Raw genomic sequence first — 111108 nt, 5'->3', positions numbered from 1 at the left:
TTATTGCGTGGTATTGGCATGGATAGAGGAATGTGATTTTCTTGCCATAACCAAACTTTTTTATTTTGTTTGTTTGGGTGGGCACAAGCTTTTAAAAATGACCTGCAACCCCGATTTTAGGCCCAGTGTCTAAAAAGGTTTTAATAACCATGAATGCTAAAAACACCACAAACAAACCAAACTTGCTAGCTGCCATCTTGCCCCTGTCACCTGTCACCTGGGTTATATTTTTAGTTAATAATGATTAATAATTTATCACTTATCTTGAGTTAGATACATGACTGATTTGTTTCAACAAGTGCTTTATTGAAGCGATAGGCGACCATCAAAATCAGTCCATTCTTATTCAGATTGGACTTTTCTGAGCAAGTGTAACTGTGCTGGGACTTTGTGAGGTTCAAGGGATAAACTACGACAATAAGGGCATATGGTTGCTGGCCTGGGTCACTGTCCCCCTGCGTGACATTAAAGGGACACTTCACCATTTGCAATAAGCTTTGTATCGTTAGAAACCCAGTCATATTTTTGAGTGGTCTTGCATCATTCCCTCACTTCCCCCTGAGACAGGAGAGATCTGTATCTACCTCTAACACTTCCTGCTTTAGATGACGCAAAATTACGAATTTTGCATCATTTTAAGCAGGAAGTGTAAGAGGGGGCTCTAAAAAACTACAAGCACTAGTTCCTCATTTTCAAACCCGCCTAGGGGGTTTGACCAACTGACGCTACAGACCTATACAGATCAGTGCCAGTGGGTTGGACTTAGGCATGGGCGTCAGTTTGGTTTGAAATGGGCTGGGGACAGAGGCGCATTCGGAAGTGCATTTTCAGAAGTGCTGGGTACAATGAGGATGCACTTTTTTTTTCTCTTTTTAGTGCAGGTAATGGAAGGTTCTGAAAGATGGCATACCATGTAGCTAATTACTAAGGAACAAAATGTATACAAAATCTGTCTGGCATGTTTTATGAAGAAAATGTTTCCAAAAAGTATCGGACATATGAGCCACTATGTTCTGCTCCATGTATCCATTGTTGACAACGGGACATGACATGGCTAAACTACCAACATAAACAAGAGGAGCTAGGAAAGGAAATTAACTGTGTGTTCAAGTTCAGAAGAGGCAAATGTGTGGCTACACACAGCAATACAAAAGTCATCAAGATTGAAAAAGAAAAAAATATTTGTTGCAGAGCTGAACTTGTGCTGGCTGTTCTCAATTCACAACACGCATTCCATCCAATCTACCCTACATCAGGCATTCTGACCAAATCTCATGCACCCCCCCCACACACACAATTATTCCAGAATTCAAGCAAAGCAAGAATGACCAAAAGTCACTTTGTGTCAACAAGAGACCGACTTCACCGACTATCAATTGCAGATTAAAACAGCTGACCACTTGAGTGCAAAAAACACAAAAGACCTCGCCACAGCACCAGCAAATCTTAAGCAATATATATTGCGTCTTACCTTTTATTTATGTGGCATTGGTCTGCAGATGCATCCCGTGGTGTAGTCTACCACATCCATTTAGTTAAACAGGTTATCGTTCTGATACTGTCCATGGTACTAGCATCCTGCTCTGGTGCTTTTTACCTATGTATTCAGGCTAAAATGACTTGATTGTCTGATGCCTCATCATTGCATCCCGGCCAAGGGTATTGGTATTATTAGTATTGGCTACTTGACGAAACAAAAAAATAACTTCACACAGTGTGTCTTTTTCCAATGTATTTGTTATAATTCGTAGCGTTGATCAGCAGAGAATAGTTCGCCAAAGTCGTTGACGTCGCTTAGCAACCGAATACGCTTGGGTTGATAAGTTAATGGACTGCGGAGTGATACAGATGACGTGAATCAGAGGCAAAAAGTCCACTTTCCTTGACAGCGGTCAAATATGCTGGACGTGAGCATTCCACGGCAATTGAAAAGAGCTGTGTAATAAACAAAAATAATTGACAGCTGAACGTTGGGAAGGCCCATGCAAGTGAATGGAGCAGTCTACAGCATTGAGCAGAGCCGTGTAATAATCCATAATAATTCAACTCAAGTCTTTTTGGGTACAAAATTAATCTTGACGAAACCTGGTGGGGACTTGTCCCCAGCGTCCCCAGCGGAATCAACGCCTATGGACTAAGGGGTGTATTTTATAAACGGTATAGAGAGTACACCGGTTTGAATTTGCACTACGATATGAATCTTGAAGTTACCGTGTGACCGGTAGATCACACAAGCCCTAAAGAAGCAATGATGTAGTACCCGAGATGCAGACGTTTATTCATAATACACAGAGAGTGTAAAAAACTACGCAGTAGTTTTTTCATAATATCATCCAGAGGCGCACACAGCTTTTGGCCGTGTTCTATAAGATATTCTAGAACACTCTGGGAGCTCCGACGGGAGACCTGGAGCTCTCTATCCAAATTATAGGATATAATATATAGACATCTATAACGTAATATATAATATCACGGCCAAAAGCTGTGTGCGCCTCTGGATGATATTATGAGTAAACTACTGCGTCGGGTTCTACGACGTCTCTAGTCCTTCCACATCAGTCTGAAATCTGCACTTCACAGAGTCAAAGCCAACGTTTCTTTCCCCAATTCCTTCTCCACCATGGCTGTGTATCAATACACAGGTCTTATTTTACAAACCCGCAACCCCCCGTACCAGCGAATTACATTCCGCAACTGACCCGCTATAAATTGATACCGACACCCGACCCGCATCCGAAGGAAGATTTGACACATTAGATTGAACGTCAGAGAATTACTGTCTGGTGTTTGGCGTGGTGCTTTAGATTGCTGTTCAAATAAAGCAATTAATCCACTGTGGACGGTTTTAGTTTACTCCTCCACTCCTGAATAACACATCCAGCACTGGAGAAGTCTCGCTCAATCGCCAAACCCGCAACCAACCCGCGCTGTTCAGGCGTCCGACCCGACCCGCACCCGTGTCTGACACAGTAACCTACATCATTTTTCACCCGTTTCATCCAAATTGTGCGGGTCACCCGAGATAACCGATTTAACCCCCACTACGAGTCTTTACTTGTTGTGGAACGTGAGAGATGTCCGACAACCCAACGCAGTCTTTAATTCAGAATATCATCCGGAGGCGCACACAGCCTTTGGCCCTGATATTATAGATTATATTAAATTATATAGATACCTATATATATATCATATTATATTATTTAGATATAGAGCTCTGGGAGTTTGCAAATGGCAACAATCACTTCTCCTCCATGTTGCAGTTGACGCTGGACTGCAGGGCGTGAACGCTGATTGGCATTGTGGGAGTTGTCGTCTTCAATCCACAAGCGCCAAAAAGTCACTGTCAGCCTTTTCCTAGTCAAGAAGGCACCAAATTAGAAATTTAGGTTACTATTCGACTACATATATGACCCACTTTCAATACAGATTCATTTCTCCATCTGTGAAATTCTACATTAACCCTGCAAAACCTGTTCACTATATATCAAGGAGGTGCAGGGACTTGCTGATCAGTGTTAGCTCAATAACTACAACTGTATATATCAACTACTAAACTGAGAATTCTCTTCAACGATAACAGCGGCATGCATTGTCCCTTAAACGGAAACCCTTTCTTCACACACTGCATAACACTGAGCATTCAGCAATCTCCTCCTCTCCATAGAGACCCCCAAGCAGGACTCTGAGGAAGAGGAGGAGGAGATCCTCCATGGACAGAAGGAGTTGAAGGTAGGGTGTGTGTGTGTGTGTGCATGTGTGTGTGTTTGTTTAATGGCCAGGGGGACTTTGGGTTGATCATATATATGTGACTTTATGTGTGTGTGTGTTATGTGCGTCGGTGTGTGTGTGTGGGTGTTTTTGTGGGCGTGTATGTGTGCGTGCATGCGTGCGTGTGCATGCGTGTTTGCATGCGTGCGTGTGCATGCGTGTTTGCATGCGTGCGTGTGTGCATGCGTGTATATGTGTGTGTGTGCGAATGCGTGTGTGCATACGTGCATGTGTGCGTGCGTGCGTGTGTGTGTGTGTGTGCGTGCATGCTTGCATGCGTGCGTGTGTGTAGGAGCACCAGGAGCTGAAGGAGGCCCACCAGAAGCAGTTGGGTCGTCTCAGAGAAGACATCCAGGACAAGCAGAGCATGTTGGACCAGCTGACTGAGTACGCACACACAACAGGCTGCTGTCAGGGACTCAAACCAGGCAGCGGCCCGGTCATCATATTCCACAATGATTGAACCAACCCATCCATTACATGGTGTTCCATCGATAATGCTCATAAAAGAGGAAAAGCAACCAGGCAGGATGGCTTAGTGGTTTGGGTTTAGGTTGTTCGATTCGCCCAGCTGTAAGGTTCATAGTTCGATCGCCTGGGTAAATGAGGGTAAACGATCCCTTCATGCCCATTAATCCACGCCAAGTCACACGATAAATACGGTATATTACACAATTATCAAAGTCTAAAACTAGCAGGTCTATATGTGAATCGTAATGCTTCCAAGTCCCAGACGGGTCTAGTAATTAGTCTCCGCTACGCCGCAGTTTGGCGCACGCTAGTGGCGAGGTGGGGAATACATCAAACGCAGATAAATCCAAGCAGTACAAGCAGGCTATGTACGGGAAGATAGATGGAAACATACAAACTCCATTCCTAACAGGGTTTAAACAAACACTCACCACAGGAATAAAGTATTTCGCATATGGAGAAGTAGTCAATAAAACTCTCTCTCTCTCTCTCTCTCTCTCTCTCTCTCTCTCTCTCTCTCTCTCTCTCTCTCTCTCTCTCTCTCTCTCTCTCTCTCTCTCTCTCTCTCTCTCTCTCTCTCTCTCAGTCTGAACCAGGGTCTGCTGGTGGAACAGAAGCGCATGCTGTCAGACTTTGACAAGCTGAAGGCCGAGATGCAGGAGAAGGACTCCAAGCTCCACAAACTCATGTAGGGTTTTATCCATATTATCAATAATATTATTGTTATTATTATACATTATTATCATCACTATTTGTGTCAATTAATCTCTCTCCTTCTCTCTCTCTCTCTCTCTCTCTCTCTCTCTCTCTCTCTCTCTCTCTCTCTCTCTCTCTCTCTCTCTCTCTCTCTCTCTCCCTCTCTCTCTCTCTGTCTCTCTTACTCTCTCTCTCTGTGTCTCTCTGCCTCTCTCTCTCTCGTCCTGCAGGCAGCTGAACGACGAGAGGGACCAGGCCAGGGATGAGTTGAGGGGTCTTGAGGAGACTGCGGTGAGTCGTGAGGACCTACATACACACCTGTTCATGCAGTCACAATTAAAACAAACGATGGCGTGCTGCATTCGCTTTGTTCACTCAGAGTTTCTGCTAATACTCTTGTAGGAATAGAAAACCTCTTGCAGGAATACCAGCTGAAATAAATAATAATGCTGTAAGTCCTGGCAATTAAAAATAGTACTTATTTGTTGTATACAGGGAATTAGTTAACTAGCAATTGTGCTAGTTAACTAAGCACTTGTGCAAGTGCTTGGCACTTGGTTCTATGAATATCTTTACTGTACTGACAGTGATATATTGTTGTTACTCTTTCTTCGGGCAAACATACTTATTTTAAGTCGCTTTGGATAAAAGCGTCTGCTTAATGTAAATGTAAATAGTTTCACACAACGCCCTAAACTTTGGCGAGTCGAGTTCGTAAACCTTACAATACTACTGTCACTACTAAATCCAATAAAAATCAGACAAATCGTGATAAAGGAAGTGTTGTTCTGAAATCAAGATGGCCGCTGTGCGACTAAAGCAGAACCCCCTCCCCCCCAAACCCCCGCAGGCCAAAGAGCTGCAGACTCTGCATAACCTGCGCCGGCTGTTTGTGAAGGACCTGACGGCACGCGTGAAGAAGGTACGACTCTGTTTGAAAAGTTGTCCTCATCTCCATCCAACTCACAGATTCAGGGTCAGGAAGCTCCTTCAAGGGGTTTGGTGAACATGTCATTATCACACCATCATTAGGTCATCTAGATATCTGCTCTATACTTGAATAGTTTTTTACTCGTTACTTTATTTATTGTTATTTTTTCTAGGATTATTTATTTGACGAGTATCAGATTACTTATAAACTCCTGCTCAATAAAGGGTAATGTTGAGGTTGTTTCCTGCCTTGTCCAGAGTGCAGAGCTGGAGTGCGAGGAGGGGCTTGGGAGTGTGGCCCAGAAGCAGCGCATCTGCTTCCTGGAGAAGAACCTGGAGCACCTCACCAAAGTCCACAAGCAGGTAGGATCCGGTCGGACGACCTCTCTGTCACCGTAGGGAAGAGGATCGGGGAAAATAAACTTCAGACCACCGTGTTTCTCCCATCTCCCTCCCTCATCCCCGCCCCTTCTCCCACTCACTCCCTCCCTCACCTTCTCCCTCTCATTCCCTCCCTCCCCTTCTCCCTCCCTTCCCTCTCTCTCTCCTTTATCCCTCCCTCCCTCCCTCCCCTTCTCCCTCTCCCTCCCTCCCTCCTTCTCTCTCTACCTCCCTTTCTCCCCTCTCCCACCCTCCCCCTAGCTGGTGAGTGATAATGGGGACCTGCGCTGCGAGCTGCCCAAGCTGGAGATGCGTCTGCGGGCCACGGCGGAACGTGTCAAGGCCCTGGAGGGGGCGCTGAAGGAGGCTAAGGGAAGCGCGTCAAGAGACCGCCGCCACTACCAGCTGGAGGTTGGCCGCATCAAGGAGGCCGTCCGGGCCAAGAGGATGGTCCGCCGGGGGCCCTCAGCTCAGATCGGTAACACGTCGCCCCCTGGTGGTTGTTTGAGGTCATGCCCGGATGGTTTAGAATGGAAGAGATAATTGTGTGTTTGGTGTGTTGAGAAACAACCGAAACAACTGGTCTGGACATCAACGCTGTGTTTGGTAAATAATGGCAGGAAAGTAGGACCTTTTTGTCTCTTTTTCTGAAACAATTATGTTATGGTCAATAGTCTTCCATAATTTCTACATATATATTTTTTGATGATCTGTGAGTTGATGATGGAATCTCTAACAAACAAAGCTGTATTATTTTTATATCCTCATTATATTCCAAAGTATCTCAGCGAGATGGAACCCTTTAATTTTAATATTTTATATTAAGCCGAGCATAGCTTCTGAGTTGTCTTTACATGTAAGTCGAGGCCTCTAAGGCAATCTGGATATTACAAGAAACACATTTTTCATGATTGTGAAAACCGTTTGAGCCTATCCGATTTCAGTCATATAAACCCAATTTAAAAGTTCCTGTGTTACTCCAGTTCGCTAACGAAGAATAAATGTAAAAAATATTAATTCAGAAGATTATGTTCCCAGAATTTGTATAACCTTGCCTGTGTATGTATGTGTGTGTTTGTATGTGTGAGTATGTGTGAGTGCGTTTACGTGTGTGTGTTTGTATTTGTGTTGGTGTGTGTGTGTGTGTGTGTGTTTTTACATGTGTGTGTATGCGCGTGTGTGCTTTTACATGTGTGTGTATGTGTGTGTGTGTATGTGTGTGCAATCCACAGCCAAGCCAATCCGTCCAGGCCAGCACCCTCTGTCCTCTCCCACCTTCCACGCGTTGAGGGACGGTCTCTACAACAACAACCACTACCAGACCAGCATCTAGCCCCTCCCCCCTGGTGAGGACCGCCCACCACGAGGCCTGTCAGTCACAGTCAGAGCTGCTACTGCTTTAACTGGAGAAGTAACATCTCTTCTCATTAAAGAGCATGTAACCTGTGGCACGAAGCTTAAAGAAAACTATTTTCTTTACATTTTATAATTTTGTAAACAGTTACTTGCCAACAGTTGGGCAAGTAACTAACGAACAACAGTTTGGCAAGTAACTGCCAACTTACCAACAACTTGCCAACAACCAAAAACAAAACATCTGAAAAAGTTGAGTTAGGCTAAATAAAAGTTTGCCTAAAATGTTTTCAGGCTAACTGTTCCCTTAGGGAATATGGCAATAAGACATAAAACCATCAGCTTACATGATAGCTTTTCAGTTTAGTAGGAGTGATGGTACCAGAAAATACCAACGTTATGTTGGTGTTACTATTATGTATTAATTAAAGCCGCTCTAGGTATATTCGAGAGTGGCTATAGGGCAGCGGTCAGAAACCTTTTCAACATTCTCGTTAATGAGGGTGCCACACACACACACACACACACACACGCATCCAGAGGAATGGATATACACAACGCACACACACACAGGTGGGAACGCACACACACACACACACACACACACACACACACACACACACACACACACACACACACACACACACACACACACACACACACACACACACACACACACACACACACACACACACAAAGAATAACCTCTAGGGTAGGGGTCAGCAACTTTTTCAACATGCAGTGCCAGTTTGACACTTTTCTCGTTAATGAGTGTGCCTTAAGCAACAATATATAAAATATTAGGCTGAATTAAGACACAGCGACCAAAAACATTTCCAATAGACCTGGAATTGTACTATTTCCATATAGTCCACAATCATGCATCAACATTTTAAATGTTTTTTTGGTTGTTATATTTGCAAGATGGGCTTACAAATTACATTGCATATGTCCCATCTTAAAACATAATTTTCAGAAACTCATTCAAAAACATATTTGCACTGTGAGAAATGTAAAAAACGAGAATATATGAGAATGTTGGAACCATCCACATCAATATCTTTAAGACATGTACAGCTTTGCAATACCATGAAGGCGATGCATACAGGCCACTTGCAACAATATTTTAAATAGTTTCTTCTCTATTACTCACAACATAGGTTTAAAAAGTATTAAGTGATCCCATTTCAGAACACTGCTTTCTGTAACTATTTTAAACATATTTGCACTTGGAGGAAATGCCCAAAACAGTAGAAAGTGCAAAAAAATAACGGTAGTTATGATTATGCTACTGCATAGTGCTTTAATTTTTTTAAATAATAATAAAATAAATATAATAAATGCATATTTTTTTTGTTTGCCAATGATTATGCTGCCCTGTGCCAGTGGTGGCACGCATGCCTAGGGTTGTCGACCCCTGCTGTAGTGAGAGAGAAAAGAGTGGAAGAGAGCAAGGTTTCAAACTAGACCAATAGAACACCTTACCGCTCTGCTCCCTCCCTCTGTAAGCTAATGAGAAGTGCTGCATTTCAAACAACTGTGATTGACAGGCAACATGGATTCCTCTAACCAATCAGGGAAGGGATGGATTGATCATAATGAGCAATGATAGCCCTTTAATGTAACCTTCAGCACCTTTAACTAATTGGAAACCATTCAGAAATAAAGATCTGTATTGACCGAGAAGGCTGGAACACAGACACAACTCAACAGGAAATAGCAGCTGATTGGGTGAATAACTATTTGTCTTCCTTTTCACAGAAGCATGTCTGATGCACACTTCCTGTTTGGAACACGCAGCCTCAACCCTCCTACGTTTAGTCCAATAGGAGACCATTTCCCAGTGACCCCACCCACAACACATGAACCCCCCTCCTTGATTCGGAAACAATTCAGCGATGTAACCTAAAACCACTTTTTATTGGAAAACAAAGTAAAACAAAACAATATAATCACGTGCCTTATTTATGAACCCTTCAGTAACAAACTATTCATGTGTACAATCTCATTTTCGTTTTTTCCCCTAATTTTGTTAATTGTATTTATTCAAATTGTTCTTGATCATACACTGAATGTGATATGCTATTGTAATTTTGATTAAGCAGAGTAATAATTGTAATTAGTTGAGAGGTACATTCACTTTATCATTTCATTGTATGTTACTTACTATTTCCCTTGCTGTATTCGATAAAGGCATACATTATAAGGCAATTTACATTGAGTGTAATGAATAGCAGTATTTTATGTTGTAATAGATTAAGGCACCAGGAATTTCTCTGAGATGTAGCTGCATTTTAGAACCAACCGACCTAGTTCCATTTTGTTTCGAAGGATTTCTGTTCAAAGACCAACCATGCCTCACATCCATCTCTCCTGCTCCAGGGCACTCTTGTAATCAGAGCTCCTGTATTTCAAATATCTCGCTCCAGCTCCCCCTCTAACAGCGACACACTACTCAAAGGGATACGCCGATGAATCTGTTTGTGGCCGTCGGCCTCTCTTACCCAGGTTCAGATGAGTCGTTTGATGCCAGAATCATCCTTGGGTGTACAGAAGGGGAGAATGCTGGGTTAGTATTGGCTTTCTGTTAGCATCTTCCATTGGCTTGCAGAGCTGCAGCAGCCTAGCTTGTTTATGTGAGGGGAATACACTTTGAATTACTTTCCAAAGATTTCAGAATAGTCGCATATTAATAATTAATGCCAGTAATAAACAAGATTGTGGTAAATCTACAAAGCCACAGAGTATTTTGTAGTACTGCTGGATAATGTGTGTTGGTACAAACTTCAATCTTGCTGTGTTTTCACTGGACCATATTTTGACTAAGCGACTATTCAGAACACTTTGGAAATCTTTGGAAAGTAATAGTGAAGCTTATTCACCCCATTTGACCGGGAGCTTGGCTACAGTAGCTCTGCAAGTCAATTGAAGCGGATAACGGAACACAAATGCTAAACCACCAAACTGCCATTCTGGACACATAATGATGAATATGTAGTTAAACCAATCTACTAATTCTCGGTAAAACAGGCAAACACTAATTTACAGATATCTCTGTGTATCCCTTTAATCAAGAACTGGGGCACTGACCAGCAAATCAGATGTTTCCTTGTCCCAAGGGGCGGAGCTAGAGTGAGCTTGTTTTAATAACAGAACGATTCAAGGCGAAAACATCACTTGAAACTCTGCAATCATTTGTAATGGTCTGGTTATTTTTTTATTTGATCCCCATCATAAGAAAATTTCAAACTTTGTGTACGCATCATTTAATGGCAAAGAGAGACCAGCATGAAACAGCAATATGTTGCAATGTAATGCATCTAAATATACATGTATATATGCCTTGGTTAAAGTTATTTAATGATTAGAAGGTTTGCAGTTGAATTTTTGATTTTTGCATCAGAATTGATCACTTTACTCTCAACCCTGTTGCTAGAAAAACTATCCCCATGCTCCCAACATGACCACTAGCACTAGTCTCTTGTATTTGTGTGAACATCAGCCCATGGGTTATGTTTGGTCTGAAGCTGATGAGTGCAACTGGACATTAATAAATGCATATGATAGCACGGCTAGCTTGTTTCAGGCGTGCTCAGGGAAATGCCAATGCAAATGTGAAATGGATGCCATTTGAACGTATATATATATGATGATCATCGATGGAGACCACGCCAGGTCTATGGGTCCTTGCTTTCTTTTATTTTTGCAATGACATCAATAAATCAATAAATTTCAGTGTATATTCAATCTTAACGGCTAAAGCTAATAAAGATGTATTTATTTAACTTAAACAGGTGTTGTTTGCCATGTTATTCATTTTTTCAGACTACATTGACGGGATGCATATTTGTATTTGCTATATATAGTATTTTATAAAAGTTGATCGTTGTGATTTTACTCCACATAAATTCCTCAATGTTGTACTGCTGTGAACACACTTAGACACACAGACATGTTTTTGATATAGTCTTTAATCCCTATATATATAGTGTCCCTCTCACATTGCACATCATCATGATCGGTTCGACACGACAGACAGACAGGGAGTTTTGGTCAGGTCACGAATAAATTAATACAAAAAACAGGAGAAACAATAGAAAAAGTTCCTTCACACAATCACATATAAAGTCTGATACATATGTAATACAACAACGTAACAAGAAAGTTAAACCGCTGTATCTTCTGTACAAATAGTATTTTTTCCCACGTGTTCACATATTTCACATACTTTAGGATATACCGTACATTTGGCCAAAGAACAAAGTTTAACCGAAGTATTCACGGTTTTCAGAGTTTTGTAGGTCGCTCTTTTCCTTAGTTAAAATGTCAAACACTTTTTTAATCCATACAACTTTTTTCTGCTTTGAGTATTACTTTGAATAGTTTCCACTTTTAGGGATGGGTTTCATCATAATCATATCAATATTTTATCAATAGACATGTTCCTATTTCACTAAACAGACAAGAATTATTTTTCAAAGTGACTCAGAATATTTTCCAAGCGATGTGATGTGTTGCTCCCCAAATCCGAAATTGGTATGATTTGGAGTAAGTGTTAAATATATCGGAAGTAAAGGAAACCTTTTGTGGTTAATTGCGTGCTAGTTGAAGTAGTGTTCAGAGGTAGTACACTCAATTCCTCCTGGATGACTCCCCGGTCACCAGGTCGTTAGCTCCTCCTTCGCTTCTTAACACAGTGTCAAAGAATCACAAATACTGAACAAATGTATCCCGTCCCGGTGTAGATGTTCTTACAAACCGACCCTCCGGGGTTTCCATTCATGAATCAAACGTTGGTAAACAATAACAACCAATGGTCTGCGTGTTTATACCGCAGAGGGCGAGAACGTAACCCGAACGTGATTCCGCCCCCCTGGTTAACATCGACGACGTTAAGGCTGGCTCTTTCATCGGAGGAAACCGCCGACCCACTTCCAGAATTTGCGCCGATCTTTTCTACGTTTGACCAAACGGAACGACGTCAAAACTCGGATCCCCAAAAAAAAGTCTGGGGACGTGAGTCTGGAACACAGAAGTACACCCAGATGTGCACGGCTTAACTTAACATGCATTCCCACCCCCCCCCAAACCCCCCCTCCCCGGCCCGCACACATACAAGGGGAACCCACCGTGCTGAAAGAAAAAGATGGCCGCCGGGCGTCCCCCCCCGGTCTCCGTTTTCCCTCTCTCTCTTCACACCCAGGAGTCAGGGGAGCCGGTGTACTTGTTGGTGCCCTGGGAGGGCCTGCGCGTGGTGGAGTAGAAGTCCACGTAGTTGGTGGCGTGGGCCTTGGGCCGCAGGGCCTGGCCTGGGTAGCCGTCGGGCGACGGGGGTGTGAGCACCGCCGGCTCGTCCTCGTACGACTCGTCCCCGTAGCCCTGCACCGGGGACGACAGGTACATCCGGTAGCTGTTGTAGTTCTTACGGTCGGGCTCGTCGTAGAAGGGCTCCGAGTGCTGTTGGAAGGGGGGGAGAGGGGTAGAGGGAGAGGGAACAGGGGAGATGGGAGAGGGGGAGATGGGAGAGGGGGAGAGGGAGAGGGGAGAGGAGAGGGGGAGCGTTGCAAGGTTTGCAACATTTTCAAAAGAGGATTGATATTTTGCAGGTGCTAACGGTAAAATAAAAATGGAATGTATTTATACAGCGCTTTTCTGACTAGTGGCCTGCAAAGCGCTTAATAATATTGCCTAGCATTCACGTTAGGCTGGAGTTAGGGTGAGGTGTCTTGCTCAGGGACACCCAGACACTCAGCTAGGAGGAGCCGGGGATCGAACCAGCAACCTTCCGGTCACCAGCCCTACCTCCTGAGATACATGCCGGCTGTGTGCAACATTAATACGTGCATATGATAGCATGGCTAGCTTTTTTCAAACACCATTAACAGGAAAAGGAAGCAGATGCACACATCGATAGACGAGCCAGAACAGATAGGACTATGTACAATGTCGCAAGAAGTGCATTTTGTATGGAAGCGTGTCTGGCGGGAAGACAGCGTTTTTAGTGTATGAAATGTGAAGAGGACGCTGGTTGTTCTGGTGGATATGGACTAGATACGTTTGGATTCAGTCCATGGGTAACGTTTTGTTTTAAAAGTATAATGACCATAGATGGAGACCACGCCAGGTCTATGGCTCCTTACTATATTTTTTCTTTTGCAAGGACATCAATAAATACATCTATTTGAGTTCAATAAAAACGGATAAAGCTAAAGCTAATAAAGATGTATTTATTTAACTTAAACAGGCGTAGTTTCGGATTTTTATGGAGAGGAAGCTGGTTTAGAAGCCGTTTGTTCAGGTGGATGGGGACCCGAATATTCTGGGTTATAATACGTTTCTGAGCATGTTTCTACATGGTTCTAACAGGTAAAGGATCTCACCTGAGACCTGCGCAGGTCCTCCCCTGACTGGGAGGAATACGTCCCGATGAAATACGGATGGTTCTTCTCAGAACCTGAAGGGTAAACACAACAAAACAACGTTAGGCACGGACAAATACACAACTGGGGATATGAACACATTTGGGGCTGGCCCCCAATATTAGAATGACGGTAATATCTTTGGATAGTTATGGACATTTTACTAACACTTCAGTGCCACTTTGACACATGACCAATCTGGAGCAGTTTGGCAAAGGACCAAAGGAATGGGGGGGGGGGGGGGGGAGTGTTCACAACATTAAGAACTGTTATATTTATTGAAGTACAGCTAGGTCAATGAGGTTGGAGGCAGCCCAGCCTAGTCTTAACAGCGGGTTGGTCATTGAATGAGCGTGAATGGAAGCAGTCAATCACTGGTCTTTCCCTCTGTGTTGAGCCGTGGTCCACGGTGGTGGTGTGTTGTGTTGTGATCAGGGCTAGGTCTGTTGTGGGGTTATTATCATTTTTTTCATTAACCTTTATGCATTCAGGGAAGGCGCCATTTAGAGCAGGCTCTTTTTAAATGACGCCCTGATTACAACATACAAATATAAACAGAAATACAAATGTTCAAAAGATTAGAATAAGCAGTCGGTCCAACAACCAGAACAGCATTTCAGTACAGTAATAAATAATACAATTGGACAATTAGGGAAAGCTATTTAAAACAGGAGCAATTCTTATTTGATGCGAGTTCAATCATTACCTTGAACGTCTCAACTGAGACCAATCGTTAAAGCAGGCTACTCTCTCAAAGGTTTCACACTGGAGCGCTGCCCTAACCCAGTCACGCTCAACTCTTGATAAATACACATCCCACATGTGTGAATATTTGAATAGTTCATTAAAAAAAATGATATAAACCAACAAAATATATGCCTTCAAAGTGTATTTCAGACAAGGAGAAATATACACTGAGACGGCAAATATTCCCTTGGTTTATGTCTTTATTTATGAACTACTGAAATATTCAATGATCCTAACGATAATCTGAACCAGGAAATGATGTACCTGAGCCAGCCCTTCACATATCCCATTATTTATCATAAATAATTTAACATGAGTTAAACACAGATTTGATGTCCCATCAGAATGCACAGAAAGCAGCCTGCAACTTGTCTTTAGCGTCAGGACATGTTCAGAACAAGGCGGCTCACCGTTGTACGGGTATTTGTGTAAACTGTTGTCGCCGTAGTAGGAGTCCAGTTGCATAGACGACTGCATCCTCTGGTTGTTGGAGCTGTGTCTCCTGATGCCCAGCATGGCGGGAGAGGACGTGGCACTCCCCCCTAGCCCCACACAGATGCAATGATTATAGACCGAATATAGGAAGGGAAAAACCTTTATATATAGACCTGTCAGAGCACTACATCCAACTCCAGCTTCAACCAAATTAATAATAGTGTTAATGTATTATCAATAATACAATAATAAATACCGCACAAACTCTATATATACATCTCAACACGTCTACGACTATTCCATTTCTGAGAGACATGTATTTGTGGGGTACAGTTGGGCTAGGTGGGTGGGTGCAGGGTTCAGGGTGTTCAGCTGCCTCTATGTTCAATCCAAGATATTTCTACCTCGCTGTAGGTGAACTTGAGCAAGACGCCTCATTTGATAAAGCTGTATCAATATCAACTAACAAAAAGTAAGAGAATACTATTACTAACTAAATAATGTCGAGACCAGTGGTTCTCAAACGTTTTCTACTAGTGTCCTACAGACACCTACCGCTCTCTCCTCCCTGCCTCCGTTTGCTTCCTGTCACCTGACGTCATCAGTAAACAGCAGCAGCCAATGGGCTTCCGGTGGATCTCACCTGATTGGATGACGGGGGGCATGTGCAGGGGGCTGGTGGGCAGGGCGGGCTGGGAGCGGTAGCGCTCTCGCTCCAGCGTGGACACGGGCGTGACGAAGTGGGTGTAGTTCCAGCCGTCCTGTGGAGACACAACGTTTGGCCGTCAGGTCTTATTATGCATCTTTGCCAACATCCCAACATCCCGCATACTTAGACCTACCACCCAATGCTGGCGTGAGACCGTACGTAAATTGTTAAAATAGACCCAATATTCTCCATCACTCTGTCCAACTGATTCCTCAGGGTCTGTTAAAATGTAAAAATTTAAGTTCAAATCATTATTTTATAGATAATGCTTTTTTTCATTCTGGGTGAGAGCTGATTTCCATGGGAACGCCCCTTCAGTTAAGGTTCAAACAGACGGAGGTCAGTTGTTTCGTAGATATGCTTTAATTGGCAGGTGAGTGGGTCACCCTGTCAGCCATGAAGAGGTTAAAATATAATACAATACAATATCAGGTGTTCCACCTGGACGGGGAGTCGTCCAATGAAAAGTCATCAAGAAGAGGGGTTTTGGTTGGGTTCACCTTTCCTTGTAGTCTAGCTACAGAATGTTTAGCGTTTCATTTCTTTATTTGAGTAACTATTTGATGCGGTTTAATATAATTTGAGCATCAGGCTCTACAAGCAAGTCGGCGTCAACTATTGCCTTTTAAAAGAACAGGAACGAACAGAACTGAATGCAAATGTACTGGAAGCGACTTCACTACAGTGCCCTCTACAGGACGATGATACTCATTCATTCACACCGTGGAGGTGACTCCTCTTGAGTCCTCTCACCTGTTTGTAGAGACTCCTCAGCTCGCGGTACTGCCACAGCGTGTTCAGCACCTGGGACGCCGCCTTCACCACCTTCATGGAGTACCTGGGGGAGGGGGGGGGAGGAGACACGCCCAGCAGGGTCAACGAGAGAGGACAACTGCATACAAAAGTGGGTCTTCCTATCATCTGTCAGATCATAACCACGATGGCATAATCAAAAAATGATTGACTCTCGTTGCGCTCTACAAAGTCTATACTCAATTACGCCTCTGTAAATATCGCAATAAGATATTCTCATTTTGATGTTGGATTTGATATTTTATATGGTTTAACATATCATTTGAGGTCCAGGCTCTAAAGGTCCATCTGCGTCCACGGTTGTCTTTTAAATTAATTTGATACCAGACATACGCAGTAGAAGCAAAACAACCTTGAAACGTCCACAGTACAGCGCCCTCTGTAGGACTCCATTCCCTTCAGTACCACCCATTAGCTTCCTCAACCTAAACCTGACAATACAAGAATAAGCGGACGCATAGAACCCCGATACTCATGCAAACTGAAAGTTGCCCCATCCCCCACCCTATCCCCAACGCCTAGTTCTCCACCTAAAGCGGACTGCGTGCGGTGCATGAGGTGGTACCGGCCTTCCCCCACCCCCTACACTAGCAGCCAGAGTGACCTAGCCCTTCCCTCACCCCCCAAACCCTTCCCTAAATGCTCCACCCAAAGCAGACTGTGTGTGGTGCATGAGTGGTGTGGTGTGTGTGGTGCCGGCCCACCCCTTGCCGCGGCCCTTCCCGATGTTGACCAGCTTCTGGATGCCGCCGCTGTGCGCCAGGGCGCGGGCGTTCTCCACGTTGCGGCTGGTGACCTCGTGCAGCGTGCAGCACACCGACGCCACCGTGTCGTCCGACAGCGGCGCCACCCCGCCGGTAGAAGAGGAGCCGGGCAGCCGGCTCACCAGGTCCTGCATCGCGTACTTCCCTGCACGCACACACACACACACACACACACACACACACACACACACACACACACACACACACACACACACACACACACACACACACACACACACACACACACACACACACACACACACACACACACACACACACACACACACACACACACACACACACACACACACCCCAGGCATGCATGCACAGACACAGTGTGCGCAATACAAGTACACACAGAGTACGCAGAAAACACACACACACACACACCGCATGCAACACACACACACACGCACAAACACACCACACATACCATAAAGTGCATACAACACACACAAACACACGCAGCACATTCAACACACACACAACCAGACACACCAACGCACACACACACACAGCGCACACAAACAGGTTAATTGAGCAGTGGTTGTGGATCTGTCCATGGCCGTGTCCATGTGCTCTGTGCTGTGTGCTGTGTGTGTGTGTGTGCGTGTATATGTGTTCTGTGTGCTGTGTGTGTGTGTGTATGTGTGCGTGTGTGTATGTGTTCTGTGTGTATTGGTGTGTGTGGGTGTGTGTGCGTGTTGCGTGTTGCGTGTTGCGTGTGTGTGTGTGTGTGTGTGTGTGTGTGTGTGGGTACCTATGAGCTCCTTGTTCCTGCTGTCCAGGGCCATGTTCCTGAGGGCGGTGGCCACAGAGCAGACCACCCGGTCAGCGTCCATCCTCAGCAGCTCCACCAGGATGGGCAGGCCCTTCTCCTTACGCACCCCCGCTCGGATGTAGGAGGAGAACTGCACACACACACACACACACACACAGAGAACCACAACACACACAGGTGAGAAAGAGAACACACACAGGACAGAAAGAGAACACACACACACAAAAACAAGAATACACACAGAACAGAAAGAGAACACACACAGAACAGATAGAGAACACACACATACACAAAAACAAGAACACACACAGAACAGAACAAGAAAACACACAGAACAAAACGAGAACACACTCACACAAACACAAAAAAAAGAACACAGAAAACAAAGAGAACATACACATACACACACACACACACAGACACAGACACAGACACAGACACAGACACAGACACACTACACAACTAGAACACAGACAGAACAAAAAATAGCACACGTACATACACAAACAGACACAATCCATTTTTATTTCAACACTAAACTCATTTTCTTTCTTAAATAATGCATTCCGGGGAATCGCTTTGATAATCGTCTCCACAAAATCACAACTACAGAAAACTGTAACACTGCGAGGGAGGGATCTCATCATCACGTTGTCTATGAAAGTGCTGGAATTATTTGCTAGTACATTGTGGTGTTGGGGTAGCGAACAACTGCCATGTTCAACAGCGTATCGACTGAGGTTCCCTACATTTAAAACACACCGCACTCTTATACTCTCGTATATTAAGCTTTATGCTAGGCTTTCTAATAATCACGATGCTGGTGGACCATGTAAAATAGCACAAAGAAACACAGTCACTGTCAATTGACAACAAACCACCTACAGCCCAGTTAACATTCAACCATTTGCTCCTAATTTACTGAAGGGCTTATCGCTGCCCACTGGGATTACTGGGATAACTGCCTGCACTGAACTGGTTGATCAAATCAATGGAGACCATGTTGAGATCTGCCAGAGCCTCAATTGTGTCGTGTTTCTAATGTTCGTCTTAAACGATCTCTGTGCAAGTTTCACTCCAACCCCCCCTAGTGAGTTGTAGATAATCACACTTCTTTTCACAGTTTTGCGATACGGTAATAGCTGCATTGATTGTGAGTAAAGGGGGGGATAATAATAAGGATGTTTTTCAGAACCCTGCTGCGTTCTGCTCTCGCTTTACAAACATCACCTCTGCACTGCACCTTTGACCATCAGTTACATTACTCATCTGATACTCTTCACACAATCCCAACCCCCCTCCCCCTGTGTGTGGGTGACCTGCATTGCATGCAATTCTTATGTTTGTCACAGTTTGTTTGCGCTGCTCTCATACGATATGATCGCTGTTATCTCGATCGCAAAGCACTTTGTCACTCTGTTTGTTGAAAAGTGTTTACATTTTTTTGAGGATTAGATAGATAGATAGATAGATAAATACTTTAATAATCCCAGAGGGAAATTATTTTTGTCACAAACTCCAGATATACATACACAAATAAATAAATAAATAAATATTAAGAATAAAATAATAAATAAATAAAAAAATGATGATATTATTATTAATTATGATGAAGAGGCGGATGATCATGATGAGGAGGAGGAGGGGGATGATCATGATCATGATCATGATCATAATGAGGAGGAAATGAGGTGGATGGTGATGATGAAGAGGACGATGAGGTCCTTACCTTCCAGTTCCCTGCGGACAGGTTCTGCAGGGAGCCGGCGGCGCCCTCCAGGGTGGCGGGGTTGGAGCTCTCGGCCAGCAGGTTGAGGTAGGGCCGGACCACCGTGGGGTGCCACAGGAGCTCTGCCCCCCGCAGGGTCTGGGACACGCCCACACCGTCCCACTGGGGAAGGGGGGGGCACAATGCATAGACACACACACACGCCGAGGAATGGACGCGCACACACGCAGGGGAATCAAAAGACACGCACATGCGTATGCACACACGCACACGCACACACACACACACACACACACATCCAGAGGAATGTATATACTCGAAGCCACACACACACAGGGGGGGAATGGACACACGCACACACACACACACAGACACACACAGGTGGGAACGGACACACGCACGCACACACACACACACACACACACACACACACACACACACACACACACACACACACACACACACACACACACACACACACACACACACACACACACACACACACACACACACACACACACAAACATTAACCTCTAGGGCAGGGGTCAGCAACTTTTTTAACATGCAGTGCCAATTTGACATTTTCTCGTTAATGAGTGTGCCTTAAGCAATATATAAAATATTAGGCTGAATTAAGACACAGCGACCAAAAACATTTTCCGTAGACCTGGAATTGTACTATTTCCATGTAGTCCACAATCATGCATCAACATTTTTATTTTTTTTTGGTTGTTATATTTGCAACATGGGCTTACAAATTATAATTACATATGTCCCATCTTAAAACACAATTTTCAGAAACTGATTCAAAAACATATTTGCACTGTGAGAAATGTAAAAAACGAGAATATATGAGAATGTTGGAACCATCCACATCAATATCTTTAAGACATGTACAGCTTTGCAAAACCATGTGAAGGCGATGCATACAGGCCCCTTGCAACGATATTTTAAATAGTTTCTTCTCTATTACTCACAACATAAGTTTAAAAAATATTAATTGATCCCATATCAAAACACTGCTTTCTGTAACTAATTTAAACCTATTTGAACTAGGAGGAAATGCCCAAAAGAGAATAAAGTACAAAAAAAAGTCGGTGGTAATTATTATGCTGCCGCTGCCGCATTGTGCTGTGAATTTTTATAATATATATATTTTTAAGCGTGCCAATTTCTATGCTGCCCCGTGCCAGTGGTGGCAAGCGTGCCTAGGGTTGCCGACCCCAGCTCTAGGGAATGGCAGGGTTAGACAACGTAATGAGAAAACAAAACAATGGCTGCCCTTTTGCAGTGTAGAAATCCCCATTTCATCAATACACATACATCAGTATCAAGACGACATGTTCATAACGTGCGTCAGAGAGTATTCTAACAGCATAACAACGCACTGCAATGCATCGCTGCAGACAATACCCTGCAGTTCCGGCGGGCCGACACCAGAGGGGGATGTTGCGCCCCGGCGCTCCCCTACCTTGTCGTCGGTCCAGCCGCTCCTTCTCTTGCTGCCGCTGCCGCTGCGCCTCCTCTTGCCCAGGCAGAGGTAATCCAGCTCCCGGGCCGGGGAGGAGAACCCCAGCAGGGCGTCCAGCTCCGGGTTGCCTAGGAGACGGGACGAGGGCATCTCCACCTCGAGCCGGTACGAGAGGTTCCGCAGCGTGCACACGCTGTTCTCCACGATCTATGCAGACGCACACACACACGCAGAGGAATGGATACACATGAACGTGCACGCACAAATAACGGGACAGGCACACACGCGCATCAAAACACACGCACAAAGGTGTGCCAAAACACACAAAGAAAAACACAGGAATGGACACACAGGCACGCACAAATAATGTGAACACGTACACACGCGCGCCCGCGCGCATGCCCACAGATGTGTGCCCCCTCCCACACACACATACACACACACACACAAAGACACACACACACACACGCACACCCCCACAACCCCCCCCCACACACACACACACACACACACACACACACCAGACAGGTGGACGGCCTACGGAGGATGCCTGGCAGACACTAATTGGTCCGTCCTCGTCCATCCTGCTGATCTCTTCACGGTGGATGAAGGTAATTAAACAGCTGCTGAGCGCCGCGGCCTCTGACGAAGCGATACATGACAGGTTCCCTGCTAGCCGTTACAGATGCAGCGCCTGGCTGCATCTACACAGTGTACTGCACCTACTGTGTTTTCCTGTATGCATACTGCCCCTGGATCACAGGTGCAACTGCCACTACCTAGACTGGGTAGCCCCGCCCATTCGCCCGGCGATTTGAGTTCGCCCTGGAGAAGGGTCTGGAGAAGAGCAATACATTTCTTTCTGCTTCCGATACGTTTTTGCGGGAGCCAATCACCAAGCTGGCTTTTCCCCCTGGCAAATCTGATATCATTGGTGTCCCCTGCTGCACCCACCACTCCACCATTGTTAATTATCGTTGTTTTCATCAGAGAAATCTGTGGAGATACACTGACAGAACAGTGTTCTGCTTTAGCAGTGTGAGAAAAACATGAAACACGTTAGCTCACGGATGGCTATTAGCCAAAATATAGCAAGCATATATAGTCCAAGGTACACAGAGTGACTTAATATTAGAAAGTAGCGTACATATATGATGGTGTAGAAAAGAAGCAACAGTAAAATGAAACACAGGCTGTAGGATGGCTGCAGATCGCAGACTCAAAACAGTTTCTGCGCCAACACGCACGCCAAAGAAAACGTGTTAAGTTGTTTTTGTGTTCTTCTGTTATAATGTTATGTCATTGTATGAGGCTATTTCAGCTGAATTCCAGCCCTAGTGGAATCACTGGTCGCACTAAACCCTTTCCGATGGCTTTGTGGACGCGCACGGGCACATCAGCGCTGTGCACGCATGCTTCAACACTGTTTTGCGTGTACATCAGCACACTCGACCTCAAACACCTCGGCCCCACTGAAGGAAGAGAATCTGGGAATCATTGTAATTGTTTCTACGAAGGCGGTTTACATTTAGCCTAATACATATTTATTTTTATGACGTTTCACTGAAGATCTTGTATCTAAGTGCTGCAGGCATGTGGATGGAAGATTGTGGGTGGATGATTGTGGATCTCCACATGATGTCGCCTGCTTTAAATGGACAACGGCTAAGATTCAGACGTTCCTCCTCATTACTGCTCCCTTTGGCCAGTCACTGAACTGGAGGGTTGGGGGTTGGGGGTTGAGCCCAGGGGCCGCTGCTGATCTCCTGGGGGCCCTTAGCCACGAAACCCAAGTCATCCTCCTCCCAGATGAGTGAGGAATAGATATTTGCCACTGCAGCTCCAGATGTCATAGTTTATGCTATTTATGTTCTTCCCCCCTTAGGAAAACGATCCCTCAAGGTTATGAAGACGATAAGGGATTCTGGATGTACTCCTGCTGTATGGGCATCAACTGTGAGGGGAGGGTAAGATACAGTGTCGTGCTTCTCTGCTCACATTGATTCAAAGACAGGAAATTATGGGAAAGACGAGGAGGAGAAGGAGAGGAAGGGAGGGGAGAGAATGGAGAAGAAGACCGAAGAGTTGAAAACCAAGAATGAGAGGAGAGCGAAAAGGAGAGGTGAGGAGAGGATGGAAGAGAAGAGAAAACTAGGAGAGAGGAAAGGAGAGGAGAGAAGAGGAAAGAACAGGAAAGGGGAGGAGGGAGGTTGAGACTAGGAGATAGGATAGGAGAGGAGAGGTGAGGAGAGGATGGAAAAGAAGATAAGACAAGGTGAGAGGAGGGGAGAGAACCGGAGAGTAGGTGAGTGGAGGAGAGAGATGAGGAGAGAAGAGGAGATAACAGGAGAGATGAGGAAAGAAGTGAAGACTAGTAGAGAGGAGAGGAGAGAACATGTGAGGAGAGAACAGGAGACGGAGGGGGGAAGTGAAGAGAAGATAAAACTAGGAGAGAGGAGGGGAGAGAACAGGAGAGGAGAGAACAGGAGAGGTGAGGATGGAGGTTGAGGGGAGAGAACTGGAGAGAAAAGGAGGGAGATGGAGGGGAGAGAAGACTAGAAGAGAGGAAGGGGGAGAACAGGAGAGGGGAGGAGGGTGGCGGAGGGGAGAGATGACTAGGGGAGGTGGAGGGGAGAGAGTGGTTACCTTGCTGTCGTAGTCTGCAGTGTTGACGCAGGACTTGAGGACGTAGAGCAGGGAGTCCACCAGTCCCTCGCAGCACCTCAGCTGGCTCCGGGCCTCCTCCCCTGCAGAGCTCAGGTTCCTGAGACGCACACAGACACCCACATGATACACACACAAACACACATGATACACACACAAACCCACATACATGATACATACACAAATAAACATATTACACACACATACACACATAATACATACACAAACAAACACACACAACACACACATAGTACATACACAAACACACACACACATAATAAATAAATACAAAAAAAACAACACACACATGATAAATACCCAAACACACACATAATGCATACATAAACACACACATGATACACACACAAACACACGTAATACATACACAAACAAACAAGCATATTACACAGACAAACACACATAATATATACACAAACAAACACACATGACACATACACAAACACACACTCATGATAAATAGACAAAGCACACAATACATACACAAACAAACACACATGATAAATACACAAACACACACACATAATACATTCACAAACAAAGCAACACAGAACGCGGTCAAACAAGGCTTAGTATTGATCAAGTGTTTTCAGGGACTACATTTGTCATCTTTGGTCACACACATACGCACCCCCGCACATACGCTTATTGTGGACTCAATTAAATCCCAGACACTGGACACACATGCTTACAAACCCAGGGATATATGGATTAGGGGTTTCTCAGGCACACACACATTTTACACACACACACACACACACACACACACACACACACACATTTTACACACACACACACACACACACACACACACACACACACACACACACACACACACACACACACACACACACACACACACACACACACACACACACACACACACACACACACACACACACACACACACACACACACACACACACACACACACACACACACAGCAATGTATACATTGGCCCACAGGGCGGCCTGAAACCTGCCCGGTTACAGTTAAGGCTGGTCTCTGAGCCAATACCAGTCTTCAGCACAAAACTGCTCAGGCAGTCAAGGAAAGAATGCACAATTTCACTAGAGCTGGCAGGATGATGCTACAGACGAGCAGAATGGATAATGAGTCTGCACTCATTATCATATCATATACTCATATGTACAAATATAGATGAATGTACTTATATGTGTATACCCATATATAAAAACACCCACACACAAATACACCCACACACAGACAAACATATATATATCAGTGGAGGCTTCTCCATTGAGGAGAGGGAGGAAGATCCTCCCTAACATTGTTGAGAATAAAAAATGTAGATTGCCCAGACTATTGTAATGAATTAATGCCCTTAAATATGACTACTTTATTGGCTTTGAATATATAATGTTCGTTTCCCTGGGTAAAGGGACATTAGCACCCCCTATCGCCTATTGACAATTACTTCAGGGAGGAACGTCCTCCGGAAGCCGCCGTTGACTCCCATTCATTTTCCCGAAAGTACTGGCGGCCGGTGGATAACATGGGTTTCAATGGGAGAGAGGAGGAAAATCCTCCTCTGAGTGGGTGGGACCTTAAGGGGTCTGATTCGCGCAAAAATCTATCCGTCTGCGCTATGAACCAATAAGCAGGATCCCTGGATGTTGAGCAGTGTTGCCAGATTGGTCCGATTTCCCACCCAATTGTGCTACTTTTAACCATGTTAGGCTGGGAAAATTATCATTGGGCGGGAAATCTGCCCAATCTGGCAATGCTGTCGATAACAAACCCGGTCTGCATTGCCGCGGTGCTCAGTCTGAGAGATGCCGAGCAAGTGAAATCTGCGATAGCGAGATCCTAAATGCACAATGTAAACATTGGAAACGGAGGACATTGTTAACGTCTTATTACAAAAAGCATTCCATTCATTCAGTTACAGTGCTAAGTTAGCGACCAAAGAAAGAGGTAGACCACTTCCCAAAATCAAGGTCACCAGAAGTAATGGCAACGTCAGTGTTGTGAGTGCTACATGGTTTGCTAGGTACGCATGACTTACTGGTAGCATTACAAGCAATTGTAACTGAAAATAAACATAGCTAAATAACTTCAGTCAGTGAGGGCAAAAATAGGCCCAATAATATGCTCAGATTTTTTTATTTACTTTTACAAATCAATAGTAGGCCTGATTTGACTAATATGCTTTGCATCCTTTCCTTCTCAAATTACAGTGATGCCACTGGTGGCTTTGTATAAATTTTGTTCACATAACTCCCTCCCTGCTATTTTGTAGTTCACCAAAACACCCTGAAACAACTTGAGTCTCACATTCTTATGCCACCATACACCAACAGTGCAAGCAGGCCAATGGCAACCAAGCGCGCAGTCCTTCCTCCCTCACTTTAAAAACCACCAGCCGCCACTGATATATATATATATACACACACACTCATCAATAATTGTATGTATTTGTTCGTTTGTAGGCTCTATTGGTGGAAACTACCTAGCAAGGGCATTTTGGATGCACTTTTGTTGTGTTGGATGTAACAAAGATACAGCTATGGAAGCTGCTTTCACTCGTTTGAAATAAGATGTATGTCAGTGGCTCACCAACAATTTCATATTTCAGGACGCATGTAAACCACGAGAGTGGATGAGTTCAACCAAAATCATGGTTGATTTACATCTCGACGCTCACCATGTCAACACTTAACCTGGGGTCTCGGCAAACAGATAAAGCCTTCAACACCGAAACATAATATCAAATGCTCTAAATGTCTATTTCTTTAAAGAAAGTACATAAATGGATAGCTTATAACACTAGCTAATAGCTTGTCTAATCATTCTGATGCAAACACAACTGTAGATTTGGAGACACACGCTACACCACTAAATGGAAGTGTACTGTTGGTACTTTTGATATTTATACATTTTTTATATTAGTTTTACTTATATTTGTATACAAGTTTAACTTATATTTTATATTTATGATAATATTATATTCATGACGTTAAATTGACCGTCGAAAAACCTCATTGTCCAGAGAGCAGACAGGAGAAGGAGGGGAGAGATGAGGAGAGGAGAGGAGGTAACAGGAGAGATGAGGAGAGAGGACTAGGAGAGAGGGGTGGAGAGATGAGGAGAGGAGAGGAGAGAACAGGAGAGGCGGGGAGGGATGTTGGCAATATACTCCTTCACCGTCGCCAGTAGACGAATACCTCTTCCTGTCTTCTATCAGGTGGCTCCGGCTTGAAGTCATGAACTTGAGAACCAGGTCAGAAAAACGTAGAAAGCAGCATGGAGGCTTAGTGAAAGCACCATGTCACTTTTAACCGTCAGACAAAAGATCTTGTGAATCAACAGACGTGAACGGGAGAGAGGTGAGGAGGGAAGTGAAGACTAGGAGAGAGGAGGGGAGAGTTGAGGTGAGTGGAGAGAGAACAGTGGAGGTGAGGAGAGAATGGAGGAGGAGAGACAACTAGGAGAGAGGGGTGGAGAGATGAGGAGAGACGACTAGGAGAGAGGAGTGGAGAGATGAGGAGAGACGACTAGGAGAGAGGAGTGGAGAGATGAGGAGAGACGACTAGGAGAGAGGAGTGGAGAGATGAGGAGAGACGACTAGGAGAGAGGAGTGGAGAGATGAGTGTATTTTTCTCTATATTATTATTTAATAAAATATGTCACACTTCTGCCTGCTCATTTGTATTTTTTTAAATATCGTGCTTTTGCCTGTTCATTTGTATTTTTCTGAATAAATACTACATTTGATTGCGAAAAGATCTCGCGAAGGAGATCTTGCGAGATCGTGTTTGCGCGTGGACCCCCGGTGTGCCTAGCGGTTCGGGGGGGGGGGCTCACCTGAGGCAGCCGGTGGAGTTGCGGAGCAGCAGGGAGGCGTGGAGCTTGTGGGAGGAGTGGTCACGCTGCGGGACGGCGCCGCTGCTCCAGCCGGAGTGGGGGATGACCACGGTGTTGGTGAGCATGCTCAGTGCGTCGCGCACGATGGTCATCTTGACTGCGTCGCACGACGACAGGTTCCACAGCACGCCTGTGGGAGGGGGAGGGGCAAGGGGAGTGGGGGGGAGGGAGAGAGAGAGAGAGAGAGAGAGAGAGAGAGAGAGAGAGAGAGAGAGAGAGAGACAGAGAGAGAGAGAGAGAGAGCGAGAGAGAGAAGGAGAGAGAGAGGAAGAGAGAGAGAGAGAGAGAGAGAGAGAGAGAGAGAGAGAGTGAGAGAAAAAGAGAGAGAAAGAGAGAGAAAAAGAGAGTAAGAGAAAAATAGTCAAAAAGTAAGAAAGGAGATAGAGAGAGAGCAGGATGGAGCGAGAGATGGAAAGAAAGAAAGGAGAGATAGATAGATGGATAAAAAGATAGATGGAGAGAGAGAGAGTGAGAGAGAGAGAGAAGGGAGAGAGAGAGAGATGGAGAGAGAGAACAGAAAGAAAGTCACACGCATACAGAAGGGGGGGGGGGAATAAGGTATTATAAGAATGAGAGATACAAACATATCCCTACACTTTTGAACTCTTTGAACCGATTTATTCTCGTCCTATTAAGGCCGACTGCGCCGTGTGCCCAACACACATTTCCCTGGAGAGCACAATGGTGGATGACGTCCCAGTTAACTAGGGTCCTGAGTTGGGAAGGGTAAAAAAATCGATTGAACCGATTTTGGATCGATTTCATCTAAATTTTGAAATATTGATTCATAGGGCATGAGTTTTTTTTTTTTTTTACCATTAATATTTTTTTTTCACTTTAATAAACAATGCCTTAATGCAATTCACAGTGATTGAATGTTTTAGTTCAAGTACACTTTCACTTGCAATTACAAAATTGCACTTTTGAGACTTGAGACAGTTTTGTTTACAGCCCAAGTTTAAACTGTCCAATTTACAAGTTTGCACTTAAAACCTGTTGTTTAAGGTGAAGAGAAATAATAAAAAACTTTTGTATTTTGTAACACAGTTGAGACATTTTCATTATTTAAGATCAGATTGAATCTAATTGAATCGTGATAAATCGATTCAGAACCTTATGAATCGAAATCGAATCGATTTAGGAAATCGGCCACGATACCCAGCCCTAGTCATGAGACAAGCATACACGCTAAACAAGACTACACCCAACTACATCAACCTATCTGTTCAACTCAAGGTGACCAGATAGGGATCTGGCTCAGGACTGAGGTGAGTTTCGCTCTACCCACCGAACTTTTTGAGAAACGCCACAGAAGGAATGCTTGTGAACGCCACGCAGCCCCATTGTTTACTTGGCTACTAGAGTCACGGAGAAAGGAAGAAGAATCCCTGGGGGGGGGTGTAAAACAGGGTGTAAATCAAACGCGAATCATGGCGACTGTCGGCCGTGCGCTACATGGTGGGGAAGTATTTCCAGACAACCTGTCACAGCTCCCCCCCCCCCCCCCCCCCCCCCCCACACCATGAGCATCTGTGTTGAGGGATGATGGGTGCGTCGTGCGTTTCGCATGCCACCTCTCTCACACACCTCCCCCGCTATAAAGCCCCGCCATGTGGAGACATACGGACACACGATGGACTGGTGGAGAGACAGACAGACAGACACAGGACGCACACATGGACAGATACAGAGACAGACAGACAGACACACCAGGGGGGGACGCTTGGACCGGTAAAGAGACAGACAGACAGACACAGGACGCACACATGGACAGATACAGAGACAGGGTTTCCCACAGCACTTTACAGCCTTCTTTGGCTGTTCTTGTTTCAGATGTTATTTTGAGTGCCAGACAGCAGCCCCCCAACCCCCCCCCCCCCACACCAGTCTGACGGCAAACCCCACACCCGTAGCTAACACATTTTCTGTGGGAAACCCTGAGAGACAGACAGACATACAGACAGACACACCAGGGATGCAAGAGTCGACAGACACAGAGACCGACAGAAAGACAGACAGACGACAGACGCAGATGGACAGACGCACGGACACGCCAGAACGGAGCCGTTTACTTGAGCACCTCTGAAAGGCTTCCCTCACACACACACACACACACACACACACACACACACACACACACACACACACACACACACACACACACACACACACACACACACACACACACACACACACACACACACACACACACACACACACACACACACACACACACACACAGCTGGTCGTCGGGTCATAAGCCAACCGTACGGTTACAAATCATATTAACCACCAAGACACACACACACACAAAACACAGCACACAGATCAGCCGACCAATCAGGGCCGCCCGGTGTGACAGCAAGTGTGAGGGCGGGGGATGGGGCCTACCAGTGACCAGCTCGCGGACGTCGTTGTCGGTGGTCTTGCGGAGGAGTCGCAGCAGGGCGGGCACGCCGCCGCAGTTGCGCAGGGTGACCTTGTTGTCGTCGGTGGCTTTGCCGTACACCAGGTTCCTGAGGGCCCCGCAGGCGCTCTTCTGCACCTCGCACACCTTGTGGTCCAGCAGGTCCAGGAGCAGCTGGATCCCGCCCAGGTGACGCACCTGATTTAGATTAGATTACATAAACACTGACAGAACCACCTGGTCGACCATCACAGCAGAGAACTGGTCCCAGAACAGTATAAATACTGAGAGGTTCAACTGGTGAACAAAACATCAAAACATACGGCTAGCTTGAATGTGTGTTCAGAAAAACTCATCTTGTGAACATATTAGTATACTAACTACATGCACACAGCTTTCTAGAATATTTGTACAAAAAGGCTCGCCTAGAAAACAATGTAGCCTACTGGCTACAACAGACGGCATTGCAGAACACGAGGACAGAAATCTCACCTGGCGAACGTACAAACGTACTTTCTAAACACACTGCTTACTAGAATATGTGTACAGAAAGTAGTCGTTCAAGTTGACTCGAGGCATTGACACAGCCAGACATTCAGTGTTTACCTCAGTGGAAGCTAATAATAATTATAATAATAATTCATTATATTTATATAGCGCTTTTCAATGACCCAAAGACGCTTAGTCTTTGACCAGCTAATGGATTCACCTCTAGTCTATTTGCATCAACTATACTCTGCCCGTGCACCCAACTGCCGTGGGTGGGCTAAAACGTACCAGAGTTCAACCACGTGTGACGCACAGCGATCCTTAGACACGCACGTGTGAGGGCCGACCACCTCTCTTGGACACCCACAATTCTAATTCCATGAGTATCACAGTGCTATTTACAGACAGGTAGACAGACATTATATGAATCTCAAGCTGCCTCTTTTTAACTTTGATTGATTCATTTCGGGTGGTATTTTTATATATTTTATATTTTATCGTTGCAGATCACGATGATGCATTCGGTTCGACGTTCCACAGTACCCCTTGTCTGATTTGAAATCTCAGCGGCTCATCGAGAGCAATTTATTTCTGATTAGTGTCATTTCCACATTTGACAATTTTTCCGAACATACTTCCCCGAGTTCCAACGTTCAATTATACGAACAAACGAATAATAACAGGCAAGCGTTGATAACTCTCCCACCTGCGCATAACGTGACGTGTGTCAGACGCAACAACCCACACAGTCAGTTATTTTTTATATAGATTGTAACATTTGAGAAACATTCGTTTGAGGGACATGTCAACACATGAAGGCCTATTATAATGATATCACATAATGAATGATAAAGACTCCAGCAGTTGAGATCTCCATGCATGGGGATGTGTGCACGACACAACAACACACACACTTATTGTTTTACCTTTAAAGTTCAAGCCTATCAATCAATTTGATTGATTCATTTGGAACGTTTAAAAGATATTTCATACATTTGGTTTGTATTTAGGGTTAGACGACAGACGAAACACAAACAATACCCGCGATTGATGAAGTTACGTTCAAAATCAATTGGAGAGATATTGATTTGAGAGACATCATATGGCTATATAAAACATACAGACAGGACACAGTTACATTTCACATTGGTTCTGCCATGAATGATGTCCTTGGCTTCGGGCAAAGCGCTTTTATCTGGCAACGCCGGTTTGGGATAGCGTCTCTGTCGCCTTCATGGCCGTTTCATCTTGCCTCTTTTTTATCTCTCACGGATGGGACTCTGCGTCCTTTCACCTGAGAGAGGATTTACAAATGCCTGAGGTGTATCCACACTATGTTGTGTTCATTTTTCAAATGAACGTTGCAGTAGAAACCAGAACCTGTACCTAAATGTTTAACGACTCAAAGAAGAAACCGCATATTTGATTCAGGGGTCGGCTTAGCTCAAGAGGTAGAGCGGGTTGACTTGAAACTGAAGGATGCTAGTTCGATCCCCGGCTGCTCCAGACGAGAGTGTCGAGGTGTGCCTGGGCAAGAAGCTTAACCCTGACTGCTCCAGACGCCTTGCGTGGTTGACACTGCTGTCGGTGTTGTAAGTCAATGTGGATACAATAGCCTGAAAGAAAATGTTATAGCAGTATCAGCACTCAGTAATCTGGGTAATATCGTATTGTGAGGTCCCTGATGATTCACGCCCAGACTTAAATAACCTTTAGTCTAGAATAACGAATATTTTGACAGAAATATTTATAATTATGTATGATTTCAGTCTAGAGAGCAGCCAATCAGGGCTGCTCTCTTTGGCCCTGGCCACTCATAGGAGGAGTGGTATGGGCCATTGAGGCCCACCCCTCTGTGCATGTGCCTATGTAGCCTTGACTTTACTTAACATTCTTACTCGTATTTTATTCTATCCTCAGTTTTTATTATTATTTACTATATTGAGGCGCAGTACGGAAGTCTGAATCTGAAATATAGGAAACTCCGTCTCTACAAACGGCAAAGAGTGATAGTGACACAAACTTCCCTGCAATAGGAGCGTACCTTGGCTCTATCAGTGTGAGAGCGGGCGGTTATTCACTCCATTGGAGGCAGTGCAAAGAGCAGTCCAAGCAGTACATTTGGCAGGACATTTATTTTAAGACCCATGCGAGACAGATGGCCGTTCTAGCCGTCTGAACGACGACAGAAGGGGGGTTGGCAGGCATCACGTTAAATAAAGGTACCATTCCAAAACTTTTGAATGCCTTCCACTCTTTAGCACACGTACACAAACGTGGGATCTTCTTCTCGCCAGTGATCCCACTGTTAATGGTGGACTCGCTGGTCCTGATTTAACACAGGAACCAGTGGGGTGGATGGGGGGCATTTTGGCCGCTAGTAAATATAAAAAGATGAGTTCAACTCTCAAGCAAGTTTCAGCATCACCCTTTCAGGACTTTTGTCTATATTTCTTGTTAACACGCATGTATTCTTAAGATTTAGACATTTTACTGGAAAACAAGGTTAAAAGCATTTTCGCGGCTTTATCCGCTGTCAAATTAACCCCACTGTCACTACAAGGCCGCAGTTGCTGGTTTCTCCAGCTGGGGTCGCAAAGATGCGGGTTTACTATAAGACTGCAAATGTCATCTATAGCAGACTAGATTATTACTTATTTGAAGAAATTGCCCTTTCAGGTACTTATTCCAAGTGACATTCATCTCACAGAAAGCTAAACCTTTCCAGACTATAGGGCCTACTACATGTTTATATAAACATGTTAACCTATATATTTGATACTTTGATATTAGACAACCGCCTTGTGGCCTAACATAATTAAACGCATAAAACCCTCACATCACACGCTTATTTGAAGGCTACTTATTCAGCAACGTAACACATAATTACTGTTATAAAAAGCCTAGGTACTTATTGGTAAGCCAAAGTAAATCACACATAAGCCAATTATTTTCTTTTATATGGACTAGAAAATGGCATAGTCAATTAAAAAAGCACTAGTGTTCAGTCATTTTACGACAGGAGAGAAGAAACGATTACATTTAGAATGCAATAAAAAAAAAAGCAAAGTTTAGAAAGATACTGGGTAAGAGATCTCTAGCAAAGTCACTAGATCTTACCCAGGAGGACACACTTGATTAGACTGAATTTGCAACACTTATTACTACTGGCAACCGTGATGTCACTCAGTGATTGATCCAATACATATATATATTTTTCCCTTTACCAACGAAAACATAGTTTACAACCGTGGCAGTTGTACGCTGTTTAGTTAGCATTATCACCAGATGTCAAGCATGTTGTAGAGTACAGCAACAAGCCATCTGTGTGTTCAACCTTTCACCGCACACCGCGAAAGGTGTGAAGGGCAATAACGAGTGGAACGAGCCTCACGAACCAACTCAACCGACCCCCCCCAGCCCCCCCGATACAGAGGAGAGCTACCAAAGAATTCAGCTGACTGCTTCACACCTAAAAATATATCTTCCTACTATGATAGCAGGCCTGTCACACCAGTTACTCAAGTTACTCATGTGCGCATGTGCCAAGCAGCCTGCAGCTCACACACACACAGCACGCGCAAACGCATACATACACCTTAAGCACGCACATACACACTCCGCACATGGGCACAAACATACATGGAAACGCACACACACACACACACACGCACGCACAAGCACACACACACGCACGCACGCACAAGCACACACAGTCAAGACAAAGGCAGCGACACACTCGCCGAGCCAAGACTTTATGTTTTCAAACATAACGGCTCCGCAATCGACCCACGCAGGTAAGAAGTAAGAACACAGACGCACGTGCACACACTGCAGCGACACTCGCCCAGGTAAGACATTATGTTTTTAAACAACATCTAAACATATTTATTTCAATGTATATGTATTAAATTATTTCTCTTAGTTTCATAGCTTTTCCCTTAGTTGCGCTGCTTCCACTAGTGTATGTTTAAGTTCAAGCTTTTACCCAATCATATTTCAGCCATCATGTGTTGCCAGGGTCAAAGAAATCTGCCTTGACGCCTTCAGAATCGATAGTGCTAGCGTCTGTATCTTAAGGTAAGTGGCAATGACTCTGTAGCTTCAACCAATCAGATTTCGAGTTTGCAACGCCTAGGCCATCTAGCAGGCGTCCAGTGACGTTGGCATTTTCACAACCTTTGATTGGATGGTCAGAGAGGTACTAGTCAGAGCCAGCAAAGCATCGATAGCTACCGGCACAAACTAAAATAAAGCGTATAATAAATAAATGAATAACGCGATTCCCTGTAGCAAATTAAAACTTAGTCCAGAAACACGACTCGACAGACTCGACTTTCAGCATTAGCCTCCATGGCGATAGAAACGCACAGATCAACTGCACAGCAGTGTAATCAAACTCTTCTTGAGGAAAGGAAGGAGTACGGACTTTGCGTACAAACTGAAGACTAACTCTACCACTAACCCACAGCTTTACTTTGTAAATATTCTTTCAGCCACCAAAAAGCCATATGACACCAACCTGCTTCCTATTGCTTTAATCTATATCTTTGAGTATGAGGGTATATTGTTTCTACTTGCCAATAAAAACGATTAAAAGCTACAACTTTGTTATGAGGGGTATAATGTGTCAGGGTGTATTATAGCATACATATGCGAATAACGATATGCAATGGGATGTGATCCCCCATATCCAGCTGGAATTCGAAACACTAGGATATTTCTAGTAAGGAAGTGGAGGGTGTGTTATCCCGGTGGTAACGACCCACTCCAACTATGTAGTACCATCATTATTGTGTATGAGCGTTATTATAGGTGATATCGAACATGAAAGGCCCCGCACACCGTGGCGTTACACATCAAGTGTCCGGGAAGCATAATAATAACCTAAACCGCTGCCCAGATGGAGCTCCCCGTGTCCACACACATCGCCGACAGTGTCCCTTCATCGTTATGACGAGGATATACTAAAAGGCAGGGCTTTACTGTATTCTCGGGATTTTCTCAATTGTCGTTTTCTTATCACAAAGTTGCTCAGTTGCGCAGAAGGCCTTTAATGGCCGTCAACGTGCGGTATCACTCATGAGCAACGTTATATAAAACAAACTGAGGAGACTCGAAGACAAGCCACAGATTTCCTTTCGGTGGAGGCTGATGAAAACAATTCAGATACGATGTGAAAGTATGACCATCAAATCAAGATGGATGCCCTGGACACAAAGGCTCTGTGATGGATTTAAATGGGCTTTTGAACGACGATGGCAGCATACGCCACCACATCAATGACGCCGGCCTCATCCTTGACCGCGGCTTCTCCAAGTGCTCAAACACTCTTTATTCAGTTCCTCCTGGGTATCGAAAATTAATTCGACAAGATGCATGTTAGCGCTGTACTATTGTGAATTGGCCCGCAATATTTTATCCTAAAAAAAAAATGGGTCCCCAGAAAAACAGTTTGGGAAACACTGCTCTAGCCCACCTCCAGTTTGGTCCGGTTGTCCCCGTAGCACAGGTGCTGCAGGTAGGCGGCGGCGTTGGCCTGGACCGAGGGGAAGTGGTGCTGCAGCATGTGGATCACCTCCGGGAGCTCGGGGTCGCGCCACGCAAACTCCCTTCAGAGAGGGGAGGAGACGATCAACGTTTGGGGTCATAAGGTCTAACAGTGTATTGTAATGTAATGCTCCACGAATGCCCTGGGTGTGTGCGAGGGCATCTGTTTATGTGTGTGTGTGTGTATTTATTCATAAAAACCTTTGCGAGAGTGAGTGAGTGAGTAAGTGAGTGTGAGTGAGTGTGTGTGCATCTGTGTATATGTTTGTGTGTGTTCATAAAGACTTTTGCCTGAGTGAGTGAGAGTGTATGTGTGTGTGTGAGCGTGTGTGTGTGTGTGTACATGTGTGTGAGTGCATGTTCATAAAGACCTTTGAGGAGTGAGAGTGCGTGCGCCCTCACACTTGCTGTCACACCGGGCGGCCCTGATTGGTCGGCTGATCTGTGTACTGTGGTTTGTGTGTGTGTGTGTCTTGGTGGTTAATATGATTAGTAGCCGTATGGTTGGCTTATGACCCGACAACCAGCTGTGTGTGTGTGTGTGTGTCTTTGTCTTGTTGGCTTATTATGACCTGTTGGTTTGTGTGTGTGTGTGTGTGTGTGTGTGTGTGTGTGTGTGTGTGTGTGTGTGTGTGTGTGTGTGTGTGTGTGTGTGTGTGTGTGTGTGTGTGTGTGTGTGTGTGTGTGTGTGTGTGTGTGTGTGTGTGTGTGTGTGTGTGTACCTTGGATCTTTGTGCATGCTGTCGATGGACGGGGTCCGGTCCCCCAGTCCAGAGTGTCTCGAGAAGAGGGTTTCTGCGTCCAACCCCTGCTGGGAGACCCTGTAAGAGTCAGTGTACAGGGGGGCGGAGCCCAGGCCGTAGCTGCTCCGCTGGTAGGGCAGCGTGCCGCAGTGGCTAGCCGCACGCGTGAGCGTCTCCACACCTACACACACACACAAAAACACATAGACACACAGAGATGATATGAATTCATTCATTGTCTGTTTGTCTCTCTATTCTCTATCCATACAGCCATCGGTGTGTTTTTATACCTGTGAGAGCCACCCCTGGCCAAAATTGATATTTCCTTGTACAAGGCCTTGGATCTGTCCTTACTGGTTGCTCTTAGATCGCCCAATCAATGGACGGGCCAATGTGTATGTTTATTCCTCACATGATCTTGAAAAGCATCATTGCTGCGGTAAAATTTCATTGAGACTTTTTGCACAATGAACAAAGCACTTTTTTGGTTTTATGATCATTTGAAGGACCCCTTGCGTTCAAAGCTGCGTCTCTTAATTTGAACTTAAGTGGGCCGTTTCCAATAAGAGCACTGCCGGCGGCGTTGCCATATAGCCGCCGTATAACTTCCAGCATCGCTCGAAACATCAGCGTGCATCGCAGCGCCATCCTCTCATCCATCATATTAAACACAGAACTAGACCTAAGATTAAATCTTCAGAAGTGTGTTGTCCTTTACCGCCGCAGCAAAGTGGGACTCGGACCGGGTGTGGAAGCGAAAGCCGTTTGTGAGGACAGAAGTGTTTGTCTTACAGTGAGTGACTGGGTCTTACTCCGATCTCCTCTCCCCCACAGCGCCCCACAGTTTAGGAGTCACTGTCCTAATCTGATCAGCTGAAGGTGAGGGGAGGGTGAGGGGGAGGGGGACTGACAAAACCCTGCAAGATAGACTGGTAGAGCAGGGCTAACCTTTTACTGAGAGAAGGAGAGAGAGAGAGAGAAGGAGCGAGAGAGAGAGAGAGAGAGAGAGAGAGAGAGAGAGAGAGAGAGAGAGAGAGAGAGAGAGAGAGAGAGAGAGAGAGAGAGAGAGAGAGAGAGAGAGAGAGAGAGAGAGAGCGAGAGAGAGAGAGAGAGAGCGAGAGGGGGGAACGAGAGAGAGAACAAGTAAGAGAGAGAGAGGAAACAAGGGAGAGAGAGGGGGAACAAGAGAGAGACAGAACAAGAAAAAGTGAGAGAGAACGACCAGGAAAGAGAGAGAGAGCGAAGGAGTCGTCCCTACCGGTGCTGGTCCTGTAGAGCGTCCCGGGGTCGTCGTGGGAGGGGCTGTGGTAGAGCGGGCTGTGGAAGGAGCGGTCGTCAAACACCGGGGTCATGTGACAGTCGGGGGAGAGGGCGGCCCGCAGCTCGGGGTCCAGCTGGTGGGCAGCGTAGGAGCTGTGGAGACCTGGAGCACACACACACACAGATAAAAACACGCCCACAGAAACACATACGCACATAAAGACACACAGAGACACACACCACACACAAGCATATATCATATTGATGCGGTAGATTAGCGATGAGCTAATCGGGTCCATCTATTGATAGTTTATCTTCCGGTAATCTGGGTGTGAGATCGGCTGCGTGGCTGGAATTAAGGCCATTTCACTCTCCGTGAAGGCCACTTTTCACTCCCTGTCCACTGCCTGTGACCCCTATCCCGCGGTCTCCCCACATCCGTTTGGGATGATCGCTATTCTTGTGTCTTTGGTGTTGTGATGGGTTGTTGGCACGACGACAACAAACACCCGAGCGCAACGCAAAACAAAAGAAAGGAAAGCGCGAAATCATCATCACACACACACAGACGCAGAGACACAGAGACAAAGTCACACTGATAAATGATAAGGGTGCCACCAGGCAGGTGGGGGTTGGGGGGGGGAGGGGGGGTTGTCATGCAGCTTTTTGTTGCTATGTGGGTCATGGAGCGAGAGGCTTAGTGTAAAAGTGGCAGAGGTTCACTTCAGAGCATAAACATAAAGATCTGTGTCTCTGCCAAACCCCCCTCCCATTTATCTCTCTCTCCCTGATACACACACACAAACACACACAGGCACGCACGATTGTGCTGTCAAAACGTCAACCGCTGTAATGTGTGTGTGTGTGTGTGTGTGTGTGTGTGTGTGTGTGTATGTGTGATTGTGAAACAATGCCAGCTGTGTCTGAGAACAGGCTGTGCTCTCCCAGTAATGAGAGGCAGGGATTAAGATTAAATATGGTGGGTTTGAACCCCCTCCTCCTCTGATAAAAGGGGATTTATCTGGAACAATTATAATGGAGAATTCTCTCCCTATGACTACGCGGCTCACTGCCCACTGTGCACTTTGAGCAAGGCATTTCGCCAGCCGCAGTTACGAGTATGAACTACTGAACTTTTACTTTTTGCCGTTAATTGAAGACAGCGTGTGTTTGTATGTGTGTGTGTGTGTGTGTGTGTGTGTGTGTGTGTGTGTGTGTGTGTGTTTGACGTTCTGTGAGTGGCTGTGTGTGTGAGTGACAGCGTCTGTGTTGGTGTGCGTGTGTCTGTGTGTGTGTGTGACAGCTACACACAGACGCTCTCACACACACACAGTCTCAGTCACCCACACACAGAAAAAGTCATACACGCAGACACACACACACACCGCGTCTATGTGTGTTTCTGTGTGTGTGAGTGTGACACAGTGTGTGTGTCACACATAGCGTCACAGCTCCACAGTGAGCTAATGACTCTCCTTCTGACACTGAGCAGCGGTGGCAGCCTGCCAGCCAGCGGCGGCAACCGTGGCGGAGACTGACCTATGAGGCTGTCGGGGCGGGGCAGGGCGCTCCTCTGGTACAGCCCGTAGGGGTCTGCCCCGTACGCCAGCGGCTGGCTCTGCCGCGGCAGCGTGGCGCCGTAGTGCTGCGGCACCGCCGCCATCCCACTCGCCCGCGCCGGGGGGGAGCCGGCCAGGCCCCGCCCCTCCACCAAGGAGAGGGTGGAGCCGAGGCGCCCCCCCACCACGCCGCCCAGCCCCGGGGCACCGGACGCGGCCATGGGGGAGGGGGGTGATGAGGGGGGCATGCTGGTGCCGGGGAAGAGGGAGGCCAGGGGCTTGGGCTCGGAGAGGACCGGGGAGCCGTACGCACTGCCCTGGGAGGTGCGCATGGAGACGTGGGAGGGGGAGGCGGTGGCGCCGGCCCCCGGCGACTGGCTCCTGGAGGGCAGGGAGCCCATTCTCCTCAGCACCCGACCTGAAGGCTGAGGGCGGGGAGGAGGTGAGGGTAATGAAGGTGGTGGCAGGGTGGCGACGGAGGGCAGAGGTGAGGGGGGAGGATGGTGAGGGTGGAGGGAGGTTAAGGGGGAGGGAGATTATGGTGGGAGGGGAGAGGGGAGAGGGGTCCGTTTAGCGGGACTGGAGTGGACTTCAGTGCTTTACTTCTCCTTTGCATGCGATAGTTCAAAGGGCTGTTTTGATATGTGTAAGCTGTCCAACTGCCTACAGTGGGTCTTTCTTCGATAAACAGAGTGATGTCCAGGAACTGACTGTTTCATTCGAAAGAAGGTAGCCAGCTGTGTTAAAGAACTGTTATAGATATAAATACTATAATGTTGAAATCGGCTTGTCAGTGTGAAACGTGTCAAAGAGCAATACATATAAAAAAATGTCTTCACTATTTTGATTTCCATTTGTTGTATGTATAATAACTATAATAACTCTGCGTCGGGCCCTACCTGTCCCGACGCCTGGCCCTCGGCCCTCGGGCTCCGGGATAGGGTGCCGCGGGGCTCCGAGCGCACCACGTTCTGGTTGCTATAGTAACCCACGCTGCTGTCCTGGTAGCCGCTGTCGGAGTACGAGGTCATCTGGGCAGAGTGGCCCGGGGAGCCTGAGGGAGGGGGGGAGAGGAGGAAGGGAGGGGAGGGAGGGAGGGAGAGGAGGAAGAGGATCGGGGCGAGGGGTAGAAGGAGGAGGAGGGAGGAAGAGGAGGGAGGGAGAGGATGGAGGAAGAGGAGGGGGGAGAGGAGGGAGTAAGAGGTGGGGGGAGAGGGAGTAGGAGGAGGGAGGAAGAGGAGGGGGGGAGAGGAGGGAGGAAGAGGAGGGAAACAATGCTCAAAACAGGGAGCACTTCATTGTAAACGATGGAAAGCGTTACGCTATGTCAATACATTTATACGAATGAAACTTGCGCTCAACCCAAAACTGTGCACAGGCCTGTCGCATCTAGTAAACACACCGCCGTTTGACTATTGTAACACACTCCTGCCGGTCTACACTTTGTGCCTTTACATTTCATTTCAACACTTAATCACACTCTGTCACCACGGCTCAGCAGACAACGGATATATGTGTGCTTCATTAGCGGCAGTCGTTGTTGTTGTTGTCAGGGTTTGTTTTGGGCCATTATAAGGGTGATCGTTAACTCCAGAAGAGCCGGCATGGAGGCCCAGAATAGCGCACTGTTTACTGTTTCGGGCGCCCCAGGTGTGAAGGGGTCTCTCACATCTCAAGCAGTAAGGAGGCGGAGATGAGTAATAGCGTGCGTGCATCCGTCAGCACCACCTGGACCCGTCAAGCCTAATTTATAGTCTTCGTGCGTCAACGGTGCGAGCTGGCGCCAACCAAAAATGTTGGATTCAGGCGGCAATAGCTCAGGAGGTACAGTGGGTGTCAAGCTGTCCCTGAGCAAGACACCTCTAACCCTCACCGCTCCCGACGAGTTGGCTGTCGCCCTGGTGGTTGACTCCTCCGTCGGTGTGTGAAAGTATGAATGAATGGCGGGTCCTTTTGGATAAAAGCGTCAGCAAAATCCACTAAATGTAAATGTATTTGCGGCCCTTTGCGCACGAATCATACAGTGTGTGTCTTGAGTCGCCCACCGGGAAAATGTTTAGCACCACGAGCACGAGTACGCAAGCTGTGCGTCAAAGGCAATGTTACGGCCAAACTTTATGGGCTGCCTTCCTTCCTCAGGGAAGGTGAGCCTTCGTTCTCTGCCGACAAGTCTGAAGTATATAACGTGCTTGTCCTTCGTAGCTCCGTCTGAGCATGTCCTACGGGAGTTTCTTGATGTAGCTGGCGGTAAAGAAAACACCCGGGCCAGCATCTACCAACTTAATTATTCTTTTTTATAAAAATGCATTGTAATGCTCTTAAAGATGCTGTATGTACGATTTAGGAGCTACCTTTGTAGGGAAATTTGATAGAAAAGCAATTATGCCAATGTTAGAATATATCTTGATTTGACCGTGCCTGCCTCTGTGTGAATCATCCCGGCTCATTTCAGACCAATCAGGCCATTATTTCCCCTAATGGTTTCGGGGAATCCATTTTGTATTCTCTCCCAGTCATTTTGTGATCGCTTCTCGCTTCTGTTCTGCTCTCTCTTTCCAACTCTCTGATCTTACCGGCAGCATCTTCGAGGCCAACATCTGTTTCTAGCGCGTTTAACCCAACCGTAAGGTGTGGAATGCACCCGTTTGTCAAACCATAAAAACGGGCACAACGCCCGCATCTCCATGGTAGAAGAGGCCGTAGACTGCCTCTGACAGAGGAACCATCAGAGGCAGGACAGCGCCACCTAAGGCGTGCCCTTCTGTAGACTTCTGCCGTAGGACATGGGGGTGCAGCTATAGTAGTGAATAAATTAATATAAGTTGGAAAGAAAGAAAATAAACCATCATTTTGAAGTGTATTTCGTGTATGTCTGCGTAACAAACGAATCGCCGCTGAAAACAAGTCAAACTAATAGTCGCGGGCCTCGGGGGGTCAGGGGGCCTGGCGTCTCCGTGGCAACGAACCCTCACTGTCGTGCAAGGACACACGCTCCGGTTCCAGCCGCCGGAGCACCTCCTCGCCCTGGTAGAGGCGGACCGGTGGCACGGGGGTCTCGAACACGCCTCCTCCATTTCCTCCTCTTGGCTCCCCCAGAGCCGAGGCATCTGTCAAGCAGACAGGGGGAGAGGGGGGAGGGGGGGGAGAGAGAGATAGGGAAGAGGGGAGGGAGGTTAGGCCCAGACTAACAATCCCCTCTCTCGCTCTTTGTTTCCACGGAAACTCTTTCAATACAGCGCATCATCATCATCGTCTATTAAAACATGTGTGCGACAGAAGGATGTAGATTCCACCCGCTCGATTGCCGGGGCCAGATAGACACGCCCTGCCCCGCCCATGTGCGTTGGTGGTGCATCGTGGTAATTTCATCTCCTTTGAAGGCGCTCCTGTTTCGCATATTTTGTATGCATTCCTCCTTTTCATCAAAACAACACTCCATCCCACCCCACTGTTTGGTTATTTCATCCAGCGCTGCATGCAAAGCATCCACATGTCTCTCCCCCACTCATTCTCTCTCTCTCGCTCCACAGGCATTCCTCTCTGGGCTGCCTGTGGAGCGGTCTGTCAGCTGAAGGAGGGTGCGTGCGTGCGTGCGTGCGTGCGTGCGTGCGTGCGTGCGTGCGTGCGTGCGTGCGTGCGTGCGTGCGTGCGCGTGCGTGCGTGCGTGCGTGCGTGTGTGTGTGCGTGGTGCGTGCGTGCGTGAGTGCGTGCGTGCGTGCGTGCGTGCGTGCGTGAGTGCGTGCGTGCGTGCGTGCGTGCGTGCGTGCGTGCGTGCGTGCGTGCGTGCGTGCGTGCGTGCGTGCGTGCGTGCGTGCGTGCGTGCGTGCGTGCGTGCGTGCGTGCGTGCGTGCGTGCGTGCGTGCGTGCGTGCGTGCGTGCGTGCGTGCGTGCGTGCGTGCGTGCGTGCGTGCGTGCGTGCGTGCGTGCGTGCGTGCGTGCGTGCGTGCGTGCGTGCGTGCGTGCGTGCGTGCGTGCGTGCGTGCGTGCGTGCGTGCGTGCGTGCGTGCGTGCGTGCGTGCGTGCGTGCGTGCGTGCGTGCGTGCGTGCGTGCGTGCGTTTGTGTAGAGTCATCTGCAATGTTAACCTGCCCTTCAACATGTCAGACCCTGGCCGGATTTTCGGACCCTTTCAAGATTAGGATTCTCTTAAAGGTGCAGTGTGTAGAATTGAGTGGCGTCTAGCGGAATGGCCTTAATAATATTCATATTATTAGTACTAAGTATTACTTTTAGTTAAGAGTTCAAAAATAAGAATTGTTCTGTTTTTGTTGTGATACTTTCTTCTGATACTTTTCTAGTAGCGTCGTTGTGTTGCCTCGCACGTTATTACAAGCAATGCTGTTTATGAATCAATTTCTGTAGGAAAAGTTGAACCCTCGCTCTGCATTAACCACTGGCATGACAGAGCTCCTCACATCCACACACACGTGGCACCGCATACCAGTGTCCAAGAAGGGGAATTTAGTTTGTTTCATCATCAGAATGCTACATATTGGACCTTTAACGGCCAAAGAGTACACTCCTGATTGGATAAAGCAGTGAGGGCATTTAGGAGCGGGGTTCCCTCTACATGCAATCAGAGTAGGGATGCACCGAAATGAAAATTCTTGGCCGAAACCGAAACCGAATATACTGAAACAATGTGTTTCAGTGTCTTTTGTGTCTTTTAATGTTTTTCATTCATTTTGCTTTATTTTTTCACCATTGCATAAATCAAACAATTAAATGTCCTTTATACATTTTTTTGTCTTGCTTTTCTATAAAAAAAATCAATTACAAATTTGATATAAAATATTTATTTAATAATGAACGTTTTCTAACATTCCAGCAGACATTATTGAGATTTAAGAACAATGTACCTTTAAATAAATGAGTAAAACTTATTTTTTATTTTTTTATAAATAAACAAAAATGTTCGGCGTATTATGTTCGGCCTTTTTACTCCTTCGGCCGAAACCGAACATTATGTTTTGGGTCATTTTCGGCCGAACATGTTCGGTGGCCGAATATTCGGTGCATCCCTAATTCAGAGGTTGTGCAGAGAAGCCTCTGGATGAGTAGTGCCGATGCAATGCAAAAACAGACAATTGTGCAACTTTAGTTAGAGACTGAACATAGCCCAGACCAACTTGAAATATGTTGTATAACATAATTTTCCATGACATGTTCTACCATAACCAGGACATTTCATATGTTTTCCACATGTTTTCCAGGATACGTGGGAACCCACATCAGCACCGTGCACGCACACATCAGAAGAGTGCCCAAGCTCACAAGCACACATTATCATAGTGCAACTCACTCGGCAAGTCAACCAAAGAAAATCCTTTGAAAATGTTGACATGCTAATCGATTGGTTGATGGGAAAAAAATAATATAAAGGATACTTTAAAAATAGAGTGGAGTGTGCCCCACTCTACCTGGTAGCCTTAATATATAGTTAGTTCTGTAGGGAGGAAGTCCCTGGGTTTCAGATCTACTCTCGGTCCGAGTCCACCTCGGTTACGGCAGAGCTCAATGAAAACAGTTTGCACACCGGCAGAGCCACGGAGAGCCGTGTGGGCCAGCCGTTGCGTGGTGCCAAGAGACAACGCACGCCGGGAAAATCAATCTTAGGTCTCGATCTGTTTGATACGCTGGGTCGCAATAGACATAACTGCCATGGGAATCAAGGTGCCATTTCTGATGTGTTCACACGCAAACTTTTCAAGTGTTAACCGAACGGGCCTGAAGTTTTTAGATTATATACTTTTTTGTTGCAATTTTCAAAACAACGCTGCCACACTGCCGACTTCTTTGGCATGCTCTCGATAAGTTTGGAGCCGAGTCAATTGTTCAGTAATTTACGACCAGCGGCCTCCATTAAGTTGGCCTTGTTCAATGTTGTGAAACAAGGAGTGTTTTGACTTCCTGTCTTACAGTCTATTAAACCAAACGATTATCTAACCAGAAACTACGGAGCCTTGAAAACTCTTTTTATTCATGATCAATATTATTCTAACACAATACAGCCCATCACTCAAACATAAACTATAACGGTCTGGGTTACGTCCCTCTCGGCCCCCAGAAAATAATGGTTTAACAAGCACTTTTCTCCTCATGAAAGGAACGCCAGCGATGGTCCGCCCAACCGATCGACCAACCAGGCAGAAGGGCCCTCCCCTGCATCTCACACACACCTCTGCCCCGCTGTTTGGAGGATATTAATGCGCAGAGTGTATGGGATTCGTAAAGTAGTTATAATCAAGCCTTACCTGCAGATCTCCAAGCAAACGACTTCTCCGACGAGCTTTGGTTCACGCACACAGGAAGGGGAGGAGAGCAGAAGGTGTGAAGAGTTAAATAATGTAGGCCGAAAGGAAGACATTAACGCAAGAACAAGATACGTTTCTTCAGCGGGTTCTGTTGCTACGGGGAACCGAAAGACGTGTCGTAATGATTGAATACGGGAAATTATATTCAAGTACAAATGGGTCTATTTTAATGTGCGAGCTTGCGTGCGCATTTGTGTGTTTCTGTGTGTGTGTATGTGTGTGAGTGTGTGCATTTGTGTGCGTATTCTCTACCTGGTGCTGTCCGCGTCAGGTGACTCAGCTCCCAGCATGCATCTCTCCAGTTGGCTGGCGACTATCTGTCTTTCCTCCTCCAACTCCCTCGTCAAACGCTCGAACTGGAGCTCCTTAGAAAGGGGGGGGGGGGGGTACGGATTAGGGTCACTTTAACCACAGCGATTACATGCCAGATCGAAGGCCCAACGGTATACAACAGAGTGAATACGGCCCTTGAAAACGTTCAACCTTCCCCTGATGATATCAAAGAAAATTTGTATTAAGGGATGATGATGATGATGATGGGTCAGGATCACATGTAACGTAAGATAAAAGGCTCTCAGCCCTGTCTCTTTCTCTTAGCAAAGCAGTCCGCGTTTGAGTCTAAAAGTGCTTCTGTTGATGCATCACTCTCTTCTACCAATTAGATTTTCCACAGTCAATTCTCTGTCAATCTCTTGTCCCTGCCGGTCTGAGTGTGTCCATCAAAGCAGCTTCATAGGAGTTTGTTTAGTTCACATTTCTTCTTGTGGAATCTACATTAAACATCTTTGTTCATTTCGCTTCAAGGAGGCTCTGGTCTTGATAACTTATCTGACATGTTCGGTAGAAAACGTTTCCCCCTTTTCGTTGTTGGCTTTGGGTCAGTTAAAACGCAATGTTATGGGGAATGTACTTTATCCTACTGAACAAAATAAAGAAATAAATGTAGCTAATTATCCCCGTGGAGATGGGCTCCAGTATTCCACACTGGTCTTATGGTTGTATAGGTCACCATTGAAAGGCTCACAGGACTAAACTAAGTAATAATGGTTTTGTATTAATTAAACTTAAATTCAATTCAATGTTAGCATTTAGCCCTTAATCACAGGTACAGTCTGACAGGGCTTAACAGGCCATATATTTATGACATTGACATTCATATTAAGCATTAAAAGGTATCCAATAGGTAAAGCTTTGGGAGTATGGCAACAATTCATGAAAATGAATCAGTTTTTATAAACACATTGTTGTAGCTCCAGATGTTCAATCGTCTTATCTATCATCCACTCATCTAATCACCCACCTCACACAAACACACACACACAGACACACACACACAGACACACACACACACACACACCTATACACAAAGTGATAACATGGAAAACATTGTGTTAATATTGGATGGTAGAGAGAATAAGACTTCAATAAATCACTTTCCACACAACTATGTAACTCAACATTATTAAAAATACACAATGAAAGACACTTGATAGCGCTTGCCTGTACTGGCCTGTAAGGCACCAGTAGGTAGGTACTTTCAAAACGATGAATCTAGCAGACAAATGTCAAGTAATGAGGTTCCGTGATCAGTTTATGAATTGTATTCCTTTATTTGAGCTCACCACAGCCGTTTGTATGCTCTGGGCTACTGTAGAAACATGGCGGTGCAACATGGTGGGCTCAAAAGAGAAGTCGAGGGGCCCGAGAGGCCTGTATATAGATGTAAAGGGCTCCAGGGTAACAGATAATTAACCATTCGTATTCTCAGATAAATACATACAGGATTTAAATCATACTTAGGTATATTATATTCCATTTCGTCCGAGTCTGTTCTGCTAGATGCCGCCTAATTCGACTGTACACAAATTTGTGTGTGCAGAAAATGTAATTATAACAAATGAATTAATTTACTCTGCAAATTAATTAAGGAATGAAGGAAACCCCCCAAAGTGCACGTATACATTCAGAACAGGTAATATCTGAGGGCTGCATTTGAAAGCATACTACTGAAAACTAATACATTTAAATGAGTATAATAGATTGTATGAAAATAGCATGTTCAGAAAAAGAGGTACACACTCATTTGAGTGTCTTTTTGGATTAAAGGGCCCAAATTCATCCCGTAAATTCACCTAGTTATCTAGTGGTATACCCTAATGCAATTTGGATGTGCCTGGGGATCACATAAAAAGAAGATAGTTTACTATTGCAATTGTCCCTGGGTCAAACCACAGGGACTAGACTACAAAAGCCAACATAAAAGGATACTCAGATGCATGGTAGGGGGGGAAGGGGGTGATCTAAGATTAAAAGATTCGAAAGTAGGCTATACACTTAGCCTCACTGCCCAGTAAGTGATGCCTGACAAAAGCGCTTTTGTATTTGGGTCAGAATCTAGCCATGTGACGTATGCTATCCATCTTGGCTGAAAAACGTCCACAGCGCCTAGGGACTCTGGCCCTTTACCCACTGAAGGTTCAGGACCTCCCATGGTAGGTTGAATGCAGTCAGGGATACATACCAGGGTTTGAGCGATTTCTTACATGGTGACCATAGAGGCCTACTAGGTCTTAAGGTATTTGTTAAGGTACAGAGACAACAACTTGTGTTTCATACATGTTCTAATAGATTATTGATTTCCAATACTTCATTCGAAAAACGTAACCTGAATGGAACGCAGTCAAAATACTACGAGAAGACCTTCCATCATCGGTTTGTTCACGAGGACGTTTGAAAGCCCAGCAGAAAAACGGCAGGTAAATAAGCAAAATAATTGTGATAAACAAAACGAGTGACTGGAACAGGGGAGATAATGTCATGCAAAAACAAACACACGTTGCTCAGACTACCTGGCCGTGTGACGCTCATCCCACAGAGTACGGCAATAACAATAGCGGTGGTGAGGGGTTTGATTCCCACTGGGGCGACCCGGTGTTGGCATTTTTATAGCAAATAGCTTGCCTAGAGGGAAATTAAGTGAAGAAGCCAAAACACTTTGAGTTGTCAAGCTTTGAAAGTTTAAACTTAAATTGTGACCCAAAATAAATCATCACCTGTTAATGTGTTACCTCGGGTGGGGGGGGGCTATTTTGAAGAAAACTGTAATGACACATTCATGACGTTATTTGAAAAAATAAAATGTAAAGCAATTAGTTAGCCAATCATGCATTTACAGATCCCCACCTCCAGCAACACTGTACAAACAAACATGAACAGCCCCGTTGCCCAGATTTGAGCTCGTAAGCCATAATTTCAGCATAAATCTAAAGTCTGATTTGTGAGACTCATCAATACATAATAATAAATGCACATTTCCTATCTGCTAGTGCTGACTTTGAGAAAGTGAGCCACCATTCGCTCACACATGGAATTTTTAGACAGTTTATTCTGCTATGCAGAATAAGAATGGATGTCATGCATCTATACTTATAATTATATCTCAATTCAATTCTGTCATATCTAATTCAAACAAGATATTCAAATGAATGTCATGACTGACCTCGCACTGGCCCGACACTTTTGAGATAATCTACTAGAACTGGGCTTTTTTGAACACGGTAAAAATGTAACAATTCCATTCATTATGCATACTGCAAACTGCAATTAGTTGGGAACCTTTCTGTTAATTTTTCTATTTCATGAGGCCTTTGCCAACGGGCGCAGACCAGAAATCTTTTTGCATGGGAGTGGAGACAGACCTTATCTGCAGGGAAAATTAAACAACAGCTCGCGAGATTTGTCTGGATCCCAGACTACATTGCAAGAAAAGTGAACATGTTTTCAGACTAACTCTGATACTTGGGGGGAGCAGTATAACCCTACCAGAGAGCGCTAATATGCTTCTTCAGAAAATATTCAAAAGAAGGAGTAAAAATATACAAATCGCCATTGGAGAAGAAGGTTGCTGCTCCCTCATGACAATCCTGATCAGACGATGTATCGTAGTCCATCTGCACAACCATAATGTGAGGAGGACTGGCCCAACGCCCCACCAACGGCTGCACCACAGGGGTCTCCTCACTAGTCAAGGTGTCACCAGTCAAGGTATCAACCTTCAGGATTTAGGAGTCATTTGATCCAATAGCGGGATGTTGATTTGAGTGTCCGACATTTGAGCATGCTATATATCATATGTGAGTCGGCTTAGGGTCGATTTAGCTCGGGAGGTAGAGCGGATTAACCTGTAACCGGAAGTTTGATCCCTGGCTCCTGTGTCGAGGTGTCTCTGAGCAATACACTTAACCCTAACTGCTCCTGACGAGCTGGCTGTCGCCTTGCTTGGTTGACTCCGTTGTCGGTTCATGAACAGTCTTAAGTCGCTTTGGATAAAATAATCTGCTGACTACAATAGTCGATGTAAACATGTATGCAAATAAAACCTCTATGACCGTGTGCAGGAAACAAGGCTGCATTGTAAGTGTCATGCAGACTTTCATTGTGGGCTTAAAGCTGACCTCTTGCATTATTTACATAAAAGTCCTCCCTCTCAGCACACGTTGTTCTTTTTACGGGACACGACATGACATTAGTCCATGGTAAAGGCAGTGCTGTTCCTCACTGTGGGCCAGGGTCCGGGGTCCTTCTCGTTGTCTGGACGACATGTGCTGCCGGGATGAGACAGCGTCGTGCAGCAGTCCCCGGCCCCGCGTCTGGAACCAGCTTGGTGCCGGTCCACCCCCGTCACAAAGCCTTCCTCTCTTCTGCCCTGGACTGATGCTCACCACAATGACTTTTTTTTTTTCCTCTCTCTCTCTCTCTCTCTCTCTCTCTCTCTCTCTCTCTCTCTCTCTCTCTCTCTCTCTCTCTCTCTCTCTCTCTCTCTCTCTCTCTCTCTCTCTCTCTCTCTCTCTCTCTCTCTCTCTCTCTCTCTCTCTCTCTCTCTCTCTCTCTCTCTCTCTCTCTCTCTCTCTCTCTCTCTCTCTCTCTCTCTCTCTCTCTCTCTCTCTCTCTCTCTCTCTCTCTCTCTGGTGGTTGTCATGCTGGCGATGTAGAGACATTTGTGCCGAGGGACTGCTTGTCTGTTTGTGTATCTGTGAGGTAATCGGGCTATGTTCTGTCGACAAACTGTTATTTTTTCCTGCTTCTCAGACTTGTGCTCTTACCTACCGTTTGCAACTGAGGTATTCTCTATAAAAAAACCTTGACAGAATAATGTTATCGTCGAAAACGTGCAGGTGCACACACACACGCACACGAACACACGCATGTCACTTCTAATCAATAACATGCTAGGCAGATTTTAACCAGTGATGCTTTCCACATCATATCTATAATCAATTCTGAAGGGGATGGGCGTGACAGAGCAACCGTAGCCCGTGGATTTCTTCAGCACTCCCATCGTTGTGCAGCAGTAATGCAAACATGCACCGCACAGAAAGAGTGGTTTCAAATGGCACACATCACTCATCCATAAAGGAATGAGCTGTTGTTTATCCCTGTGATAAATGCCCCGTTTCTTGCATAAGAATGTGTGGATGATCTACTCATGAATTATCTCCATAAAGGGTGACATTGAACGACATATTTTATACAGCTCTGGATGTTCTGTTTTCATGAGTAAATGTATGTGCTGCATGGTTATGCAGGTCTGACATTTACCTTTTGAATCGTCTTTTTTCACCTGCTAGAGTACAGAAATCTACCAGCCAAGCAGCTTAGCCAACTCAGATTTCTTTTTACCTGCCAAATGGTAAAATCTATCAGCCATTGTGTGGTGGTGGGCGTTCATTTGATGTCATGTTTCAGCACTACTCTATGTAGAAGGCAGGCTCCATGCACCTCTCAATATATTCAAGCAATTAGCATATACCCATTGGAGTCCCTGTATACAACTGTGGGAAACTGGGAAGTACCCAACAACCACAGTGAATTTATGCTAGGCTACTAAGAGACAACCCTGTAAAACCACAGTTTACAATCAGTGTATTTGTGTTGTGGAGATGAAGAGCAAAACTAAAAAGTACTAAAACCAGCCTTCTCATAATAAACAGGGAGTAGCATCTGTTTCTTCCTGTTGTGTTTCAAACTCCCGTTCACATCTCATGACGTGCAGCTGGAAGACAGGAGGCCACTGCGACGTCAATGCCGTCGACTTTTGTCCCAAAACAGCCTTAAAAAACAAAAGTGAGCCACCATCTGCCTTTGATCAACAGACTCTGTCCTTAGGACTAACGTGACTCATCCAACTGACATTAAACAAGCCAACTGACACGTTGTGCTAAAGAAAAATGTAAAAGCGTATCAGGGCAGCCTTCTAGAGCTGGCTTGAGATCCAACGCTCGTCCTATAACATAGGGAATTTTTTTTCTGCTTATCAAGGACAATCGTAACGACCGTTTAAAGATAGATAATTATCGCAATACACAAGCAGCGAAGTAGGAGGGTGAATTATTGTTAATTTTTTTCTTTTGAGCTGTTTTTGTATTGTAATTCTCTCCCCTCATCCAGGATTTGGTCAGTAGTCATGAAAACATGCTCGACCCTTCGTTGGCCCCTGAAGTAAAGGTAATATTCTCAGCAGGAGCCACAGATAGAAAGAACTACGGGTCATACAAAATACATACTTAACTTCTGGGAAAAAAGCATTTAACAGATCTACAATAAATTAATATCCGTGCAAAGTAACCTATATTTTCCATATTTTTTTCTACAATAATTCACTGATAACAAAGATGAATCAAAGGAATATCAGTTCAACAATGTGCTACGAATTCACAACAAATGCATTCACAACAAATATATGCAATGGCAAAAAGCCTAAAGGACCACAATTTTCCATAGGGCACTCAACTTTCAGAAAATAACAGAATAGAGGGAACATCTTCACAGCAAAAAAGCTCCTTGTAGAGATGCAGAAAACGCTTTTAACAAGATACATGTGACTGGAGGATTTATTTTTTTCAAAGGCTGTCCAAACTCAAAGTAACGTATCAATTGTTATCCTCCATGATTCACAATCGAAAAACTGCTTCCAAAGATGTGTTTACATCAGTGCAATCTGTGGATGGGCTCAACTATTAAAATGTCAGCGATTTACTCAGGTTTTATGCCATCATTTGCCAATTGCCACATCACCTTTCTAAGCGCATAGCGGACTGGAGTGGATCCTGATTCTCGATGCTAGGGGCTGAATCGAGAATCTGTTTTGAATCTAAGCGTGACCCAAAGAATCTAAATTGGAGCCAATCATGAGATACCGAAAGCTTCACACACCTAAGTAGATATATGACTATACCCGGACCCCCCCACACTGACACAACACACACACTCTCTTTTATACCTAAACACGTGAGGGTGAGTCTGTGGTCCTTTTTTTTTATGCTCAAATTAAATCACCCTTCTTGCTTCAATGCCTACTGTGAGCCAGTCGAATCCATCGCTGCCAAATAACCTACATATCAAATTATGGAAAAACAGTTTATTACACCTATGCTACTGCCTCTGAATGAGTTATGGCTGTCCTGAGTGTAGCCAACATGTTACAGCTTAATATCAATGCACATCATTATTCTAGGACAATAAAGACACACCGACACACCGACACACCAACACACACACACACACACACACACTGAGGGCAGAACATGGCCGCTGGCCAAGTGTAATTAAGAACAGAAGGAAGATTGTCCCATATAGAATGACTTGATAAAGAAATATAGAGAAAGCCGCTTTACTGCACACTACACAAACACAAAGACATAAGGAGGCAATTCAAGAGTACATACTGATCCAGAACTTGAGAGCCAATGAGAGATAAAAAGGTGTGTGAAAGGCAAATAGATAGAATAACAAGCAGCATCCAGGAGTTTGCTGATCCTCTTACCTGCTCCTTGACAGAAGCAAGGAGGTTGGTGGTGGTGGTGTCGTGTTGCAGGCTATGACCGCTGGGCCCATCTCTGGCCGCCAGTGGCCCTTTCCCCTCCACACAGCCATCCTCCATCTCTGCCGCTTCGCTAGTCCACAGCTGGCGGGTTGTCAGGGCGCCCCTTTTGACCCTGTTAGAGAGCCGCACAGAGCCGATCACTCGCTGGCCATGGGGCTGTGAAGATGCACGGTGCCGCTCAATGACACGAGCGTTGCAGAGGGCTCGCGCTGTCTATTCCCGCGGAGACTCGCATCACGCCAGAGCGGGAGTGAGTGGATAACGTCAGACGTCTATTTAGCTGAATTCATAAGGAGAAAACGACCGATCTATACTCGGCATGCGTGTGCTCGCAGCCCATACACTTGTGCTGTCGATGACGCGCATCCATCACGCGCGTCCCGCATCCATCACGCGCGTCCCGCCTTTTGCCCGAGCGGGCGGTTACGAAGCTAACCGAGCGCGAGGTCAACCGTAAAGAGTCTCACCGTTTTAAAGAGCGAACTTTCGGACGGCGCGTGCACGATTAACGTCTCAAACGCGACGGGGGGTTGACACGCGGGGGAGGAGAGGTATGGAGGAAACGCCTACTGCTAGCTAAACGCTAGGACTGATAACACAACTTACCAGCCAGATGTTGCCGTTGCGAGCAGGCCACAGCTGGCGACGTCCGGTGAGGCGTAAACGTTCACGCTCGGCTACATTTCAGTCCGACAGGACAACGCTACTTCTTCGTAAGTATGTGTGACGCATGAAGGTCCACGTTTTTGTTTTTTTTGTGCAATGTGTATTTATTCGGCGTGAATTTAAACCGGCGTGGATTCAAACCGTCAGACACGCACGGGACGGCGGTACCCGCCCACTGGTGGTGATTGGGGCGTGACGTCACCATGCGGCGATGGATCGTGTTCCTGATATCGCTGATCAGTCGTGGATGGACGGGCCGTGGTGTGGACCCTGCATATTTACGTTCCAAGGCCAACACTGGTGCTAATGTAGAAGGTTTACTGGTCAGGCTGTGGTCCATCAAGCTGTGTGTGTGTGTGTGTGTGTGTGTGTGTGTGTGTGTGTGTGTGTGTGTGTGTATATGTGTTTGGTTGTATGTAAAAAAAAAAAAAATACATTAAAATGTATGACTAAATTAGGAAAAGGCCTATTTGCAATAAAAATGGATATTGTTTGCAAGATATACAATTACTGCATGCATGCAATGCACTGTAACATACAGGGGAAAGATACAAAGAACTGGTAGGCCTAATACTAATTTGTTAGAGTCAATATTAAAGACACTACTGAAACCAGGTGGCATTGTGGCCATGAGTTATCTCTACAACCAGGAAAACGCCCACAATCCACCTGGCGCGACGATTTATATATCTTCGCTAGAGCCCCTTTGTGGTGACAAATAGAAACTACAACCTTCAAAACAAATGAGTAATGGTAATATACCGCCTTTCCATATTAACAGAGGACATTTAAGTTATGGCTACACTATACACAATTAATTCATATTCTTATAATCAGAACACCACATACTCCATATCCCACCATCGGACATGTGAGCCCGACTGCCATGGAAACAAGAAACCCAACCAGTACATGCACATGCCCATTTATTTCAGTGACAATTTACTCAAAGTGAACTCATCAAGAAACACATGGTCATATTCATCACTTCATGTTTTAAGTTGATCTCTCCGAACCATAGTCGAAGGGTCGCTTGTTACTCAAGTTATTCTTCATCTCACATTTAGTGTGTTATACAACGAAATAGTAGGCTAATGACATGAAAATGGCACCATAAAAAGAACCAGTTCAAGGAATGCAATAACGATTATTTGCTAAATCACTACGAATGCCCAGTTCAGTTAGGCAACAATATGGTTAATTTTTGTTCCACAGTAAGAAGTTACATTTAGCAGATTTAATGCTTCACACGTTGATGTTCTTTTAATTTGTTTGCGAGGAGAACTTTGTTGCACAATTCCAATTATTTGTTTTCAACAGAAGTGAGGCGTGCTGGACGAATTTCAATCAACAGTTCTGACTACTATAGTTCAATACATGTCCACAATACACAAGTTGTATGAAAGGATTCCTTCCTTATTAAAAAATAAATAAATAAAAACGAAAATATCCTAAAATAGGCCTAAATGAAATACGAATCATGTATAAAATAATGAACACTTGGTGTGGCAAAGTGACAAGTTAAAAGGAATCTCACTCTGATTGAATGAATGTTATGTAAACAGTGCACGTGCATTAGAGCGGCACCGTCATTCGAGTGCACAAATCGATCAGCTCACGTCTGCCATAACGACTACAATGTGGTAACACTGGACAAGCAGCTAAAATCTGCATATTGGCATCCTTATGACGGATATTAAACAATGCCTGACTGGAAACACAGGAAAAGTCCACCAAAAATTTGTTTATGCTTGTAATACTGTAGTGAAAGTATGCCATCGGAATTAAAAATTCTATTTAATTTCAGTCGCTCTCTGCTGAGAGGAGGAGGTTGAAATAACAACAAGGGTAAGAACAAGACATGAATAAATAAATAAAACAACCCTATATCGTTTAACTTCAAATAAACCCTCTAGTGCCACGGACGCACCAAGACCAAAAGATGAATTCTGGTGGAATCCCTTGACAACAGATCAAACCGCTAGAGCAGCCAGTATATGCGTGGGTCGTGTGCAATAAGTGCGATATGCACGGATTCCACCCCACAGTGGAGAGGTTGCTGCCGTGGCAAAAGATGATGCAGCTCCAAACGGCCCGGAGGAAAGCCTCACGCACCACCGCCAGGGAGCACACAGCCCGGGTCAGAACACAAACACCATGTTTCACACCACAGCACTTTGTGAGCACAAAAACAATGTGATTGATGGCACTCAATGGCCGCCATGATGGAAGGGAGGTTCTTCGAATCAAAAGATAACGGAAGAAAGCTACCGCCAATACAGCTGTTTTGGGGGGGCTGAAAATATGAGTTTGAGTAATGATGCAGTAGCTTTGTACGTTCAGCCCCACACCCATGACAAGCTTAGAGAGTGCAGCGCTGCAATGCCTCCCCTAGGGGACGGGAACTGTGACGCTCCGAGATCCACGCATAAAAGGAAGATATGGGATGGAACCTGTTTTCCGATCATTTTGTGTCTAGGGGCCTAATGCGGACAACCATTTATCACCGTCTGGCTGTCAAGTGTTACGTTTATGAATTAATAACCAATAAAACAAGTTATAACTAAGTTAAAACTGCAGATATAATATCCGATTGAAACGTGAATTATTAGCGCCAAGCAATGCAGGAGAATATAACTGGGTGACATGAACACACAGGTTCGCCCCCAGCTGGGCTGGGCTCAGCCTCGATCTCTGAGCTCTTTCGGAGCATGTCATGGACTCAGGGCCAGCGCCAGGGAATTTAGTGTGTACTAGGGCTGGGTAAAATATCGATTCATCAATGCACTGCAATTTATTTGTTCTCGATTCAATTTCGATTTTTGTTGGAAAGATTTTTTCCATAAAAAGAAAAGAAGCATACTCAGTCATTGTAATCTAGTAGCGAGTATGCCTAAATGTACATGCCCTTTAACATTTTTCCATGTTATGATTATTGCTTTTATGCTGCAAGTTTAGTTTAGCTCAGTACCAATACTATACAATGGTTTATTCCCTTTTTGCTAGTTAAAGCACAATGAAATGGTTAATTCTATATAATATTTAGGTATTTTTGTCATCTGCACGTATTATTGAATCGATATCGAATTGGATCAACATCAAATCGAAATTGAATCGAATGAAGACCTAAAGAATCAAATTGAATTGAAAGGTACCTGGCAATACCCAGCCCTAGTGTGTACAGATTCACACCTTGGGCCTTCAGAATGAGAACATTAATTTCCTTCCCCTGGTTTTTCTGCGAATTTGCCGTTGCCTTTCACATGGAGAACATCAATAGAATAAATATCATAAGTCAACGGATGGAAATCATAACAAAATAAATAGTGAGGACAGTACCGTTGTCACCAGCACTAAATCTAACAGTCGGTGAATGTACATTATATGGGCTGTGAATCCCGGGAGGAATGGGACAGACTATGTGCGCGTCAGGGAGGGGGGGAGGTGGGAGGTTCTCCGCCCTACTCCAGCTCGTCCACGTCCTCCGTCGCTATGGTGCTTGTCTGTTCCGAGGTAACACCTGGTGGGAACGAGGAAAGAGTGGTTAACGGGTGAAGGGATCGAGGGCGCTCGCACACGCGCGCACGCACGCACACGCACACGCACACACACACACACACACACACACACACACACTAGAACCAGTGTTGGCCTGGCATACTCTCATTCCTCTATGAGATTGACCATTTGGAAAACAAAAATCCCATAAAAGTAACTACCGTATACTTAATAAGAAAATTGTAATAACGGGTTGAGATGAACCGTACTGGAGGCATCGTCATCGTTGGAGTTCTTCTTCTCCTCCTCCTCCACGTAGCCGAAGCTCAGCAGCTTGGACATGCTGACCGGGGGGGTCTTCTTGTCATAGCACCTGGGGAGAGGGGAGAGACACGGGGTTGGTCCACCACGGAGATGATCTCTGGGCATTTGAGGGAGTTAAGGACCACCCCCCCGGTAGACTTCTGAAATACACTAAAGCGCAGGTCGACCTGTTGTCGTGATGCTGCGGTTTCAACAGGGTACGATATGGTCACTGCAATGAATGGCTAGCCCGGTTACGTGAAAGCAAGCTTCGGATATGGTCGATATGGTCACTGCAATGAATGGCTAGCCCGGTTACGTGAAAGCAAGCTTCGGATAGTTGTTGGACAAAAATTGTATATTCAGAATTCGTAATGTGTGTCTTTCCCTGCCTGAATCGGAGCCAGCGAAGACCAATGCTGCCGTATCGCGTATTTTAAAATCACTCTTTTGCCGGCCTCTTCCGCAGGAAGCCTTTCTCCCTTCACTTTTACTTGTGGGAAACACTGATATAGCTATCTGTGCTTTTCATGTTTATTCAATTACCAACCCCTCCTTATCAGTAGAGCTTTTAATTACTTACTACAATTACTGGCCTCATTGAAACATAGAAACGGAAATTATCCAAAGCCCACGGTTACCTCAATTAACCGTTGAGGTAATTTAGCGTCCTTGGAATATGGCATGTCTCGCGCCATTAGATATTTATATTATACCTATTTTAATGTTTGGAAGAACTGTAACCTAATCTTTTACTTGCTTACATGCAAAATAATTCATTTTTAATTCATAAATAATGAAGGAACAAATATCGGAATGTTTGAATATTAGGGTTCAGCACTACTCCAATGTGTGGGTTGGTTCATTTATTGATGCCAGGAGTATCTCACTATCCACACTATCCTTGTAGTGGCTTCTTGAGCAGTCGTACAAACAAGCATAATCCCACAGCAAGTTGATCTTTAAATAAACAAATGGGAACAGTCCCCCGTTTTACAGATAGATAATATTTATAGAAACAAGACACATTGGTCCTCTTCGACCGCCTTGTGAAACGAGTCAGAAGAAAAAGGGGGCCATCTTTTTTTACGAGTGTAGCTGTTAAAACATCTAGTATATCCGAGTGGGATTTACAGCGAGGGTCTGTTCGAGTTAGGCTACACGATATTTGACTTTGGGTCGCCAAACTCATCACAATCTATGAACACCTTTAAAATAAACCTTAATACACACCTATTTAATTCAGCTTTCTCGTCGTAATCCCTTCTATTTGTTTATTCTCATTGTATCGTTAAGCACCTTGTATTGCCATTTTGTACGAAAGGCGATATATGAATAATTTGATTTGATATTGTGGTTAATGGGCTTAACCACCTTGGAGGCATGGAGCAGGATTAGGAAACTTACGTTCTCTTGTACTTGTGGGCCTCGGATATGACCAGTCCCTCTAGGTCACAGGCCGGGCTCTCTGGAGACCCCTGTGGGCCAAACAGATGAACTACAGTTGACTAGGGTTCTGCGGCAATAGTATTGATTCAAGAGGATGTAGTGTAGTATGGCAGGGAGCCAGTGTTGCATGAATATCTCCATGGACAGCCGTCTACCTGTCTGGGATGAGGGATGGCGTTGTGCACGAGGCATAATACGGTTGGATTAGGATTGTTTTTTTAAATCACCAAATGACCGGCAATAGCCCAACCAACATAAAAATATTATAACAAAAATATGATATATTATGTAAAAGAAATAAGATGTTAATATGTAATCAAGCATCACTTTAATGGACACATCTGTAAGCAAAGATTGAGGGCTGGTCACCCAAATCCAAACAAGTATATTTGATCATAAATAGAAAGGCGATTTTGTTATTAGTCATCCATGAAGGATTGTTAAAGAGAAAAGAGTATTTACCTCAATAAAATGCTGCACAAAAATGAGATATATTAGCGCTGAGATTCTTCCAGGATTGACAAGGCGTTGGGTTAATATGGTAGCAGTTTCATTGAATTCCAGCAGATCCAACGACCGGGCAAGCTGAGTTTTATTCAGCCATCAATATTCAACGCCCTTTTAAAAGGCAAATTCAAGAAGCGAGCCGCAAATTAGCAGCATCGAAAAAGGCGTTCCAAATGCGTTTGAACAACCAAGAAGGAGACAAAAAGGTAAGCATTTAATTTCACACCTTCAATCGAGTGTCGAAGATGTCACTCCCAACACAAATTATGTGCCTTCTGCTTTTATGTAACAAGGCACTTGGTCATTGTGTGATATTTTCGCTAGCTTAGTCCATTACTCACGCCCTGGTACATAAAAAATGTTGAAGAGGGACACTTTTCTTTTTCCTGCAATGATGCCTCTGTGAAAAAAGGATCTATTGAGCCAGCCGTGTGTATGCTGACCGGGATAATAAGGATTTGTGATTGGACAGGCTTATAGTTAGCACCGTTTGTCCCTAAAGTGTGAGGTCACTCTTAATTATAGATATCCCGCCTTAATAACATCCAGTTATGGATATCCGTGTATAATATGCGTGTGTCTAAAGACAGACTGAATTTTTTTTGCCATGACTTGGACTATGCACACTTGATGCCAACAACACAAACCTAAATTCAATAAAATGACGGATTTGGGTGACCAGGAAGTCTACCAAAACAAACCTGCATACCAAAAACCCATTATACAAGGACCAGTTACCAGTATAACAACAAGTGTATGAACAGTATAATAACAATTGTATGAACATCACATGCACATTTTTCATGGGTATCAAATCAATGACAAAAATGACACAAAAAAAGCAGTTGGAACCAAATTGCACTGAAGATGAGGTGGGTGATTAACTTAAAACGAGATGCTGAGACATGAATGGATATTGAAGCTGTACCGGAGAGAGGTTTTTGAAATGAACACCGCTTGCCGGCTCTTCATGTCCAACAAAATACAGTGTTTATGTTGCACCCACAGGGTATGCTTTAATGTAATAAGTGTTGTTTCTTTTACGATTTAAGAGTACCGGTAGTATTCTTGCATTATAAATGCCGAATTTGGATTCTTCGTATATTTTTGGGATGTTTTGTTGTTGTTTTCGTCATTAATAAGGGTTTAGCCTCATGGTCATTATCTTATTAGTCAACTGTACGAGTATTGAAATAAAAAAATTATGGAGACTAACTGATAAAATAATTATATGCAAAAAAAAAAAAAAAAAAAGAATTGCATGAAAATATATAAAATAAAATGCTGAAAGAATAGCAAAGTAATGCCAGCGTACGGAGAAGATGGGATGGGGGTGTTTAACTACCAATACAGGTCCATTCACCTTATCTTTACTGGGGGAAACGCACTCGTCCTCTTTGTCCCAGGACTGTGCGCTATCCGTGCCAAACGGCGCAGCCAGGGGCTGCCGCAGCGCCCTGGTCAGGCCGTCCGGGGACGTGGCTTTGCTGCCGCTGCAAGATAAACAAAACACCGACAACCCATGGGCACCTGCAGCTGACGGATGTGCTGCTCTTGAGAGCCCCGGAGCCGGGCGACAAGGGGCCGGCGGGCAACACAACAAACGGGTTTCTCTGGAGAGGAGCGACGCTATCTCCCTCGCTTTAAGGGAATGGGTGTTTGGGGGAGTTTGGTGTGTTTGGGGGATTTTGGATTGTTTGGGGGAGTTCCGTGTGTTCAGACTGTTTCGTTCGATGAGGCTAGATATTTGCACTGTTGTTATTTTTAAAACACTGTAGTCCAAGAAAAGAAATGCCAACATTTAAGGTATTGCTTCACCGAGTGAAGTGATCACATTTTCTAAGTGTTTAATTAGTGAAAGGATTGAAATTAAGGCCAGCCACCGATGTCAGTGTGCTTTAATGCTTCTTATCGTTTCTCATTCCTTTAACGCCATTAAAGAGATATTTAAATGCCCAAAGAGGACAGTCGGTATAAAGATATTTGAACAAATGTGGCTGCAGCCATGTAAAAGTTTCCTCTCAACCTTTCCCATTTTCCAGAAACATTTACAACACTGCGGTCTAGTGGCCATTGGACCGGTTGATTAAACCAAGTTGCTATCAAAAGTGTTTTCAACCTACGCAAAAGTGGATGGCATCAGCACCATTGGGTTACCCAGGGACAGATCGCTAGAGTAAGGCTCATGGCGGTCCCATCCAAGCAGCGGCCGTTTCAGCGACACAATCTTGTGTCGGCTTTGTCTGGTTTACACCAGATTATACTCCTTGAGCGTATCATGCTAATAGGACACTCTAAAGCCTGGCCCAAGCCTCTTAAAAGCAAAGGAGATTTATCTCTACATCAGTATCTTTTTTTCATAAGCCTAATACATCACAAACCTGTTGGTCACTAACAAGATGCGGGTCGTGGATTGCTATTATATATAAATATATATATATAAATATATCTATATGGATATATAATGCACTAAAAAATACACGTTTTGTAAACCAATTCAAGAAGGAGGGAGGGGTGTATATATATTTCCCATACAGGATGTTTTACCGTTTTGCTTGATGCTTATCGCTACATGTGCCAGTGTGTGTGTACGTGTGTCCGTGTGTCTGGCGCTTGTACCTCTTGGACGAGATGAAAAAATCAGGGGGGTTGTAGGCCGCCTTGGGCTTGTCATCCGTATCCACGTCGTGACTCAGCAAGCCTGCCATGGAGATCCCCAAAGAGGTCAAAATCATGGTTATTGATGTGCCCCCATAGATGTAGATTTGCCACCCCCGTTTAAGTGAGGAAGCGACAGGGAGAAATCCAGATAATTATTCTTCAAGTGGGCCTACTTGAATGACGCCACCGAGGCTACTACTGTATTTTTGGTATACTTTGTTAAAAATAGCTTGCACACTCTAAACAAAATGACCCAGTTATCTCCCTTACAGATAAGCCAACACATTTATACTGGTGTAAGACCCAGCAGCCCTATGTTGTAGCAGGGGCGAGACAGACACAGATGCAGAGCCTGAAAACCAAAAACTGCAAGGGGCGGAGTTACCCCTCGTTTCCTGTGTCACTCCAGACATATTGTACCAAAGGGGAGCTCATTGGCTTGAGTGGTGAAGAGCCAAGTGTATTTCTACAGTGCCCCCTCTCAACATGAATGATTTGAACTACCCGAGTTTATACTCGCCGTAAGCCAAGTACGGGCTTAAAGATCGCCGCTTCCAGCAACATGATTGGTCGAAACAATTACAAAGAAGGAGAAAATATAATACAACGTTCCCCCAGATTCAAGCCATCGGCGCCCCTATGGCTAGACAACACCCCATATCACCTACACCATGGGCCGGTTCTATCACTCGCATCTTATGAGCATGCACAACATGTAAAGGTTTTTCCGCTGCTTTGTACTACAAATCCTGCCAAGTTGATCCGTCTTCCCTTTAACAGTTAACCTTAGGTCTGATTTGTGAGACCAGGGCCACGCCAAACCTTCCCCCCCCCCGCTCCTCCTCACCTTTCTGGCCGCCTGCCTTTGCAAGCTTCACATACTCTGAGTCGGTGGCGAATATGCCCACCCTCCGGCCGGTGCTCCTCTCCGTTGGGGTGGACTCAGTCGCACTCTGGGAGAGGCCAGGGATCTGGGAAGTGGGCCCGGCGTTCCCATTGGTTGGAGCCGCCACTTTGATGCCTGCGATGAATGCATTTTTTAGGGTGACCAGGCTTTTTATCCATGACACCCCATGACACATTATTATAAGGTTTTATTATGATAATATTTTTGAGGATTTACAATTAAACTGTACAAAAACGATGTCAATGTATACATTGTAAAATATCTCAATGTATACATTGAAAACTGTTTATTTTAGCACTTAGGCTTGGTTTTTCCAACGGGGCTCGCCAACAACCTCTACCAAACCCGGAAGATGATTTCTGCTGGTATTTATTATTCATTTTTGAAGCAGGTCAAAGCAATGCAACAGGAACTTGTATCCACTTGAGTTGTTTCAACCCGACATACCGAGCCACAACCAATAGCGATGGTTGTGTTAAAGTCTGTCAGACTATTATTGGATTGTTAAACTATTTTTTTGCTTCAATTAAGGTAAATAAATGTTTATTTTTCATCATGCCCAACAATATCCAATCAATGTCTATATCCTAATAATAAAAGTAATAAAAAAATGACAAAAAAACTGGACTTGACAATAACAATCTACCAAAATAATTCCTAGCTGTAGCCCTTATGGAAACATAGCTTTTGCTTCTTTGGCCAAGCAGCCCTGTCTGTCAGGCCTGACGAGTTGGGACAGAACACTGGCTGGCATCAGTGCTGCCGCAGGAGGAGTGATCCGGACGACATAGAAGGACTCTAGAAGACCGCAGCACAGGTTCTGCTGCTTAAGCAACTTTATAAATAAATCAAACGGGCGTGCAGTCAGCCATCAGGTCAAGAGGATGCCATGAGCAACTTTTAGAAGACGCTTGTCGTTTGTGTGCTCTTGAGTTAGGGAAAACACCATCGACAGAAGCTAGGTGTCTGCAAGGTAAAATTTAATTTGCGAGTTTGCAACCAAAGAAGCAATAATTGTTGCAATGGTAAATGTGGCTCTCATGCATGTAGTGATCCATACTCACCACCAGGCTTGGTCCTCCGATAGTTGGGAACAGCAGTGCTCATTTCAGCTGGCGATCAGAAGTAAAAGATAAAGCTAAGCGTTGTCATAGTAAAATATTAATAAACATTGAAGTCGTGCTTCCCCCGTGTACATAATTAGATTCATACAATGCAATGCAATTAAAGTAAATTCAAAGTCACATTAAATGCATGACTACTACATTGTCTAAAAGGAAACACAAAGGTTAATACATCATTTAGAAAACGATTTCCAATCAGCTGAAATAACGCATCATGATTTTTGTTTTGCATCTCTTAAGCAGTGGGAGGGATGCGGCGTTCAGATTATGAAACCCATCGATGGCTCCTTGAGGAGACCATTCCGTTTTAACCCATTCAGGTGAGGAAGGACGGCGCCGCCCAGTACAGACCAGTATATACGACCAGTAGCGTTATGGGGGATTGAGTGAGATGATAAGAGCGTTCTCTGCAATAGCATACGAACGAATGACTAATACGCCGCCCATAACCTCGACATAATCAACATTGATTTCGCCGACATAGCGGTGTGCAGCGATACAAAGCGCTGCTACATGTAGCCACCGGCTTACCATCACCGCTAGCTTCATACCGCCAACCTTTCCAAAACACGGGACAAAGCACTCATATTATACTATATTCTAAAACATATATTAAAACATTTAATGATTTAAACGAGGCAGCCATCTTACCGAGATTAGAGCTCTTCCTGTGTTTTAATATAAAGAACTGATTCAATGAATGGGATGGGTGGTGACAGCTCCGGAGCGTTCCCTTGTTCTCTGCTTGATGGTCTTCCGGTGGCGGATTGAACCCACTTCCGGCGGCGGAGTGCATCGGGTTCATGCAGGATGAGAAGCTGACATCCATCCCATAATTTTTCCTTCTAGTACTCCTGCTTTGGTGTTTGAAAGCATTATAGTAAGACTTGATAGTTTTATGCAAGGGATGAGATTATTTAAGGTGGATTTTTTTTTTTATTGTCAGAAAATGTGGTCTACAACAATACAGTTTTATGAAGATTCATACAAATAAATCATTTCTATTTCATTTTATTTTCTCTATCGTTCACAAGATGAAAGGCCGTACAGTAAATACAATGTCATTTAGATACAAACAGTTTCTGAATGTTGACATTTCTGTCCAGACAAATAAATAAATGAATATTTTTGACAACGAATAGGAGACCTGTTACCAGGGCGGCCTCTGACCAATTTGGTGCCCTCGGCAGGATTTTCAATGTTAATCCTTGAATCTCAGCCTGGGGGCATACTGTAGGAGTGAGTCTGCTTTGGGGGGAGGGGGGGGGACACATAAAGGGTTACATTTTGAGCACCAAACAATTAATGTTTGTTGCTCATAAATATTCTGGCGAATATTTATGCACCAATTTGTGCCTTTTTTGCATCAATTATTGCAGAATGTCTTTTTCTTTATTGTACAAACAACAACCAAAACTATATTAAAGAAACAAGTGACATTGAATTATAAACACAATGTGAATAAGGTATTGCACCAAATATGATTTAAGCGCAACCATTGTAGTCAATTGTCAATAATAGAATTACAATAGTATTAGTAAAAACGTAGTAAAATAGTATTAGTAAAAAGTGTTAATCCATAGGCGCCCCAATGGATCTGATGTATGGTCCTCAGATGTATTGATGGACGGCACCCCAAGCAATTTGCCTGAACCGCCTACGCCATGAGCCAGGCCTGCTACTCACCTCTCATGAGCATGCACAAAATGTAAATAAGGTTAGTTTAAAACATAAACGGTTGATATAATGTAATTCATATAAAATAATCATACTGAGATCAGGATCATGAACGTTGCATCGGCCGCCGCCGCCGCTGTCTCCCTGGCGGTCTCCTCACCCCCCACCCACCCTCTTCACACCTCTTTGCCGCAGTCGGGGCAGAGGACATCGTCGCGGGAGGTCAGGAAGCCACGGCCGATCAGAGACACGCTGCACTTCTTACAGTTAAAGCAGTCGTTGTGCCACTGGCGCTCCTCAAACAGGATGTACTTGGAGCCGCCCAGACCTGAGGAGCAGAGCAGCAGAGGGCAACGGGGTCACGATGAGCCTCACTGATCAAATAACCCTTAATGTGGTGGCGCTGTGGTTCTTAACGCTGCATGGGTGAGTGGAGCTGGATCCCCTCTAATGGGACCGCCCCACAGTGCTAGGAACTGTTTGAAATCATGGAGCTGCACTTTAGATTAAGGCGCCCTCCTAACGTAATATAGACAGACAGACACAGACACAGACAGCTGACAGACAGAGAGAGAGAGAAATATCCCTCAATTAATACAAATGTATGTAAATTGTAAAGTGTATAGTGTTTCAACTGTAGGCTTTTGTATTTACAGTATAGTATAATATAGTATGTTAATTTAGGATTCTAGTATGACAGTATTAGTATATCATAGAATAATTGCATGTCATATTTGAAGGTTCATCTTGTATTTAGCCTCAAAAAGGCCTATTTGACTTAGGAAGATAGTGATTATTGAATGTTAAAAGCACTCTGATTGGCTTAGGATATAGCCAATGAGGCACAGTGAATCAGCAGTGGGTTGGAGTAGAGAGTAGAGTTAGGTTAGATATCATAATTTGGCCAAAATGTGACTTAGGCAATTATGCTTTGAGGCTAACGATATCGATTTGAATTTGATAACAGCAATGACCAATAGACCTCTATCAATCCCGGTTAGCAACTGCACTTCAGCATAATAACACACACACACGGGAGGGCCTCACCGCTGATAGGGGTGGTGCAGTAAGCACACTTCTTAGCAAAGAGGTTGCAGAAGCAGTTCAGGCAGTAGGCAAAATCGTCACGCGAGGTGAAGCGTTGGCCAGATAGTTGTTGCTTGCAGGAGATGCAGACAAAGCACTCCTTGTGCCAGGGCTGGTCCCGGTAATTGACCCCTCCGGTGGTGATTGGCTGTAAGCGAGAGCAAGTAAAGGTTGAAGCATTTGCGTAATCAAGGGGCGTGGCCGAGGTAACTCACATTAGAGTGTGCGTCTACGCACACTCTAATCAGACGCTCCCTGCAAATATTTCCAAACAAATCCACTCCAACCAGTTATATTCAAGTAAATTTGATATTGCAACTTGATTATTGATATCTCCATTGATTTGAATCTAGTCAGTGTTTATTCTCAGATGTTCACGTTACCTTTAATGTAATTCCCATTCAGGACATGCAACATGTTCCAGTTTACAAAATCAAATTTCCTTCTATCTAATTGAATGTGACGTGCAGCCTATGCTTTAAATCTCTAGAAATTGATAACATGTGACGGGGAAAATGGATGGGAAGCATATAAACTTTCAAGGCTTCTAATAATGGCTGGTCCAACGACTGAACAAAATTATTTTGAACATATTAACAGAGCTGGAAATAGAACAATCCAAGGACTGGGAAATGCGAAAAAAATCATCTCATGATAGTGAACAAGTGCATGTCATTATGGTATTATGGTGGTTATTCAAAATGGCTACCTTCTTGCAGTGGACGCAGGGAAGAGCAAACTGCTTCTCATAGCAGGGCAGGCAGTAGTTGCTGTCCTCCTTGTTCACAAAGCTACAGGTTCCCATTGGCTGTTTGCAGTGCTGACATGTGAAGCAGTTCTCATGCCAACTGTTGCCTTTGTGCTCCATCTTTTTGGTGCCTAAATAAGAGGGAGAGAAGAGACATCGCTTAACCATGAGGATGTGAGACAGATATAGAACGGCACTTAACTTAACTATTACTATTATGTTTACATTGACAGCTACGCTTTTATCCTAACCTGCTTTCAGGCATGGTGAGGCATCTTGTTCAAGGATGACTAAGGGTAGAGGGCAGATATTGGGGGATCGAACCCTGTACCTTTCCTTCTACACTTTACTACATTATCCTCCTAAAAGTGCAACGGATGGGATGTACAGTAATATAAGCCATCAACTGTGCTATATTGTGCTATACCATGTTGTACACTGTTGTGGTATTGTTGTTTTCGATGAAGAGTTGTGTTCTGAGGATTTTTAGCTGCAGCACAAGCAAGATTCCAAAGCTAATTTCCCCGCGGAACAATAATAATAATAATAATAATACATTTAATTTAGAGGCGCCTTTCAAGACACCCAAGGTCACCTATACAATCAAATATATTGAATAATGAAGATGAATTGAAAGATTCCGGCCTTGATTAGGACCGAAGCACGACCGTTGGCGAGAAAACAATGCGGTTTAAGAACTGGTTCAACCGGAAAAAACATAGAGTGAAAACACACACACACACACAAACACACACACACACACACACACACACCCACACACACACACACACACACACACACACACACACACACACACACACACACACACACACACACACACACACACACACACACACACACACACACACACACACACACACACAGATCCTTCCCCAACCTGGCATGATGGTCTTGAGGCAGCCGAAGCATTTGGCAGAGTACTGGTTGGAGTAACACTCCACACACATGATTACGTTGTCCTTGGTAGCAAAGGGCCTCTCCACCAGCGAGCGCATGCACATGGTGCACTGGAAGCAGTCTGAGTGCCAGTGGCGGTCCTTGTACGACAGATCCTGCCGGGGAGAGGAATGAGAGGCATTTAAACATCTAAGCAGCAGTAAGAAAAACTCTTCAATGACCTAGAATATTTAGGAACTGTCGGCAGTTGTAGAGACCCCTCCCTCTCTTCCCCCTCCTTCGCCAAGTTTCTCCAGCATTGACAAGTGTTGGATTTTAAGCACCTGTGATTAACCGGAAAGATGGATTTCTGAACCAATCAGGGAAGAGATGCCCTGATTGGTCCGAAACTAGCCGGGAGTGGTCATAAATCTTGATAGGCTCATGTAAAGGAAGGTGCATTGAACTCAAAACACATATTCTCACAGCGCATTTCACTCGCTAATAATTTGCAATCCAAATATAACGTTTTTCACATACCATAATTTAGTTTCCCTGGTAAGGCTCTTTTGCACCGGAAACTTTGTTCACTCCTCCAGTAAATAGGATGGACCTTAGCTACGACTTGGCAACGGGAGGTATTCTAGTCCGCTGAGCTATAAGCCAGAGAGCTAACATTATGGATTGTACATATTTATAATTCGAAATTCGTCCCAGTCTTTATACCACAGATACTCTAGGGCAGTGTTTCCAAAACTTTTATTCTGGGGACCCATTTTTTTTAAATTACAAACCATCGCGACCCAATTTAATATAGGCCTAATCCATAAAATCGTGAGAAGAACAAATTTGTGCATCAATGAACATTCCTGAACTTTTTTACTGCCAATTCCGCATCCCATTATATATGAACTTAAACCAGCCATTTCGAAAAGATAAATCACAACTTTGTTTAATGCACTTAGGCCCTAAATGAGACCAAATCAATACATTTAGGCAGTGTTCACAACTCCTTCTTTTGGCTATCTCATTGTTGTTATTTCCTCTCACAATGTACATTAGCCTTTCAACTAGATTCAATGTTATAAGTAAAATTATCAGAACAATACAAACATTCAGTACTATCAAAAACATGCTTCTTGTTATAAAATATTGAAATGGTAATGTGTAAAACAAATAAAAAAATTCATGCCAGTACTTCTAACTCAGTGGCTGTAAGTGGGTTATGATAAGGATTTCAGGTAATTTTGCAAAAATGTCCAAAAAAGAGAATTCCATACCCAACCATTAAGTGGAATACGTGTTATGTTCCTCGCTCTTGACAAGAAACTACTGCAACACCAATTCAGCAATTCAACAATTCAGTCACAATAAAAGTACCTTGCTGGTGCAGCTAATGCATTTCTCGCACCCTTCGCAGATGTTGGAGAAGGATTTCTCGTAGCAGGTGAGGCAGTAAGGGTTATCCTGCTGCAGGATGTACTTCCCCCCGTACAAAGACTCTTTACACTCCTTGCAGTCGTAAGTCGCCACCATTTTGGACAACTTGTCCTGGGGAAATAATTGTACGGTTTTATTCCAGTGATAGTAGTTGTTTGATATGTATTATCATATGATTCATTATTTCAAAGTAAAACAGAATTTGTGTGTACTTTTAGTCCAGTGATAATATGTTGCATCATTGATTTGATACATCACAATTTAAACAGATTTTTAAGTGCTCACAATTACATCATGGATCACATTACTCTCAGTACGGCGAAGTTACCACTTATGGCACATTGCAATGAGGATCAAAGCGTCTTTTGCAATATTGTTGTCCAAAACGTGTGTGTGTGTGTGTGTGTGTGTGTGTGTGTGTGTGTGTGTGTGTGTGTGTGTGTGTGTGTGTGTGTGTGTGTGTGTGTGTGTGTGTGTGTGTGTGTGTGTGTGTGTGTGTGTAGTAATGCAATTAAAAGGCTGTAGTACTACAAAACATACTGAGACATCATTATAAATTTGAGCTAGAAGTTTGTCTAAAAAGTACATAAAACGTTATATGGGCATATGCCTTTTTTTTGTAACAATTCAGTGTTTATGTGCGAGTAAGCCAGACCTCTCTATTCTTTTTCTAAGTTAGAAGATTCAATTTGGCCTTGAATCTTCAATGTCATTATCAAGGAACATCTTGATATATCGTCGAAGGGTTCAGTAGATGTTTCTTCTGGCAACTTCTGGCATTCATAAAAGTATCCATCCAAAGTCATAAGGTAGGATCAACATTTGCCAAGAGGTAAGAAGTTTTAATAGCAAAACTTGGCTTTGAAAGATATATATTTTTTCGAACTAAAGATATAGTTTTAAGTTTCAAACAAATTGTTTCAAAATGAAAGGGCATGGATAAAAATGAACCTAAATCATCTAGAAAATAAATGTAGTATGCAGGTATTTCAAGTATTCTAAATTAACTACCCTTTGAACCCTTTTATTTGCTGACCGAATCTCTGTCAGAACTACTATTTTGAACTATCAAATTGTCAAAGAGAAAAAAAGACTTGGATACAAGATACATATTTGGTGCAGACACATAAACTGATCCATTTCAACGGAAGAGTCCAAGCAGGGTAGGTTATATGAACATATCAGCATATAGCATCATGATGTCTCATTAATATACACAACACCCAATCAAAATGAAGAAATGTTTCACAACTTTCCTACTCAACATGGCACGACGCACTCTAAATGGTGCCTCAACACATTAACTGCAAGTGTGTTTAGTAGGCCACTATGAAGGGGGTTAAGGGTCAGGCTGAAGCAGGAAAAGCAATGGTGAGACAGCTGAGGAGCAGGAGGGGTTGTTACCTGGACAGAGGCTAGAAGAGGCTGTGAAGGCTAGAAGAGGCTGTGTTTGGACGGCTTCGGTGGCTTCCTGGTCCTCAAGAGATGGTCGTCTTGGGGGTCTTTCTGGTTCTTGGGTATCTTTCTGGTTCTTGGGTGTCTCTCTGGTTCTTGGGTGGCTCCCTGGTCCTCAAGAGTTGGTCCTGCAGAACCTAAGGCGTGTTAAGCTGTGTGCGAGCAGGGCTCAACCCAACCATTATGAACCCTGCTGAGAGAGGGGGAAGGGCCAGTGGCTCGCTGATGGGACGGACTATTCACGTTTTTCCGAGTCATGCACACTTAATAAACATAGAAATGTGGATATTGAAACATAGACACGGATGGCACACACCACTACCTCGAAACGCTGCGTCAATGAAACTTATTTTTGTTTTTAGATTCCCCACTGCAGACAGGCCTGACATAATTGATGAATTACCTTAACCGTATTCTCCAACATGGAACATGTCACAAACACACAGGCACATTGATCCTTTTAGAGCCAGTGACTTTAACCTCATTCCTGAACGATAACTTGATGGATGCAGACATTCAGTAAGCTAATTAACTGAGACCTATGTACTGTCTGCTTGGGGCAGGAATTCTCTAGTTCTTCTTCTATTGAATCAGAGAGAGTGAGAATATACTAAAGAACCAGGGACCTGGGAGGGAGACGTGGCTCTGACTGGCTCCACAGTGAGTGTACAGTATATGTGCCAGCTCCCTGGGGTACGGGCTGCTATCCTGGCTGAGACAATCCGTGCCCTGCTTATAATAAGCATCCAAATGAAGCTGTGTGTCTGGCCGCCTGGCTGTCCATCTGTCTTTCAATCTATCTAAAGGTCTTTTTCTTCTCTCTGTCTGTCGGTATGTTGATCTATTTACAGTATCTATCTATCAATCTATATATTCACCATATATCTGTCTGTCTGTATGTATGTATCTCTCTGTGTCTGTTTTTCCTCTATCTATCTATCAATGAATTGATATAGTACTATCTATCCATCTATCTATCTATCTATCTATCTATCTATCTATCTATCTATCTATCTATCTATCTATCTATCTATCTATCTATCTATCTATCTATCTATCTATCTATCTATCTATCTATCTATCTATCTATCTCTCTCTCTCTCTCTCTCTCTCTCTCTCTCTCTCTCTCTCTCTCTCTCTCTCTCTCTCTCTCTCTCTCTCTCTCTCTCTCTCTCTCTCTCTCTCTCTCTCTCTCTCTCTCTCTCTCTCTCTCTCTCTCTCTCTCTCTCTCTCATTCTCTCTCTCCTTCTCTCCCCCCCTATCTATCTATCAATCTATCAATCTATCAGTCAGTCAGTCAGTCAGTCAGTCAGTCAGTCAGTCAGTCAGTCAGTCAGTCAGTCAGTCAGTCAGTCAGTCTGTCTGTCTGTCTGTCTGTCTGTCTGTCTGTCTGTCTGTCTGTCTGTCTGTCTGTCTGTCTGTCTGTCTGTCTGTCTGTCTGTCTGTCTGTCTATCCATGTATATATTGATCAAGTACTATCTATTTATCTACCTGTATATCTATCTATCCATCTATCTATCTGTCTATCTATATCATACAATGGGCATGATATGTCATCAGATATAAAACTGGCTAACTAGATTAACGTTCAAGGGTCAGAGTACCCCAGGTTGTCAGATTTGAAACAAATTGGCACACAAACAAAGCATTGAAAACCAACTGGATCAACTGACACTTACAAAAAAGCCTTGTCCTCTTTTGACAAAGCTAAATGACCAAAGCCTTGCAAAACATACTGGAAAAAACGTTCAAATCTGAAATTCCTTGGAAAATAAAGGTCATGTTTTATATAAAAACTAAAGAAGGTTTCCTGCTATTGTCTTAAAATGTGCAACACTTTCCATATGCGAGCATATCTTCCCACTGAAAATAATAATAAAAATGAATTTGCAACATACTTCCACATATTAATTAACTGCTCCATGCAGTCAGTTATTAAAAAAACAACATAAAAGCAACATCACCAAAGTCATAATAGCTCATTGGCTATTAACTTTAACCTAACCGCAATCTCATGAAACTGCTCTCAACTACATTTAGCCAGAACAGCCCACTTGGTGGTGATTTAGCTTGTTTGTTACTGCTAGCACATCAATTACACGTCCGATCCTCACAGGCTTGAAAGAACATAAAGACCCATTGTAGTCTGACAGAAAGGAATATGTGAGTTGTTCTGTTGTTTGCATTTATGCCTGGGCCTTTTCTGATGAGTGGAAAAACAACATTATTTTACATGTTCTAACCTATAGATCTGTATGACCTGTGGATGAATAGTGACAGAGAGGATAAGACAGACATTGCAATTTAACCAGTTTTTAACCTGATAACACTCACTTCTTGAAGCTTCAGAGATTCTAACCTTTCCAAGAAAAAGAAGCCCCTTAGGTATTTAGGAAACATGTTGATCTAATAGAGAAATAGTCAGAAAGAACATGGGATAAGGGTTTTAGCATGGTAAACACTCTTGACTTGTATATCAATGGTTCAGCACTGCATTTCCCCTACATGCCAATGTGCTGGCGTAGATAGCTGGCTATGGTACTATTATCCAAATGTCACCCAAAAGACGACTCCTCATTGCAATTAATTTTGACAACATTTTTCCCAATTTACATTTAGGGCATTTAGCAGACGCTTTTATCCAAAGCGACTTACAATAAGTACATTTGTCATAAGAAGTGCATCAATATATCGCTGTGGGTACAGAAAGGATGTTCATAGAACCAAGTGCAAGTACCACCAATTCTAAGAAAGGTTAGGCTAGCTTTAGGTGGAGTCATCCCTATGTTCCCCGGGTCCTATGTTCCCCGTTTTTCCCCAAAAGGGTCCTATGTTCCCCTTTAGCAATACATACCGGGGAGCATAGGACCCTTTTTCTAAAAAGGGTCCTATACTCCCCACTGTTGCGGGGAACATAGGACCCTTTTCTGGGAAAAGGGTCCTATGTTCCCCGCAATCTATCAATCTTTAAAAATATTTAAACTTTGACGCGACATTCGCGTGATGACAGCCAATCAGCGTTCAACAGTGTCGCCACTGAGTGACATGTGTAACGTAACAGCCAATCAGCGTTCAACCGGCCAACTCAGTGCGGTGCAGTCCGGGGTGAACTGCAGCATGGAGGAGAAAGTGATTGTTGCCGTTTGCGACTCGCGGAGCTCTATATAGTATTGTGTGGTGGTTATCATAATTCACCCACGGAACTATGGGTGGGGGGGGTGTTTAGTACGGACCCGTTTAGCGGACGGAACGACCGTCCAGTTTAGTCCGGTTTTGACTTTACGAATGAACGTCTTTTTGTATTGTGTTCATTAAAACTTTGTGCTGGATACTCCGCCTCCGACTCCCGTCTCTCGGCACTACACTGGTGACCCCGACGAAGGTCTCGCTGAAGCTTCAGAGACCAAAACGAACATGGCGAATAATGCTTTTATTAAGTTGCCGGAGTTCTGGGAGTTTTCACCGACGGCGTGGTTCGCGCAGACAGAGGCGCAGTTCGCCATCCGTGACGTCACGGACGACACTACACGCTACTACCACGTCGTGTCGGCGCTGGGGAGATCCACTGCGACCCGGGCGGCGAATTTCATAACGAATCCCCCGGACCACGGCAAGTACAGGGACCTCAATGCCTTCCTATTGAAGACTTTTGGGCTGTCACAGTCAGAGCAGGCCCAACGCTTGTTGGCTATTCGGGGCCTCGGGGACAGCAAACCCTCTGAGCATATGGAGATGATGCTCAACCTGCTGGGTGCTGAAGAACCTAACTTCCTCTTCATGGAGCTGTTCCTCCAACACATGCCACCACAGGTCCGGACGGCGCTCGCGGGCACGAGGATTACTGAGCCACGTGCGTTGGCGGAGGAAGCCGACCGTTTTTTCCTGGCTGCTCAGAGTTTGGCACCCGAAGTGCTAGCCCCAACACGCAGTGCCTACCCACCGGACAGGGACAGGCTGACCAACAGAGCCCCAGTGGCCGACGATGGCAGTGCCAGCAATGGTATGTGCTATTTCCACGCGCGTTTCGGCGCTAAGGCAAAGAGGTGCCGGTCCCCGTGCAACTTCAAGCCGACGGGAAACACCAAGGCTTGCGCTCATTAGTGGCCGTGAGTGCAGGCACGTCAACCCGGCTATTGTTCATCAGGGACGCTCTCTCCGGCCGCGAGTTTCTTTGCGACACCGGGGCTCAGAGGAGCGTCCTGCCGGCTACGGTGGAGGACACGGCCCCTGGCGTCCACGGTCCACAGTTGAGGTCCGCTAACGACACACCCATCCGCACGTATGGTAAAAAGACCGCGGACCTGTGCTTTGGAGGCCAGCGATTCAGGTGGGATTTTGTCATGGCCGACATCTCCTTTCCCCTCCTCGGCGCGGATTTCCTTTGTGCGCGCAATCTGCTTGTAGACGTGAAAAACAACCGCCTGGTGGACGCACGGACGTTCTCATCGTTTGAATGTGCCCGCGGTCGGGCGGCTTACGGCGGGCTCTCCAGCTCCCTCTCAGAGGGGGACGAATATCAACGCCTGCTCAGGGAGTTCCCCGGTATAACCCGACCTACCTTTTCCGCGGTCACGGCAAAACATGGTGTGGAGCATCATATAGACACCAAGGGCCCACCCGTCTATGCTAGGGCCCGACGACTCAACCCCGACAGGCTGAAAGTCGCTAAGTCGGAGTTCGCCAACATGGAGCGCCTGGGCATCATCCGCCGCTCGGACAGCCCCTGGGCCTCACCACTCCACATCGTTCCCAAGCCAGACGGCGGGTGGCGACCGTGTGGGGATTACCGCCGCCTGAACGACGCTACCACGCCCGACCGCTACCCAATCCCGCACATCCAGGACTTCTCAGCACACCTGGCGGGCAAGCGGGTCTTCTCGAAGGTGGACCTGGTACGCGGTTACCACCAGGTGCCGGTGCATTCCTCGGACATCGCCAAGACAGCGGTGGTGACGCCGTTCGGGTTGTTCGAATTCCTGCATATGCCGTTCGGGCTCAGGAACGCGGCTCAGACCTTTCAGCGGTTAATGGACTCGGCGCTCAGGGAGATGCCCTTCGTTTTCGTGTATTTGGACGACATCCTGGTCGCCAGCTCCTCCGAAAAGGAGCACCAGGGTCACCTACGCGACCTCTTCATGAGGCTCGACCAGCACGGGCTGATCGTCAACCCGGCGAAGTGCCTGTTCGGGTTGTCCTCCATCCACTTCCTGGGGCATCTCATCAACAAAGAGGGGGCCGCCCCTCTTCCGTCGAAGGTGGAGGCAATTTCTGCTTTCGCCCGCCCACACACGGCTCGGGCGCTCCGGGAATTCCTGGGGATGGTGACGTTTTACCACCGGTTCATCCGCCAGGCGGCTCACGTCATGCGCCCACTGTACGGGGCTCTCAAGGACAAGTCCCCTAACCAGGCTGTCGACTGGACGGCGGAGAGGGAGAAGGCGTTCGAGGCCACGAAGGCCGCCTTGGGCGAAGCCGCCATGTTGGCCCATCCATCGCATGATGCCCCCATCGCCATCACCACCGACGCGTCTGACTACGCCGTCGGCGCGGTACACGAGCAATGGGTCGATGGTGCCTGGCAGCCGCTCGCCTTTTTCAGTCGCCAGTTGACCCCCAGGGAGCGCAAATACAGCGCGTTCGACAGGGAACTCCTTGGACTCTGGCTGGCGATCCGCCATTTCCGATTCCTCCTGGAAGGGCGGGAGTTTGCGGCTTTCGTGGATCACAAGCCTCTGACGTTCTGCATGTCCAAGGTGGCGGAGCCGTGGTCGGCCCGCCAGCAGCGTCAGCTGGCGTACATCTCCGAGTACACCACGGACATCCGACACATTGCTGGCAAGTCTAACGTGGTCGCAGACTGCCTCTCGAGAACGGTCATCGGGGCTGTCCAACTAGGCCTGGATTACGTCCGCATGAGCGTGGACCAGGCCTCCGACCATGGGGTCCAGGCCCTGAGGGATTCGGACACGGGATTGCGCCTGGAGGAGGTCGCGGTTGACGGCTCGGACGTGAGGCTATGGTGCGACGTCTCCATAGGCCAGCCTCGACCGCTGGTCCCGTTGTCCTGGCGCCGGCCCGTTTTTGAGGCGTTGCCTGGCCTTTCCCACCCCGGCAGGAAGCCGTCTGTGAAATTGGTTTCCCAGAGGTTTGTATGGCAGGGACTGAGAAAGGACGTTAGTGCATGGGTCAGCTCTTGCGTTGACTGTCAACGGTCCAAAGTGCACCGCCATATTAAGGCCCCCCTTGGAGAGTTTACTGTTCCCGAAAGGAGGTTCGACCACGTCAACGTCGACCTGGCGGGACCGCTTCCCTCCTCTCACGGGTTCACCTACCTCTTCACCATGGTCGACAGGACGACCCGCTGGCCTGAAGCTGTTCCCCTCTCCTCGACGTCGGCTTCTGACGTGGCACGCGCGTTCATCGGCACTTGGGTCGCGCGCTTTGGGACTCCTTCAGACCTCTCCTCGGACCGGGGCTCGCAGTTCACCTCGGAACTCTGGAACGCGGTGGCTGAGGGGTTGGGGGTCAAGCTGCACCGCACTACCGCCTATCATCCCCAGGCGAACGGCTTGTGCGAACGTTTCCACCGTTCCATGAAGGCAGCCCTACGGGCCAGCTTGAAGGACGGCGACTGGGTGGATAGGCTGCAATGGGTGATGCTCGGCCTCAGGTGCGCCCCTAAGGAGGACCTGTGGTCCTCTTCGGCGGAGCTCGTCTACGGGCAGGCCCTACGAGTGCCAGGCGACTTTATTCCTGGCGCCTCGGTCCCCTGGTCGGCGGCCACACAACGTTCCTCCCTGCTGGAAACCGCTAAGGTTTTCGCGCCTGTTCCCACGTCGCAACACGGCACTCCCACTTTCCGCATGCCCCCCGATCTGTGCACGGTGGACTATGTTTTCATTCGCCACGACGCCCACCGTGGTCCCCTACGCCCTCCCTACGATGGCCCGTTCAGGGTTTTGAACCATGGAGACAAGTGCCTGGTGGTGGACGTCGGGGGTAGGCCTGAGACCATTTCCTGGGATAGGGTTAAGCCGGCTAACGTGGGCATTTCCAGACCGGTGGAGGTGGCGCAACCCCCACGCCGGGGACGTCCGCCTGCGCCGCGCCCCGCGCTGGCCGTTGAGACTCCAGCGACCTTGTTGACCCCCGGGACCTCCGGGGTGGCGGACGGCGCCGACGTGCCTGCTGCTTCCTCTTCCTCGGCCCCTGTCATCCGCTCGAGACGGGGTCGGGTCGTCGCCCCTTTCCGTCACGAGGACTTTGACTATGGGTGAATTCTGGGGGGGCTTGTGTGGTGGTTATCATAATTCACCCACGGAACTATGGGTGGGGGGGGTGTTTAGTACGGACCCGTTTAGCGGACGGAACGACCGTCCAGTTTAGTCCGGTTTTGACTTTTCGAATGAACGTCTTTTTGTATTGTGTTCATTAAAACTTTGTGCTGGATACTCCGCCTCCGACTCCCGTCTCTCGGCACTACAATATAATATAATAATTGTTCATATAATATCACGGCCAAAAGCTCTGTGTGCCTGATGGCCGTAGCGCGGGGAGCTCTCGTAGGGATTGGGCTTCTTGGGTTTGTTTACCGGCGTTGCTATGGTTTCCGGTCTTGTGTGTTCCAACGGTTTATTAGGTAGGCCTATCTAATAAATCTCTGTCTAATCAATACTTCATTCACTGCCACTTCCGTGGTCATTACAATATTATGAATAGACTGCATCGGGTTCTCCGACGTCTCTCCCTCTTCCACAAAAGGTAAAGACATCCATTGGTGGTTATTTCGGCCGGAATTTGGGAAGTTGGAAGTAACAGACCGGGGAACATAGGACACTTTTTTTTAAAAAGGGTCCTATGTTTCCCGGTCACATACATATCGGGGAATGTAGGACCCTTTTCGGGAAAAGCGGGGAACATAGGACCCTTTTTAAAAAAAAGGGTCCTATGTTCCCCAGTCTCATACATCGGGGAACATAGGACTCGGGGAACATAGACACGCTCCCCTTTAGGTAACTGAGTAGCAAAAAACATTATAATTTAGGATTTTTATTTTTAAGCAAAGAATATCAAACCCCATCAAGATTATTAGTTTGATTCTGACCACCGAATCCTGTCAGAGAATGTTAGGGGGGGATGCCCAAAACAGACACGTTTTGAACACATGTGGAAGGTGGTGGCTTAGCACAGCAAGCACACTACTCTACCAATTACAGAAATAACTTATTTTTCACTTATCGGCAAACATTATCGGGAACTTATGGATATTGGATGTCCAAATGGCCATCGTATTGCCTGATTTATAGGATATTTTCTCATAGAACTGAAAGAAAAGCCTTGCATAGGATGGCAAAGATAGGATGGCACGTTCTTGCAGATCATTAGATGCCTGTGATTATGTACTTTGTGGCCATGTTTAAGTTAATGGTTGTACGATACATCAAAGACTTTTTTACCTTTTCGACCATAATCACTCCATTCTGTCTTCGGGTTTATGTCTTAAAAATCCAATCCTATGTTAAACATTTTCTATCCCTTGTGATTTTTGCAGCCGAAACAGCACAGCCTTGTGTAGCGTTCACACCAAAAGCGAGGCAGATTTTTGACGCGGCGCAAATACATCAAGTCAACGCAAAGGAGCGATTAGATTAGATGAGATAAAAACATTGAAATTAAATATTTCATATTATTATTTCTTTTTTTCGTTTGCATTGAAGAAGTAGAATCACAAAAAATAAGCATGAACCCTTTAGTTCGTGAAAAAATATGCATCTATTATCCTCTTTGCATGACTTTTTATGCATTCAGGCCGGGCCAAAATTTTGCTTCATTTTTGTTGTGTAAGCACCATTGTCATCGTGACTGTCTATATGTTGTCTGTTCTTCCTGCCCCCTCGTTGCGCTTGCATATCTACTTTGTTTACACCCAGAAACACGTGTGTGGGCCTCTTTTGTCAGTATGACTATCCCAATCCTCTTGCAAACTCCCCATTCAAGCCATTTATTTTATCCTGAGAATTTTCCCTTGAATGGTCAAAATGAGGGTAAATAAAATGAATTAACAGAGATAGCTAGCCAATTCAATTCAATTTGATTCAATTCATTTAATTTGTATAGCCCTTAATCACCAGTACAGTCTCAAAGGGCTTGCAGTTTTTTTCCGTCGCTTTGGTACATTTCTCAGTTCACAATTGCAATTCTCAAAACTACTTGTTCAATCTTCACATCATTGTGTCACTTGCGCACATCAATGAAGCTGTTTCTCATTCTTTGAACAAGTTGCAAATGTACATCCATGCAAATGATTATGTACAATTCTCTGCTCTCTCCTACATTATCAATTGCTTATGTCATATTGAACAAAATGTATTATAATGGGTCTCTGTCGAATACTTTCACCCCCCAACAACATTTAGGCATTAGTTCCTTGCATAAGTCGGTAGACCAGAGAACAGTGAATTACAATAATCCAGCCTTGATGATATGAGTGTCTCTGTATCAGCTGCGAATAACATTGATCAGATTTCAGAAATATTTTCTCAGATGAAAGAATGCAATTCTACTTTTGACGTGTTGTTCAAAACAAGGCAAAGGGTCAAACCAGACACAAAGATTTTTAACACAGGCACTTTGCGAGAAGACCTATCTGTCGAAACATAGTGAGCCTGCTTAGAATTTTATTTGGTCTTGCTTTGGGCCTGTAACTATCTGCTCTTTCTTGAGCTACCTGCAGCTCTGTTAGTTCTACATCCATCTTTGTATTGCAGTCAGACAGGACTCAACCTTCCGGGTTGAGCCCTTTGAATTAACCGGGATGTTGATTTGAGTGTCATCTGCAAAGTAGTGGAAGCTGATTCCGTTGCCCAGGGGAAAGCCTGTAGATTACAAAAAGCAATGGACCAAGGACGGACCCCTGGGGGATACCCAAGCTTAGATTGCAATGTTTTGATTCTGATCCTTCACAGATAACTTGTTTTCTATCTGTGAGCTAAGATTCAAACCAGGGCAGAATCGTTGATGCCAACATGATGTTCGATACGGTGAAGAAGAATGTTGTGGTCAATTGTGTCGAAGGAAGCACTGAGGTCGAGCAACACAAGCAAGGAGCTTGCATTGGTATCCATCGTAAGTAGAAGATAGCAATTTCTCACACTCAGGGCATCTCTACTTTGATTGGTTTATGGCACGGGTTCCGAACCTATTCTCTCCAGGACCCACCTAATTCACTTCTGATGGAATTTGCGCCGCCCCCCCCCATCCTCTTTTCCCCAGACCTATTAAAGGAAAATCATACATTTCTATTTTTGGGATTGGGGACTGACCTGGGACTGACCTGACGCTAAGCTCCGCCCTTAGAACGCAGATGAGCCAATGACATTCAAGCCTCAACTATACTCGGACATCGGCTCGGACAACTCCGTTGAAAATAACAGAGAGGAGGCATAATATAACAATTTAACGGTGGATTTATGTTGTTTGTGTAAGCACTGCTGCTGCATTTGCTACATTCTGAAATTGCGGCACTGCTAGGACGTCAAATTGTCCCCACGGTTGGGAACCACTGGGTTAGGGCAATCCATCTTTCCTGTCAATCACTTCCCTGCACAACTCGTTATCACCTCAATTGAATGGTGATAACTTTCAGTGCCTACTAGACTTAATTTGGCCTCTGTTATTTAACCTCTACATGCTCCCCCTAGGCCAAATATTTCAAGACATTACATAACACAGCTATGCAGATAATGCAGATTTACCTTGCATTATCACCTGATGACTTTGGTACTATTGACTCTTTATGCCTGTGCATTACAAAAGTGAATAGCTGGATGCAAAATAGTTTCTTACAATTAAATAAAGATAAAACTAAGATAGTTGTATTTGGGAAGAAAGAAGGGAGACTGAGGCTCAGTGCCTACTTGAAGGCTAAACGTCTTAAGATAAAACCCTAGTAAAAAATCTCAGTTATATCTTGGATTGGGATCTTAGTTTTTGTGATCATATAAAACCCACAACTAAAACAGCATTCTGGCACCTAAGAAATATAGTTAAGATTAGAGATGTTGTATCTAAGCAGGACTTAGAGAAGCTCATGCATGCATTTGTATCATCCAGGCTTGACTATTGCAATGCCCTCTTCAGTGGCCTCCCCAAAATGTCAATCAGTCGGCTGCAATTAATTAAAAATGCTGCTGCAAGAATTTTAACAAAATCCAAAAAAAGAGAACACATCTCGCCAATCCTGAGGTCTTTGCATTGGCTTCCAGTACAATTCAGAATTGAGTTTAATGTCCTCCTCATCATCTTTAAGAAATTCATGTAAAAATAAATCTCAGATATGCTAATCTATTACAAACCTAACAGGTCAGTTAGATATACTGATACTTGTCAGCTGGTTGAGCCTAGGGTCAGTTCTAAGCAGGGTGAAATGACATTTAGCCATTATGCTGTCCGGTGTTGGAACTAACTACCAACAGAAATGAAATCTGCCCCTACTTTAACTTAAAAAGAAATTAAAAACCCAATTTATTTTCTATTGCTTTCAATTAATCTTGTGTTTGTTTTGTTTTATTCTGTTGTTACTTGAATAATTATATATATATTGTTGTAATTATTTGTTTATTTATATATGTATATTTCTCATTGTATTTTATTTTATTTTAAAGCACTTTGAATAACCTCTGTGTCTGATAAATTTGACTTTGACTTTGACTTTTGACCTCAACGGTGACATGTAGGAAGCAGAGAGGGAGGATGTTTGGTTGGTTATTTTTCAAAATCCTTCTGTCTTCTGGTTTTCAACCCTCAAATCGTACCTGAAGCAGATATCAACAGCACCACTTTAGTCAGGAATAGAGTTACCATTGGAGAGTGTATGACTATTTTAAAAGTACAAGTCTGATCATCATCTCTTATGTTGCCACGCCCCCCACCACTGTCCTCTAACATGTGTGTCCTTGGACATTTTGTCTTCCATGGCCTGGCATCAGAGACCGGGTTATCATTTAGATGCTTTTATCCAAAGCTACCCTGAGTTAAAATGTAACTTAGGAGCAGGTAGCAGTGAGTGCATCTTCCTCAAGGAGTCCCAAAGGTAGACTGTAATCATTGGGGATCGAACCAACAACCTTTTGACTGGAATACAGTCCCTTGCCCTAAGTATGACAACACACTGTCACACGCCAGTTCTTCCAAAGATGTCCGATGCCAAAACCCTTGTCTTGTGCAGAGCCATTAAACAAGGACAGTTCCAAGAATCTTTGTTCGTGTAAAATTCTTCTTATTTAAAATCAAGCCACTTAATCTAACTTTGTGTCCGTTGCTTTATTCAATTATCCTCGTGACAAACTCCTAATTTCATCGTGGCAGCCACTGTCTCAAACCAACGAATGCACACTTGCATACACACACTCGCACACAGACGCAGACAGACACACACATACAGGCAGATACACATTTACGCTGATACACACACACGCATAGACAAAGATACAAATAAATAGAAGAGGAATTCTTGTTACTGGATGACTTGTTATGAAATAGGTCAGCGGTAGCCGGCGGTTACCATTGATGACAAGCCCTATTCGTTGGCTTTCTGGTGGTTCGAAATTGTGCAACCTTGGTTTGTTTCTTGTTTTTTTCTTCACACTTCCAGTTTTCTGCCAAACATTGGAAGCCTTGTTCATCGCTAATTCTGTGTAACATTTGTTTTATATTTTAAATTTTCTGCAGTAACATTGGGGCAGTTGTCTGTAGGACTGAATGGTGGGGTAAGGTGAGAGGACTCAATTATTCTGAATTTGTCAGATAAATGAATTAATTGTGAAATATCAATCTCAAAATCTAATTCAGTTGCATCTGTTCCATTGCAAGGTCAATAAGTTAATTGCATCAGGCATGAAGGGGATTCCAGTGTTAAGTAGGTTATGCATTTTTTACTGAATCATTTCAAGAAAAGTTGTTGGCCAATGAGAAGAGTAGACTGTATGGTGACAGCTGAACAGAGCATTGTTAGCAGCCTATTATCTTCTCATTAACAGCTACCTAATCACAGAATGATTAAGACCCTAACCTTTGGTTCCACAAGAATAATTTAAACAAAACAACACACAGTGTCTGCAATTATATTGAATGGAATAATGCATTATTGATTGTTAATATTAATGATAAAGTATGTTCAATTAACTATCATGGAGATAAACTGCAACATGGGTAAGATGCTGAAATGCTCAAAGCTCATTCAAACTGTTTTTCTTATTTCTCACAATGACAGTGTCAAAGAAAGAAAGAAGGAGAGACAGACAGACACGCAGACAGACACGCAGACAGACACGCAGACAGACAGACAGACAGACAGACAGACAGACAGACAGACAGACAGACAGACAGACAGACAGACAGACAGACAGACAGACAGACAGACAGACGGACAGACGGACAGAAAGAAACACAGAGAGACAGACAGACAGACAGACAGACAGACAGACAGACAGACAGACAGACAGACAGACAGACAGACAGACAGACAGACAGACAGACAGACAGACAGACAGACAAGCAGACAGAAAGACAGGCAGACACAGACAGACAGACAGACAGACAGACAGACAGACAGACAGACAGACAGACAGACAGACAGACAGACAGACAGACAGACAGACAGACAGACAGACAGACAGACAGACAGACAGACAGACAGACAGACAGACAGACAGACAGACAGACAGACAGACAGACAGACAGAGGCAGTAAAAAAATGAGGAATGGAACAATGACGAGCGAGCAATGCGATCTTTGTCTCCCTCTAGTGGCGGATCTTTCCAAGTGTCATTTTCCTGCGACAACCGGGATTGACGTCACATGCATGAGTCGACCCAGAATTGGCAATGTGAGAATTCCACGTTTTTATATCTTCGGCCCGATAACTAGCCAGAATGTCGATATATCACGACGAGGTAGAGATCGAAGATTTTGAATACGATGAAGAAACCGAAACGTACTACTTCCCTTGTCCCTGTGGTGACAGGTTCGCTATAACTAAGGTAATGTATAAGATGAATGTATTATAACAGGTACCAATACTGGGCTATTGCGGAAAGTTTTATCAGTTGAATCGGTGTTAGTTATCATCAAACATGTAAAAGCTTTAAAACGTTTGCTTAAGAATGATTACTCATATTTAGCAGTTATTTTTGTGTACTGTGTTATTTTTCGTGGGACAGTAAAGCCCATGCATCAGGATGACACAGCATGCTTATTGTTATGAATACAATGCTGAACTGATGACGTGTTTTCTATTACGAAAGCAGGGTCTGAGGAAATAGTGTTGTTCTAAGGGTTGTAATTCTAATGGTTCTAAAGGGGCTGTGGTTCTAAAGGGGCTGTAGTTCTAATGGTTCTGAAGAGGCAGTAGTTCTAATGGTTCTAATGGGGCTGTAGTTCTTATGGTTCTAAAGGGGCTGTAGTTCTAATGGTTCTGAAGGGGCTGTAGTTCTAATGGTTCTGAATAGGCTGTAGTTCTGATGGTTCTGAAGGGGCTGTAGTTCTAATGGTTCCGAAGAGGCTGTACTTCTGATGGTTCTGAAGAGGCTGTAGTTCTGATGGTTCTGAAGGGGCTGTAGTTCTAATGGTTCTGAAGGTTTTTTTAGTGCTGTAGATCTAAAGGGATCTGTAGTCGCTAGACTGCTACTGTTTGGACACTTGTTGTCTTCTTTACTATTTGTTAGTGGTCAGTAGAATACGCTTTTGCATTGCCTCGCCATTTTCAGCAATCCACACTCGAGGATCTCAAGTTCAGGTTATACAGTACATCCTAATAAAGAGTAGCATGATATGTATTTTTGTCTGCTAATTAGAAAAATGTATGAACTTATCTATTCAGTGAACATTAACACCTGTTTTTCCGCAGGAAGACCTTGAAAATGGTGAAGAAGTGGCTACATGTCCAAGTTGTTCCCTGGTTGTAAAAGTCATTTATGATCAGGTGCGATGCTCATCCACACTTTACTGTAACAAACACCAATTGGTTCACTCTTATGCTGCCTGCGTTTGCGAGTACTTTACAACGGCTTATCACAAACACCTAATTGCAATTGTTTATATTTGTGGCAGGCGCATTCACGTGAGATTCAATTTTTTGTAAAATCAAAATCCTGATATAGAGCAAACCCCTGCTAGACACGTGTATTCAATGCAACTTACACATGATGCTGAGAAAATGCAAACATACTGACAACCGTATTTAAAAATAAATACAAAATCGAAAAGCTATGCAGAGCAGCTATAAGAATCTGAACACATGGTTAGTATACTGTTTTGGTTTCTGTTCACAAGCGAAATTGAAGTGCATGTTAGCTAGAGTTTCATCTCCAAAATGCAGAGATAGTCTCAACAAAAGTGTGAACTGAGTCCAACATGAGCCAATAGATTCAGATGTTCTCAGAAGAGAGGGGTTTCAGATGTTGACATTATTCAAATATAATCATAAATGCAGAGCATGCATTATTGTGTACATGGAGTGGCTCGTTCTAAATGTTTCATGTCTGATAGCACATAACACACACCTTACTTGTGTTATTGGTGGCCGCGGTGTTGCAGGAGGAGTTCATGGCTGGGGAGGTTGTGGAGGCACCCTCAACGGAGAACAAGCTGGAATTGGCCACGTCGTGATAAAAGATGAAGCCTAGCCTGTGGATCTCAAGGAACCACATGCCTCCCCTCTGACCAATGCTTACTGTTTACCAGACCGACGGTTCGGTGGGAGATCCCACGCCGTTCACTGTCCGTGATGACTGGGTTCCTGGTTCCATCGTCTATTTATAAACGTGTCGATATTTTCTGATTACCTCACCAGCTACTCTGAAACGACAAAAGGGGTTACTTCATGATTATGCAAAATTATCTGTAAATAACTTTTATTTATATTTTACGTGTAAAGCTGAATAAAAACTGTTGACTCCAAATAACACATCGTTTCGTGTTTATTTTCTGCTGTTGTAGTTTGTCCATCAGAGGGCGCCCTTGAGAAGGGATAGACAACGGTCCGACTGAGCAGAAGTGACTGAGCTGGAGGCCCTGTTATATCCACTGACAGTGGAACACTTACAGCTGTTTCCGATACATTCTGACCAACCACACATTACAAGTTTCGCGTATCTTTGTTACGATTTGACTAGAATTTGAGCGATATGGGATTTTGATAGACCTATGTTATTTGCCATAAAGAAAATGTCTCTGGAACCAGATGTGAATTACAGGCCAGATTCGAACATTTAGTTTTGACTGAGGTTTTACCCGTTGACCTGAGATAGATGCTCTGTTCATCCACATCAACACCAATGCAATTCAGCTGCTCAGTAGCCTAGACTGGTCTAGTGGGCCATAAGGGAAGATGACCAGCGCTCGTCCACGTCTGCTCGTGCGCGCGTAGACTGACGAGCGAGGGAGCGCGAAGCAAGGGGCGTATGGCCTATATAAACTGTAGGATGGATGGCGCGCGTTACCGCCGTGTCCTTGACGTGATCTTGACAAGGATCACACGTCTCATTGCGTGCTTGTTTTATTGGGGCCTTTTTCAGATATGGTTATTATGGTTTAATGGATTTCTGAGCAGGGGGTCGTTCTAATTGAGGTGAGGCACAACAGAGCGCTCCTATCACACAATATGATCATTGTCTCCTCTCCTGAAGCAGACAAGCTTAAAAAAGCAAACAATATATGTCGATAATATGCAACCCCCATTCTAATACCACGGTCATGTTTTTCCCTCTAAGCCCTCTCCATTGTCAATGTTAAATGGAAATAGATCAAAAGAATTAGTCACTTTGACCTAGTTTTGTTTTTTAATCCCAGCGGTCCCGGGCCATCTACACGCGGATCCGTAGTCCCCTCGCTGATTGTTATTACATTATTTATATTGGGGCTGCTGTTATAAAGCTGCCGCCCCCCCATGCTCTAGGTTAAGCCATTCAAAACCTGTACCTGTGTTAACTCGTCATGTCCTCCTAGTTTACTGTCAAACATTAAGAATTGATTCACTGTTTATCTATAGCCTACGCGCCTCCTAGGTGTATTTGTGTGCGTGTGTGTACGTGTACGTGTACGTGTACGTGTACGTGTGCGTGTGTGTGTGTGTGCGTGTGTGTGTGTGTGTGTGTGTGTGTGTGTGTGTGTGTGTGTGTGCGTGTGTGCGCGTGTGCGTCCCTTCAGCTTTCTCTCCCGTGGCCCCTCTGACGTCACGGCTCCTGGCAGCCAGCAGCAGGACTCGGCAGGCGGGAGGCGACGGTAGTAGTAGTTGTAGTGATAGGCGACCGAACCGGACACATTGTAAGGTAGCAGCTGCCACTGGGGCCTCGTTTTGTCAAACACCTGCCCCGAAAACCTAAACATCGTGGGCGATTTCATCGGGGAATTAACAGGAGAGCGACTCCTGGTCAACTTCGTCGGCAGGGTTGGACACCGACACCCGACTCTCTCCCTCCGGTCTCCTGCTCATCCTCCTCCTCCTTCTCCTCGCGGGGACCGACCGAGGTAAGGGTATCAGCGGCCGGAAAGGGGTCCGACTGAGGACAAAGTTGCACATCTTTCAGGCTGGGTGCTGATGATGATCGGGGGCGGGGGAATTCGATCCTCGGGGAGTTAAAAGGTGTCTAGTTAAGAGCCAAGTAAGGAATATCACTGTGTCCAGGAGATAGTGTGTTTAATCGCTCTGAACGCGGAACGTTTATCTGGTTGTGTTGTTGTGGGAGCAGAGCGCGGCGGTCAGTGCATGCGGCTCGTCGGCTCCTTTGTCCACCGCGCCGCACAAAAGAGGTTCAGAGACAGTGAACAAGACCAGGTTGGGTTGCCAGATTGGTTGGGGAAATCTGGCACAATCTGGCAACACTGTTCACAGAACAAGTTTGGGGTGCTGTGTTTTGGACAAAGCTTGCCAATATCATCTATCACGTTGATGTGCTTTTCTAGGCGTGTTGATCCCTCAGTGAGATCTAAAGATGAGGGGGAGCTGATGCCTCCGCTGTTAATATGTACTTACAGGGTGTCATGTTGTTAGTTGGCGTCGCTTTGAGATCTTTCTAAGCAACAATGCATTGAGACGTGATCAGGCTGAGCAGGTGATTATGGTTAACCCTACATATTTCTGTTATTTGAGATCTATTTCCTAAGTCTCCTTTATCTGTCAACGCGTCATCGCAGAGTCTAGTCCGGCACTGGCATGCGGAGAGAGGTCCTCGTCGGTTCACAAACGACATCTAAGATACTATTGTGTAATAACATTAAGGAGCAGAGGGAATGGATGGCCGCCAGATGGTTTTGTATTCCGAGCGTTGTTCTACATGTAGTGTAGCCTACCGCAAACGTCATTTTATCAGGACGAATTAGGGATAAACTCCCCAAATCGCTTTGATTCATGATGCAAATGAAGAGAGTGGGCAGTGGACTCAAAAGACCAGCCGTTGACATTCAATAAAGAGCTTATTGGTTATAGATGTCCATGTTGGTCTACCTTTTGTGAATGCTGTTTTCAGAAGTGTTTGATAACCTTTTCCTTCTCACGTGTTGGTGAGGCTAACTGTCTTCCTTAAACCAAACGGGGCCAACATGTTGTAACTGTCTGTATTCAGGTCAGTGCTTTTTAATTGGGTGGTTGAAATAGTGAGAGGCATACCTGTCACAGTAAGTCCCTTTGGCAGTGGTTTCCCAACCTTTGACCCCAGATGGACCACTAGGTCGTCGTCAAGATCTTTAGAGGACCACCTCAATTCAAAAGGTGGAAAATAGAGTGACTGAGCAAAGAGGGCCAGCCCTCACTTTATACTTTTATTACTGCAGGAAGGCCAGTGGGAAACAGTGAAAAGGTCAGCAACTGTTCTTAAACTCCCAGTTGAATTATTCTGCAAACGATAATGAACACAAAATATCTGTGGTAAACTTTCAAATGCAAACATATGGATGGAATCCTAAAAAAACCCGACACGATTTAGGTAAAAAAAACAAGCAATGACAATGTTTCCATAATGTTGCTTTTTAATTTTGCTCATTCTTTTTTCGATGATTGTAAATTTGTCTAGAAGAAAAAATCCTATCTACCAACTGTGGTACTCTTGACCACCAGTTGGAGAACCAGGACCCAGGGTTACCCTTTAAGGTTAGTACTCAATTCAACAAGAGCAAAGGGTCTACACCTGGGGCCTTCACTGTTCTGAGGCCCCCATGCTTGGCCCGGCCCCACCCACACAGGAACCAATTTTTAAGGAGAACCTTCAGACTCAGCTAGTTTAAAAAATAAGAGCCAACTGCTTCACATGCGTGTTGGGAATGTCTATCGCAAAATCTCAGTTTCTGCAAAAAGGTTGGAACATTGACATGACTCTTTGAATCAGGCCGATTTGAGAACGTAAAACCGAGACCCATGATGTCAAGGCTCTATTCCTGACATGCACATGAAAATAATTGTGAGTGCGGTGCTCATGTCAGAAGAAACACGCAATACATTTGATGCCCATTGATAACAATGCTGCTACAAGCAGTTTATTTGCTATAAACCCTAGCATATTAACAACAGACCTACATTGGCTGGATTGCATTAACTAGCAGAGGTCCAGAGTATTCCTACGCAAGTGCTTTGTCTTGTTGTTGTGAAAGCTATGTTTGTCCTCTGAAATGACACCAGTGCAATCAGCATGCACGTTGCCTTCTGCTCGTAGTGTGTGTGAAGTGCTGGCTAATGTAGCCCACATTGTGTAACAAGCATAAGTAGATATTGCCTTGAGGATTTTAGATATTATCATATGGGGATGACAAAGCCTTATTGTTTCTCTTTCCCTGGTGTCTAACTCTGAATCCCCATTTTCCTAAAGACAACAAAACAGTGAATGTCTATCAGATTCATATCTGTAATGATTTTCTTTAAAAGATAACACAAATATTTCAGAGTGTATTATTAGTATTATTCATAGTTCAGAGTCTATTATACTCCTAAATATCAGACCACACATTGGGTATTCACTCTAAATAAGGTCCCCTACCATGGGTGTGATTGAGATGTTGTGAATCATGCGCTGCACAGGTGTCAGGGGGAGATCAGATCCTTCTGGACATCAACACAGCATTCCAACGCTGCACCTGCCTATCATCCCCCCCCCCCCCTTCCACACCAGGAACAGAGCCATAACTGAATGTTCCCAGGGTGGGATGGAGAATAAATAAGAATAATTTGACAGTACCCATATGGTGTCTGTGAGTCAACAAACACCTATACATCTTTACCTGGGTGTGTCTTCCGGGGACGCTTTCTTCACAAGCCAGCAAAACACACACACACACACGCAGACACACACACCCACACACACACACACACACACACACACTCTCACACACACACACACACACTCACACACACACACACACACACACACATACACACACACACACACACACACACACACACACACACACACACACACACACACACACTCTCTGGCTCAAATGTATTATTTGGATGACGTTTCGGCCTTCGAATGTTCTGTAAATACATACATTATAGCCATCATACGTGCAGAGACTGCTTCCTTTCTCCTTCACAGTCCAATATATAGTTGAATCAGCCAACAGGCTGACTCTCTCCGTTCTACGTAACGGAGAGAGTTGGGGAAGGTTTCATTTTTCTAGTTATATTGACCATTTGACTATTTATGCATGTAAGAGTCTTACATGTAGTCGTTTTAATTTTTTTTTATTTACACCTGGTTTTCAATATTGAACATAGCAACTTTTAAATGTTTTTCTTACCTTCAAAGCCACAATTTCCCAAAATCATTTTTTTATTTAGGTAAATCTTCTTTGCAATGCACTTCAACTATAGCCTCATAGATTTAGCAGAGATTGAAAATCCTGTAATTCCTTCCAGGAAAATTTGAAGGAAGTCTTCGCTTGGCTGAAACTACCAGTTGTGCGTGAATTAAATATCTGATACATTATGCATTAGGGATAATTCCCATGTGCAATGAGGCAACCGCATATCGTAAATGTGACATCATGAATACTTTCACTTCAAGGTTTTACCTAGTTAACTTTTATGTCTTTTTCCTAATGGCAGCAGGATCTGGAAATATTGGAGGCTGAAGGTGACACAAATTCATATTTTTATCATAGGTTGTGGTAAATTCAGCCATTAAATATTGAACAGATTTCCAGGTGGTACTGTGTGTTATTAACAGGGAGTGTTAGATACTATTGCTTTGCCTTGTTGCTTCCAGCATGACGCAGTCCATATTATATTATATATATATATATATATATATATATCATATTATATATAAAGGGATGCACCGTTTGCATCCAAGACACACGCAGACAGAAAACAGACCAGAAAACTTTTTTACTTACAAAGCAAAGTCAGATAAAGGCTATCCCTTTCCATTCTGATCCATATGTTCGAGCCTGTGAATTCTGCTTATTCTGCTCAACACCTCATGTCCACAAGTCCACTTCTCCCATCCACTATGGATTTATTTCAAATGCCTTTTGTCTGGCTCAAACAACATAAACAACAATATTATTTGTTTCGATTTTGTCAGAACACTGTTTTTTTATTGAAAGTTTTTTATTTTATGACTCATCAAAATAATTAGCAATAAATCTTCTGTTAATCGACTTTTCATTTCAACCACTAGCAACCTGAAGGTATGCTAGTTTGATTCCCTCTGCCGTAGAAGCTAAACTGACACAGCAGAATGGTAAACAGCTACCTGTGATCAAATTCGGTGTCACTGTTCTCTGCATGCTTCCCTCAATATCGAATGGCTTTTTCCTTAAACCAATGTGAGAGCAGCAGGTAGTCTGGCATGAAGAACACAAAAAGGTTTTCTTAATCTCCTTCAGCAAAGACTCCTGCACTTCCTCTGAATTACCTCTGTTTCAATTCAATTCAAAAAGCTTTATGGCACGACCATTGTTGTGAACAGTATTACCGATGCATTATTGATCTTTATTTTTTACACCTGAAGTATGTTTTCTTTCCCTATGAGAGTTTTCTACTTTGTTAATGCATAATAATTTAAAAAAAACAAAAAAAAACCTTTTTATTTTTATATACATTGGTAGTCAGGGCGGGGCCCTATTGTTGTTAAGGCGGCCGCCTTAACAACACAGTGCTGGGGGAAACACTGACGTTAGCAATAAATGTAGTACGGAATATGTTTCAACACATCTTAACAAAATCAATCAATTAACGTCTTAAAACAAGTTAAATCAATCAACAAATGAATAATAAGCTCTGCAAACTACCTCAATGCAGAGTCGGCAGAGACCAGTGCTTTTGAATGTGTGGACTAAATACTGCATAAATTCTGAATCAAATCAATTTCAGTGTAAGTTTGGACTTTTCTTCATCTTCAGACATGAAGCCTCAGACATGAAACCTTTTTGAAACTGCTGAATGTTCTGAATGAGTGATTGAATGAATGGATTCAATCATTCCTGGCAAACTTCATATTGGCTTTGAGCCTGAGGTCTCCACAGCAAAACACCAGGGACACTCAGGGATAGATGATACAATTTAACTGTGACAGCCCATAATGTGCCGTTGTATTTTTCTTCATTCACATAACACTACTGTAGAATAATATTGCCCAAATCAAAACAGAAAGCTAGACCACATACTTCCATGCAAATCTTGAAAGACATGGAAAACAGTTGTCCATCCGGCCTTAATGTAGATGCTATTATATCACTATATCACTATTATCACTGCTTATATTAACCTATGGTTTCCTCTTAACTTATAGCGCCACACTCTTGTTTTGTGTGGTGTCACGGTCAGTCTGCTGTCGGGGTTGAAGCCAGCCTCGAGCTCTTGGTGTCTCAAGCAAGGGACAATCTCTGCCTTTCAGTACCCTCTTTTACCTTCATAAGCGTGTTGCGATGCTAACTGGGCAATTAATCGAATTTTGATCGCGATTTCGATTTTAGCGTCAAACGATCACACAACTAACATAATCAAGTTTTTTTTTTTAATGTTTTATAGAAAGGGCAAAACAGCTGGATATATCTGTATATTATTTTCGATTGGAACATTTTCTTTTTGACCATTTTCTGTTTTTTTTTAAAGAGCCCATGCCATTAAAATCACATTTTTCCAGTTGTTTGTTAAATAACATAGGTCTGAATAAGTTTGTGAGCTGTGGTAAGTTTGAAATCTATGCAGTTTGTCTGCTGAATGCAATAGGCATTGAAAGGAAAAAGGCAGAAGAAATGAGCCGATCTGGATAAGGTGACACTGTGACGTAGCGTTGTCAAACTATTATTCATGGCCCTGCCCACTTGGTTGGTTCGTAACCACCCACAAGAATTCTGAAGGAGTCGTGATTGAGCTAGTGCTAAATGCTAATACGTGTATGGTAGTTGCTTAGTTCGTAGTAACAGGCTAGTTACAGAATTTTGAATGCAATGGCAGAACGACATCGAAGTACATGAACTGCGACATGCTGCCTGCCACCGGTTGCCGCGGCGCGAGGCACCACCGCCCGGCAGCGGGCAGACGGGCGGTGGTGCCTTGCGCCGGCAGCAGGCAGCAGGCAGCGCGCGGTTCTGTCTACTACAGATTGATGTGGAAGTGGAATTACCAGAGACGTCGGAGAACCCGACGAAGTCCTTTGTGATTCATTATATCGGCTGGACGTGCACACAGATTTTGGCCGTGATAATATGTATTATTTGATATAGATATCTATGTATTATATGATATTATTTAGATATAGAGCTCCAGGACTGTAACGCAAGTGTTGTACACTTCCTTGTTATTTGGATAACCGTTCTGCTGTTGGTGTGATGGCATAACACGTCGGACTCTCGTCTATGGTATTTCTACAACTAGACCCGTAGTGGGGGTTATCTCAGCCATGGTTGAGAATGAATTGGGGGAAAGGAACTTTGGCTTTGACTCCCTGAAGTCATGAACCACGACATGGAGCAGAAAGGGATTGTTGACCGCGGTCGTCTCCCGCCGGAGCCTATGGACCACCGCCTCGGCTTCAGGATGCGGTGATTAGCGCTGACCGCTGCCGAGGCGGCGGGAAGCAGGGCTCAAGCGGGATACATTCGCAGGCCAACAATCCCTTTCTCCTCCATGTCGTGGTTCATGTAGCCTACTTCAGGGAGCCTACCATGGCTGAGATAACCCCCAATACGAGTCTCGTTGTAGAAATACCAGAGACGAGAGTCCGACGCGTTATGCCATAACACCAACAGCAGAACGGTTATCCAAATAACAAGGAAGTGTACAACACTTGCGTTACAGACCTGGAGCTCTGCTCTATATCTAAATAATATCATATAATACATAGATATCTATATCAAATAATACATCACGGCCAAAAGCTGTGTGCGCGTCCAGACGATATAATGAATCACAAAGGACTTCGTCGGGTTCTCCGACGTCTCTGGTTCTTCCACTTCCACATCAATCTGAAGTAGACGCGGTCGTTTGAGATTCATAATAACCTATCGTCTGGAGGCTCACACAGCTTTTGGCCGTGATAATATATATTATATATTATATGATATAGATATCTATGTATAATATGGGTCTCTAAGAGCCATTGCGATACATCCACCGTAAACAGAGCGCATGGTACCGTGGCTACAAGCTGCTCAGGGCCAGGTGATAATATTATATATTATATGATATAGATATCTATGTATAATATGGGTTTCTACGAGCCATTGCGATACATCCACCGTAAACAGAGCGCATGGTACTGTCAGTGGCTACAAGCTGCTCAGGGCCACACCCCCACCCCCCTCCTTGACCTGCCTTGACACGCCCACCGTATACAGAGCGCATGGTAGTGGCTACAAGCTGCTCAGGGCCCCACCCCCACCCCCCTCCTTGACCTGCCTCGACACGCCCACCGAAACAGCGCGTTTGGGGGAAGCTCAATGTGCGACTGTTTCGGAGTGACTGTAACTCTGCACCACAGCTGAATTTCGGGGACGTCTTTGAATACTGTGTTCGTGGCCCACTAATACCTATATTAAAGCATCATAAAATAGAATGGCATGGGATCTTTAAGGTGGAATTTCAAATTTCTCAGTTACAACGTTTTCTTTGGGAGAGACATGCTGAATAAATACATCATGTTTTCAAACTCAAAAATAAGCGTTTAAATAATCGTGATTTCAATATCGACCAAAATAATCGTGATTATGATTTTTTCCATAATCGTGCAGCCCTAATGCTAACATCCCCACGCTAATCAGACGCCTAATCTTTGAACAAAATATATATACCGGTAAGTCATGTTTCATTGAGTGTCATGTAATAAGTTAAATCTCATAAGCTACTACTATTGTGCTCCACTTTTCTTCCCATGGACAGTCCAACAAATGAAGTGTTTACAATATGCACAGGATGTTTTGGATAGTGTCCCGGAATAGTTATCCATATCCTGACATGTAATTGGCTTTTTGATGTAATCCAGCGCTGTTACATTCCCTCCGATCCCTTCTGGTTGTGGGTCTGGCAGCTGAGTTTTAGGAGCAGGTCAGTATGCAGACTTCGATAGAAAGTGGGCCGGGGTTAGACAGAGTACACACTACCCTTGTGGTCCTCATTTTACTACATGTACAAAGCACTGGTTAATATTCGAAACACGATCGACAATATTTATACAATATTTCCTCTAATGATACAATGTTTTTGGTTCATGGCTCTCATCATGCTATTGCTTCCATAGGCCAGTGTCGTTCCAAATATTGAACCCTTTCGGGAGCTCTGGATTCATGTGAATGAAAAAGGGAAAAGACAACAAGATGTCTCCGACCCTGGCCCCGGATGCGTATTGGTCGATTCCCTGTGGGAAAGCACGCAGTACATGACACGCCAGCTATGCCGCGCTAATTAGCTGTGTGTGTGTGTGTGTGTGTGTGTGTGTGTGTGTGTGTGTGTGTGTGTGTGTGTGTGTGTGTGTGTGTGTGTGTGTGTGTGTGTGTGTGTGTGTGTGTGTGTGGGGGGGGTTTCAATTTCAAAGTACTCAGTTACAACGTTTTTTTTGGGAGAAACGCGCTGAATAAATACAACATGTTTTCAAACTCAAAAAGTAATCGTTTGAATAATCATGTTTTCAATATTGACCGAAACAGTCGTGATTATGATTTTTCCCATAATCGAGCAGCCCTAGTGTATGTGTGTGTGTGTGTGAGTGGCTCTGTGTGTCCTGTCGATATTCCTCCCACAAAAGGTATGGGTTTCCTTTGAGCAGGCTCCATCCTTGCAGTGGGATCTCGGGTGGCCTAGTTAGACTGGAGAAAGAAGGCAATCCCAGGGTACAGGGAATGGGAAACATCTAGCTGCTGTCACCTGACCTTTCTAGCCAGCCTCCCCCCCCCGCCCCTCTGACCAGTTGGTCAGGGGATCGATTTGGACTGGATCTCTTTCAATAGTAGGAAGACTAAATGTGACCTTGTATGCCTTGCAGAGATTGATCCTCAATACAGTATACTGTATACCTCTGCTTGCTCTGAGGTAAATTGTGTGTGTGTGTGTGTGTGTGTGTGTGTGTGTGTGTGTGTGTGTGTGTGTGTGTGTGTGTGTGTGTGTGTGTGTGTGTGTGTGTGTGTGTGTGTGTGTGTGTGTGTGTGTGTGTGTGCGTGCGTGCGTGCGTGCGTGCGTGCGTGCGTGCGTGCGTGCGTGCGTGCGTGCGTGCGTGCGTGCGTGCGTGCGTGCGTGCGTGCGTGTGTGATTCTGGCGTCTCAGTTTTTGAGATTATTGGACCATGAATTCAATGAACAGCACACACACTTAAGTTCAGCCATTATCCAGGTGTGTGTGTGGAGGCACCCTGAGGCCATCTGTTTGTGTTCCAGCCGGTTCCTCTGAGGCTCTGAGTGACCTTCCACTGCAGATGCACTTGAAGAACAGCAGGAGACTCCTAACCCTGCGAGGGAAAGTGATATATTTGCTATGTCACCCGCATGCTTCTTAAACACGGTTCTATCTGCTGTTATATTGGGTGGGTTGCCAATGGCCCTTTTAATAATTCACAGGTTAAGCAATGTTGAGTGTTTTCCGTTAAAGCCCCTCCATAAAACAAAACTTTATTTATACGTTTTTTTTGTTAATTTTAAATGTTGGTTTCCAAGCTCTGAGGTGGACAAGGGACATGAATGCTTGCCTTTTAAATCAGACTGTCGCTTTTGAAACCATAGTGTCGCTTTCTAAACCGAATTCATAACAGAAAGACATGGTAGTAAGCCTAGGATACAGTAGTTGCACAGTATATGAGTGCGGGGGTGTTGTGAACATGGCAGGCCCAAGGTTAAGTGTCCTCGATGGCTAGCTGCTCACTACACATGTAAGCCGTCTGGGCCATGTTGTCTTTTCCCCCCCTTTTTTTTTATGTCTTTGGTCGTAAATAACATTGGCAGTGCAACATATACCCCAGGGGCTCCCACGTCACGTACTGATGTTCTCTCTGCCTAGCTAGGTAGATGATATCACAGAGGTTTCAACGACTATATGGTGAAAGCTTTTTTCGCTACTTTCACTTAGTTTTGGGTGCCCAAACTAAGTGATTTTATTGTTGTCCTCGGATATAATAACCATTTCAGGGTCCTTGTGCAGGTTTAACATGCCTTAATTGGCAGTTTGTTCCGTCTCACACTCAACACCTTTAGTGATTACTCGCTGTGGGTGGATGGAAGTGGTCCTGAATGTCGAATATTTCCATTACGATTCTGAACCTGAATGTTTTCCCTGCTCGCTGAAACACATTTCCCCGAACCCAAGGACTACCGCTTCCGTGAGCACTCACTGAACTCGATGTCGGTCGAGAGCTGTGAGCACGGATTGTAAACCATCCTCATAGAAGTGAAGTGTTTGGTTTGGTTATAATACGAGAAACGAAAGTCCTCCAAAGTTTCAAAGTCATCTGCGGACTGCTTCACTGTTCGCCATGCCGGGATAATTGGATGTTGTGTGGGTAGGATGGCAGGATGGCTGTAAATCGCAGACTGAACTGTTTATGCGCGAACGTTAACAGCAAAAAATGTGACTCGAGTCACATTGCCTCGTCACATTGTTATGTTGTATTGTTAGACAATTTCTGCAGCAAACAAATGGGCTCAGAGTAGCCACTTGTACACTGACCCCTCTGACACCTCTTTGAGACTGCATATCTGCACTGTGTGCACGCGCTCATCAGATACAACTCGGCACCGCTGGAATACAGCTGAGGGCAAACACTGAACCACAAGGCGTGTTTGGGCCAGATAATCAGATGGGTCATGGAGAAATGTTTAAGAACTGAATACATGATACTTTGAATACTTTGAAGAAACAGCCTTCATCTTCCATTCCTCTTTCCATCTGGTACACGTGCTTACCTCAATATTGGCACATACAGACATGGGCACACAAAGAAAGAAGCTAACTCACTCACTCACTCACTCACTCACTCACTCACTCACTCACTCACTCACTCACTCACTCACTCACTCACTCACTCACTCACTCACTCACTCACTCACTCACTCACTCACTCACAAACACACACACACACACACACACACACACACACACACACACACACACACACACACACACACACACACACACACACACACACACACACACACACACACACACACACACACACACACACTAATACAAAAAAAACAAGGCAATTTACCCGTCAGCTTGAAGATTCCTAAACAGCAAACCGCACTCATCTGCATATCTCCCCCCCCCCCCGCCCCTCCTCTGTTTGCAAGGGCCCTTTATCATCCTCACTGGCTCGTCAACAGAGCCGGGGCCCATTTAGCATGACCTAATCGGCGTAGCGCGTGGCTAACTGAGCAGAAAATGACTTTCCTCCCAAGTCAATGAGCAAGACACACTGGCTGTATAATATAAACAACCAACAATAAAAATGGAAAAAGTTTTAAAGTGCAGCGATCGCCAGGCCGAAGAAAATGAATAAAACACTGCTTTTATTTTTGTGCGCAGAGAGAATGCAATCAATATTTCAACCCCTTCCGCGGTCCTTGGGCAACTCACCGGAGAATGATTCAACATTGATTCATCTTCAGCGCTTCTCCATAATTCAGTGGGTCTCTGGCGTAGCGGAGTGAGCCCACGTTTTTCTGTCGAGCGCCAACGTCCCGACGTCCTCGATAGTCATGATGACTCAATCGATACAAAGGCATCAAAGACACACACTTTGGGTTTGTTCTTTCAAAGCGGCAATTGCACGAGATTCTGCTTTCGTATATTCGTAAAAAGGTTATATATCCCCAGTGCCCAGAGTCTTCGGTTTAGAAAGTGACCGTTTCGTACCGAATCCTAAAAATGATCCAACGTTAAGTTTTTAATGTTGCCATAGTGACCTTCAAGTGCCTCTTTGAATCTGTAACAGCAGAGAGACCGCGGCTCCCCGGGCCATCTTGAAGTACGTCACACAGAGTACAGTACTTTGTTTGGAGGGCACTTCCTTAGGAGAGAACAGGTTATGTTATTTTCCCTTGTCCTGTATGCGTTCTCCTCCTCTATCCTTGAGCCTAAAGGAGGACAGAGACCTGAATACTGTGAGGCATACATTACAGAGAGAACCTTTACACTTTTACATGACTTTATGCTTTTATTCTGGGGGTCAAATCAACCATGTTTTCACAATGTTGGGATATCCCATCTAAAGCCTTTTGGGTATCCGAAACGCAAAACATGTTGATTGCCATTATCTTAATATCGGATCATGAAGTTCCACAATACTATGGCAGATTATCTCCGTTATCTCAGACAATGAGAGGTGTAGTCAGGGTAATTTATGCTAACATGGTCTAGGTGTAGTCTAGTCTCGCAGATCAGTCTGATGATGACAGACGCGCTGGAGTCTTGGGGAACGGGTTGATTCACTTTCTCTCGCTTCATGTTTGCTCTGACCGATTCATGTGGCTGGAGGCAGGGATTTGTAAGCATGTGATTGGCTATTGACAGCAAACAAATTTGGCCAGCACTAGTCAACTGTATATTAGCGTCTGTAAAGGTTTCAGAACAAAGCTGTGTAGTCCGGCAACTTTATAAAGACACATATTTTAATCCCCTTCGTAATCCTTGCTCGATTGAGTTTCTCTTTGGTAGACTAGACAGACAGACTCTTACACTGAGGCACAAACTATTACATACCCAGGCTCACTTCATCTACCTCAATCCACCATGTAATGGGTTTGGTCACTTTAATTCCTCTCCATCGCTGTGCTAATCAGACTCTCCCATCCTCCACGCTCTCTCTTCATGCCCTAATATATAAAATGCACATCTCCATGCAAATTTATCTGGATTATTAATTCATAACTCATTCATATTCATAGGGCCCTTTTACTATAAAAGAAGATAGGCTCTGGGGAATCAGCTTGTTTTTGCGACGAGTGTGTGTATCTTTTTTCCAGTGAGTGGCTGCGTCTCCTCCGAATGAAATGTAGCTGTTAGAGGGATTCGATTAGCGTGCGGGCCCCGCTTGGATCCTTGTTTAGGCCACGAGCCGATGAGCCCATATCATGCCGGGGGGGGGGGGGAATCATCTCAGTCATGCTCTCTCATGAGGCTCCAAAAAGTGCAAAATGGCACTTTTGGCCTCACATCCGATTTAAATGTGTTTGCCTCGCCGCGGGATCCGAAGTTCTGTTTACTGATTAACATTAAACGTCTACTTCTGTAATTTCAGTGCAGAGAGCCTGATTCTGGCTGTGTCAGTTGAACACTTTGCTTACGGAGTTGCACAGGGTCAGGCTGGGGTTTAGGGTTTAGTTTATTTTTTTGCCAAATGACTGACACCTTTGGGAGTGAGTATTGGCAGAGGTCTCATCATGGCTGTTTCGTACCACCTCTCCACAACAAACAGCAAGGTAATGGGCCGTTTTTCACTGAGGCTGACAGAAGTGTCTTAGACCGTGGGGGAGGCGGGTGGCAGGACATGATGGATCACCCCCCCCACCCCCCAACTACCATCTCCATCCACATCTCTTGACGACTGCTATTGATTGGACATGAGGGCCCTCTGTTTCTGTTTCTCTCTGTCTTTCTCTCTCTCCATCATTCCGTCTATGTCTCTCTCTTATTCTGTCTCTCTCTTATTCTGTCTCTCTCTCTTTCTGTCTCTCTCTGTCTCTGTTTCTCTCTCTCTTTCTCCGTCTCTCTCTCTCTTTCTGTCTCTCTCTTGCTCTATCTTGCTCTCTCTCTTTCTCTCTTTAGATCTACTATCCAATCCTGACAAGGGCACACAAACACACATATATTACACAGAGAAGATTGGTTTCCAGTCACTGAGGTGAAAACGACTGCAGCTCAGAGCTCAGTCTGGTGTTACAATACGATTCGTTCCTTCCTACAAGTTTAATTGCGCACCTTCCCTAGTCCTTTGCGGTTCAGCACTCCCGTCCACATGCACCACATTGACGTCTTCTGTGGACCAAACTCAAATGCAAATGAGTCACAATTACATTTGTTTTTTTCCAAACTATCTGTTGGTCAACACGTGTATCACATCGGCACTTGAACTTAAAAGGGCATCATCCGATGGAGGTTGAGTTGCTTTTAGCCCGGACACTGCTATTGGCTTACACCAAACATGACCCTCTTTGGACCACATTTTCCCCACCCGGCGTTCTCTGAACCGTCTAATGACAGCCCAACGACAACAGCATGCACTCCATTAAGCTGGGCTGGGAAACCCCGCCCCTCATTTAGGCCCGCTATGCACATTGACTTTGATATATTCTCCATCATCTCTACATTTCCTTTCTCCCTATCTCCAGCCTGCCTGTCGCTCTTTCTTTCTCATTTCCTACACTCTCCCATGTATCAATTTCAGCACCCCTCATGCAGCATCCATTATGCACCTTTTCCTAGAGTGATCTCTCTCTCTCTCTCTCTCTCTCTCTCTCTCTCTCTCTCTCTCGCTCGCTCGCTCGCTCGCTCGCTCTCACTCTCTCTCTCTCTCTCTCTGGCTCGCTCTCACTCTTTCTCTCTGCAGGTTAATAGTGTTAATTGAATGGGTGCCGTGTGCTTCCTTAATGGCCGTAAATGCCTGAGCAGACTTCCTTGCTTCTCCTGAGCAGCCTCGCTGGTTAATGTGGAAGTGATGGCGGTGAGGCGTGTGTCAACTCGACCAGAGTTTGGCAGCTAGATTTTGGAATTTGACTTTAGATTTTGATAGATATCATTTTAAAGAACTAAAGTCGGTCCCCTGGTGCTGTGCTGTTTGTGGTTATGTGGTTCTTTAGCCACTAAGGAGAGGTGCAACTGAATGCAAGAGGATGATAAATCACTCAATAGATCTCTGAACAATTTGTCCCCCTCACTTCTGAAATGGTGGCTACACCCCTGTGAGGCGCGGTCATCGTTCGCATCTCTACAGCTGTGAGCGCTGTTGCACTCAGATGACGGGCGGCTTTTGAATAGTCCGCGCCAAATTATTTTGGGGGAAATATCTATAAACTCACTTATTTCGAAGTGATTTTTTGCTGTGTGTGTGTGTGTGTGTGTGTGTGTGTGTGTGTGTGTGTGTGTGTGTGTGTGTGTGTGTGTGTGTGACCTTCCCCCATATAAATAAATGCTATAGGTCGGCTGAATCTTGCTGACTGTTTGCAACCAGCTGGGGGGGTCGACGTTTGTTTTGACAGCCTCCAAGATGGCTGACCCCAGGGGTCCCGGTGGGTCAGGATGCCACTTCCTCCTCCGCTGTCCGTTTGCTCTATAACTTCCTGCCGTGCTCCCCGGGGAACCCTCTCCTCGAATATCTCCCTCACCTTTTCCCCTCTCTCTCTCTCTCTCTTTCGCTCTCTCTCTTTCGCTCTCTCGCTCTCGCTTTCTTCCGTTTTCTTTTTCCTCAACCATCATCGCTCCATCCGTCCTCTTCCCCCCTCCTCTTCTCTCTCTCCCTTCCCTGACCCTCTCCGTTTTTTTTCCCTCCTCCCATATTTCCATCTCCTCTCACTCTTCTATCCGTTGGTCTGTCTCCGGCCTCGCTGATGAACGCTCCTCGCTCTGCCTGCCCGATTGGAGCATGTCTGCTTTCTTTCTTTCTTCTTTGTACAGGCTGCCCTCTTTTCCTTATTTCAGCCCCTTATTCGCTTTCTTCTTCTTTGTATTGAAAAATCATCGTCTTCAAGCTGTAGTCTCTCTCTCTCTCCCTCCCTCTATCTCGCTCTCTCCTCTCTCCTCTCTCCCCTCTCTCGTCCCCGGTGATGGCCGGATGTCTTCTCCTCTTTGGCAGATGTTTGGCACTTCGCCACCTCTTAAAGGGACTCTTATCTTTGTTGTATTTTTACACTTTTTTTGGATAAGGTTAAATTGGTATTAATAAGGTAATAACACTCTAATATGCAAGACAGACCCACCAGGAGTAAAAACAAACATTTATTTTACTCTCATAATATTTAGTGAAAACTTCAACCAATAAAATTCTTCGGACCGAATGACCTTATTGGCCGACAGACCTGTCTGTTTGCTGCATGGATATATAAGGTTTTCCGTCTGCTTCTTGTGGCGCATTCGGGCCCGCGTCATCAAGGCGCGTCCTCAACTAGAGGGTTTGTTTTGATTCCACGGCAGACAGTAGCGAGTAGCGACCGTAGCGACTGACGATGGCAGACCAAAGTGGTCCACGGCGTACTGAAACTGCACCATTCAGTCCGATTAGGGGACTCATCTCGGACTCAGACTCACAGAGTTACCCTCCTCTGGAGCCTCAGGAAGACCTCCAGATTGTTGGCCACCAACTGCACCATTCAGTCCGACAAGGGGACCCGATTCGGCCTCAGAAGCCAAGTGGTCCCGCTCCCCTGGATGATTCTCAGGACCTCCAGACCGTTGGCAACCAACCGCACCACTCAGTCCGATTAGGGGACCCATTTCGGACTCAGACGCGACGTTGTCCCGCTACTCTGGAGCTACTGGAAGACCTCCAGACCGTTGGCACCCAACCGCACCACTCAGTCCGATTACGGGATCCATTTCGGACTCAGACGCGACGTTGTCCCGCTACTCTGGAGCTACAGGAAGACCTCCAGAACGTTGGCACCCAACCGCACCACTCAGTCCGATTACGGGACCCATTTCGGACTCAGACGCGACGTTGTCCCGCTACTCAGGAGCTACAGGAAGACCTCCAGAACGTTGGCACCCAACCGCACCACTCAGTCCGATTACGGGACCCATTTCGGACTCAGACGCGTCTTCTTCGGACTTCTTGTTTACTAGACCCCTGGTAGATATTATGACACCTGGGAGTCTAAACATAACCCATGGGAGTCTAAACATAACCCATGGGAGTCTAGAACTTTTGTACTGTAGCGACCCTGGGACAGTTAAATAGTTTGTGTGTTTGTGTTACATTATATTTCGTTGTCCGCTATGCCAGTTGTTCTATGTGTATGTATTGTAATGTTCTTCTTGTCAATCAGCGTGGGGGCGAATCATTAGGTCAGCTGGGGGAGGGCCTTGGAAGAACAGGAGGGTGGGGGCCTGCACGCGAGTGAGACCGTGTTGGGGGTTGCCGGGGTAACCGGGGTTTGTTTTGTGTCGGTTTTCTGCCGTTGGTTACAATGTTACGGGTTTCAGTGACCTGGTTTTGGTTCATTAAAACTACCTTCAACTACTAATGACTCGACATCATTATGTCACCGGCGAGGTCGTTACAGTACTCAAAAATAACGCTTAGTTTTGTACGCTTAGGGGGTGGGGCATTGGAGGAAGGCGGGATGATTTGAATGTGCTGTAATTCTCAAATGCAACAAAGGTCAGAGTCCCTTTAATCAGACCACTGCAGTGTTTCGAAGAGGATATTGAGCAGGAAATTTGTTTTACTTTCTAGAGCAATGAACACACTAATGAATAATTAATGGATGGCTGCCATAACAATTTAATGCTGTGTTGCGCTACAGTTGGATGAGGAAGCATCCTATCCCATTTCTTCGATCGTTAGAGATGCATGGGATTCTGCATCTCTAGAGATGCACCCCCCTTCCACCACCACCACCATCACCAATACCACCACCAGTGAGTTTGGGAGAAGGTTATGCTTGTTGTTTAGATGCATTTTTATCAGCATGCATGTAAAATGTATGTGTTTTAGGATAGATTACTGTCATGATGTACGATTGGCCATTCAGAAAATAATCAACCATCATATAGGCGTGGCTTTGAGTGGAAAGACTCTGGCCGGATATTTGCTCCCTGCTGGGAATGGTGGTTCATAAACGTTGCCAAACGTTTATAAGACTAAAGCGGGTAGCCTACGTCATGCGGAAAATCTATTATACCCAGCAGACGATGGCAATTTGAGAATTGGGTCGGAAATTCAATGCGGGAGGGATTGGTTTTGTTTCATTATTTCTGCAATCAGAATTCGGATATCCTGTCTCACTGAAGTCCCCACTGTTCATAACTAAAGGAACTTAATGAAACGAAACTCCTTTTTTAGTCTGGGCCAGCAGGGAATACTTTTTTTCTTTTGATATAAACTTCCCGCTTAAAGGTTGTTAGCCATTTGCCAACTTAGCTAGCATGCGCCACGCTGCTTGGTGGCTTGATAATGATCTGCTGATTTTTGTGTTTTGGTTCGTCAATCCAGGCTGTTTGTGCACTGTGTGCATGGTGGTAATGAGGTGGTCTGACTCAGCCCTTCTATTGGTCTGGGACTGCCGGTCTTCAATTGAATAGATCCTCTTAGTGTTCTTTCCATGTCCACACCTACTCTGTTCTTCTGTTTCCCCTATAGAAGATGACAAGTTGTTTACCACCTCTTTTCGCCTGCAAACACAGCTAGATGCCAGCTTTATTATCTTGCCTTTTCCACGTGCATTATCTCCAAAGCACTTAAGATATATTACAGTCTCTCTTGCAGCCTCTCTCTCTTACACCCACACACACTCTCCCCCCCACTCTCAATCTATTCTCTCAGTTGATTTTGCACTTCGTGTAACATCAAATGTTCCTAATTCGAGTCGTCCTCATGAAGAATCGACTCCTCTGGCTCAAACAACACTCAAAAACCTCTTGTGAGGAACTTTTGTTCTGACATCGCCGGCAAAACGGCCTGGCTGTCTAACTGTGCGTTCACACCAAAAGCTGTAAAGCGTTTTGAGCGATAAACGCCCAGTCACTTTCTATTAGACATGAGCGATAATGCGATAGCTTGAAAGCTGTAAAGCTAAATGAGAGTTGAAAACAGCTCAACTCTATGCACATGAGCTAGTAGCGTTTCGGCTGTAAATGACTGCCAGCCAATCGGAATGTAGATGTCTCTCGCCGGCGTGGGTCCCAGTAAACATACGCGAGAACTTTACTTCCTAGTTCCTACCACACATTTGTTCCTTCATCATGGTGCGTGAGAGAATAATTGCGGCTATTGCAGGGCATCGTATTTGTCCGCGATTGCATAGCCAACGTGGTGTTATTATAGCCCGACCCAGTGCCGCTGCTAGCTATTTTGGGGCCCTAAGCATAACTCCTTTATGGGCCCCCCCCCCCGAAAAAAAGAATTGGTTTCTGCCGGTTTAACATTTTATTAAAACGCAAAAGTTAAATCTACTTTGTAAACACAGTTCACAGAACAGGCAAAACATACATACAGTACACACAAGTATTGGAATGTCCATAATCTTTTAAATTAAATAGTTATCCATAAATACAAACTTAAAACCAGAAGTATACAAGTAAGAAAAATTCTTCTATGAAGCAAAGATTTACAAGCAGAAACTATTTACACAAATATTTACACACTTTACTTTGTAAACAGAGACAGCCTATATATATATATATTTTTTTTTTTTTTTTGGGGCCCCCCTCAGGACTTGAGGCCCTACGCGCAGCGCGTAGTGCGCGTTATGGGAGCGGCGGCACTGCCCCGACCAGTACCTAAAAAACACATAGCAAGAATAAAGCATTCAGCATATGATTTCAACAATGTATGAGGGCATACGCAATCCGCATTACGCAACAGGGATGGTCGCACAGTGGAATGCTGATGGAAACAAGCGGACGAGCGGTGGGTGGAGATGTGCGCGCATTTCAGAAGCAGGGAGATGCCGCACAAAAAAACGTGCAGAAGCAGAAAGTCAATGAGGATCAGTCAACGGACGGATGCAGTGGGCACGAGGCCTAGGTCTTCAAAGACTTCAATCTATCAGAGGCGAGTGTCGACCTTGACTCTCCAGAATCCTTGCACCAGTAGTTATTAGCGGCAGAATTCGTCGCGCGGTGCTGCGTGCGTGTGCGTGTGTGCGTGTGTGCGTGTGTGTGTGTGTGTGTGTGTTGCGCTAGAGCGACGGCAGCAGAGAGAGCTTGTGGGAGCCTCTACGTTATCGCCAGAGAACTACAGTATAACCACGGGGAGGTCTGAGCAGCTCGAGCACTAGAACGCGATGTTTACGTCACGGACGTGGAGATACGTCCGGTGATAAAGCGCGCGGTGATATTTTGTCTACGCATTAAAAGTTGGCGGAAGCGGTTGAAAGCCGTGTCTCAGTGTGTGCTCCGAGGTCGTAGCACCAAATTCTGGGCCCTGTACACAAGAGGTACTGATGGGTCCCTCCCGAATTCCCCCTACCAGCCCCCTGCGCAGAACTGTTGGGGGGGGGGGGGGTTGAAGAACAATTGTTGACAGGGGGTGGCAAAAAGTTAGTATTGCCAAAACAAAAAAAAATTACAAAAAAATTGGTAATTTTTTATTTTGAGGCGGCAGGGGGTGTTGTTGCAGCTAAATGTAACTAATAAAGTATCTTGTAATATAACTTAGTTACTTTTAAAGTCAAGTAATCAGTAAAGTAACTAAGTTACTATTTTAAGGAGTAACTAGTAATCAGTAATCTGTTTACTTTTTCAAGGTAATTGGCAACACTGCAGTGGTAACAAATAGATTGTAAAAAGGCACACCACGTGAAGTTATTTTTTCGTTTTGGCAAGCAGCCGTGTAATAAGAGGGAAAGTGTGTAAACCATTGCCGGTCATTATCAAAAATAAGCCCCTTCAGGGCGAAGCAAAACTCCTCCGCTGTGCGTCGGTGTCCTGTTCGCCCTGTCGGGGCTTATTTGCGTGACAATGACCGGCGTTCTATACATTATCCCTTACATATCCCGCTGCTGGGTGAGCATCAAATTGCTTTGGCATTCATTCTTAGATCAAACACAGCGTTAAGTATGCAATTTGTAGCATACTTAACTCTTGTCTATCGTCTGTGTAGAACTTAAGCAACGGCAGCGTTATGAAACACAAACATATATGTATGCTTCATTCTATTATTTACTCACTTGTTACTTGTTGTCAAAGCTTTCTACATTTAGTCTAAAGTCAGAATTCTTCCACAATATTCTCCAAAGTGCAGCTTTGGGCCACTATGATATGTTTTTTATCAGCATTTGTGAGCGCCTAACATAATTTTGAATGCAAAAAAACAA

General features: G+C 44.9%; 5 protein-coding genes across 5 annotated transcripts in view; 2 read left to right on the top strand and 3 right to left on the bottom strand.

Moving 5' to 3' along the window:
* The window catches only part of LOC130380952 (kinesin heavy chain-like), a 22015-nt gene extending 14436 nt beyond the window's left edge, over positions 1–7579 (top strand). Inside the window, exons 18-25 of the mRNA XM_056588378.1 lie at positions 3665–3729; positions 4061–4155; positions 4826–4927; positions 5166–5226; positions 5786–5857; positions 6124–6228; positions 6508–6724; positions 7479–7579. Of these exons, the coding sequence (XP_056444353.1) occupies positions 3665–3729; positions 4061–4155; positions 4826–4927; positions 5166–5226; positions 5786–5857; positions 6124–6228; positions 6508–6724; positions 7479–7579 (818 nt within the window). The remainder of the gene's footprint in view (positions 1–3664; positions 3730–4060; positions 4156–4825; positions 4928–5165; positions 5227–5785; positions 5858–6123; positions 6229–6507; positions 6725–7478) is intronic.
* Positions 7580–12787: 5208 nt separating this feature from the next.
* Positions 12788–54424, bottom strand: pkp4 (plakophilin 4). Its single transcript, XM_056587987.1, has 21 exons — positions 54182–54424; positions 46612–46724; positions 46300–46334; positions 43013–43153; positions 40946–41100; positions 40027–40471; positions 38486–38650; positions 37207–37408; positions 36414–36546; positions 30430–30643; positions 27979–28168; positions 24114–24231; positions 21468–21674; positions 19997–20158; positions 18247–18397; positions 17427–17631; positions 16663–16747; positions 15844–15961; positions 15176–15307; positions 13980–14053; positions 12788–13056 (listed from the first exon to the last, which is right to left on the bottom strand). The coding sequence occupies exons 1-21, from the start codon at positions 54296–54298 to the stop codon at positions 12793–12795; spliced, it is 3426 nt and encodes a 1141-aa protein (XP_056443962.1). The 5' UTR covers positions 54299–54424; the 3' UTR covers positions 12788–12792.
* A 1207-nt stretch (positions 54425–55631) lies between these two features.
* Positions 55632–66138, bottom strand: c4h7orf57 (chromosome 4 C7orf57 homolog). The gene is made up of 8 exons (XM_056587986.1): positions 66008–66138; positions 65297–65344; positions 64173–64346; positions 63284–63365; positions 62028–62157; positions 60116–60186; positions 58675–58778; positions 55632–58427 (listed from the first exon to the last, which is right to left on the bottom strand). Exons 2-8 carry the CDS (start codon positions 65337–65339, stop codon positions 58369–58371), a joined length of 663 nt encoding a protein of 220 aa, XP_056443961.1. The 5' UTR covers positions 65340–65344; positions 66008–66138; the 3' UTR covers positions 55632–58368.
* Positions 66139–66289: 151 nt separating this feature from the next.
* Positions 66290–72797, bottom strand: LOC130381093 (four and a half LIM domains protein 2-like). Its single transcript, XM_056588521.1, has 7 exons — positions 72609–72797; positions 71145–71315; positions 69766–69940; positions 68829–68998; positions 68081–68267; positions 67216–67361; positions 66290–67042 (listed from the first exon to the last, which is right to left on the bottom strand). The coding sequence occupies exons 2-7, from the start codon at positions 71298–71300 to the stop codon at positions 66968–66970; spliced, it is 909 nt and encodes a 302-aa protein (XP_056444496.1). The 5' UTR covers positions 71301–71315; positions 72609–72797; the 3' UTR covers positions 66290–66967.
* Positions 72798–86490: 13693 nt separating this feature from the next.
* Positions 86491–88642, top strand: dph3 (diphthamide biosynthesis 3). The gene is made up of 3 exons (XM_056588667.1): positions 86491–86699; positions 87566–87640; positions 88255–88642. Exons 1-3 carry the CDS (start codon positions 86592–86594, stop codon positions 88324–88326), a joined length of 255 nt encoding a protein of 84 aa, XP_056444642.1. The 5' UTR covers positions 86491–86591; the 3' UTR covers positions 88327–88642.
* The last annotated feature ends 22466 nt before the right edge of the window (positions 88643–111108 follow it).

The sequence above is a fragment of the Gadus chalcogrammus genome, chromosome 4 (genome assembly GCF_026213295.1).
Source record: "Gadus chalcogrammus isolate NIFS_2021 chromosome 4, NIFS_Gcha_1.0, whole genome shotgun sequence".
Classification (NCBI taxonomy): Eukaryota; Metazoa; Chordata; class Actinopteri; order Gadiformes; family Gadidae; genus Gadus; species Gadus chalcogrammus.
Note: the sequence above shows the minus strand (reverse complement) of the source record. Positions and strands in the feature narration are given on the sequence as shown.

Coding starts and splice junctions, on each gene's coding strand:
- pkp4 (XM_056587987.1), bottom strand. CDS start 54,298: ATGGAGGATGGCTGTGTGGAGGGGAAAGGGCCACTGGCGGCCAGAGAT. Junction 46,335..46,611: donor CCTGACGCGGACAGCACCAG/GTAGAGAATACG, acceptor CGTGAACCAAAG/CTCGTCGGAGAAGTCGTTTG. Junction 17,632..18,246: donor CAGGAACAAGGAGCTCATAG/GTACCCACACAC, acceptor GTGTGCGTGCAG/GGAAGTACGCGATGCAGGAC.
- c4h7orf57 (XM_056587986.1), bottom strand. CDS start 65,339: ATGAGCACTGCTGTTCCCAACTATCGGAGGACCAAGCCTGGTG. Junction 63,366..64,172: donor AAAGGCAGGCGGCCAGAAAG/GTGAGGAGGAGC, acceptor TCTCCATGGCAG/GCTTGCTGAGTCACGACGTG. Junction 60,187..62,027: donor TTTCCCCCAGTAAAGATAAG/GTGAATGGACCT, acceptor TTTGGCCCACAG/GGGTCTCCAGAGAGCCCGGC.
- LOC130381093 (XM_056588521.1), bottom strand. CDS start 71,300: ATGGTGGCGACTTACGACTGCAAGGAGTGTAAAGAGTCTTTGTACGGG. Junction 67,362..68,080: donor CTGCACCACCCCTATCAGCG/GTGAGGCCCTCC, acceptor TCTGCTCCTCAG/GTCTGGGCGGCTCCAAGTAC. Junction 67,043..67,215: donor GCCCCGACTGCGGCAAAGAG/GTGTGAAGAGGG, acceptor TGCTCATGAGAG/GTGAGTAGCAGGCCTGGCTC.
- dph3 (XM_056588667.1), top strand. CDS start 86,592: ATGTCGATATATCACGACGAGGTAGAGATCGAAGATTTTGAATACGAT. Junction 86,700..87,565: donor ACAGGTTCGCTATAACTAAG/GTAATGTATAAG, acceptor GTTTTTCCGCAG/GAAGACCTTGAAAATGGTGA. Junction 87,641..88,254: donor TAAAAGTCATTTATGATCAG/GTGCGATGCTCA, acceptor GCGGTGTTGCAG/GAGGAGTTCATGGCTGGGGA.